At 33.3% G+C, this 134,165-nt stretch overlaps 2 protein-coding genes and 1 pseudogene across 2 annotated transcripts; all 3 read right to left on the reverse strand.

Annotated features, from left to right (window-relative positions):
- Window positions 1-22,103: 22,103 nt before the first annotated feature.
- Window positions 22,104-24,258, reverse strand: LOC131068861 (probable pectate lyase 18; annotated as a pseudogene).
- A 17,236-nt stretch (window positions 24,259-41,494) lies between these two features.
- LOC131068860 (putative pectate lyase 11) lies at window positions 41,495-42,761 on the reverse strand. Its single transcript, XM_058004139.2, has 5 exons — window positions 42,656-42,761; window positions 42,380-42,492; window positions 42,077-42,180; window positions 41,826-41,964; window positions 41,495-41,743 (listed from the first exon to the last, which is right to left on the reverse strand). The coding sequence occupies exons 1-5, from the start codon at window positions 42,759-42,761 to the stop codon at window positions 41,495-41,497; spliced, it is 711 nt and encodes a 236-aa protein (XP_057860122.2).
- A 12,638-nt stretch (window positions 42,762-55,399) lies between these two features.
- LOC131068859 (probable pectate lyase 18) lies at window positions 55,400-121,248 on the reverse strand. The gene is made up of 9 exons (XM_059217702.1): window positions 120,963-121,248; window positions 119,170-119,366; window positions 75,402-75,690; window positions 69,369-69,512; window positions 57,554-57,608; window positions 56,242-56,872; window positions 55,938-56,041; window positions 55,689-55,827; window positions 55,400-55,606 (listed from the first exon to the last, which is right to left on the reverse strand). The coding sequence occupies exons 1-9, from the start codon at window positions 121,246-121,248 to the stop codon at window positions 55,400-55,402; spliced, it is 2,052 nt and encodes a 683-aa protein (XP_059073685.1).
- Window positions 121,249-134,165: the final 12,917 nt, after the last annotated feature.

Genomic DNA, 134,165 nt, shown 5'->3' on the forward strand with positions numbered 1-134,165 from the left:
CTATACGTGAATGGGTTTCTATTCATTGGTCTATTGTTGTTCATGTGGTAATGGGTCTTTCACATGGTTGTCTATAATTTCTATAAATTATTTGGAGGATAGTGAGAGGTTTCTTATAGGAGGTCCTTGGTTCTCGGACAAGGTGTTCCTAAATTTGAAAAGATGGGTTGTTGGGTTTGATCCTTCTATGTTCAGTTCACTTCCTATTTGGATAAAGCTCCCAGAATTCCCTTCGGAGTACTGGGATGACTATATTTTTCATGGAAATACTAAAGCTTTTGGTTAGCTCAGTTTTGTGGATGAGATTACTAAATCTATATCAAGATATTTCTCTCCTAGATTTTGTGTTTGTGTGGAGGACAGTTTTAGGTTGCCTAACTCCATAAAGCTATCTTCTAGATTGAGAGTTTGAGATTAATATTTTCTTTTTTATCACTCTCATTTGTGTCATTTCCACTATATGGGAATTTTCTTTATGAATTTCATCAATTCTCATAAGATCAATCCCTATAATGCAGTTTAGAAGTTAGTGAATGTTCTTCCTCAACTAGCTAGTTTGGTGTAGGTTTGTTCTTATTCCTCCAAGGATCTTAATTATTTTTATTGCCCCCCTATGGTGCAAGGCCCTTTGTTGTCTCCTACTATTGGGTTCTCTTTGATAGGCATCATTAGGAAAAAGATTGACATTTTTTCCTTTGTCTTGGGTTCATCTTGTAAGGGTAAGAGAAATCTTGTTGTGGATCATGGGAGACATTCTTTGCAAAATTCTATTCCTTCTTCTGAACCTACTCCTCTCATGAGGTCATGAATTGAGTTTGGATTCAAACGTCTGGGACTTTCCCATCTCCTTAAGGCTGCTTGTAGCCTTGTTCCAATTATGTCCCTTCTTTGGCTTGCTAGTTTGACTTTTTATAGTTTTTAGCTTTTCTTTTTTGGGCAACATGTGTTGGATTTAGACCTTCTCAATTTTGTTGGTTTTCTCACTCCTTATGAGACCCCTCTATGTTGCTTGGTAGGTTGATATGTAAAGGTTTGGGCCCTCTCCTACTTTATCTAATCAAAACAATCAATGAGGAGTTGAGAATATAGTAAAATCAGAGAGAAAAAGTCTACATAATAATAGAAAAGGTGCAGGAATACAAATTAGATATGTGTAGTGTAAAATCAATCTACAATCACATAATAAACCTAAGATCAATTAAGATTTTGTATACAATTTTTGACATTGATTGTTTCCAAATTATGTATTTTTTTGATATGAAATTGAGTAGAATCTACAGTGCACCAATACTATCTTAATCGTTAAGTATATTAATAAAATATCCATACCCTTATACATTTAATTTCCTAAAATAACATGAATTTACACAATTTATTTTTTTCAACTACTAATTTATTTAATCTAGACTAATATATAATAAATTGATTATATTTATTGAATTAAGTCGATAGGCTTTTAGTATGAGGTTTTGTTTGCCAGGAAAGTGTCAGCCATCTAGAAAAAGTTATCGGAAAAAAAGGCGATTGAAAACTCGTTTCTAGGGACATTTATTAGCACATTCCGTATGCAAAGGATAGTTAATGTTCTTTAATACATTTATTAAAATACGAACTGCAAGTTGTATGCATTCAGATGAAATGCAAGTTGTATGCATCGAGATTTGGGAATCGTATTTTGGAAGTGATTATTTTTGGAGCTATTGTTGCTCGAAGTGATTAGGGTTTTCTTTGCCACAAGAAGATTGTGAATAGAAAGAACTATTTCGTCATCAAGAATAACGACAATGACTCTGACAAGGAGTAGGGTTTTCCTTGCGCCATTCAAGTTTTCAGGTATTTTTAGGTATTCAACATTTTTCATCATGATTTAAGATAACTGAAGGAAGCCGCTATGTTCATTATCCATGTTTTTGCTTTAAATTTTTGTTGTTAATTTCTTAGGGCTTTCTTTGCCAAGAGAAGATTGTGAACAGAAAGAACTGTTTCGTCATCAAGAAGAACGACAATAGTTTTTGGAGCTATTGTTGCTTGAAGTGATTAGGGTTTTCTTTGCTAGGAGAAGATTGTGAACAGAAATAATTGTTTCATCATCAAGAAGAACAATAATGATTCCGCCAAGGAGTAGTGTTTTCTTTGCACCATTCAAGTTTTCAGGTATTTTTAGGTATTCAACAATTTTCATCGCGATTTAAGATAACTGAAGGAATTCGCTACATTCATTATCCATGTTTCTGCTTTATATTTTTGTTGTTAATTTCTTAGGGCTTTAAATTGTTGTCAAAATAATACAAGGAAGTAGACATTGTCAATCTGTATTTATTTTGCCCTAGATTTGTCTATTTTTTCTGAAGGGTTCATATTTAAAGATTCATCAATTGTACTAATCCCAAGCTGCTCAGTCAAAGACCTATTATGAAACCCATCTGGCAAAGTCCCCTCAGAATTATTAAAATCCACAACCATCAGACACTTTGTTGACCCCCCCTTTGAACTCATTGGCATGGGATTGGACCTGTGTATATGCTGAGGAACTCTTATTCCATTGCTGCAAGCTCTCATCCAGTCCAATGGATTTGAATTCAAATCAACACTCAAATTAAGCCCATCTTCATTATACACAAAGAATTGAAAACTACAAGACCCAGATGATTTAGACCTGCCCTCAATACATGCACTGTATTGGGTCTTCATTGCATTAGGCTTAGACACATTCTGCGTTAAACCTCCATTACCCAATGCAGAAACCTTTGCATCAATTTTATCCATGTCACCATCAGGGGCCATCATTACAAATCTGGTCTGTTTCAAAAGGGCTAAACCAATACAGTGTAGCTAATACAAAGGTGAAGGATCAGACATTCGTAGAAGATTCGAAATAAGTCAAGGAAAAGAAATGGGTTTTGGGTTTTCCCACAAATATGTAGAGGACAAAATTCAAATTCAGTTGTCACTATCTCTACTTCCACTATAAGAGGTCATTTCCTTCCCTTTCTCTGTTCCCCTATTGGAGTATTTTACTATAGAGATCCTTCTAAATATAGTGGATTTCTCCAATTGATTAGTAGTACTTCTTCCCCTTTTGTTTCATATGTTTCTGTGTAGAAATTGATGTACTCAGAGGGCAGACATGTCGTAGTGGAAATACAGATCTCTCAATGTGTGTGCATGAAATCTGTACCATTACGAATCATGTTGTAGAATCTATACATGCATATTACATGTGTGTAAGATGTGATTTTAACAACACACCCTGTACCATTTTACTTTACTAGGCCCATATGTTTCATGGCTCTTTAATAGTTTTCACAACAAATTCTAAAAATTGTCAGGATTTTAAATTTGTTAGTTTAAAGTTTTTAGTTTGTGTTTATAGAACTATAGGGCAGAGACAATTTTAACTACCTAGTGATTAAATATTCTAATTTCAGTTAATCAAAATTTATTATTTGTAATATATTATAGTATAAATTTTTTAAGTAAAATATAAGATATCTAACTTTTTAAATTTTGAAAACTATTTTTCATCCATTTCACTAAATTAGAGGATTGTCAAATGAGCAAATTTTTAAGCAGATTTTGTCCTTGGCTACACCAAAATAAGAGAAATAAGGATCGATCTTGTTGTTTAGGTTCCTTGTGAGCTTGAGTAAGATTTTATAAAACAAAGAACTTTAATTGTTAAGCGTACCCTGAGCACATCCATCTGTAGATGATGAGTACCTTTTGAACCCATTAAAATTACGCCTCTATTTTCTTTCATGGATAAACTTTAATTTTTAAAAAATTTGAAAGCATCTTGCTAAGGTGATTTGGGATCCTAAGATGATGTTCCACAGGTCATTCCATAGGAGCATTTTTAACCACATCGATTGTTTAAGGAATGCTTAATTTCTTGAAACCATTAAGAAACACTCATGTACAAAACTTATTAAATTTGGTTTATATCAAACCATTTCTATAGATGTAATGAAACTAACGGCTACCAAGAGAAACACAGATATTGATATAATTTCCAGTTTAGAAAGTGAATTATTTTTTTTCTTCTAATTTTTAATGCCTTAGAATACTTCTCCCTAACCAGCTAGCTGTCTGATAAAATTGTCAATTTCTTTCCAAAATTGGATATCTGAAATACATTAGAAATTATCCAGACTCCTGTAAGCAGAAATTTGGTTCATCATGTCTTATTTATTCTAGTTGTTTTTACCTGTAGGTCTTCTTCCAACCTTGAATAAGTTGCACATTTTGTTCTTTCGGCTCCTATAGTTGAAAAAAAAATGAAGTGCAAACCTTCAATAGGCAGAATTTGGATTGATTTTATAGGCTGATCTTTATAAGGGTTTTCTTATTTAATTTTATGGAAAAAAGTATTGAAAAGCTAAAATTTACCATGGCTGGCTAGATACAATACTGATCGAAATGGCTATATTCTGCACTTTCTCCAAGCAAGAAAATCTTTTGCTCAGGATAAATGTGGATTCTACTATAACATTCCCTTTCATCTCAAAGTAGAAGTAAAATTTTAGTATCAAACCAGTGGTTCATGCGGATTGCATTAAAGTATCAATACTCACCTCATTGATTTTTTCCCTTTCTTGTGAGCAAGTTTGAACTTGCTATATGTTTTCAAGTGGCTAAGTATGAGTTTGGCTTGGCTTTCTGAAAAAACTAGTAGAATCAACTCTTTTCTGAATTATATGAGCAACTACAATGAACACCATAGCAAATTCCATTGAATATGTATATGGTTGTATATGTCAACTATATACATATGCATATACATATACATACAAGTTGACTGAATTGTTGTTGATGGTATATGGTGGTATATGTATATTTTTGACTGGTTGTTGACACAATGCATATGATGGTTGACTGAATTGCAAATACGCTTGCTAAAGTGGCTCCAAATTCAAAACATGTCAGTATCCCATAAATTATTTATGCCACCAACCCTCACCATATATGTACAACCATAGAAAATAGAACTATCATCTCTTCTTTTGCATCAATTTGCATTGTGCAATAGATGTAAGTATCCCATAAATTACATGTCACCAACTCTCACTATATGTACAACCATAGAAAATATGTACAACCAATACATATACAAATTAGCTCTATATGCTGGATCAATCTATACGCTATCGTATGTTTACAACCCTCACTATCAATCTTTACATTGTCCTATGCATCAAGAAATTTAATTTGAGAAACTTTAATATATGCCATATATGTATCAAAAACTAAGACAAACCCTCACATATATGCCATATGTATCAAGAACTTTGAGCAACTTCAATGAATGCCATAGAAAATTCCAATTAATATACATATACATCTAAGTGGACTGAATTGTTGGTGACCATATATGGCTGTATATGTATATTTTTTATTGGCTATTGACACAATGTATATGGTTGTTGACTGAATTGCAAAGGTGCTTGCTAAAGTGGCTCCAAATTCAGAACATATAAGGTGTAGATTCATTTCAAAGAACTTGAGTGCATCTACACTGTCCTATACAATATGTTTGACAAAAAGTCACAACTATAATGAATGGCTTAGAAAATTCCACTGAATATGTATATGTCTGTATATATCAACTATATACATATACAACTCTTTTGAGGCTTTCTAGCAAATAGTTCATGCACCTTGTCTTTGCTTCCCTATTTTGCATTTATCTACTAGGACAGTTGCAATGACATCTGAAAAAGGGTGTCTACGTGTCCATGCACTTCAAGCTGTCTAGAATGAATTTATATTGTATATTGTCTGGTGATTGGTGCAACATAGGTGTGTATATATATGTGTGTGTGTGCGCGTGCGTGCATATACCGCAAGCTATCTAAAATGAACATACATCCTATCTATTCTATTTCAGAACAATTTATAACAGAGACTACTCTAACAGTAGCATACATTGAATATTGGCTGGTGATTGGTGTAATACAGGTGTATATGTATGCATATATATCTGTGCATAGAATTTTAGCCATTAGTAAAGGCCTCTTTTGGTGATTAGGTAAATACTTAGATGTATAATCTGATGCATTTCCAGACTAAGTTTTACAAGAAAAAAACACCACATTGTAAGATGGAGACCAAAATTCTCAACAATAAATAAAAGGCAGCTCACTGTAATTCAAGTTTTCTAAAAAAATAGCTTGATCAACATTTTCCATATATTGTAAGATGGAGACCAAAATTCTCAACAATAAATAGAAGGCAAATCACTGTAATTATTTTCTACAAAAAATTGCTTGATCAAAATTTTCCATACATCAAATATTAGTGCTTCGAGAATAAAATCTTGCTTTCCTTTGTATATATATATATATATATGTACACTTTGATGTGGATTCTTCTTAGGATTTATTAGCCTAAAGTTGTAATTCTTTATCTCCATAACAAACAACCTGAGAATTGGCTACCCAAAGGGAAAAATTTCCTATGTCTTGTGACCTCTTCAGGATTACAATGTTCATTTTTTGCTTTCACTCTTTCTTTCGACATACATGTTCAAGTCAAATAGTTTGAATATTGTATTCCAACTATCAATTATGAAATATCATTGCTGCATTCTTTTGGGTGTTTTAGTTTATCATATTAGCATGATGTTTCTTCCAACATTTTTAATAAATAAATACTATTCATAATTCTGTTGCATTCCTTGTTCTACCTGGTAGGCATATACTTTTGGCAACATACATGTTAAAGTCAAATACTTTAAAGATTATATTCCAACTATTGATTATGAAATATCATTACTGCATTCTTTTTGGTGCCTCAGTTTATCGTATTAGCATGATGTTTCTTTCAACATTTTTAATTGATAAATATTATTCATAATTTTGTTGCATTCCTTATTCTGCCTAGTAGGAATATACTTTTGGAACAAGTTCCACCAATTTAGGATGCTAATACTTAAACATTTTCCTTTTGCATTTCAGGTTTCTTAATTTGATTCTAAATAATTGTAGTTATGATCAGGTCAAATAAATAATAAGCAAGTCAAATAGTTTAAAGATTGTAGTCCAACTATTGATTATGAAAAATCATTGCTGCATTCTTTTTGGTGCCTCAGTTTATCATATCAGCATGATTTTTCTTCCAACATTTTTAATTAATAAATACTATTTATAATTCTACTACATTCCTTATTCTGCCTTGTAGGAATATACTTTTGGAGCAAGTGCCCCCAATTTAGGATACTAATACTTAAACATTTTTCATTTGCACTTCAGGTTTCTTAATTTGATTCTAGATAATTGTAGTTATGATAAGGTCAAATGAATAATAAGCAGTGATGCAATACATATAATCAATCTCATGCTACTGCTTATACACCTGCTACAATTATCCAATATTTTAAGAAAATATCTAATTTCAAGCAAATATTAAATTTTAAGCAAATGCCAGGGACTCCAGCTGCATTTCAGCACTTGTTTCATTTTGTTTTTGCTTTGGATTTGGTGCCTATGTCATTCAATTTGGGAGGATTGTTATTTTGTTAATTTGAATTGGGTATGTTGGTTGGACTAAAGCTTTGGTTTGGGATCTCTATGTTAGACACATATCGAGAGGGTTCAAACTCATACACTTCAGAATTTCATACAATACAAATGAATAATTTAACAAACCATATGTGCGTTCAGTCTTTTGCATCCTCCCCAACTGCTTCATTAAGGGACCATTTTCACGCTAAGGCAATACATATATATTCATGTATATATATATATATATATATATATATATTATGTATGTGTTCATCTATATTGATATGTATGTATTTTCAAAGGTTTCCACATGTGCAGTGTCTATATCCATTTGTTTAGTTGTGGTTGTACATGTATGTCCAAATGTTGTCTTCTACATGTATGCATTCATGTGTGTTACTGATCCAAATTGGTATAGCTGAAACTTGTATTGTCCTTCTTTTTTGGGTGTTGTCTTCTCTTGTCCTCAAGTGTAATATGAATTGTGTTTGTCATTAAAATATGATCACTTATGTTTATTTTTGTGACATAGACTTTCTATTTCACCGTACAAAACCCCATTCCTCATCTCTAGAGAATAGTTTGCATAATGTCATCCGCAATAGCCTCTCCTGATGGCTCAGAATAGCCTTCTACAGAAACTTTGGTGAGCTTATTCATTCATATGTTTTCTCATATTCATCTTAACTACAATCATTATATCTCTATTTGTTCTTTTCTTTTGCGAAGCATTGTCATCCATCAATGTAAGCGCATATATCAACATATGTCACTGTTTCAAGTTTTTTTTAGATTTGTTTATATATTTATAGATATATATAAATAAATTGATAGAGGTGTTCTTTGCATTGTCCTTGTGAATTTGCATGAGTGAATACATCAATCTATAATCTGTCCATGCACACAAAACAACATCTATAAAGAAATGCACACATAGATAGTAATACAAATTGGAAGCTCCAAAAAAAAAAAGGTTGTCATACCCATGCCTATGCATACGAATGTACATAACCTTGTGTATCTATTTGGTTGTCTTCTACTATCCTTGCAGGAAGTGCAACCACAACTACAATTGACCCCACATGCAATCTTGTGCATCAACGCTGGGGATGATGTCCCCTCTCCAGTAGTTTAGCTTTTGTCTTTTGAAAAATTGATAGCCGATGAAGATGACAGTGCCCGATATAGGGTTGTTTTGTTTGATGCCACGCACATGCAATTGGCGATCCTCCCGCCTAAGTATAGTGATTTTCTTCTTTCAGAGACATTAAAGATAGGCTCTATCTTATCATTGATAGCTTATGCTTGTAGAAATATTTGGAACTCGAGGTAGGGCCCTCTATATGTTCTGATGGTTTGTTCTTGGCTTTTGAAATCTCCCTTTGCACACTATCCAGATTATTCAACCTCTTATTTTCTTCGTTTTATAGGACTATAGTAATATTCAGCCTTGCTGTCAAATTTACAAATTCTCCATTGCTTGGAAAACCTAGATATCTATTTAAAGAGCAAGAACAAAAAATGTTGGGTCGGGACACACCTGCCACAACTAAACATTCCCTTAAATTTGGAATACACCTCCCACCTATGCAACACAAATCTTTTGTTAATATTAGCCCGATTAAAGCCTTGAACCCCTATCAAAATAAGTGGACGATTAAGGGGCATGTAAAAAACAAGAGGAAGATGCATCAATATAGTACACCAAATTCCACTGGCCAAGTGTTTAGTTTTGACATGATAGATGATGAAGGTACTGAAATTAGAATAACTTGCTTTGGCGATGTAGCAGAGATGCATTATCATAGGGTTGAAGTAGGCACATATTATACTATATCAAAAGGTTGCATTAAAGAAGATGACACAAAATGGAACAAGCTTAACAGTCATCTTGAGATAACTATGGACAACAATTCAGTATTGAAGCGTTGTGATGCTGTTGTTGATAGTCAAGGAAATAATTCATGATTCACACCGATTAATGAAATTACATACTGCACCAACAACACTTTAGTTGATGTTATTGGTATTGTAGTTGTTGTTGGAGAACCCTCATTAATTTGCAAAAAAGATGGCAGTGAAGTAACAAAGAGAATTGTCAAAATAAATGATGTCTCAACTTTTACTATTGATGTTAACTTATGGGGAGCAACTTGGCAAGGGTAGGTCAAGATTTGAAGAACATGCATGCAACCCAAACAGTTGTTGTCCTTGCAGTCAAAAATGCCCGTGTTGGTTATTTCAATGGAAAGGTTATTAACACAACCATAGCAACAACTCTAGCTATAAACCCTTCTATCCCTGAAACAGAGACACTTATATCAAGAGGAAAGATTCCAGATGACCGTTTACCATTGTCTTGTGTTGCTGGACAACTTAACTCACAATACAGTAGGATGACAATCACAACTATTTTAGAACGTACAAGTGTTCTCTCTAAAATAGTTGAAACTACTATTAGGGCTGTTGTGAAAATCATTAAAACTGATTCTTTTTGCTATCGAGCCTACCCTTTGAAAATTAATGGCAAAGAGTGTAAAAAGAAATGTGTCCAGTAAAATGATAATGTATAGTTTTGTTCAAGATGCCAAACTCATGTGCTAGAATGCAATTACAAATACTTATTGCAGATGAAGCTCCAAGATCATACAGGAACTCTTTGGGCTACTGCCTTTGATGAGGTTGGCACAAATTTGCTGCAAATATCTGCCAAGGACCTTTACATGTTGTAGTACGATTTAACTACAAAGAGAACACCTTAGACTATTATCAAGGGTGTCCTTTTATCTTGCTTTATTTTCACACTTTCTGTTACAACAGATATGTACAATTCAGAGCTCAGGCTCAAATCAACAATTACTTTTCTGCTTGCAAAGATTGCTCGGATGAGTATAGCTGCAGTGTACTAGACCAATTAGATAGTGATGCTTTTCATTGGCCTTTTAATCTTCATAGAATAGATAGCTTGTTACTAGTTTTTGTTGGTAATCAACAAACAGAACTGAATTATTGATGGTTGTGTATATCAACGCTATCTAAACTCATGTTTTTTTTGGCTGTCCAAAACTTTTAGTTTTCGACATTGATTTTGATCTAAAATTCTCCAATAGTTGCTTCTACTTAAACTTGTTTATGTTTGCTAGAATTGTTCATCTTACCTAGTCAAACCAATTGTTGTTTTGTTCTACCATGCTTCCATGCATCTAAAATATATCGAATGCAGTTTTGCTTCTTTGCATCTTTTGTTTTATATCCTTTTGTGCCTTTTTATGTTATGTTGTTATTGAACATCCATGTTTTCCAAATATTCTTAATTTGTATATCTGTATTTATACTATGCTGTTAAAACATAATAATAAAGAAACCATACAGAATGGACATTCGCGCAAATATTAAAACAAGAACCAATAGCTTCAATCTATGTTGTTTTAACAAATTCCTTCACCTCCAAATCATAATTTCTAAATTATGCTACTCCACCGCACTACATCTGTCCAATTGAAATTATAATCTGCAATGTTAATGACTTGTATGATGTTGTTTATGTTTACTATTATTAAATATTCAAAGCATTTAGTTGACCTGCCACTTTTTTTTATTGTACTGTTTTCAATCCTTTTAGATATGTTCTAATGATTGGTCCAAACACAATTCTGCTTCTCATTATTGTTGAACTGTAAATTGAAATTACAATTTTGAGCATCCTTGACAATTGACATACAGTTAAAACTTAGGTTCGCTGCCCTTTTCCTCTTTTGAAAACAACAACTTTCATATACTTTCTTTGTATTCATTAGGTTTATGCAAATGTATGTTGCCTTATATGTTCTCTCCAACATTTACTAGTATGCATAATCATTTACATCTCCATCTATGTATCACGATATACAAAGATACATATAAATTGCTATATACATTTACATATATTTCCATACACATACATGCATACATATGGTCCTCCATAGCTGCAAACTCGCATACATACAACCACATATGTACTTGTATAAATGTACATGCAAAGGAAGACATTCACAATAGATATATATGCACATGCACAACCTTATATATCTTGAAAGTTGTGTATCTGCATATGTAAGTAAATCTGTGTGTAACATATTTTTTATGTGCATGCATGTATCAATGCATAAATGATTATATGCATGGGTTTGTACTCTTGTGTCGAAATACATATACATGTATGTGCATTTCATAGAAATTTCTATATACATTTTTTAAAAAATGCATACACATACATGCATACATATAGTTTTACATAGCTACAAACTTCCATGGATATAATACATATGCATACATATGGTCCTGTCCAGCTGCAAACTCCCATTCATACAACCACATATGCACATACATGCATGTACATACAAAGGACGGCACTCACGATGGATATATATGCACATGCTCAACATTCTATATCTTGAAATTTGTGTGCCTACATATTGTAAGTAAACTTGTGACTATCCATATTCTTTTATGTGCATGCATGTATCAATACATGTATAGTTATATGTATGGGTATGTGCTTAAATTTTGTGCAAAAGTATTTAACATATGCAATTCAAAGATTGCATCAAACACAAGTTTCAAACATTGTTTTTAACAGTTGTTTCTTGCACAGTCAGAATCTAATATACTCTATTCATTTAAATTGTCTAAAATTTAAATGCAGACCACAACCCAAGAATGCAATCTTAGGAAAGCGAAAAAGAGAGAACAAAATTGTCACTATGATGTAGAACATAGAGAAGAAATCTCTAAAAAGCCTCACCTGGAACGAATGAAACACAAAATGCTTTTGTTTGTGCCTACACCATGCAAAACCCCACAGATGATAGATTCAGATTCACTTATTCTAGATCAGGACCTTCCTTTTTCATGTGGCCCAACCAATATTGTTTCGCAAAAAATACAAGAACCTTACTTGAATTGTAGCAAACTACAACAGAAACATGCAGCACAAAACGGGCAACCTCTATACCATCAGGCAATATTGCAGACTACAACAACACATCAATGCACAAAAAACCGTTTCTCTTCTATAGAGTACATTCAAACATTGCAATCCTTCTGCCATTGCATTGATTAATTGTCCATGCTTCAAACATGTAGTATTTGTAAGGAAAGATATATTGGAATGGTGATACGCAGGAACCAACAACATATTATTTGTTCGAGATGCTTTTCTGAAAGTGGTGTTCATCGTTTCTCTTTGGAAAATAACTTGGACCCAGGTGAGCAACCCCTTGTGTTAAAAAAACTTACCCAAGTAGAGGAGATGCTTATAGCTAGGGTTGCTCCTGTTTTGCGAGTCAAACATGCAAGAGGTGGCCAATACAAATACACTGGTCACACTATAAGTTTTCCCCAAGATATTTCAGAAATTGCAAAGCTTTTACCATGAAAACCAAAAGACCTTGAAGTCCTTATTGTCCACCGAAGTAATATACAAGGCAAAAAATATGATTGCTATGTAAATAAATTTCATGTTATGGATGCATTGAGCTATAAAATTCAACATGACTAGTACTATAATGATGTTGTCATAGACTTTGATGCTGTCAACTTGCTTCCTGATACTACTACAGATATATCAAATATGTTGTACTCTTTAGAAGAAGATACTAATGTAACAGCTATTCCACCAACAGAAGAACTTGACAATTGCAATGAACATGATGCAGAAATTTCATCATCTTTTTTTCCAAAACTGCCTGCTCCAACCCGTGAACTAGATACAATTAAGAGAACCTTGTAGTTAGATGTTGATACTGATAATAATGTCCCTTGTCCTGATATAAACTTATCCCCAATAAATGAATATAATATGATAGGCTTGTTAAGCATGGCATTCCCAACCCTTTTCCCATCTGGAGTTGCACTCCCACTGCAACCATGTACCAAACATGTTCATTTACATGAATATGCTCTCCACTTAATGAGATATGTTGATCAAAGATTTGGACAGCATGTCAGATTTTGCTATTACATTTACAATCTAATTATGAGACATCATTCGCAACAATCTGTAGCTATCTTCATTAGAACTAATTTGGGAGAGCCTATCCCACCCACTATGCAAGTGCTTCATGAACGATTGCAAAACACTCCTGATGATCAGTTGCCAAATCAATTGTTGTGATTTGGTGCAGCACTTCGAGGCACTCGTGCATATTGGAGTAAATCTAGAAAAGAGCTTACTGCAATGATCTTCCAATTGGGGACCCTGACACTGTTCTTTATATTGAGCTCAGCTGATACTAAATGGCCTAATTTGCATAGGCTTTTCTCTAAAAATGATAGCCAAAACACACAATTTACAAGAAAACAACTTATAGACCATGTGATCTGCAATCCACATATAACAACATTATACCTTCACAATAGATTTACAATATTTCATGAAGAAGTTATTCAAAAGTTGTTCCAAGCAAAGGATCATTGGTATAGGTATGAATGGCAACATCGTGGCTCAGGACATATTCATGGCTTCTTATGGCTCCCTGGAGCACCAAATATGGAAACCATTGATTGGACAGATGATAATGAGGTCCAAATGGCAAAAGCTTTTTTTGACAAATATGTTTCTACTTGGAATCCTCGCAGCATAGCAGACCGCATGAATGCAATACACTACACTACATTGGATGATCCATGTCTAGCTGATACAAAAAAAATCTTCTCCATAGACCCTGCATTAGATTATGAGGCATTACTAAATACTTTATAGAGGCACACAAAATGCACAAAACATACATGCCTCAAGAAAACAGGTCCCAAACTTGAATGTCATTACAAAGCTCCATGGGTTCTACAAGAGATGTCTATGTTGACAGTTGAGAATGACAACAAGCCATGCTATAAACCTACAAGGAATGATGATCATTTGAATATTCATAATCCTTGGATGCTTTCACTATGGAGAGCTAATATTGATTGTCAACCAGTCACTTCAAAAAAAGCTATCCTCCAATACATTTCAAAGTATGCTTCCAAATCAGAAAACAAATCGCAATCCTATATTAAAATGCTGAAAATGATAGTGAATACAACTAAATTTGAAGATAGCATCTTATTAACATATCCGAAATTTATGATGGGCATAGTAGCAGACCGTGATATCAGTGCACAAGAAACTTGCCATATGTTATAGAAATTGCCTCTTGTAAGTTGTAGTCAACAGTTTGTCTCTCTAAATGTTGGCAGACAAATATTGCACTGTGTCATAAAATCGAATAATGGAACTGACCTTTAAACAACTTATATCCATGCTTATATGCAGTGGCCTTTTGAATTAAATACAACAAGTATGTTACAATCAACACAAGGGTTCTCATATAATTCTCAATGCAAAAAAAACAAAATGGCAAATCAGGGATAAAAAAGCAATTGTGACTATATATCCTCAGTTTATAGAACCTCCAGATGAAGATACCGATGAGTTCAAGATTTTTTGTTGGTCTGAACTGCTGCTATACAAACCATTTCATGACATCCCAACTGAGATAGAAACTTCAAAAGAACAAATTATAACAAATTGGAAAAACTTTAAAAAGACTAATTACAATCATCTCCACAGCCAACAAATTATAGATGATTACAGCCCTCCAAATGAAGATGACAGTGACAATAATGGTTCTCAAAATCAAGATGATACAAATCTATACGAGTGGGAATTACTATCACAAATGGGAGCTACAAATAACTTTGCCCAAAATGATCTACAAATTCTAGGCCATCGTGATTATGATATTAACTACTTGTGGGGTGCAACTGTTGTGGATGATGAATTAGATTGTACTACTCTTCAATTCATAGCTGCAACCAAGCTATAATTCCAACATGCTACCATGCAAATCTCAACTCAGGACACACAAAAAATTCAGCTATCGCCTAAACAAAAAGTTGCACTCGACATTATTCTACAACATCATAATAAACAATCTACAACAAAACCTATACGAATGATTGTTCAAGGCACCGCAGGCACTGGTAAATCATTTTTAATATATTGCATTAGGAAACAATTGAACATATCTACAGCTGTCAAGCAAAACCCATTGCTTGTTTTGGCACCAACAGGTGTTGTTGCATTTAATATACAAGCGACAACAATCCATGTAGGGTTATGCATACCTACAAGAGAAATGCATCCTTTGACAGGGCAGTCATTAATGACTTTGCAACAACAATTGAAACATATTAAATATATCTTGATAGACGAAATGAGCTTTTTAGGCCCAAAATTACTACTTAATATAGATAGTCGTTTGCGCCAAGCATTCCCTGACAGTCAGCATGAAAGCTTTGGCGGGGTGTCCATAATTCTCGTAGGTGATCTTGCTCAGCTCCCCCCCTGTAATGGATAAACCTATATATGCATCTCACTCTACAGCCCTCAGTTTATGGTATTCTTTTACTAGTGTCGTAACGTTGGACACTATTTTTTGGCAACAAGGTGCATCTATATGACAGCGGCAATTCATAACACTCCTTCACAACTTAAGAAATGCTCAAGCACTGCAACATGATTGGCAGTTTCTGATGTGCTAGACAAATGTAACATTAAATATTCAACAAAAGAAGGATTTCAACTCATCAATTCATTTATTTGCAACAAATGAATCTGCATGGTTGCATAACAGGAAAACGCTCAAAGAATTAAATTTGCTTGTCGCTCTAAGTTTAGCTAAAGTTGGTAAGCAAACAAATACTGAATATGACAATGATGAACAACTACCATTAGAAGTATTTATTTCTATAAATCAGCAAGTGATGTTAATAGCTAACTTGTGGATTGAAGTTGGCCTTGTTAATGGAGCTATTGGTCTCATCAAAACAATTGTATATGAAAAAAATACAAAACCACCAGACTTGCCAAAATATGTGGTCGTGTAATTCAAGGATTATAATGGACCTCCATGGGATATAGCACATCCAAAAGACATACCCATTTTGCCAATAACATGAGGCAGGCGTACGCAAGTACCTTTGACAATGTCCTGGGCCATCACTATTCACAAATCTCAAGGACTTACATTAGACAGAGCTACAATAGACATAGGTAATACTGAAAAGAAAGGACTCACATTCACATCTATTTCAAGAGTGAATTCAATTGATGGGATACGAATCGAACCACCATTCTCTTTTGAAAGGTATTCCAAATTGAAAAATAATGCTTATACAACCATTAGAAAGAAAGAAGAAACTCATTTGCAGCTATTGTCTAGCCAAACAAATATCTATTCAACTTAAAATCCTCTAGTCCATAACCACCTTTGTTACATTCCTCTACTTTCAACAAGGTAATTACAATTTTACATGGTCTTATCTCTTCAAAATATGTGCATTCTTAATCATCCCTGGTACTAATTCTTTTCACGTTACTCTTCATTTTAGTTTGCACTCATTCTAAGACATCCTCCATGCTGCATTGAACACTACACACAAGTGTTCCTATCTACACAGTCTGCAATGAAAGTCTAAAGCTATATTAGGTATAACATAGCTACAACAAATTGGCCATCCACATCACTCACTGCTCCAACATGTGCAGCTATCTCAAGTATGATATTTAACTTTTATTGTTTCAAATATACTATGTTCATAAATTTTAATACTCCAACATCCTCCATGCTGCATTGAACACTACACACAAGTGTTCCTATCTACACAGTCTGCAATGAAAGTCTAAAGCTATATCAAGTATAACATAGCTGCAACAAATTGGCCATCCACATCACTCACTGCTCCAACATGTGCACCTATCTTAGGTATGATATTTAACTTTTATTGCTTCAAATATACTCTGTTCATAAATTTTAATGCTCCAACATTACTTTATCTCCCTTTTATCTAACTTGCCTCTTTGTAAGACAACTACAATACATTGCATGTCCAGTTCACTTGTTGTCAATCAACCATTCAATGCAGTTTTCTATTGCACAATGCAGGTATACATACCTATCAAACATACCAAGTTTACATTCTCTTCTTTTTATGTGGCCATGTAATTCTTTCAAGGCATATTCAATGCTCCCTTCAAAACATCTTTTCAGTTTCATTGTATACATTCATACCTAGTACAAAAAAATAGAGAACATTTTTGATACAATCTGATTTGAAACATCATCCTACTTCTGTTGCTGCTCTAACATTATATATCTATGCAAAAATTAAGAGCTTTTCTTCATGCCATTGTTAGCCAAAGTTATGTATTACCTAATATTTTTTCCTTTTTACACTTTTCTACTCATTATGTGGTTATTTTAAAGGCAAATAAGGCACAGGTTAGAGGTGCTTCCTTGGGGTAAGAACTAATATTTACTATAACAGTTAAACTTTCATTCCTTTAGACAATAAGTGCAGATTGTAGATTCCTTTATTTTCCTATTTGTTTTGAATGCAACATACACTTTTATAACAAATCTTCCAATCAAATCAATTAATAATCATAGTTTTGTTTGCCACGCCACTTCAATTCTTGTAGCATTTCATGATGTACTAGAAGATAGCTTGAATGCTCCATGTCATCTACAAAAGGTTACCAATGAGGTATGATAACTAATATGTAATTTATCAATGCATTGGTCTCTTTTGTAGAAATAGAGCATTTTCAAATCATCTTGTCATGTCACTACCCATCTGGGACTGACTAGATGTGGCAAAAATTGTTTTTAACATATATTATAGTTCAAATTTACCTTGTTTAATCATTCTTTTATTGTCTATGTTTAAAATTTTAGTTTCGTTTTTAGACCCTGCAGTTATCTTTCATCTGAGCACTACTCTTTAACGTTTTTATTTTCTTATCAGTTGATGTCAACTTTGGGTATAGATGCAAAACAACTTATAATTTGAAACAGTCATCTTGCTCTCTTCACCAATACTTATGATTTTCCTGTGCATATGTCCTACACATTTTGTCAGGTAATAATTTTCCTATTTATTGCTTTTCATTATATAATCTATGGTGTTTATATTTGATAATAGTCAATTTCCCGTCTATTTAAAATTTTCCACGTTCATACATTTTTTCGTTTGTGAATACTAACATAACTCGCCTTTTTGTTACATAAATAACTATTAATAGAAAACAACAAGCCCATACTCCCATTCCATACCATTGACAAACCAACAATTACTACACCAGCTAAATGTTATGCATTAGAGGAATATCTTAAATGGCAGCAACCAAATACAAATATGAGATGTCTGATATAATTGCTCAGCACAAGATATGCAGTGCTGGAGTGGTCTCTCACAAGGTAATTAAATGAAGCAAAATTGGTTTTCAAATTTCAACTTTCAAAACAATAACATTAGCTAGTAAGTTAGTTTTTACATTTGTTTATAGCATAATTGTAGTGTAAAACTCAGTTTAGTCTAAGGATACAATTAGACTCAACCAAGAACTCCTAAAACAAATAGATTTCAGCAGCCTCGGAAAATCATTAACATTATTATTTAGATTATTTCTTATATATTTAAATATACTTGCCAGAATTTTGGCACTTCCAAAGTCACAAAGCTTAACTTGATGAGTGTGTCGATTCACCTGTCCAACCAAGCAGTAAATCCCACATACATAGTGCAAAAGAAGTATGAACTCAAATATTTTATGGATACACACAAAAAAAACATTTCTAGAAACATGCATATCATTTGTGTTGACTATTCTTTAATGATTTTATATTGTTATGAGTTGATATCAACTTTGGTTATAAATCCAAGATAACTTATAATTTGAAACAGGCATCTTGCTCTCTTCATCAATACATGTGATTTTTTTGTGCATATGTCCTGCACATTTTCTCAGGTAATAATTTTTCTATTTGTTGCTTTTCATTATATAATCTATAGTGTTTATAAATTAAAAAGAATTGCATGGCGATATACAGTTTTTAAAGTCTCCTGGTCTCCAGGTCTCTACACCTGTGTCCTTACAAAATTTGCAGGCACCAAAAAAACCACTTCAGGATGTTTTAAAACTTTGCTGCATTTCATTTTTATCACACTAATTATGTGAGTTATAGCTTTCAATCAAATATTTTACATTGCTCCCATTTTCACTCTTGTTATCTTATCCATTTCACTTGAATAATTAATTGCTTTCCAATTCCTTTCTTCCATTTTACATGATAAAATTAATTAATTTTCGCTTCTCGTTGCAGGAGCAATTGTCCTTGGAAAATTTCCTTAATGCGCTCTCCATGATAGTTCATTCCTACATTCAATTATTCCTACATATTTTCTAAGGTTGCTCTTTGCTGCTTTCTGTGTTGACTACTCTTTAATGTTTTTATATTGTTATGAGTTGATGTCAACTTTGGTTATAAATCCAACACAACTTATAATTTGAAACAGGCATTAAAAACCATTACATGGCGATATACAGTTTTTAAAGTCTCCTATTCTCCAGGCTGCTACACCTGTAAGTATAAAACTATCTCAGGTATAACACAGTTGCAACACATTACCCATCCACTTCACTCACTAACTACTTTATCTTTCTTTAAACTCACTTACCTCTTTATAAGATGGCTACAACCCATTGCCTATCCACTTTAATCGTTGTCAATCAACTGTTCAATGCAGTTTCATGCTGCACAATGCAGGTATACATACCTATCAAACTTTCAAAATTTAAACATATAATTACATTTTAATGTGAATTCTTTAATATCCAACTAACTTTAATTGCATCTTCATCTCTAACATCTATATCCACTTTTTTGGGATATCCTATATGTTGCTATACCAAACATTACTAATCTCACAGACAGGATTGCTAATATGTTTCATTGGTTACCTTGCACTTTCAAGCCTCGACACTCATGAATTGTAAGTTTTCTTTCCACCTTCTTTCCTCTTATTTCATTATTTCTCGTCTCGTTCTGATACTATAGTCCTCTTCTCTTTGTTTATCATTTGCCTACATTCTCATCTTTATACAGTTTGCTTTCCTGTCACTGAAATACAAAGAATAGGTGCTTTGCATTGCTCTTGTATCCAAACTTCACTAGCCACATCTGTCAACATAATAATTTTGCAGTAAGCTCTCTTATTTTCAACTCTATTGCTTGCACCTTTTTAATCATCATTACATTTCAAAACTCTTTGTCTGGCACATGTACTTCACCCATCTATATCACAAACCTATGCCTCTGTTTTCCTTACAAAATTTGCAAGCACCACAAAATCCACTTCAAGATGTTTTAAAACGTCGTTGCATTATAGGTTTATCTGACTAATTATGTGAGTCATAAATTTCAATCAAATATTTTTCATTGCTCTCATTTTCACTCTTCTTAACTTTACCATTTCAATTGAATGAATAATTGCTGCCAACTTCCTTTCTTCCATTTTTACATGCTAACATTATTTTATTTTCACTTCTCGCTGCAGGAACAATTGTCCTTGGGAAATTTTGTTAATGTGCCCTCTATGATATTTCATTCCTACATTCAATTGTTACTACACATTTTCTAAGGTTGCTCTTCACTCTTTTTTTGGTAATTCTTCCACCAACTAATCTCTACATTTATCATTTCTTACAGCTCCATGTTTTTTGCACCTTTTCATTTTACATACTCTTCTCGACAGGATTGCATATCATACACACTGCATTAATTACAAATTGCCTCTATTTTTTCAGGTTGCCAAAGGACCCATGCAGCAATTTACAACTTCCCTTCTCTTGCACAGAACTTCACATTGCTTACATTAATTCCTTCTATATTATTATTACACCACAATATATCTCTTGCATTTATTGTACTTAATTTAAACTCTTCTCACATTTGGACATGTATGTTTCTACAGTTGACATTGCACAATTACAACACTAGATTCATTTAATCTTTGTCAAATTTCTGTACATTTTGAATGTTACTATCAGCTAGATATATCGGATATATGGCATTGTTATGGAGATTGCAAGTTTCATCCATTTCTCATTTCTTCGAATCTCATCAATAATTACTCTACACATACTGTTCCTTTCCTGCCTATCAGCTTTCCATTGCACACAATAAAAACGTACAACTGCTAGTTAACCTAAATTGAAAGGCTATTCTACGTTACAATGTCTCACATTCTTGTGAGTTCGTTATACTCTATTTTATATTAAATAAAAATCTTATAGGAGCAGTCAAACGTAGAAGGTTAATAATTCCCCATGCAAGTGAATATATTTAGTTGCGTCGTATGCAACTACACCGGGTGTGTTCATAGTTTCAAGAAACATTCGCATAAATTAGTTTTTTGAATTACTGGTATGAACATAAATTCAACTATTTCCTATCTCTATATTTGCAGTTCTTGTGAGATTTACCTAAGAAATGCTTTTAAGTGACAATCGAGATAATATAAACAAACATTGGCTTGACGTTCTACCACTACGCTTCAAATTTGAGAAAAATATTATTCGATATTTTCCATATATTCGTCTTTAGTGAAATATGATAGGAGAGTCTCGGCAAACAAAACTAAAATAACAAAGAAGCCTCATTCCGTGTGCTCATGCTTGTAAAGTAACAGAATTGAGGGATTTCAAAGAATTTGTGTATAATGCACACATTTGGTCTAATAGCTGGAACCTTTTCTGCAGGTGAGAACACCTGAAGTTGCAGTGATAGAGCCCACAATAGAGCAAGGTCTTGCCACCATACTCAAAGCTTTGGCATGGCTTGAGGATGCTTTAGCCCCTGATGTTGTGAAGAATGCCCCATTTAACATAAGATCTCCCACTGATCTCCAGTTGCCTTCTGTTGAATCTTGGTGCTTTGTAACCTGCACATTACCCATAATATAACTATACTACAACCATTGAATACCAAAGATATAAGAGACATGAGTTGTACAGGTCTTTTACCTCCTTGCGGAATCGATAATCAGGAGCAAGGAATCTGTTACCTTGGCTGTTAATGGTGGGGTTTGCACTTTCCCCGATTGCATACATTTCCCAGTGGGTGTAATCATTGTTCACCACATGAAAGTATCCATGTCGACATCTACATCATAACGTTAATATCTTAAAGACTTGAGCAAATAAACTTCAGCAAGATGTATATTCGTGGTCTTTGTGCAAGGAATACAGTTTGTTACAAAATTCTATTCACACCTAGGCATATGTTGAACAAGACCTTCTCCAAAGTGGTTGAAAGCAACTGTTACTTGCATTTTGACGTCCTCAGTGTAGGCGTCGCTGTGTCCCAGGAGCATCACCTGCAAAAAGCCAATAAATATTGGACTTGAGAAATAGCGTTCTATCGACAATTTAATAAATACTCACATTTTTTTCGTTCAAATCTAGTAATAGGCTTTTAGTACCCTAAAATCCTCGGATAAAAAATACAATTGTGAAACCTAATTTCAAAGAAAAGTATATTTATGGTAGACCAAACAAGCAGTTTTGAGCACCTTGTCATGGTGAGTGAAAAAGCTGTTTGAAATGGTTATAGGAGTGGAACCCATGATGGCGTCGATCAATCCATCTGCGCAACTTGACAATGAACAGTGGTCAACCCAAATTGCGCTTGATCCAAAGATGGAAATCCCATCTCCATCACTCTTGGTTCTAAACCCATAATGGGTCGGGGAGCTCCTAACATTTGTATTTCCCGCAGGTTTACAGTCGTGGATATGAACTCCATGAATGATAATATTGGTCACATACTGAATTGTAATGCAAGCTCCATTTGCTATATATTGGCACCTCTACCATCAATAGTCTTATAACTGTTCATGATAAGCTCCTCCTTGAGCTGAATAACCATATCTCTCTGGAAAATAATCCAGAGAGGTTCGGTTTGAATAACAGCGTGCCGCAGAGTACCAGGTCGAGGATTGACCGGGTCATCGTCATTTGGATCTGTAACTATATAAAATGGCGAGAGGTTCGGTTTGAATAACAGCGTGCCGCAGAGTGCCAGGTCGAGGATTGACCGGGTCATCGTCATTTGGATCTGTAACTATATAAAATCTGCCATTCTTACCTCCAATGGCGTTTTTGCCAAATCCGACGGCACAATCAGCCAGTCTCTTTCGGTTGTTAACCCAGTTAGGATCACAACGCCAACAGTCATTGATGGGGTTCACCGTTTCGCACGAGCTCAGCTTTGTTTTCGAATTATTTAAACTCCTGCAGAATAGTTCTGGAAGTAAATAATCTCACTGTCTGTAGTATATGCTAGCTATAAAAAAATGCTAGAACTTTGAAATTCTCTTAAATGAACTGACTTAAATATCTGTTCTGTAGTGAATTTTCTTTCATTGAATCTGTCTTAACGACGACAATTGTTAATTATTCAATGGCATGATGATATGGGTGATAGAAATTTGTTCTATAACTGCTGCATACCAACTACAGTTACAAGAATAATATTATAGAAATTACAGTGAAGAAAACGTCGAGGAACAGCATAAGAATAAATAGAACATTTATAATAAACCTTGTCATTTAGGATTTCATACTAATGTACCAAATTCAATAAGATATTGGATTTCATTTGTATACTACCATAAATAAATTCTCTAAAATGTCTAAATCATCTGAAAGGCGAGATGGTTACCTTTCTACCATTTGAACTACAAGCTCCGGCTTTTCAACATGATATTTAGCACTATTCTCAGCCTTAGTCATATTGAAGGGGGTTCTTATTGATTCCACCGTTACTAACTTGAAGAAAAAGAAAGCAAGAAGAAGAAACAATGGCTGTAAGGCTTGTCTGCTCGCCATTTTGGATAGGAGAAAACCTGCAATGGTTGTATTACATGCTATGGCTTGTCTGCTCTCTTATATACAAAATCATCATGTGCAAAATCTGTAGCGAAGGGGGAATCTTGACCCCGCCGTTTGAAATATGGTTGTATGCACGTTATCTCAGTGCGATTATTACGGTGGTAATGCACATGACTACCATCTATAGCGCTTGACCTTACCTATACTTATAAACAATAGTGAGTAATGATGTGATAGAGCATTCCTCCAACGTTTCTTAGAATGTTTACTCCGACGTTTTTCTGAATTGAGAGTTTTCTCCAAATCTATTTGAAAAACATAGATATAGAAACTTTCATGGATGTGGTGGACGCGGCATTTTATTCGTGTCTGCTTTCCATGGTGACTCCATTGAGTTATTCAGAAGCAGGCCTGGAATTTGACGGCCACCCCTACCTGTCATATAATTTTTTATGACAGTTTAGTAATTTTAATGCCTTTCATTTTACGTTTTTAAAAAAATGTTAAGTGTCAATTTTTTTTAATTTGTGAACAGTTTAATATAAATTCTTTAAGCTTCATAGAATTGAAGTTCCAATAAAATTCAATTGAGGTGAAAAGAAATAATTCCATAAAAAAAAGTAAAACTTTGAAAAACAATAATAAATTAGTAATGCACTTAAAAAATTTTAAATTTACTTGTAAGTTTCTAAATTCAACCCAAAAATCTTGTTTATTATAAAAAGAGAAACCATTTAGATTTTTTTATTACAATATTTAAAAAAATTAGAAATGATTATATCTTATCATTTCAATTGTTAGAAGTTTCTATATTGATATTTAAGACAATCTTTAAAAAATATTAAAAACTAAATTAACAAAGTTTCTAAATTTATATAAGAAAAACATACTAAAAATTCATATAAAAATAATATAAAATTAGAAATAATTATATCTTAATCATACCATTTTAAAATATTCTAAATAAATTCATATATTTATAATAAACATTGTAAAATAATATATATCAATATATATTACCTATTATAATATTTTACGGCTTATTAATAATTTTAAGTGTCATATATATGGTTTGTGGAAAAAATAGAATGTCGATACTTATGGTCCACTAATTTTATTAGTTGTAATATACGGTCTAAAAGTGCAAAACCGGCCATATAGCCTGTCAAATTCCAGGCCTGTTCAAAAGTAACACTTCTTTGGGTTTCACATTAAAACACGAGAAACATTGGCAAAGGTGATATGGCCCACAAGTATATTTGTCTTTGGTTATAAATGACTTTCCTCTTCCGTAATTTGCACGGGGATGGGCGACCAAGTTTGGTATAAAATTCTCGCATGTTGTTCCCGCGCTCTTCATTTTTTTTATCGTGGAAAAAATTAGAATTCCAAAGAATCTAACATATCGAAACTTAATAGATTGTAAATGTATATTTGTAGGATAAACTTCTTTATGTTAATGCAATAAAACATATATCATCATGCAACTAATGGTGGGATGATGTTATATATATATTATGGTTACAGGAGTTCCTAATTTATGAATACTGTGTATTAGATGATCTAAATAGGAAGTTAAGTTACGCGGTGTCTAAGGAAATAGTAAGGGTTATGGTATATAAAATAGATACGAGTAAAAAATTATTAAATTGAAAATTTATATGTAATGAAGAGTCATAAAAAATGAATGGATGATTACATTCGAGAAAGATAGGTCGAAGTAAAAATAATTGGAACTTTATTTGCTATGTGTGACTTCATGAGGATAATTAGGTATAATAGAGATATTTATATATTAATTTAAGGTTATTAAGTTTACAAAGATTGATTATTTCTAATTCTACATCATATCAATTTAATAATATGAACTTTTAAATAATATGTTGAATCATTCTATGTTTTTAGTTTGGATGGCTAGCTCAACCTGAAATATATATTTTATTAAACCAAATATTCAACTTTTTAAAATAATAAAGACATATGATACTATTGGAACATTTTTGTGCATTAAATCAACTTTTAATTCTATTGAATTGTATGACACACATAACTTAATAGTGAGAAGGCTTTTTAAGAATTATGAATGGTGGACTAATTGTTATTTATTTTCATCTAATAAGATCATTCATTTCTAAAGCTTCTAATTGTGTAGATCTTACTTATAAAAAGGAGCTGTGAATAATAGAAGGTTTTCTAATACTTATGTTTTTTTACTATTAGATGGAGTAATTAATAATATGAGATTTTTTTTTTATCAAATTAAAATCATTTAAATAGCATCAGCAAAAGTCCAAATAGTTCTATGTAATTGGATTTGTAAACCATTTTTACAAGTAGACATCTCACTTTCCATGCCACATAACATAATATTAAAGTTGAACATGAGTCCTTATATCATAAATTATATCAAAATTTTCTACCACCTCTTATTATTAGAGTATTTTTACACTAGATGACTTGTTATTAAATTATAAATACAAAAATAATAAATTATAAACATGCCTCTTATATGTACTCACATTCAAAATATATTAAATATTTGGTAAATTTGTTTATCTTACATGAAACAAACCCAACTACAAGTGAAATTGCTTTGAATATATCAATGTGCATTCACATGAGTTAGTAATGTGTCAATTTTGATATTTTTTAATGTTTTGAGACAATAATAATTTCAAACTATAAGGACCTCCATATTATTAAAATAGTCATATAGCATAAAATACACATTATTCTAAAACATTTAAAATAACATGTTCAAATGTATTAGAATGGAAACATGATGTCTAAGTACAAAAGCCATTGACAAGCCATATCATAAGGAAACAATTTCCTTTAGATAACATCAAAAGGTCAATTACAAAGTGTACAAAAATAAAGTTATCCCTAATAGGAACTCTCGACACACTATCTCCAACAAGCACACATTGGGTGAGAGAATCATCAAAGAACTTATCTACCCAACCACAAATCTTTACACTCCCCTCAAACTCTTCTTGGCATGAAGAATACCTGGCCCAACACAAAGATGTCGAGAAATCTTAAACAAGTAGGAGTGATGGAATCTATGTAGCATGCATCATCGAAGAACTTATCTACCCAACCACAAATCTTTAAACTCCCCTCAAACTCTTCTTGGCATGAAGAATACCTGGCCCAACACAAAGATGTTGAGAAATCTTAAACAAGTAGGAGTGGTGGAATCTATGTAGAATGATATACTCTCTCTCTCTCTCTCTCTCTCTAAACATGATCTTGAGAATATAAAACTCATACAGACACATGTATAAGAGTACAAAAGAAAAGGTAACTATCAATCTATCTAATTAACCTGATATCATGCAAGACTTATTAAATGCTAATTCATTCTTAAATCTTCTAAATGATATACTTAACAACTAATTCATGAGTTATTATATGATGCATAATTTCTCTAACATTATATCATTAACATGTTATAAATTGATAAGAAATGATTATCATAAATAACTTAGTTCCATTCATTAAATCTAATTGGATCAAATATTTTGATAATAGAATATATTTTCTATCTTAGAATAAACTTTCTACATTAGATTTGATTATAATATTCAGTATCATATTCATCTAATCACTCCTTTGATTAAAAGGTGTTATCATGATCAAACAATCACAATATAAGATGAAGTCTATTTAATATTTATATATATAGTCATAAACTTTAGAGATGGTTAACCATTTAATGGTAAAGAACTATCATCTAGTCAAGAAACTATATGAACATATCAACATGAGATTAATATGAAATTCCACCCTTATCCTTTACATTTAAAAAACCAAACTATGATATTATAATTAGAGTTTTCACTAAGTCAAAGTTCAATATTCAACAATCACAATATTAAAACAAAATTTATTATTTCTATATGGTAAGGGATATGGGCTTACATCTTACCCTTGACCCAAGAGTCCATTTCTCTCATTACTATCCTTATTATCCTGATTTATATATTAGTCTTGTGATTTTAAAAATTCTTTCTGGTTTTTAATCTAAACAAAGTATTGTGGAGGAATTCAAAAAATAACTTATTCATCTTAAGATATACAGAAAGAATATATTCAAGCTTAATATTGTTGACTAATGAATTTATTTCTATACATTTAATGTTATAAATTAATAAAGTTTAAGCTTTAATAACATCTCTACACCTCTTACTTAAATTCTCTTAATAACTACTTGCATTCTTATATTGATACATGCTACTCTATGCATTTATTAATATATAAATAAATATATATTTTATTGATCTACTACTAATCTAATTATAAATAAATGGTAATAATCAATGGATGGATTTAGTCAAGCTAAGGATTATTGGCTATACTCTTGGGTTGACCTAAGCAAATCCATAAGTAATAATATGCTAATGATTATAATTAAAGTGTGAGTTAATGTATTCAATTACAATTCATTAATAGCTAAATTTTAGTACAAAAATATCTTTCTAAATTACTTACAAATAATTATTACAAAGGAAAAGTATTTATGAAATTCAAACCTTATAAATCCAAAATTTTAAACTATCCAAAATAACCAATAAACTTTTACATTGTTAGACAATATAGGATAACTTGTTACTGCTACAAGGACTTGATTTTTGTCTTGAACAAAGATACATTATGAATAAAGGAAGATTGCACAAAGTGACATAAATAGAAGGTCGTATCCAAGGAAATCTAGATAGTTCTTTTGAATGAAAATAAAATAAATAGTGGTTATTGTTCTTAATAGAATACATATATTATGTGTGTTAATCACACATAGACACTAAGAGAATCTTAATCAATAGAAACCAATTCCAAATTAATTACCCTTGATAAATTCTCCAAACATCATAGAAATGGATAAGATAAGATAAGATAATATAAGAGGACATCAACACAAAATAATACTAGATTTATGTAGAAACTTAAGGGGAAAACCATGGTGAGAAAAGCTGCTTGGATCTAATATCCAAATCGAGCCTCATAAACTAAATAATAAACTTACAATATTTTGTATGCATCAACCCATAGGAGACACCAATCCCCGAGTCTAAGAAGTGAACACCAACTATAATGATGAGGTGCCAACCTTAAATACAATAATAGTACATGAAAGATATGCTATGCAGACCTTCAAGGGTGAACCTTTAGCATCACCTTGATCTAATCAACTTTTGACAACACTCTCAAAGTGCATGAGACCTTCAATTGATTTTGCCCACTTAACCTAGAATTTAGTAGACAACTTACATAACTTTTCCCATGGTTATTAGTTCTATTAGCAAGAATTACTCTTGAAATGAATCCAATTACACTTATGCATCCCTACGTTATATATAATCACAACTCATCTTATAACTTATTTATTGCATTCACACGTTTGCCACATGAATACTTTAGACCAAACATGTAATAGGCTTAAACCAAGATCCAACATGCTACTCCAAGAGTTGGTTGATGCTATGCTTTACTAAAAAAAAATAGTTGGTCCTAGTACACTTTCACATGCTTCCTATAGTTGGTTCATAGTGCAATAATTTGAGGCATTCATCAAAAAAGTCATAATATATTGTGAAGTGACCCTAACTTTTCATGTTATTGAAGTCCACCTTTGAAACTTGAATAGATTTGTCTTTGTGTGTAGCCTTATTTAGCTTCCAAACTACAAGCCTCAAAATATAACTATGGTAGAATGTGGTATAAAATATTGTGCTACTGGATATAATTTTTGAGGAATGGACTTCATATACACATCACAAATACTTCCAAATCCTTCAACAATAAAAAAATGAATAAGATGATAATAGTGACATACTATATTGAATGATATATTTAACATAACTTGACTTTTTTATCTAGATCAATAATAATTTGATATGACATAATATTAATTAAAACTATTGTAATTTTTGGAAACTGGATATTGAGGGTAACATAATGATAATTTATATACATCCTTAACTACCTCCTTTGAAATTAATGACAATATAAATTTCAACAATCTCCTCCTTTGTCATTGGTGCCAAACACGAAAAATGCTACGAATAAAATGCTCCTCGTAATGGAAATTAGGGGCTCCCATTGTGTAGAAAATTTGCTTCCATTGTAATTGGACTTTCATTCTGCTCAAGTTTGGCTTTGTGCTCTCCATAATTTTGACTTCCTTTCTTTGGAATCTCTCTCTCTCTCTCTCTCTCTCTCTCTCTCTCTCTCTCTCTCTCTCTCTCTCTCTCTCTCTCTCTCTCTCTCTCTCTCTCTACACACACACACACACAATCCTTTCTTCCCCAAATGGTGTAGAATTTTGGCTTCCTTTCTCCTCCTTTGACATCAATGAAAAATATCCACTTTGATTCTTGAGCTTCAACTCTTGCTCCTTTTGTGAGGAAAAATTAATCTACTAATACCTTTTGCAATTTTTTTTCACAATACCACCAAGACTACTTGTAGTAAGTAGTCAACACTCCTCCTCAACATATACTAACTTCCTCTTCATTTAAGAGGAGGGAGATACCACTTCCAAATTCTAGCCAAGATATTAAATTGTCTCCTTTGGAAAAAGTTTTGTAATTATCTCTCCTTTGTTTCAACATATTCTATCTTCACTTCTTTCCTTGCAACCTTCTCTCTTAGATAGTGATACTTAATTGAGATATGGTTTTTTCCTTGAATGTGTTACCCGATTATTTGAAATGTTTATAGTACTTGTATTGTAACAAAGGATTGGCATGGGTTCTTCAAATTCAATCTCCATTTGCTACAATGTTTTTTTTATCTATAAAACCTAAATGCAACAAGAAACTATTGCAATATATTTTGCTTCTACCATAGACTGAGATACAAAATCCTTCTTTTAGCTCAACCATGATATAAGGCTATCACTAGGAAAGAAAGCTATGCCACTTGTACTATTCTTTCTAAGAAAGACCATTTGGGAGAAGAGAAGACACTACCTCATCAAACACAAAATTTAAAGTAGTGCTTCAAATGTTCATCAATAGATTGTTCCATATGTGTACAAAAGAACATCATAAGACCATGAATTAAAGTGCTCAACAACTCTATCCATATCAACCACCCCCAAAGAATACTACTTACATAGAAGATGCTTGTTCACCAACGATATGGTGTGGTACAACTTTCCTAACTTTTCTAAAAGGGGTCACAAAGGATTCATGTACAACATTTAGGAGCAATAAATTTACCAAACATAGCCAAATAAGACTACAATATTTCCTATCTAACACAACCCAGTCTTCATCCTTCATGCTTGATGTTTTACTTCATCTTTCCATAGATCTCAAACCGACTGACCCTAACAACACAAAGGTTCCATTCCTGTACCCAGTCTAGAAATAACTGAATAGCTTGTTACATTTTCAAGGCCAATTCAACGAGAACCTTTTGCCACCTCTAGCTCTCTAATGTAGCCCAAGAACTACAGGGATATCATGCATCTCAAGTAGAAAAGCAATCCCATTACTACCATTTACCTTATATTCTACCAAGAATCACCAGCTCCTCTACAACCTGCATAAAATATAATGCGTCAACTAAACTAAATCCAACTCTAGTCTATATTCTTTAAATTTGGTAAATACAAAGAAATTCAATACGGACCTCACTATGTGCTTGCCAACAATTCAACTGGTCGTAATAAGGATAGGTATAAGACACTAATCATCTATGTCAAACTTAAATTAAAGCTGACTCTCGATATTATGTGTGCACACTTGAAGATTATCTCCATGCTTTTTCACAAATAACAAATTTCTCGTGTATAGAAAAAAAGGCAGATGGCTTTTCCAACGTTCTGTTCCGCATGGTTGTTTTTCCTATGTTGTTCGATGATAAAAGATCAGAATGAACTCCATATAACACATGTAGCTTTTGACTTCATTGTGGGACGTGGGATCCACATTTCCTTATATTTGGTGGTCTCCTCCATCCCTCATCAACTAGAATTATTTTCGTATCACAAATCTAATTATAGTTTTTAAATAAAAACAAAGAAATTTTTTTGCAGCCACACGAATTTGCATGGGGTCATTACATTATTTGTAAGCTGGAAGGCTAGTACAGCCTCGTTTCCAAAAGCAGATAAAATCCTAATGAAAGTATGCCTAGAAGAATTAAAGGAATAAAAATAATAGTCAAATGCACTTCGTGTGCGACGATAATGTAGACTATGCAATCTCATGAGTAAATTCATGCATGTCCTCCAATCTGCGTATAGTTATTAGTTGGGGATGGAAGGCAAGCATGCACAATGAAATAATCACGATGCTCAAGTAGTCAAATTTTGATTGTTGGTACTCCCTTATTTAGTAAAAGTTCAAAATTAAGGACCTTTAGGAAGGCCATTCAAGTTAATTACACCTTTGTTCAAAGCGACTTGCATAATTTAGCAAATTTTACCTTTGATATAGAACTATAAGGTGAGAGCTTGTCCAATTCTAAGTGGATGGTACAAGTCTAACATGAATATGATAGTAGAAACATACCATACACTAACAGTGATAACATAAATACATGTAAAATTTAATTATTAAATAATTCAATTTGAGCAAAATATGGTTGAGACAATGGTTTTCTAGCATTCTCCCACTTATTTTAAACACCTTGCAAATGCATAAAGGCAATATTAGCATCTAAGTATTAAGGACTATGAGGCTATTATATTTATTACACCATCTAATGTTATTTGTGCTTACATGCTTCATCAAATCATCTAAAACAATCACCAAAGAGTCAACATTTTCAATCATCATCCACTATCCTCCACCATGTGATGAGAAAAATGGTATTGTGCATCTATATGCTTCATTTATACACAAAAAAATGGGTTTTGGCCAAGCTAATGACACCTTGACTCTCACATTGAATTTAAACTACTGCTTGAATAAGGCCAACAATTCAACAAAAACTCTAAAACCAACTCGCCTCCTTATAGGCATTACTAATTGTCATGTACTATACCTCTACAATGGATAAATGACTACAACCCATCACTTGCTCATTCAAGTAATAGAAACACTAAATAGGCTAAAGAAATAGCCACTAGTAGATATTTTATGATCTACATCTCCTATCCAATCTAAGTCAACAATCCCTTGTGAGTAATCACCATAGTAGAAGATATAATAATTTATAGTGTTCTACATTCACCTTAAGTCTCTCTTAATTATTGCTCAATGCTCTATGCCAATATTAGCCATATAATAACCCAAGGCTCCCACTACATCACAAATGTCTAGCTTTATGTAAAACATAACATAAATTAGAATATGAAGTAGACTAGTGTAAGGAACATGCAATATATACTCTATATTTAACGGTGAATATGTATATATTACTTAACTAATAACTTAGTACCCAAAAAAATAGAAACATTTCCTAGTATATAATTCTCCATACTAAAATATTACAACACAAATTCAACATACTTAGTCTATCCCAATCAAACATTTCTTATTTCTCTGTCTTTTCAATGCCTAGGATGCATCTAGGAACCCCTAATTGTTTATGTTGAAATGTAATGAAATTTGATATACCATATCTCTAATCATCCATTCATTGTTACCAAATATCAACATATGATCTATGCATAAATTGATAAAAACAGATTGATAACCATCATAAAGTTTTATTTTAATAATTAAATAGTTGCTAAGGGGCCCAACACCCAATAGAGTAGAAAGTAAAGTCTATAAAAAACATAACACAAAAAATAGGGGAAATAAGAAACAATTATCAGCACCTCAATGACTACCATCTAGTACATAAAACCAACCCCACCAAAACCATAGTCCAATATCCAACCAACTATATAGGCAACCAACACAACTAGGAAATACACTAGATTATAATACAAAGCATATGAATTAAAATTTTGAAACCATAATTGTGGAGATCATTGGACACCATATAAGTATTGCTTCAATTTATATGCTAATGAATCCTTGCGTTTTACCACATAGTAGTTTTTAGTGTAGGTTTTTTATTTCCATATGTTAGGGGTTATTATTTTTCCTACAAATATTATTTAAGATTTATTAGGTTTATTAGGAGTGGTTAATGTGAAGAAACATGGAAAAATACATAATCTACATGTACCACTTTATAACGTATGAGTAATTGAGTCACACACCCTCTTTTGGCTTGTTGTGCCTCCTTCCATAACCACTAGTTTGTTCTTACCTTTAGTACGTTATAGAGTAATTGATTTTCTCAACCTCTTTTGGCTTTTATGCCACTAATTATAACTTCTTTTCTATCTTCACTTAAGGAGGTTATGCTACATATTTTGACATTTATCAAGTACGTAAAACTTCCGGTATTTTATGGGTAGTAGGAGTTAATGCACCTACTGGTAGCTTGGTGAGTGTATCAAGAGTATTCTCAAGTTCTCTTGCATTGTCTATATTGTTCTATCATTTCAGATTTTGGCTCTACTATTTGATATTCGATTATCTATTTATTGTAGTTGCACATGATCTAGGTTAGACATGAGATTCTAGCCCGATTATCACTTCCCAAAGAATCTAACATGGTATTGGAACTTGTTGTCTAGTACAGTTAATTTTAATATCTGGTTTTTATAGATTTGAGACTAACTGATAGCTATAATATTAAAAAACCAAGTATTCTCTTCTCCTACATCCTTGCATAGCCCTAATAATAAGTACAACTTAACAAAAGAATAAGCATCCCTATAATCTACTTTGCATAGTTATATTCTTGGGAGGTTTTCATGATTATAGCATTTAGGTAATTTTGGTAGAATTTTCAACATTTCCAAAGCATCCAAAAGGTTGGATATGTTAGGGTTTCAAGCAGATCCGAAGCAAATATGAACTAAAAATTATATGCAGATTTAAATACAAAAGGTAAAGAGATTTAATGTGGTTCACCCAGAATGGGTTACGTCCACCATACACAGTTGTCCAATCTTTCTTATTATCCAGCAAAAATAGTACATAAACCTTACAATACCTTAAGCATCCCAGCCACTTATAACATGCATTTTTAGGGCAACAAACAAAGTCGACGTTTTTAGGGTTTTATTACAATGTCTATTTTCATCAACGAAAAATGGAAAAAAAAAAATTTCTCAGGGGCTGCCTCCCCCAAACCCCTGCCCAGGGCCTGGCCTAGCCCTGGACCCTGGTGAGGATATGTGTTGAGTGTACATTACTTTGCTGATCAGTCACCACATTTCAATAATCTCCCACTTGGAGACTAATTAGACTCCACACCGAACAATCTCCCACTTGGAGACTAATCAGACTCCACACCGAACAATCTCCCACTTGGAGACTGATACTACACGACACCACTATACATGCAACATCTGCTGGATAAAACACTAGGGCTCGACTGGTATAAATTCCACAATTATCAATGAAGAATAATAGCAGAAACTGATGAAGAAATCAGCTTCTCCTATGGAACTACCTTTGTGAACATATCGGCAAGATTCTCACTTGTGTGAATCTTCTCAAGCCATAACTGACCCTCCTCCAAAACAGTCTAGATGAAGTGGTACCTGAGCTGAATGTGCTTTGTCCTTGAATGAAATGAAGAGTTCTTCGCAAGATGAATGGCACTCTAGCTATCAGTATACAATGGGATATCCTCTTGTGTTTGACCCAATTCCTCTAGAAAACATTGCAACCAAATCATCTCCTTGCTGGCTTTTGTAGCAGCAACATACTCAGCTTCAATGTTTGAAAGTGCAACAACCTTTTGTAGCCTAGAAATCCAACTGACTGTAGTTCCCCCTATAGTAAAAACATACCCTGTAGTACTCCTTCGTGAATCAATATCACTTGCCATATCAGAGTCAACAAATCCACTTAGAGCAGCATTAGATCCTTTGAAACATAATGCCTTCGTAATAGTTCCTTTCAAATACCGAAGAATCCATTTCACAGCATTCCAATGTTCCATACTCGGATTACTCATAAACCTGCTCACAACTCCCACTGCATGTGCAATATCTGGCCTTATGCATACCATCGCATACATCATACTGCCAATAGCTGATGAATACGGGATGTTAGACATTTTATTAACCTCTTCCCGTTCCTTTGGGCACATCTCCTTAGTCAATTTGAAATGACTAGCCAAAAGTGTACTAACTGCTTTTGCATCCTGCATGTTAAATCTTTTCAACACCTTCTTTATATACTCACTTTGGGACAAATTCAAGCTTCTATTTTTCCTATAAGTTGTAATCCTCATACCAAGAATTTGCTTAGCTGCACCCAAATCCTTCATAGCAAATGACCTGGTTAATTTCTGTTTAAGATCATTTATATGTTGCATGTTAGACCCAGTAACAAGCATGTCATCAGCATAAAGCAATAGGATAATATAACTGCCATTATCAAATCTCTTAAAATATACACAATGATCAGAATGACATCTATGATAACTGTGTTCAGCCATGAAACTGTCAAATTTTAAATACCATTGTCGGGGTGCTTGCTTTAGGCCATACAGATATTTCTTCAACCTGCACACCAAGTTCTCCTTACCTTTGACCTCATATCCCTGTGGTTGCAACATGTAAATTTCCTCCTCCAAATCTCCATGGAGAAAATCTATTTTGACATCTAATTGTTCAAGATGTAAATCATCTGCAGCCACAAGACTAAGTACAGTTCTAATTGAAGTCATTTTTACAACTAGAGAAAATATTTCATCATAATCTATACCCTTTTTCTGTGCAAAACCTTTTACCACAAGTCTGGCCTTATATCTTTTCTGACCTCCTTCAGTCGATAAACCCATTTTTTAGGCAAGGCTCTTTTTTCTGAAGGTAAAGAGACTAAGTCCCAAGTCTTATTTTTCATCAAGGAGTCCATCTCCTCTTTCATGCCTAGCTCCCACTGTTGTTTGCAATCTACCTGCATTGCTTCTTCATATTCTTCTAGTTCACCAGAATCTATTAATAAAATAGAATACAAAGAAGGAAAAAATCTTTCAGGGGGTCTACTTGTCCTCGTAGAACATCTAACACTTGCAAGAGTTTGTGGGACAATCTGTTGTTGCAGAGCATCAGGTACCTATGGCATTTCATTTTCAGGAATCTCATCCAACACCACATATTCTTGTTTGTCCTGTTCATGCTTCGTTTCCTGCATCTGTTCTTTATACATAACCTTCTCATTGAATATAATATCTCTACTTCTAATTGATTTCTTATTTTCAAAATCCCATAACCGATAGCCATATTCATCTATCCCATATTCAATGAAGGTACATTTCTGAGATTTAGCATCAAGCTTGGTTCTGTTTTCTTTATCAACATGGACAAAAGCTTCGCAACCAAAAGTTTTTAGAAAAGAATAATTTACCTTTTTACCAGTCCATGCCTCCTCTGGAATACCACCATCCAAAGGGGTTGAAGGTCCTCTATTTATCAAATAGACAACAGTATATACAGCATCTGCCCAAAAATGTAAGCTCAATCCAGCATGCAATCTCATGCTCCTCGCACGCTCCATGATAGTCTTATTCATTCTCTTTGACACACCATTTTCCTATGGAGTTCCTGGAACTATCTTCTGCTTTTGAATCTCATTTAAGGAGCAGTAATATTCAAATGCTTTGCTACAATACTCACCTCCATTATCCAATCTGAGACACTTCAACTTTTTTCCTATCTCATTCTCAACCAAAGTTTTCCATTTCTTAAAAGTTTCAAAAACATCTGATTTTTGTTTTAGGAAATATACCCATGTTTTTCTGGTTGATTCATCAATAAAAATAACATAATAACAAGAGCCACCAAGAGATGATACCTAAGTTGGTCCCCATACATCTAAATGTAGAAGCTCTAACTTCTCACTCTTCTTCTCTTTCCCAACCTTGAGAAATCTAACTTTTTTCTGTTTACCATAAACACAGTTTTCACAGAACTCTAAATCAATCTTCTTTAGTCCTGGAAATAGATTTTTGGAGTGAAGGATTTTCATCCCTTTCTCACTCATGTGCCCAAGCCTATGCTGCCACATTATCGAATCTGTTCTTACAACATTTATTGTTGTTGTCCCTGCAGTAACTTTATCTGTAGCAACTAAGGTAGAGTAAGTTTTACTAGTACACAAATATAATGCACCTACCTTCACACCTTTAGCTACTACTAATGATCCTTTAGTGACCTTCCACATACTATATGAGAAGGTAACTATGCAACCTTCACTACCTAGTTGCCCTGCAGAAATTAAATTTCTTCTTAAATTAGGAACATGTCTTACCTCCTGTAGAAACCAGTCATTACCATTCTGCAACTTGATCTTTATCTTTCCTTTTCTAACAATTTGATAGGGCTCATCATCACCCAAATATACCTGTCCAAAATCACCTTGAACATAATCTAGAAAATATTTTCTATGGGGTGTAGCATGAAATGAAGCTCTAGAATCTATTACCCAGGAATCATTAACATTATCCAAACATAAGATTAAAGCATCTTGTAAAGTATTACTTGCAATATTAGCTTCCTTACTGTCATTTTCATTTTTGTCTCCTTCTTTGTTTTTCCGAGACCAACAATCTTTCTTTAGATGACTAGGCTTTCCACAGTACCAGCAATCTTTCTTTCCTCTAGATTAAGAGCGTCCTTTCTTTGACTTCCCTTGTGACTTCTCATTCCTAGGGCCTTTTCCTCTTTCCTTTGATCTTCCTTTGTTCTCCACATTCAAAACACTACCCGATGATGTTGGAGTCTCACTTGTGCTTTTCCTTCACATTTCCTTGCTTAGGATAACACCAACAATATCATCAAATACCATAGTATTTTTACCAAAGACAGAGTTACTTACAGCCATAACCAAGCTATTCTAGCTTTCTGGCAAAGAACATAAAATCAAGAGAGCCCTAACCTCTTCTGCAAAGGTAATTTTTACCGAAGACAATTGACTGGTAATTATATTAAATTCATTTAAGTGCTCCGCTACAGATCCTACCTCACTCATTTTCAAATTAAACAAACGCTTCATAAGAAATACCTTATTCGAAGCCGAGGGTTTCTCATACAACTTAGCCAATGTTGCCATCAAATCTACAGCCATTTTTGCTTCTGTTATATTGAATGCTACAGACAGTGCAAGGCACAATCGAATGGATCCCAGTGCCTTTCTATCTAAAATGTCCCACTCTTCATCTGACATTGTGGTCGCTTTCTTTGCCTTTCCTTCCAATGGCCGCCACAAATCCTTTTGATACAGGTAATCCTCCATCTGCATTTTCCATAACTAATAATTCTGGCCGTTAAACTTTTCGACCTTGAATTTGGAATCCTCTATTGCTCCCACTCAAATCTGAAAGTCCTGCCAATTTATAGAGAACCTCGCTCTGATACCAATTGTTAGGGTTTCAAGAAGATCCGAAGCAAATATGAACTAACAATTATATGCAGATTTAAATACAAAAGATAAAGAAATAAAACAGGACACAGATAACAAAGAGATTTAACGTGGTTCACCCAGAATGGGTTACGTCCACCATACACAGTCATCCAATCTTTCTTATTATCTAGCAAAAATAGTACATCAACCTTACAATGCCTTAAGCATCCCAACCGCTTATAACATGCATTTTTAGGGCAACAAACAAACTCGGCCTTTTTAGGGTTTTATTACAATGTCGGTTTTCATCAACGAAAAACAGCAAAAGAAATATATCCCGGACCCCGATGAGGATACGTGCTAAGTGTACAGTACTTTGCTAATCAGTCGCCACATTTCAACAGGATAAAGTCACAATTGACCTTTTTTTCAAAAACATCAAAGCTTGGAGGACAAAATTACAAATCAAATGTTAAAATTTAAAAACTTTTATAGGAGCCATTTTAAATTTTGCATTAGAAACTCATTTTTCAGTCACTAGAAAGAAAAAATATTTTTGGCATGCAAAAACCATTTTTAATAAGTTTGGCACCTTCCCTAATTTCAATCTATGTTCACCTACTCCTATTTCCATACATCAATATATATCCATTCTTATCTATATCCTATCTATATTTATATTCATGCATTCCCATTATTTTTTGTCCTATATTTGCATACATTTACCCATGATCATTGTATTATATATCTTTTTACAATGGACCATTTTTGTAGCATTTAGGATTGATCTTTCTTGGCTTGAATCTTAAGGAAAAATAAATTTGTTTCAAATTTTAAAATTCTCCTCTTTCCTCATAGCCATTGGGAGTTGAGTTTGCAAAACATGGAATTATCTAGTATGGCTTCAAATTTAAAGACATTAATTGACTATTAAGCAATCATTGACTATTCATTCGTATCTAGAATGAACTTATGAACATTTTCATTTGGAACTTTCAATGGAATAAAATTATCTTATCAAAATCAACATCTAAGTATGTTGATCACAATCAAAAAACTATTCTAATTAAGGGAGTAGGAGAACATGACCATTGATTATTTCACTATCTTTATGATGTAGTTATAAATATACCAAGTCCTTAGCAATCAATGAGGAGTATAGAATCTAGCAAATCAAAGAGAAAAAGTATATATTGTGATAGATAAGGTCTAGAGTTACAAATTAGACATGTATAATATAAAATTAATCTACAATCACATAATTAACTTAATCTCAATTAAAAATTTGTATACAATCTTTGACAATGAAAATTTTCAAATCATCTATTTTTGATATAGAAGTGAGTGGACTATACACTACATCAATATTATCTTCAACATTAGTGTAATAAATAAATATTGATACCCTTAGGTTTCTTTAAAAAAAACAATTTACACCATTTATTTTTGCCAACTTTCAATCTGTTTAATCTAAATTAATATATTAAAGATTAATTATATTTACTTTTTAATTAACCTATATGGAAAGGTGACTCTACTCTAAAATATCTCACTTTCTATGAGTTAATCATACTCTATTTTATATTAAATAAAATAGTAATAGAGCAATGAAACTAGAAAGGTCAATACAAGTCCCATTAGAGAGAATTTATTTAGCTGTGTTGTGTGCAATTATACAAGGTGTGTTTATAGTTAAAAAATAAGCTCACACAAATTAGTTTTCTGAAATACTGGTATGGACAAATTCAACTATTCATGTCTATATACTGCAATCCTTGTGAAGCATAGCTTAAAAATTCTTTTTAGTGGCAATCAAAATAATAAAAACCATATTGACTTAACGTCCACCACTACGCTTCAAATTTGAGAATAAGATTACTAATATATTCCCCTTTAGTAATTAGTGACTGAGTGCAGGTGAGAACACCTGAATTTGTAGTTATAGAGCCCACTATAGAGGAAGGTCTTTTTGCCATTCTCGATGCTTTGGCATAGTTTGAGGATGCTCCAGCCCCTAATGCTATGAAGAATGCCCCATTTAACATCAGATCTCCCATTGATCTCCAATTACTTTCTATTAAATCTTTGGGCTTTGTCACCTGCACATTAGCCAGACCATAACTATTCTACATCCCTTGAATACCAAATAGATAAGAGACATGAGTTGTAAGGATATTTTACCTCCTTCTGGAATCGATTATCAGGAGCAAGGAATCTATTGCCTTGGCTATGAATGGTGGGGTTTGCACTTCCCCCAATTGAATACATTTCCCCGTGGGTGTAATCATTGTTCACCACATGAAAGTATCCATGTCGGCATCTGTATCTACATCATAACATTCATTTCTTAAACTTAAACAAATAAACTTCAGCAAGTTGTATCATCGTCTTCGTAAAAGGAATACACAGTAGTTATAAAATTTTATTCGAACCTGGGCATTCGTTGAACAAGCCCTTCTCCAAAGAGGTTGAAAGCAACTGTTACTTGCATTTTGATGTCTTGGGTATAGACATCGCAGTGTCCAAGAAGCATCACCTACAAAAAGAATATATATAGCTGACTTGAGAAATAACGCTCTATCGACAAGTTTATTAATACTAACATTTGTTTATGTTTCTGTCTAATAATTGCCTTTTAATACCCTACTCTAAGATCCATGTGATAAAAGTATAATAGTAAAACCTTTTATAAATAAAGTAAATTTATGGTAGACCAAACAAGTAGTTTAAAGCACCTTGTCATGGTGAGTGAAAAAGTTGTTTGAAATGGTTATAGCAGTGGATCCCATTATGGTGTCGATCAGTCCATCTGCGTAGCTTGACAACGATATCTTGTCTTGTCTTGTAACTGTTCATGATAAGCTCCTCCTTGAGCTAAATAACCATATCTCTTTGGAAAATAATCTAGCGAGGCTCGGTTTGAATAACAGTGTGTCACAAAGTGCCAGGTTGAGGATTGACCGGGTCATTGTCATTTAGATTCGTAACTATATAAAATCTCCCATTCTTACCTCTGATGGCATTTTTGTCGAATCCGATACCACAGTCAGCTAGTATGTTTCTGTTATTAACCCAGTAGGGATCACAATGCCAACAACCTTCAATGGGGTTCCCCATTCTGCACGAGCTCAGCTGCCTTCTCGAAGTATCCAGACTGTTATACAGTAGTTCTTGAAATTTGTAAATAATCTCAAGTGTTTGGAACACATGCTAGCACTTTGAAGTTTTATTAATTAAACTAACTTAAATATCTTTTCTGTGGTGAATTTATCTTATATTGAATCTATTTCAACAATGTCAATTATTAACTATCTGATGACATGATGATATGGCGAAAAGAAATTTGGTCTATAACAGCTACGTGCCAAGTACAGATAAATGAATAATAGTATAGAACATACAGTAAATAAAATGACAAGCAACAACAAAAGAATTAATAGAACATATTATAATAAACTTTGCAATTTAGCATTTCATATTAATGTATTGAATGGAGTAAGACATTACATTTCATTTCCATACCACCTTTAATAAATTATCTAAAGCATCTGAAACGCAACATGCTTACCATTCTACAATCTTAGCTACAAGCTCCGGTTTCTTTTAGTAGTCTTGTATCTTTCTTGAGGAATGAAGGGATCAATGTATCCTTTATTTGGTCATATCTTTTGAGCTCCTTACAGGCTTATCATGAAACTTTTTTTTTGTTGCATCCATTTGTCTATCTTCTTCATGCTACTGATAGTTACATTTGTAATCTTTTCATGCACCTCTTTATTGTTTCTTCCCTTTGTTTTGAGCATTACATCTAAAATAGTAAAAGGTCCCATTTTTTATTTCAAGTTTTTTGTTAAGGACCTTAATTTCATTTCTTACCTCTTCTACTCATCAGAAGCCTTCCTAGTCCCAACATATATTAGCCAAAAATTCTCAACATGTGCCAACATTTTTTTAAATCTCAATTTCACTAATTCTATGACCATGTTAGATTTAGATGTCTTTAACTCCATGCTTAGTTGTTTTTCTCTTTCTCTAAGCTTCTCAGTCTCTTTTTTCCAATGAATTTTTTTTATAGAGACTTATAAGACTGTTCTCTTGAATAATTGGATGCATCAACCGATGCCAATGGGAGAGTCCTTGAAGAAGATCCCAACTTATCCCTTAGCTACATATTTTCTTCTCTCAAGTATTAATTATTTTCCTTTCACCATGTGTTTTACTTTATTAATTTTTCCACATGAGCTTTAGTAAAATTTTTTGCATTAATTATCAAGTTATCTGCATCCACTAGATTTGTGTCCTTAATTATTTGGACAAGAAGTTGTCCATAAATCTTACTTGGATCATATATTGTTAGTGGCCTTTTGCCTACTTGGTATAATGCCCAAACAAATAGAGATTTATCATCAATATTAGATCTTGATCTAGTCTAAATTTAATCAGCAACATATGCATTTAGTTTCACCTGGATATTCCAATTGGATCTCAAATTATCAAATACTATGGCTGCATTAGTTATCCATCCAAGTAAAATTGAAACCCCTTCCTCTTGCAGTAATCTTCTTCCCTTTTCAAGGGTGATGTCTTTCATCTCTTCATCCATCTTTTCCCTTAACTCTTTAAATATTGGTGGATGTTGCTTTGGCCTAATTTGCTTAACATGCACCCTTGTTTGTCGTCCTTTATCTCTTGCTCTCTTCTTGATTAGTAATGGTTAGAATTGGAAAACTTTATTCCTAGAAGAAACCCCAACACAACTTAACCAATTTCCTAGCAATGAAACTAATAGTAGCAAGAAATCTAAAGGAGATAGGTAGATTTTTTTTCTCAAAGGGTTTAGACTACAATTGTAGTCTAATAACCCCAAACTTAGTTCTATAGAAGTAATTTTGAAATTTATTTTGGATCTATTTTAGGTACTTAAATAGAAAGAAAGCATAATACACAATATTGGGCTTGATAACCATGTATCCTATATTTATATGTCAATGCATTAATTGCAGTCCATTATAACTCCTTATACTTTGTATCTTCTTTTTATCCTTCCCATAACTCCTCTCCTTATAGCATGCATTAGGTTATGAATATTTATCTTGTAGCTACTTTAGCTCTTCAAAATTATATAATCATTATTATAATCATATATAGCTATTTAGATTGTCCTAAGGGTTATAAGTACATATCAAAGTTAGCTCGGATGTCATCAAGACATAAGTAAGGTGCATATAGGAGGTCTAGGTTAGTTATTATCATCATGTACAGTAATATGTTCTTCTAAAAGCCTGTTGGAGCTATCCAAATCAAAGTGTGTTAGGTGGTTGTCCCCTTATAAAGGAATATTGTTATCAAATATTTTCACCATAATTAATATTTTATTTTTTTATATTTTAATTTCTTTAATCTCTTTATACTAGCATCCTCATAAATTGCATCCAAACCTTTTGTTTCATCTTCAAGCGTAATTATCTTGGCCTTTGGTTATCATTGCATTGTAGAATTAACACTCCCATCTAGTTGCTCAACTATAGAAGAACACCCAATCTCTCTCAAGATCATATTCTAGCTATATAATAAATTTCACATTATGTCAATCATAACTTCTATTATTTTATCTTTACCATAACTAAAATATATACACTTTACTACTTTACATTACAATTTTGACCTTTCTTTATGAGCACACAAGTACATATGCATCGCAACATACCAAACCACAATGTTGGTTTCATCGATAATTGCTAATGAATGGGACCAACTGATTAAGTAACATGTAGTACTAATCACCTCTACCTATTCCAAACTAGCCCCCACTAAACATACTTATCATCCTTTCCCTTAGCAAATTACTCATGTCCTCTACAGCTCTATTTTTTTATAAATTATTTGCCATTATTTATTTTAAAAGGTTTGATCATTTTACTTGCCTAATTTTCTAAAAGATCCTTACACTCTTCAAATTTAATGAAGACCTTGGATTGATTCTTTATAAAATAGACCCACATCTTGATTGAGATATCATCAATTAAAGTAAAATAATACATGGTCTTTTCCACTCAAGCATGTCTACAAGACTTGACACATCACTGTGAATAACATCAAAAATCACACTAGACTTATGTAACTTGAATAAAGTTGAACATTATTTTTTTTCAATAAATTTGATATTCACAATAGTTTGAATCGAGAAAATAATTAGTTAACTCTTATACAAGATTTGTGTTTTAATTCCTAAGACCCTTTACACCAATTTGGCCCATGTGGCCATGCCACAACATATTCCTCTTAGCTAGTATTTTGGTTTCTAAAGTGAGAACATGTGAACCCATGCAACATTTAACCTTACCACAGGTCTTTGACATTTATTCCTTTACTACAATTCCTAAATTCCCTTTTCTACAATTATTGATCTTGTAAGCATATATTAAGAGGTATCACTAAACTAATATGGTTGCTAACATAAAGGTGGAAAAGAGTTCTAAACCAAAGTCCCTTTGCCAAAAAAATCACTCAATGAACACTACTTATACACTCACATCATTTATATTACTACTAGCTAATAGGTCTTGTGCCAAACTTGGAATGTGCAAAGCTCCCAAAATAAATTGTATCCTCCCATCAAAAGATCTAATATTGACTTAGCTATTCACAAAAATACTTAGAAATGATTTGACACCAAGAAAGATCTTTCTACCATCAAATTTATCATAGTTAGAAAATCACTCATTGCGAGAAGTCATGTAGAAACAAGCACAAAAAAAAAATATTCCATTCATTCTCACATGCATGTGTAAGAAAATCTATAACATATTTTTAATTGATCCTAAAAGGATTTAAAATATAATTCCCCGTTTAATTGATTCTTTCATTTCTAGTTCTACTTGCATTCCTTCTTGATGCCACCTTTCTTACAACATCTCAAACATATTTCCTTTCATTTTCTAGGAGACTCGGATCTCCCTTGAGACTTAGAACTAGTATTGTTTTCCTATTCTTCTTTTATTTTCCTTAGACCATCCGATCTAGAATCTTTCCAACTTACATCATTTGGGACAAGAGAGTCCACTACCTTATCATTAAATCAAAAGAAAAAAATTGAATCAGTGCATCAAACGGCCATCGCTAGATTGTCTCATAAGTCTACCAATAAAAAGCATAGCAGTACCATGCATATATCTTCTTCCTCCATCTTTACATGAAAAATTATAGTTAGTATACAATAGTATTAAATGCATTATTCAATAACTGAATCCCTATCACCTACTCCAAAAATACTACTTCCATAGAAGATGCTTGTTCACCAACGATTTGGTCTGGTACAACTTTCGAATCGTTTCTCAAAAGGCTGGCATAAGATTCATCTACAACATTCAGGAGCACTGTATTTCCCAAGAAAAACCAAACAAGACTACTAAATTTCCTATCTAACACAACCCAATATTCATCCTACATATGTAATGTTTTACTTTTAAGGAATGCTTTCCATAAATCCGTAACCAACTATGCGAAACTGTACGGAGGTTCCATTCCCATAACTAGTCCGGAAATAACTAAAAAGCTAGTTACATTTGCAAAGCCAATTGAAAGAGAATCTCCCTCTCCTAGGTACCCCAAGAACTGCATGGATATCATGCCTCTCAAATAGATAAGGAGTCCCATTACTACCACTAGGCTCGAGATTCTGCCAAGCATCACTAGTCCAACTACAACATGCGTGAACTATAAAGTGTGAACTAAATTAAATCCAAGTCTAATCTATATTCTACAATATCAAATTCCCTACGTGGTGGCCAACAATCCAAGTCACTGTAATTAGGATGGGTATGAGACACCATTCATCTATGTCAATCTTAAACTAAAGCTGATTCTCAACTATGTGTGATTGCTTGAAGATTATATGCACGATTTTCACAAATACGCAAAAAATTTATCTCTCGTGTATAAAAAATGCAAATTGGATTTTCCAACGATCTCTCCTTATGGTTGTTTTTCCTATATTGTTCGACGATACAAGATCAGAACAAAATCCATATAACACATGGGGTAGCCAGCAGATTTTGACAAGTACCCACCCGCGAGCTTCAATGTCTATGTAGTGTAGCTTTTGACTTCTTTCAAAAGTCATGGCTCATTATGGGACGTTGGATCCACTTTTCCTTATAGCTGGTGGCCTCCTGATCCATTCCTAATAAACTAAAAGTATTTTTTGTATCTCAAATCTAAATATAGGTTTTAAATAAAAATCAGCAAAAGGTTTTGTAGCCAAACGAATATACATAGGGCCATTACATCATTTGTAAGATGAAAGGATACTACGACATCGTTTTCAAAACAAGATAAAATCCTGAGCAAAGTATGCGAGAAGAAAGGAGAAAAAATAATAATCAAATGCACATCGAGTATCAAAAAATGTAGCTTGTGATATCTCATGAGTAAATTCATGCAGCCCTCCAATCTGCGTATAGTTGTCAGTTCTTTTGTGGGGATGGAAGGTGAGCGTGCACAATGAAATAATCAAGATGCCCAAGTTTGTCAAATTTTTATTGTTGGTACTCCCTTATTTGGCAAAAGTTTGAAATTAGGGACCAGTCTAAAGGCCATTGAAGTTAATATACCCTCTGTGCAAAGTGACTGGCATAATCTGCGTTCATGATTTGACAACTAGAATAGAAATTCAATAATGCAAATGGATATAAATTCCTCGCGAACATGTGCAAAAGCAACTCTTAGTTTTGAAGATGTACGTCTGGTTTTAGATATGATACGCCCATCGATAGTCAAAGAGAAAAAAGTAATGCTCCTCTGGTGCTTGCTATATTACCGTTGGGTTGGTCCATATACAATAGCTAGCAATATTTTCAAGTGTTTAAAAGTTTAGCATACAGAGTTAGTTTAGAGAAGTAGTATGTATTTAGTAATCATTTTTTATATTTATTTATTTACTACGATTAATTATGTCAAATTATTTCATTTATTTATTAAGATTAAGAGGGAATGAATTAAAAAGGTAGCTAAAGAGAACACATACCAAAGGGTTGTAGCTGAATTAAATGAGAAAAAATTGGTGAGAATGATAGCACATTCTTAAAGTGAAAACTTAACTAATGGTACTACTTCATTAAGATTATTTACCAATGAATCAAGGTTACCTAGTTGTCTGCAATTTAGAATTTTCATTGGGATGATTTAATTTAGCTGATTTTCGCATAGACATAGATCTTTAAGGTGAGATCATGTCCAATTCTAGGTTGATAGCACCTGTCTAAAAGGAAAAAGATACTAGAAACATGCCCTACACTAACCAGTGATGAGAGAAATAGATGTGAAGATTAACCATTGAATAATTACACATGAACATTACAAAAAAATTTTAAGAGAATAGTTTTCCAATGTTCTCGCACTTATTTCAAACACCTTCCAAAATGATCAATCTAACTATTAAGGACTATGAGTCCATTATATTTACTACACCATCTAAAGTTATTTATGCTCACATGCTTCATCAAATCATCTAAAAAAATCACCAAATAGTTAGTGTTTTCAATCATCATCCACTATCCTCCACCATGTTATGAGAATAATGATATTGTGCATTTATATGCACCACCTACATATGAAAAGTTGTGTTTTTCTAAGATAATGACACTTTGACTCTCACATCCAATCTAAACTACTCCTTGAGTTAGCCTAATAATTGAAAAAAAAATCTAAACTAAATTGTATCCTTCTAATTTTTAATAATTGTCACATGCTTTGCTTCTATAATGGATAAATGACTACAACCTATCACTTGCTCATTCAACTAATAACAACACTATATAGTTTAAATAAATAACCACTAGCAGATATTTGTCGATTGAGATCTCCTATCCAATCTAAGTTGACAAAACCTTGGATCTCAAATGTTTATGAGTAATACCAAAAGTAGAAAATATAATAGTTTGTAGTGTTTCACATTCACATGAAGTCTTTATTCAATGTTGCACATTTATTTATGCCAATATTAGCCATATAATAAATTTGGGCTCCTACTATATTGGCAATGTCTAGCTTAATGTAAAACATAGCATACATTAGATAGTGAACTAAACTTGTGTAAGCAACATGAATTCTATACTTCATCATTAAAGCTAAAGACAAATACATTGTTTAACTAATAACATAGTCCCCACCAAAAGACGCATATTTACTAGTATATATTTTTTCATACTTAAATATTCTAACATAAATTCGCATTCTTAGCCTATTTGATCCAAAGCCTTCTATTTGCTCTCCTTTTTCAATACCTAAGATGCACTTAGCAACCCCACAGTTTTTATGTGGAATTTTAGTGAACAATGATATATTATATTTCTAGTCATCCATTTATTGTCACCAAATATCAACATATAATTTATACATAAAATGGTGACAAGAAATTGATTATCATACAGTTAAAATATATAAAATGATATGGTTTGTATCAAGTATATATTCAGACTTCAACAGGAATCAAACTTTTGACACCACATTTTTTGAGATTGTTTGAGACCGTATAGATATTTCTTCAATTTATAAACCAATGAATCCTTACCTTTTACCACATAGCGCTTGTTATTGTGAGTTTTTCATTTCCTTATATTAGGGGGTATTTATTTTTCTTACAGATATTATTTAAGTTTGTTTAGGTTTATTACGAGTGGTTAATATGAAGGCATATGGCAAAATATATAAGCTAGATGTGTCACTCTCTCCCACAAATGGGTAATTGAGTCACACACCCTCTTTTACCTTATTGTTCCGCCTCTTATAACCACTAATTTGTTCTTACTTGAGTAGGTTATGGGGTACTTGGCTTTCTCACTATCTTTTATCTTAATGTGCCACCTCTCATAACTTCTTCTCTATCTACACTTCGGAATCTATGCAATATGTTTAAATGGCATTTATCAAGTAGGTAAAACTTTCCATCTTTTATGGTTCTTAGAAGTTAATGCAACTATTGGATATATATGTTGTTATTTTCTATGTATACAACACTCTTTTCTCACCTTCACTAATTGGTGATAGCTCAATGAGAGTATCAAGAGTATTCTCAAATTATATTGCATTATCTCTATTGTTCTTTCATTTTATATTTTATATTTTATCTCTACTCTAAAATTTTGATCTTTGATCATCTATTGAATGGAGTTGCATGTGATATATAATTGACATAAAATCCTAACCTAATTTGCACTTTTGGAAGAATTTAACATGGTATCAAAGCTGCAGGGGAGGAGGACAAAGATGACCCAAATGGTGGGTAGGATGTCATGGGTTCCTTCACGATCCTACTGCCGTCCCGTTTCCCCTTTCCCTGCTCTATGCCTTGGCAAAGTGGTTGGTGGTTTTAGACCGCAGAGGGTGTTGTGAGGGTTTAGGGGCAATGGTGTTTGCCCACCATGCTTTGCTTGTCGTCGGCCATAAATTATTTTGTCATTTGGTGGACATTGGTGATGATGGCTCCCTGCGGTGTTTTTGAGGTTTTGGCTTCTAATGTTTTGGGCCTTAGGATTTTTTTTCATGGTGCTGCTCTTTTTTCTTACAAGGAGGAGATGTTCGTTTTAAAACTTTGGCTCAAGGCCCTGAGGGCGGGAGTGTTTTCTGCTCCCTCAATCTTTGTTGAAGATTTGTTGAGGGGTTGTTCTCTTTAGCCCAGTCATACTTTCATTTGCAAATTCTACTGGTACGCCCTCTCTATGTAGCCTAGGTTTCTCTCCATCTTACCTTATTGAGGTGGCCCTTCCTTATTCAGAGGTGAATAAGGACAGTGCTGGAGATAACTTCTCTCCTATAGAGGTAGAGTTGAGTGCTGCCATGGAGATTGGGTGGTTCTAGCGGATGGCTGGTGTTGTCCTCTTTCTAGACTGCTGAGGTTCTAAATGAGATCTTTCTCCTGGATCTTTCGATTATGGGGGCCTGCCAAAACCCTTTGTCCCAGCTAAGAAAAATGGGTTTTTTCTTAAGTTTTTGGACTTTGTTCTGCAATTGGAAGTTGTTCTTCTTGTTGGGTTCGCCCTAGTGGTTATGAGTGCTACTACTAAACCCATCTTTTCAGGTTGTGGGAACCTGGTCTTTCTTGAGGCAAGTGATTTTATGGTTGATGGATCCATGCTTTCAAGCTCTCTTTTGTCTTCTCCTATAGAGGTGGAGTTTTCAGTGTTGCTTGTTTGATTGGATGTTGTTATTTTAAGGCCTCTGTTTCAATCCAAGGTGGTTGAGGGAGCCTCTTCAAAACCCTTTCTTGCATTTTTGGGAACCATTTCAAAACCAAGGTCTAATGTTAAGGAAGCCTTTGAAAATCCCCTTGTTTCTTTTCAGCATGGTTTGTCTTTTATGTTTAATCTTGTCTGGCTGGAAGCTGATAGTTTTCAAGGGCCTAGTTTAGGTAGTGGTTGTTTATGGTTATGGCCTAGGCTAGTTTTTTTTTGTGTCTGGAGTCTTTATCTCAGGTTAAGGGAGTTGTGAATATCCTTGTTGTTTACCTAAGGGTGCTTGTTAACCCTCATCACTATTTCTTAAGGTTAAGGTTGTAGCCTTTTCGGTGTGGCAATTTTTTTTTGTCTTGATCATATCTTAAGTGTCTGGTTGGCTCTTCTGCCTATGGCAGTACTGGTGTTCGGTTGGCTTTTGTCAACTCAGCTGTGTTAGGGCTGCTAGTTTTCATGGTTTGATTTCTAGGGGAGTGTTGTTCTGTGGGTTCCAGATCCTGGTAAAATTTGAGGGTTTCGGGTCACTTCAAACCTTCTTGTAAGGGGTTTCAGGTCCTCTAAAATCCTGTTTTTCCGTAATCAAAAACATGGTATCAAAGCTTGGTGTCTAGTATAGTTCATTTTATTATATGCTTTTTTGAGAGATTCTAGACTAATAGGTAGCTATATTTTTTACAAAATCTATTATTCTATTCTCCTACATCCATGGACGACTTAGAGAATCTGCACAATTTAAAGGAAAACTAAGCATCTATATACTATAGTTTGCATATTTATGTTCCTATGAGATTTGGTTGATTGTAGCATTTTGGTAATATTGGAAGTTTTTTCAGCATTTCCAAAGCATCCAAAAGGTCTGAGAAAGTCATAATTGACTTTTATTTCACCAAAATCAAAGATTAGGGGACAAAGTTACAAATCAAAGTTTAAAATTTGAAATCTTTTATGGAACTATTTTTTAATTTTGTATTAGAAACTCATCTTCCTCTCAATGGAAAGAAAAATAAAATATCTAGGTTTTATTCCCACACTAAAAAAAATCTATCTAGTATATTTGCATATATGTCACAAATTTTGTATAAATTACATAAAAAGTAGATATATTTGTTAGATGAGTTGTTCTCGTATGACAAATTTACCATTTTAAGAAAAATGCATAATTTTTTTCTTGAGCGTTAGAATTTGGCAAAATAATACATGAAAGAAAGTTGTAAACAATAACTTTCCATCCATATGACTATTGGCTCCTTGGTGTTGGCTGTTTCCCTGAGCCTATGCTAGGGTCCTACTATGATGCTCCCTCCTCTAATCTTTGACTACGTAGGGACTTTATTTCTAGTCCTATTGTGGCTAATGTCACTATGTGTGTGAGTGTCCTTGATGTCCTTCCTTCCAACTCTCCTCTAGATGTTGTGCATGTCTTTAATGTCCCTCCAACCACCTCTCCTCTAGATGGTGTTATTCCCCCTACTTCCTCTCTCTCTTTCTTGGTGGAGGAATTTAGGTGCCCTTCAACTATCCCCTTTTGATGCTATCATTGCTAAAGATTAAGTTGGTCTCCACGCTTTTGTCAGGTAGATCTTTAGAGGATGGCTCTCTACACTAACTATACTCGGTGTTTGAAGCCTCTTCCTCTGGTCCTACAATGCCTTGTTCCTTCTATCCCTATTCAATGGGTGGATAAGGCTTCTTATAGGTTGCAGGTTACTCTCATTGGTAAGTTATTGAGGCCAAGACCTAACATAGAGACTATACGTTAATGGGTTTCTATTCATTGGTCTATTGTTGTTCATGTGGTAATGGGTCTTTCACATGGTTGTCTATAATTTTTATAAATTATTTGGAGGATAGTAAGAGGGTTCTTCTAGGAGGTCCTTGGTTCTCTGACAAGGTGTTCCTAAATTTGAAAAGATGGGTTGTTGGGTTTGATCCTTCTATGTTCAATTCACTTCCTATATGGATCAAGCTCCTAGAATTCCCTTTGGAGTACTGGGATGACTATATTTTTCATGGCAATACTAAAGCTTTTGGTTAGCTCAGTTTGGTGGATGAGATCACTAAATCTATATCAAGATATTGCTCTGCTAGATTTTGTGTTTGTGTTGAGGAGGGTTTTAGGTTGCCTAACTCCATAAAGCTATCTTCTAGATTGAGAGTTTGAGATTAATATTTTCTTTTTGATCACTCGCATTTGTGTCATTTCCACTATATAGGAATTTTCTCTATGAATTTCATCAATTCTCATAAGATCAATCCCTATAATGCAGTTTAGAAGTTAGAGAATGTTGTTCCTAAACTAGCTAGTTTGGTGTAGGTTTCTTCTTCTTCCTCCAAGGATCTTAAATATTTTTATTGCCCCTCTATGGTGCAAGGCCCTTTGTTGTCTCCTACTATTGGGTTCTCTTTGATAGGCATCATTAGGAAAAACATTGACATTTTTGCCTTTGTCTTGGGTTCATCTTGTAAGGGTAAGAGAAATCTTGTTGTGGATAATGGGAGACATTCTTTGCAAAATTCTATTCCTTCTTCTGAACCTACTCCTCTCATGAGGTCATGAATTGAGTTTGGATTCAAATGTCTGGGACTTTCCCATCTCCTTAAGGCTGCTTGTAGCCTTGTTCCCCTTATGTCCCTTCTTTGCCTTCCTAGTTTGCATTTTTATAGTCTTTAGCTTTTCTTTTTTGGGCAACATGTGTTGGATTTATACCTTCTCAATTTTGTTGGTTTTCTCACTCCTTATGAGATCCCTCTGTGTTGCTTGGTAGGTTTATATGTAAAGGTTTGGGCCCTCTCCTACTTTGTCTAATCAAAACAATCAATGAGTAGTAGAGAATATAGTAAAATCAAAGAGAAAAAGTCTACATAATAATAGACAAGGTGCAAGATTACAAGTTAGATATGTGTAGTGTAAAATCAATCTACAATCACATAATAAACCTAAGATCAATTAAGATTTTGTATACAATTTTTGACATTGACTGTTTCCAAATTATATATTTTTTGATATGAAAGTGAGCAGAATCTATAGTGCACCAATATTATCTTAATCATTAAGTATATTAATAAAATATCCATACCCTTATACATTTAATTTCCTAAAATAACATCAATTTACACAATTTATTTTTGACATTGACTGTTGCGTCATACGCAATTACACCGGGTGTGCTCATAGTTTCAAGAAACATTCGCATAAATTAGTTTTTTGAATTACTGGTATGAACATAAATTCAACTATTTCCTATCTATATATTGCAGTTCTTGTGAGATTTACCTAAGAAATGCTTTTAAGTGACAATCAAGATAATATAAACAAACATTGGCTTGACGTTCTACCACTACGCTTCAAATTTCAGAAAAATATTATTCAATATTTTCCATATATTCATCTTTAGTGAAAGATGACAGAAGAGTCTCGGCAAACAAAACTAAAATAACTAAGAAGCCTCATTCTGTGTGCTCATGCTTGCAAAGTAACAGAATTGAGGGATTCCTCAGAATTTGTCTATAATGCACGCATTTGGTCTAACAGCTGGAACCTTTTCTGTAGGTGAGAACACCCGAACTTGCAATGATAGAGCCCACAATAGAGGAAGGTCTTGCTGCCATACTAGAAGCTTTGGCATAGCTTGAGGATGCTTTAGCCCCTGATGCTGTGAAGAATGCCCCATTTAACATAAGATCTCCCACTGATCTCCAGTTGCCTTCTGTTGAATCTTGGTGCTTTCTAACCTGCACATTACCCATACTATAACTATACTACAACCATTGAATACCAAAGATATAAGAGACATGAGTTGTACAGGTCTTTTACCTCCTTGCGGAATCGATAATCAGGAGCAAGGAATCTGTTACCTTGGCTGTTAATGGTGGGGTTTGCACTTTCCCCGATTGCATACATTTCCCAGTGGGTGTAATCATTGTTCACCACATGAAAGTATCCATGTCGACATCTACATCATAACGTTAATATCTTAAAGACTTGAGCAAATAAACTTCAGCAAGATGTATATTCGTGGTCTTTGTGCAAGGAATACAGTTTGTTACAAAATTCTATTCACACCTGGGCATACGTTGAAAAAGCCCTTCTCCAAAATGGTTGAAAACAACTGTTACTTGCATTTTGACGTCCTTGGTGTAGGCGTCGCTGTGTCCCAAGAGCATCACCTGTAAAAAACCAATAAATATTGGACTTGAGAAATAGCATTCTATCGACAATTTAATAAATACTCACATTTTTTTCGTTCAAGTCTAGTAATAGGCTTTTACTACCCTACCCTAAAATCCCCACATAAAAATTACAATTGTGAAACCTAATTTCAAAGAAAAGTATATTTATGCTAGACCAAACAAGCAGTTTTGAGCACCTTGTCATGGTGAGTGAAAAAGCTGTTTGAAATGGTTATGGCAGTGGAACCCATGATGGCGTCGATCAAACCATCTGCACAACTTGACAATGAGCAGTGGTCAACCCAAATTGCGCTTGATCCAAAGATGGAAATCCCATCTCCATCACTCTTGGTTCTAAACCCATAATGGGTCGGGGAGCTCCTAACATTTGTATTTCCCGCAGGTTTACAGTCGTGGATATGGACTCCATGAATGATAATATTGGTCACATACTGAATTGTAATGCAAGCTCCATTTGCTATATGAACATTGGCACCTCTACCATCAATAGTCTTATAACTGTTCATGATAAGCTCCTCCTTGAGCTGAATAACCATATCTCTTTGGAAAATAATCCAGAGAGGTTCGGTTTGAATAACAGCGTGCCGCAGAGTGCCAGGTCGAGGATTGACCGGGTCATCGTCATTTGGATCTGTAACTATATAAAATCTGCCATTCTTACCTCCAATGGCGTTTTTGCCAAATCCGATGGCACAATCAGCCAGTCTCTTTCGGTTGTTAATCCAGTTCGGATCACAACGCCAACAGTCATCGATGGGGTTCCCCGTTTCGCACGAGCTCAGCTTTCTTTTCGAATTATTTAAACTCCTGCACAATAGTTCTTGAAGTAAATAATCTCAACTGTCTGTAATATATGCTAGCTATAAAAAAATGCTAGAACTTTCAAATTCTCTATATTGAACTGACTTAAATATCTTTTCTGTAGTGAATTTTCCTTCATTGAATCTGTCTCAACGACGACAATTGTTAACTATCCAATGGCATGATGATATGGGTGATAGAAATTTGTTCTATAACTGCTGCATACCAACTACAGTTACAAGAATAGTATTATAGAAATTACAGTGAAGAAAACGTCGAGGAACAGCATAAGAATAAATAGAACATTTATAAGAAACCTTGTCATTTAGGATTTCATACTAAGAAACCTTGTCATTTAGGATTTCATACTAATGTACTAAATTCAATAAGATATTGGATTTCATTTCTATACTACCATAAATAAATTCTCTAAAATGTCTAAATCATCTGCGAGGCGAGATGGTTACCTTTCTACCATTTGAACTACAAGCTCCGGCTTCTCAACATGCTATGGCCTTAGTCATATTGAAGGGGGTTCTTATTGATTCCACCATTACTAACTTGAAGAAAAAGAAAGCAAGAAGAAGAAACCTGCAATGGTTGTATTACATGCTATGGCTTTGGGCTCTCTTATATACAAAATCATCATGTGCAAAATCTGTAGCGAAGGGGGAATGTTGTATGCACGTTATCTCAGTGCGATTATTCCGACGTTTTTCTGAATTGAGAGTTTTCTCCAAATCTATTTGAAAAACATAGATATAGAAACTTTCATGGATGTGGTCGACGCGGCAAAGGTGATATGGCCCACAAGTATATAAAATTCATTAAATGTGTGACGCCGCAAAGGTTATTTGTCTTACGAATAGTTAGGAGTACTTTTGCACTCACATGGTTCCCGTGCTCTTCATTTTTTTTATCGTGGAAAAAATTAGAATTTCAAAGAATCTAACATATCGAAATTTAATAGATTGAAAATGTATATTTGTAGGATAAACTTCTTTATGTTAAGGCAATAAAACATATATCATCATGAGACTAATGGTGGGATGATGTCATACAGACATGATATGACACACGCAGCTTAATAGTGAGAAGGTTTTGTAAGAAGTATGAATGCTGTACTAATTGTTATTTATTTTGATCTAATAAGATAATTCATTTTTAGAACTTCTAATTGTGTAGATCTTACTTATAAAAAAGCGCTGTGAATAATAGAAGGCTTTCTAATACTTATGTTTTTTTACTATTAGATGGAGTAATTAATTATATGAGATTTATTTTTTTATCAAATAAAATTCATTTAAATAGCATCAACAAAAGTCCAAATAGTTCTATGTAATTGGATTTGTAAACCATTTTTAGAAGTAGACATCTCACTTTCCATGCCACATAAAATAAAAAAAAGTTGAACATGAGTCCTTATATCATAAATTCTATCAAAATTTTCTACCACCTCTTATTATTAGAGTATTTTTACACTACATGACTTGTTATTAAATTATAAATACAAAAATAATAACTTATAAAAATGCCTCTTATATGTACTCACATTGAAAATATATTAAATATTTGGTAAATTTGTTTATCTTACATGAAACAAACCCAACTACAAGTGAAATTGCTTTGAATATATCAATCTGCATTCACATGAGTTAGTAATGTGTCAATTTTGATATTTTTTAATGTTTTGAGACAATAATAATTTCAAACTATAAGGACCTCCATATTATTAAAATAATCATATAGCATAAAATACACATTATTCTAAAACATTTAAAATAACATGTTCAAATATATTAGAATGGAAACAAGATGTCTAAGTACAAAAGCCATTGACAAGCCATATCATAAGGAAATAATTTCCTTTACATAACATCAAATGATCAATTACAAAGAGTACAAAAATAAAGGTAACCCTAACAAGAACTCTCGACACACTATCTCCAACAAGCACACATTGGGTGAGAGCATGATCAAAGAGCTTATCTATCCAACCACAAATCTTTACACTCCCCTCAAACTCTTCTTGGCATGAAGAATACTTGGCCCAACACAAAGATGTCAAGAAATCTTAAACAAGTTGGAGTGATGGAATCTATGTAGCAAGATATACTCTCTCTCTCTCTCTCTCTCTCTCTCTCTCTCTCTCTCTCTCTCTCTCTCTCTCTCTCTCTCTCTCTCTCTCTCTCTCTCTCTCTCTCTCTCTCTCTCTCTCTCTCTCTCTCTCTCTATGTTTGTGTGTGTGTGTGTGCATGCACGCGCACGTGCACGCTAATATAACAATATTATGATATGGCAAAGAGTATGAGTTTTGAATGATCAAAAGTAGTAGCATGGTATAATATTTAAATTTCATAAAATATGTTTTTGCCAATGCATCTTTTTAAGTCATTTGATAGATATATAGATTGTGATACTCAATCCTTCTATGGTTCTCCATGTTTACCACCATCCATTTACACAAACAAGAATTGAATGCACAAGTATACAAAGTAGTCATAGGAAAATAGAAGCATCTAACAAGTATTATCTTCTTGATAATAAAATTCAACATAAAAACTGATTTCAAACACATTAGTACATAACAATACCAATAACAATATTTCTCTAAACATGATCGTGAGAGTATAAAACTCATACAGACACATGTATAAGAGTACAAAAGAAAAGGTAACTATCAATCTATCTAATTAACCTGATATCATGCAAGACATATTAAATGCAAATTAATTCTTAAATCTTCTAAATGATATACTTAACAACTAATTCATGAGTTATTATATGATCTATAAATTCACTAACATTATATCATTAACATGTTATAAATTTAAAAGAAATGATTATCATAAATAACTTAGTTCCATTCATTAAATCTAATTGGTTCAAATATTTTGATAATAGAAGATATTTTCTATCTTAGAATAAAATTTCTACCTTAGATTTGATTAGAATATTCAATATCATATTCATCCAATCACTCCTTTGATTAAAAGGTGTTATCATGATCAAACAATCACAATATGAGATCAAATCCATTTAATATTTATATATATATAGTCATAAACTTTAGAGATGGTTAACCATTTAATGGTAAGTAACTACCATCTAGTCAAGAAACTATATGAACATGTCAACATGAGATTAATATGAAATTCCACCATTATCCTTAACATTTAAAAAAACAAACTATGATATTATCATTAGAGATTTCACTAAGTCAGAGTTCAATATTCAACAATTACAAAATAAAAACAAAATTTATTATTTCTATATGGTAGGGTATAAGGGCTTACATCTTACCCTTGACCCAAGAGTCCACTTCTCTCATTACTATCCTTATCATCCTATTTTATATATTAGTCTTATGATTTTAAAAAGTCTTTCTATTTTTTAATCTAAACAAAGTATTGTAGAGGTATTCAAATAATAACTTATTCAGCTTAAGATATAGAGAAAGAATATATTCAAGTTTAATATTGTTGACTAATGAATTTATTTCTATATGTTTAATGTTATAACTTAATAAAGTTTAAGCTTTAATAACATCTCTACACCTCTTACTTAAATTCTCTTAATAACTACTTGCATTTTTATATTGATATATGCTACTCTATGTATTTATTAATATATAAATAAATATCTATTTTATTGATCTACTACTAATCTAATTAGAGTGTGAGTTAATGTATTCAATTACAATTTATTAATAGCTAAATTGTAATACAAAAATATCATTCTAAATTACTTGCAAAGAATTATTACAAAGGAAAAGTATTTATGAAATTCAAACCTTATAAATCCAAATTTTTAAACTATCCAAAATAAGCAATAAACTTTTACATTGTTAGACAATATAGGATAACTTGTTACTGCTACAAGGACTTGATTTTTGTCTTGAGCAAAGATACATTATTAATAAAGGAAGATTTCACAAAGTGACATAAATAGAAGGTCGTATCCAAGGAAATCTAGATAGTTCTTTTGAATGAAAATAAAAGAAATAGTGGTTATTATTCTTAATAGAATGCATATATTATGCACGTTAATCAAACATAGACACTAAGGGAATGGTAATCAATAGACACAAATTCCAAATTAATTACCCTTTATAACTTCTCCAAACATCATAGAAACTGATAAGATAAGATAAGATAACAGGACATCAACACAAAATAATACTAGATTTATGTAGAAACTTAAAGGGAAAACCATGGTGAGAAAAGCTACTTGGATCTAATATACAAATCTAGCCTCATAAACTAAATAATAAACATACAATATTTTGTATGCATCAACCCATAGGATACACCAATCCCCGAGTCTAAGAAGTGAACACCAACTATGATGATGAGGCACCAACCTTAAATAAAATAATAGTACATGAATGATATGCTATGCAGACCTTCAAGGATGAACCTTTAGCGTCACCTTGATCTAATAAACTTTGGACAACCCTCTAAAAGTGCATGAGACCTTCAATTTATTTCTCCCACATAACCTAAAATTTAGTACACAACTTACATAACTTTTATGGTTATTAGTTCTACTAGCTAGAATTACTCTTGAAATGAATCCAATTACACTTATGCATCCCTACGTTATATATAATCACAACTCATCTTATAACTTATTTACAACATTCACACATTTGCCACATGCATACTTTAGACCAAACATGTAATAGGCTTAAACAAAGATCCAACATGTTACTCCAAGAGCTAGATGATCCTATGATTTACTAAAAAAAATTAGTTGGTCCTAGTACACTTTCACATGCTTCCTATAGTTGGTTCATAGTGCAATAATTTGACCCATTCATCAAAAAATTCATAATATATTGTGAAGTGATCTCTATGAGCATAATGTTGACCCTAACTTTTCATGTTATTGAAGTCCACCTTTGAAACTTGAATAGATTTGTCTTTGTGTGTAGCCTTATTTATCTTCCAAAGTAAAAGCCTCAAAATATAGCTACGGTAGAATGTGGTATAAAATATTGTGCTAGTGGATATAGTTTTTGATGAATGGAATTCATATACACATCACAAATACTTCCAAATCCTTCAACAATAAAAAATTGATTAAGATGATACTAGTGACATACTATATTGAATGATGTATTTAACATAACTTGACTCTATTTATCTAGACCAATAATTATTTGATATGACATAATATTAATTAAAATTATTGTAACTTTTGGAAACTGGATATTGAGAGTAACACAATGATAATTTATATACATCCTTAACTACCTCCTTTGACATTAATGACAATATAAATTTCAACAATCTCCCCCTTTGTCATTGGTGCCAAACATGAAAATGCTACTAATAAAATACTCCTCGTAATGGAAATTAGGGGCTCCTCTTGTGTAGAAAATTTGCTTCCATTGTAATTGGACTTTCATTCTGCTCAAGTTTGGCTTTGTGCTCTTGATAATTTTGACTTCCTTTCTTTGGAATCTCTCTCTCTCTCTCTCTCTCTCTCTCTCTCTCTCTCTCTCTCTCTCTCTCTCTCTCTCTCTCTCTCTCTCTCTCTCTCTCTCTCTCTCTCTCTCTCTCTCTCTCTCTCTCTTGTGCTCTTGATTATTAAAATGAAAAGTTACGTGTAATGAAGAGTCATAAAAAATGAATGGATGATCACGTTAGAGAAAGATAGGTCAAAGTGAAAATAATTAGAGTTTTATTCATTATGTATGATGTGTCATGAAGAAAATTAGGTATAATAAAGATATTATATATATTAATTTAAATTTATTAAGTTGATTAATGTTGATTTTTTCTAATTTTACATCATATCAATTTAATTATATGAATGGTTAAATAATATGTGCCTTCATTCTATGTTTTTGATTTGGATGATTAGTTCAATCTGAAATATGCATTTAATCAAACTAAGTATTGAACTTTTTAAGAATAATAAAGGCACATGATACTATTGGAACCCTTTTGAATATTAATTCAATTTTTAATTCTATTGAATTGTGTGACACACACACACAACTTAATAGTGACAAGCTATGTAAGAAGTATGAAGAGAGAACTAGTTGTTATTTCTTTTGATCTAATAAGATCACTCATTTCTAGAACTTATGAATTGTGTACATAATTTATTTATAAAAAGGAGTTGTGAATAATAGAAGGCTTTCTAATACTTATGTTTTTTCACTATTAGATGGACTAATTTATGATATCATCATGCGACTAATGGTGGGATGATGTCATACAGACGTGATATATATATAGATATTTTTCTATGGTGAAAGGAGTTCCTAATTTATGAATAGTGTGTATTAGATGATCTAAATATGAAGTTAAGTTACGTGGTGTTTAAGGAAATAGTAAGGGCTATGGTATATAAAATAGATACTAGTAAAAAATTATTAAAATGAAAATTTATACGTAATGAAGAGTCATAAAAAATGAATGGATGATTACGTTAGAGAAAGATAGGTCGAAGTGAAAATAATTGGAGCTTTATTTGCTATGTGTGACGTCACGAGGATAATTAGGTATAATACTGACATTTATATATTAATTTAAGGTTATTAAGTTTACAAAGATTGATTATTTCTAATTCTACATCATTATCAATTTAATAATATGAACTTTTAAATAATATGTTCAATCACTATGTTTTTAGTTTGGATGGCTAGCTCAACCTGAAATATATATTTAATCAAACCAAATATTCAACTTTTTAAATTAATAAAGACATATGGTACTATTAGAACGTTTTTGTGCATTAATTCAAATTTTAATTCTATTGAATTGTATGACACACAACTTAATAGTGAGAAGGCATTGTAAGAAGTATGAAAGGTGAACTAATTCTTATTTATTTTGATCTAATAAGATCATTCATTTCTAGAACTTCTAATTTTGTAGATCTTACTTATAAAAAGCAGCTACGAATAATAGAAGGCTTTCTAATACTTATGTTTTTTTACTATTAGATGGAGTAATTAATTATATGAGATTTATTTTTTTATCAAACAAAAATAATCTAAATAGCATCAACAAAAGCTGAAATAGTTCTATGTGATTGGATTTTTAAACCATTTCTAGAAGTAGACATCTCACTTTCCATGCCACATAAAATAATATTAAAGTTGATCATGAGTCCTTATATCATAAATTCTATCAAAATTTTCTACCACCTCTTATTATTAGAGTATTTTTACACTAGATTACTTGTTCTTAAATTATAAATACAAAAATGTCCAAGGGGTTGAGCTTAACTGGTTAAAACATTGGGTTCTCACTGTGGAGACCCAAGTTCAACTCCCAATAGGGACATCTGAAGTGGAATTCTAAGTTTTGACTCTTGGCCTTCCATAGGATGGGGAAGGTCTTGGGGTCAATCTAATCAAACATAATAATAATAATAATAATTCAAAGATATGTAATGGGGATGGGGGACCCTACTGTGTCCCCACTAGTTCACAGCTCTAGTCAAAAGCTATTCAGGCTTCAGCCAATTACCGATCAAAAAAAAAAAAATTATAAATACAAAAATAATAAATTATAAAAATGCCTCTTATATGTACTCACATTGAAAATATATTAAATATTTGGTAAATTTGTTTATCTTACATGAAACAAACCCAACTACAAGTGAAATTGCTTTGAATATATCAATGTGCATTCACATGAGTTAGTAATGTGTCAATTTTGATATTTTTTAATGTTTTGAGACAATAATAATTTCAAACTATAAGGACCTCCATATTATTAAAATAATCATATAGCATAAAATACACATTATTCTAAAACATTTAAAATAACATGTTCAAATATATAAGAATAGAAACATGATGGCTAAGTACAAAAGCCATTGACAAGCCATATCATAAGGAAACAATTTCCTTTACATAACATCAAAAGGTCAATTACAAAGAGTACAAAAATAAAGGTTAAGTACTAAAACCATTAACAAGCCATATCATAAGGAAACAATTTCCTTTACATAACATCAAAAGGTCAATTACAAAGAGTACAAAAATAAAGGTAACCCTAACAAGAACTCTCGACACACTATCTCCAACAAGCACATATTGGGTGAGAGTATCATCGACAAACTTATCTGCATAACCACAAATATTTACACTCCCCTCAAACTCTTCTTGGCATGAAGAATACCTGGCCCAACACAAAGATGTCGAGAAATCTTAAACAAGTAGGAGTGATGGAATCTATGTAGCAAGATATACTCTCTCTCTCTCTCTCTCTCTCTCTCTCTCTCTCTGTGTGTGTGTGTGTGTGTGCATACGCACATGCACGCTAATATAACAATATTATGATATGGAAAAGAGAATGAGTTCTGGATGATCAAAATTAGTAGCATGGTCTAATATTAAAATTTGATAAAACATGTTTTTCCCAATGAATCTTTTTAAGTCATTTGTTGATAGATATATAGAGGGTGATACTCAATCCTTGTATGGTTCTCCATGTTAAGCACCATCCATTTACACAAACAAGAATTGAAAGCACAAGTATACAACGTAGTCATAGGAAAATAGAAGCATCTAACAAGTATTATCTTCTTGATAATAAAATTCGGCATAAAAATTGATTTCAAATTGATCTTGAGAGTATAAAACTCATACAGACACATTTATAAGAGTACAAAAGAAAAGGTAACTATCAATCTATATAATTAACCTGATATCATGCAAGACATATTAAATGCTAATTCATTCTTAAATCTTCTAAATGATATACTTAACAACTAATTCATGAGTTATTATATGATGCATAAATTCACTAACATTATATCATTAACATGTTATAAATTGATAAGTAATGATTATCATAAATAACTTAGTTCCATTGATTAAATATAATTGGTTCAAATATTTTGATAATAGAAGATATTTTCTATATTAGAATAAACTTTCTACCTTAGATTTGATTATAATATTCAACATCGTATTCATCCAATCACTCATTTGATTAAAAGGTGTTATTATGATCAAACAATCACAATATGAGATCAAATCGATTTAATATTTATATATATATAATCATAAACTTTAGAGATGGTTAACCATTTAATGGTAAGTAACTATCATCTAGTCAAGAAACTATATGAGCATGTCAACATGAGATTCATATGAAATTCCACCTTTATCCTTAACATTTAAAAAAACAAACTATGATATTATCATTAGAGTTTTCACTAAGTCAGAGTTCAATATTCAACAATCACAAAATAAAAACAAAATTTATTATTTCTATATGGTAAGTGATAAGTGCTTACATCTTACCCTTGAACCTAGAGTCCATTTCTCTCATTAATATCCTTATTATCCTATTTTATATATTAGTCGTGTGATTTTAAAAAGTCTTTTTATTTTTTAATCTAAACAAAGTATTGTAGATGCATTCAAATAATAACTTATTCATCTTAAGATATACAGAAAGAATATATTCAAGTTTAATATTGTTGACTAATGAATTTATTTCTATACGTTTAATGTTATAACTTAATAAATTTTAAGCTTAAATAACATCTCGACACCTCTTATTTAAATTCTCTTAATAACTACTTGCATTCTTATATTGATATATGCTACTCTATGCATTTATTAATACATAAATAAATATCTATTTTATTGATCTACTACTAATCTAATTATAAATAAATGGTAATAATCAATGGATGTATTTAGTCAAGCTAAGCATTACTAGCTATACTCTTGGGTTGACCTAAGTTGATCCATGAGTAATAATATGCTAATGATTATAATTAAAGTGTTAGTTAATGTATTCAATTACAATTCATTAATAGCTAAATTTAAATAGAAAAATATCATTCCAAATTACTTACAAAGAATTATTACAAAGGAAAAGTATTTATGAAATTCAAACCTTATAAATCCAAATTGTTAAACTATCCAAAATAATGATTGGACTTTTACATTGTTAGACAATATAGGATAACTTGTTACTGCTACAAGGACTTGCTTTTTGTCTTGAACAAAGATACATTATGAATAAAGGAAGATTGCACAAAGTGACATAAATAGAAGGTCGTATCCAAGGAAATCTAGATAGTTCTTTTGAATGAAAAGAAAAGAAATAGTGGTTATTGTTCTTAATAGAATTCATATATTATGTGCGTTAATTGTAATGCCCCACCAGGAACCCTAAAAGAAAACAACACAACTAGGCAATTAAGGGTGAAATAATTTTTTTTTGTTAAAGACTAAGTGCACTAACTAAAACCATTGCACGTTTAATAACACAGTGGAAGTCTACCATATGTTTTCCTAAGGGTAACCAACGAAGATTAATTGTGTAGATTATATTAACACCACAATTAATCCATTTAATTAGATAAATTGGAAACTTAAGTTTAAAACTACACATACATCCAAATTTCATAATAGAGAAATAAAAGTATTCCAATGTATCCAATTTCCATTAACCATTTAAACATAAGATCAAAGCAATAACATTCATTTCATTGACATAATATTACAATCTTCACAAATACATGGCTTCCAAAAATGCCACCGACTATAAGGTTACAATATCAAGGTTACATAAAAGTCTTATACAGTGACTGTAATGCCCCGTCAGGAACCCTAAAGGAAAACATCATAATCTATGCAACTAAGGGTGAAATAATATATATATATATATATATATATATATATATATTTATATATATATATATATATATATATATATATATTTATATATATATATATATATATATATTTATTTATTTATTAAGTGAATGAATTAAACCTTAGAACATCTAATAACATAGTGGAAGTCTAACACCTGAATTTCCTAAGGGTTACCAACGAATATTACTTTGTAAATTAAATATTTAAGATAAAATTTCCACAATGAAAGAATTCAAAATACTTCAAGCAATCATATATTATATACAAAAGAATTAAGAAATTGAAATACCATACATTACAATGTTTCGTTGCTTTCAATATTCAAAAATACATGTTTTAAAAAAAGAAATTACATCATGAGCCAAAATGTTACAAAATGAAAGTTACATAAAGTTTCTTTTCAAAACCTCTAGTTTTCAACTGAAAAATGGATAAGAACAAGAGTCGGTACATGAATCACGATCCAAGAACATCAGCGAAGTCCTTCCTCGCCTGAAGATACGTACCAGAACATCCGATGGGAAGTGACACTACCACCTGACCATGTGATTCCGAAAGGGAACCACCCCACCGTGCTAGAGATAGTAGATAACCCTCAAGCAAGCAAAATGAAACAAGAACGAAAGGACTAAAAGACTCCACTTACAATCATGTGTCTCAACTCACAAAACACTAGTGACTCTAAGGAGAAAGTGTCATCGCATATCTTACGGTGGATACCATGGTACAGCCTCCATAGGTCCAGGCACCCATCCTGGGTTATCCTGGTAACCTCTCCCGAACCTCCGATTCCAACTAAGACTCATGCAGACCTTACCAATCCTCTCACGAAGACAAGGTGGTAAGTTTGCCATTCCAGACCTTCTCGCTACATTATGAGTCCTATACTAGCACTCACCTATGTGCGAGGCACATTGTTTTATTTAACTTTTATTCTACCCTTCCTTAGTCATTTATTAGGTTTTCACTTTCTTAACCAACTTCCAACGGGTTATCCTGTCACCACTTTGGGCACGGCCCTCGCTTGAAAGCCACTCTCTCTCTTAGGACACTATGAGTTACTTCTATCTACAGAACTCTATGGTGACATAGACAGCCATTCCCAATCTTGACCTAAATCGAATCAAAGATACATAATTACTAACCTAAGGTTGACCATTACGAATAACTCACAGTGGCTCATTTCCTTAAGGTTATACATCTAAATAACTGGCCAAGACATAGAACACAAGACATACTGACAACATGACTTAATGTACTTAGTTGCGACCACCATATAAAACAAGGTAATCTTATGTACCAACACCTATCACAAAATTAACTGGCGATACGAATATACGTTGTCAAGACACGAAGAACAATATGGTCGGTATAACACAGAATTTTACACTTATTGACAAGTTTAAGAGTTCAATTACTCTTGTTAACTACTATAGGTACGCCACCTTAATAATTTCCATTCATACCATAGACGAAGATTAAAATAGATATATTTATTTCATCAAGGAAGTCTTACAATAAGACATAATACATTTCTTCATAGAATAATGTCTTTATTTTTTATTTATTTATTTTTATTTTTTTACACTAGAGTGTTACATCATTCTTCTGGAAAATACCGAGAAGTGCACTTGTCAGAATCTACATGATCTAAAGGAGTATATCCTTCAGTGCTTTCACTCAAGGGAAAGTACCCCATAGACTCATTATCACTTAAGGGGGTATACCCCTCCGACGAGTCAGAACTTATAACTATCGGCTTTTCTGGCGAGCACTCTAGCTTGGGTTCTTTCCCTTTTCCAACAGTAACTTCTTTAGTTGGACTCTAAGTAGGACCTTTTTCTATCTCTTTGCTCTCTTCAGGAGCTGGGTTCTCTTCAGGAGCTAGGTTGTCCTCCACAACAGGCTTGACAGGTGTCAAAGAATCTTTCTTGACTTTTAAGTAGTGAGCATAACCTGCTACGGATTTGCGAGCTGTCTGTTTGACTCGTGCCATCTCTGTAACATATCAATACTAAACTATTACTTCCCAGACTCTCCTAGAGCTACGTCTAATAAATCTTAATAACTAGGTTTTGAACGCAACCATACATTTCTTCCATATATTGACAAGTGTGCAATTTGAACTTAAACACTATTCCACTTCTATCGTCATAACGTAATCACAACTTCTATTATATGATTTTATTTAACAATCCCTAACGATAAATAAAACATAACCATAACTATTTAATAAGTAAGACAATAAACATGACATACAACAGAGATTGTAAATATTAATGATCGTAAACTAAGAAATTCCTGACCTATTTGAAGTGTTGATCAATATGCAAGACCTTAATGCCCTCTCGCCGATAAATGTGCCTTGCTTGCGATCATTTTCACCAATACTTTCCAACTCTATCAAAAACAAACAAACAATTCCCTTGATACTATCAAAACACTATCCTCTCTAAACAACTCTCTTGATACTATAAAAACACTATCCTCTCTAACTCTATTCTTCTTTCTACAATCCACCGTCCTTCCTTGGATGCCAAAAATGACTTCTCTCCCTTTCCTCTCTACTCCCACCCCTATTTATAATAAAAATCATCCATCGCTTCTCCTAAATCTGGGGCTTAGTAATAGTCATTAACTAAAACTCTTTTACCTCCCACTCTTCTTGTTCCTCCACGTAAGGAGTCCATCTCCAGTTAACTATAGTCTTTTGCGCTCCTTGATTGTGGTTATAACAATTATCAGCTGGTTGGAGAGATCGATTCATTACTTCAAACACTTATGTGTTTGCAAACAGCGAATTGTGTGTTTAATCTGCCAGGTCTTGAGTCAACTAAGTTTTATGTTTCAGTCTTCACCTTACATGCCAGTCTATTCCCCTCCTCAATCGGCCAATCTGCAGTTAGATGCCATGAACTGCAGCTCGTGGAAGAGTTTGGACATGGAGAAGTGGTTGTTACATGGAATAGCCCTCGTTTTCTACTTGCTATGTGGAGCATGCTTTATCGAAAGGCAGGAGGGTCGACTAAATAAACCAGTCTCCCTGCCATTACACCGTGGTTGATTATCACTTTGAACAGCGAGAGGGGCGAGAGGTGTCATTGCTGACTATAGTGTTTTAATGGAGGATACCTCTTATTGCTCACTGACTGCAGTGATAATGGAGGATACCTCTTATTGCTCACTGACTGCAGTGATAATGGAGGAAGAGGGAGTGCGTGGTTTATGAAGGAGGAGGGTAGTCGGTGGTAATACCGACTCCTCCCTATATTAAGGGGGGTGGTCGATATTACCATCGACCACCGTTTACCTACTACAAACTATAACCCCCGCCACCTCCAATAAAATCAAATCTATTTATTTTATTTGTTTTAATATAATTTCATTATTATATTTTAATAATTAATTAATAACTTTCATTTTAATATTTAAACATTAATCTTCCTAGCAATTTTACGTTTAAATATATAAATATATACTTGTTTACAAATGCTTATAACTAATGACCCCTTTTTTTTTCATATAGATTTATATTCGAACAATCGAATTATATATATATATATATATAACTCGTTTGAAAAGCTTATTAAATATAACATATCTATAATTCTAACTTATACATGCATAATCCAAATACACAATAACCCGATGGGCAATATCAACTACGGATAATACGATCACCTTATCTTAACTCCAATAACTACTTATAAGTGACTATTGCCTTCCGAGTATATTATGTCCTTACATATATTCGAACAATCGAATTGCAACTATTGAGCTAACAAGCTGATAAAATTCATATCAACTCATACCAAGATATTAACTCGTCCTTTATAAACAATATTAAGTCACTAGATCACTTGATTCTTTTTCCTCCAATTACCAAAACTACTCTTTACTCTTATAGATGTAATAAACGTAACAATTACCAATGACATACAAAAATTGGGAACACTGGACACGCAAACTGAGCAAGCATCATGCGACTTTTATAAAGATCAAACAATAAAATATGAAGACCAAACCAATTGACAGAACGACTAACTGAAGGCACTCACCCGAGTGTAACTGACTAAAAATAGGGTCAACTACTATCTCCTTCACTTCCATCGAAAAATATAAGGCACGCTCAGACCTGTGTAGCCAGGTGGAGACGATACCCCGTACCTACCCGGTACTTATACCTGCAACATCCTGCATCACCGACCACACATGCATATATACATATATAGAAATTTCAACATACACACTGATGAAGGAGATTCACGATGTTCCCTGTCTCACCAAGATGAGTGAAGGAAAATCGTCCCCATGCATCCCATACACTCGCAGATACACAACACACAGTGCATAGATGAAGTAAAGTGTCAGTACATAGCAATGAACCATATAATGCCATAAAACGTAAGTACATAAATACTACAAATAAATCATATGTCTCATAATCAGATAAAACATGGAACAATGTTATATAATTCTAAATAACAAATGATAATGTATCCACTGAGAATAACAAGAACAAAATATCAGTTCAAATGAGTAAGGGTACTACATTCTCCCCCCCAAGGCTAGGCTTACTCCTGGAAGCCTAAAACAAATATGAATATAACTCTCTCATCTTCACTGCATCCTCCCAAGTTGCCGAGGTCTCATCATTTGGGTCCCATAGGACCCTTACCTGGTCGATGGTGCGACCCCTGAGGATCAAATCTTGACGCTAAAGAATGCGCACGGGTTCCATGGAAAGCTGCCCATCCTCGACCTGTAAAGAGTTCCAATCAAGAACATGTGTCACATCAGGGTGATAAGGGCGAAGAACTGAAACATGAAAGACATCGTGGATGCGGGATAGACTCGGTGGCAAGGCAAGGCAATAAGCAACAGGACCTATCCTCTCAAGAATCTCAAAAGGGCCTACAAACCGAGGCACCAACTTAGAACCCTTCCCATAATAGATCAAACTCTTCCGTTGACACACTCTCAGAAACACACAGTCGCCAACAGAAAATTGACAATCTATCCTATGAGCATCTACATACTTCTTCTGCCTATCCTGTGCAGCTACCAAATGCTATCGAATTCGCCCAACCTGTTGCTCCATCTCTCGAAGAATATCCGGACCTATAAGCACCCTATCCTCTAACCAATCCCAACTCAAAGGAGTATGGCAAGGACGAACATATAATGCCTTAAAGGGGGACATACCTATGGAACTATGATATCCATTGTTATATGCAAACTCTACAAGGTAGATATAATCCTCCCAACGTGATTGCTGGTCCATAACATACATGCGAAGCATGTCCTCCAAAACCTGATTCACTCTCTCTGTCTGACCATCCATCTTTGGGTGATAGGTTGAACTAAAGTTCAACTGAGTTCCCAAAGCATGCTGAAGTGAGGTCCACAAAGCTGAAGTAAAGACAGGATCTCTATCAGAGATGATCCGCCTCAGAACCCCATGCAGTTTCACTACTTCTTCCAAGAAGACTCGTACCACCATTGCTACTGTATAGGAAGCTCGAATAGGAACAAAATGAGCAATCTTAGTCAACCTATCAACTATGACCATGATGGCATCATGCCGATGCAAAGAGATAGGCAACCCAACAATGAAATCCATGGAAATGATATCCCATTTCCAATCCGGTATCAAATTAGGTTGAAGAAGCCCTGCTGGGTGCTGATGCTCTGCCTTCACCCACTGACATTCTAAACACTTTGACATGAAATAAGCAATATCATGTTTCATGCCTTCCCAATGATAAATTTGTCTAAGATCTGCATGCATCTTCTTGACACCTGGATGTGCCGAATAAGGTGCACGATGGGCCTCAGTCATGATCAAGATGCGAAGACCCTCTAAAGAAGGTACATAGATCTGCCCATGGTGATGAAGAAGTCCATATGCCTCAAGATTATATCCAGAATATCTTCCCTCTAACGGCCTTCCGGAATCTATCATGGTTCTAACATCTTGATACCAAGTATCCTGAGGGAGAACTCTGAGAATCCTCTCTCTCAAGTCAACTCCAAGGGACAATACCGAAACTTCATGCCGCCTATGACTCAATGCATCTGCCACCATGTTCTCTTTCCCCTGAATGTACCAAACATCAAAATCATACTTGCAGAGAAATTCCATCCATCTCCGTTGTCGAGCATTCAAATTTGGTTGTGTGAAAATATACTGTAGACTACGGTGATCACTATGAGGTTCAAAACGATGCCCTAACAGAAAATGACGCCATCTAACCAAAGCATGATCTGCAGCTACCAACTCCAAATCGTGAACTGGATAGTTCAACTCATGGTTCTTGAGTTTGCGAGACTCATAAGCAACCACTCGTCCATCTTGCATAAGCACTGCACCTATACCTTCCAAAGAGGCATCTGTGCATACTATAAAATCTCTAGATGGATCTAGAACTGCCAAAATCGGAGCACTGACAAGGAGTTCCTTCAAGGTATGAAAAGCTGACTCACATTGTTCTGACCAAACAAACTTCTTCCCTTTCTACTATAGAGAAGTGATCGGGTGACCTATCCGGGAAAAGCCTTGAACAAATCGACGGTAGTATCCGGCCAAACCCATAAAACTCCAAACTTCAGAAATGCTGGTTGGCACTGGCCAATCAACAATGGCTTGGATCTTTGAAGGATCCATGGATACACCTTCCCCTGAAACTATATGACCAAGATAGTTTACCTCTGATTGAAAAAAATCACACTTTGCCAAATTAGTATAAAGTTGGTTTTCCCTCAAGCACTGCATTACCTGTCGTAAGTGACCTTCATGTTCTTCCATAGTTCTAAAATAAATTAATATGTCATCTAAGAACACAAGGACAAAATGATCAAGGTAGGTATGAAAAACCCCATTCATGAGGCTCATGAAAACTGAAGGCGCATTCGTCAACCCAAATGGTACTACTGTGAACTCATAGTGACCATAACGAGTGCGAAATGCTGTCTTATGAATATCTGCATCCTGGATACGCAACTGGTGATATCCAGATTTCAGGTCAATCTTAGAGAATATCTTGGCTCCCTTTACCTGATCAAAAAGATCATCAATACAAGGCAAAGGATATCGATTCCGAATGGTTACCTTATTCAGCTGTCGGTAATCAATGCATAACCGAAGAGAACCATCCTTCTTCTTAACAAAGATAACAGGCGCACCCCAAGGAGAAACACTAGGATGAATAAATCCCTTGGCTAACAATTCTTCTAGTTGTAACTTCAATTCACTCAACTCCTAAGTGGTCATCCGATATGGAGCTCTCGAAATAGGTTCTGCACCAGGAACCAAATCAATGTGAAAGTCTATGTCTCTCTTTGGAGGCATACCAGGAATATCCAATGGGAATACATCAGCATACTCTTGAAGAATAGGGTGACTATCAAGAGCGATTTCTCGACTCTTTAACTCATCCATGTCCTCAAGAGTAACTGCAAAAAGTTGACACCCTCTATGCATGCACCGCTTAAGTTGCATAGCAGAGATTGTACGTAAGGATATTGGTCTCTGAACTCCAACAATTTTCACTTCCTTGCCAAGGTCATCTAAACACTCCACTGTCTTCTTGCGACAATCTACATGAGCATTATGAGAAGATAGCCAATCCATTCCCAACACAACTCCATAAGAACCCAAAGGAATGACTTGAAGGTCAACTGCAGTAACTATGGTTCCTAGATTCAACTCACAAATGGGAATAAAGGCATCTACAGAAACACGGACATGTGTAGCCAACTCTACTTGCCACCTATTCATCTCCTTAGAAGATGTGAGTCCACACCGCTCCACAATAGACGAAGAAATGAAAGAATCTGAAGCACCGAAATCAAAAAGTACAGAGATAGGGATTCCACGCAACATACCTGCTGATTCTATAACTGTACCTTGATGATCAGCTTGGCGGTTATCCACCGTTGCGAACACTCTGTGAGATCTACCTGCATCTCCCACTGAAGGCTCTGACGCTGCCAGCCATTGACTACCTGTGTTGTGGAAACGTTGAGGACACTGCGTAGCTCTGTTACCATACTTCCCACAAGAGAAGCAAGCTCCTCTATTACTTGTCGGACCATTGGATTGCTGATAATTTCCCTGGCTAGGAGCATGAGATGCGCTTCGCGAGGATTCCCCTGTAGGGCCCTGTCTGCCCCTCTGCCAATTTCTGTTTTTATTAAATTGAGCATTGCCACCCTTCTGGCTCTGGAACTGTTATGGTTTTGATGGTTGTTGCTGCTGTGGTCCACCCTTAGCAGGTGCCTGAGGAGTCCTAAATGGTGCAGCTGACTGAAACTGATTACCATGAGCTCTATTCCCACTGGAAGGAGCACTCCCTATCTGCTCACCTGTTTGCCCACCAAGAGCACGGCTAAGGTTTAGCTCTACCAATCGGGCCTTTGCCACAGCTATCTCCACTGAAGTTGGTTCAAACACCCTAACACCTCCACTAATGCGATCATTCAAGCCCCTCAAGAAATGTTGTACAAGCATAGCCTCATTATTACCAATTCTAGCATACTGCTTGAGCTCATAGAATCTATGCTCATACTGGTCTACCGTCATACCATACTGTCGCAGTGCATGGAACTCATCTGCCTGAGTCTATTTCCACTAGGGCGAGAGAAACCATGCCTTGAATCTCTCCAGAAATAGCTCCCATGTCACAGTGTTAATGCACACACCGATCATTTCCTCCTCCAGTCTCCACCAGATTGATGTGAATTTTTTGAGACGCATAATAGCACATCTTGCCTTGGTGTTGCTACTATATGGGAACATAGCAAAACACCTATCCAGACCGATAAGCCAAGTCTCTGCCTCTAGACCGGTACCCATACCATTAAAGAAAGGAGGATTGGACCTCATCTAGTCCTTTATGTGACCCAGAGAAACTGGATCTTCATTGCTTGCAATCCCTCTCCTTCTGGGTGATCTTTCCCTCTCTCTCTCTTCCAGCATTGGTTGAACAACCTCAGGCCTAGGGCCTAACCTAGCAAGAACCTCCTGAAACATTTGTCTCAGCTCTTCCCTTTCGGGAACCTGTTCTTCTGCATGAGGTAAGTCCTAATGAACAGACTGTTCTGGCTCAGCACTAACATGAGTAGGTGGTGGTGAAGGACTATGATGATCAGAACCATGGCCTTGTCCTCCACCTCTTCCTCTACCTCTGCCTCTATTGCGACCACCCATATGGCCACCTCCCCTAGCTCTCCTAGCCATGACCGAGTACTACATAAGAGAAAAGATTCAGATTTATGACAAGGATAAACAAGGAAAACACAAATGTTAAGACCTAAAAAAATCAAGTTGAATAGGCACACTACAAACCCAGAGTACCTACTGTTGAAACTTGGGCTCTGATACCAAATGTAATGCCCCGTAAGGAACCCTAAAGGAAAACATCATAATCTATGCAACTAAGGGTGAAATAATATATATATATATATTTTATTAAGTGCATGAATTAAACCTTAGAACATCTAATAACATAGCGGAAGTCTAACACCCAAATTTCCTAAGGGTTACCAACGAATATTACTTCGTAAATTAAATATTTAAGATAAAATTTCCACAATGAAAGAATTAAAAATACTTCAAGCAATCATATATTATATACAAAAGAATTAAGAAATTGAAATACCATACATTACAATGTTTCTTTGCTTTCAATATTCAAAAATACATGTTTTAAAAAAAGAAATTACATCATGAGCCAAAATGTTACAAAATGAAAGTTACATAAAGTTTCTTTTCAAAACCTCTAGTTTTCAACTGAAAAATGGATAGGAACAAGAGTCGGTACATGAATCATGATCCAAGAACATCAGCGAAGTCCTTCCTCGCCTGAAGATATGTACCAGAACATCCAATGGGAAGTGACACTACCACCCGACCATGTGATTCCGAAAGGGAACCAGCCCACCGTGCTAGAGATAGTAGATAACCCTCAAGCAAGCAAAATGAAACAAGAACGAAAGGACTAAAAGACTCCACTTACAATCATGTGTCTCAACTCACAAAAAACTAGTAACTCTAAGGAGAAAGTGTCATCGCATGTCTTACGGTGGATACCATGGTACAGCCTCCATAGGTCCCGACCCCCATCATGGGTTATCTTGGTAACCTCTCCCGAACCTCCGATTCCAACTAAGACTCATGCGGACCTTACCAATCCTCTCATGAAGACAAGGTGGTAAGTTTGCCATTCCAGGCCTTCTCGCTACATTATGAGTCCTATACTAGCACTTACCTATGTGCGAGGCACATTGTTTTATTTAACTTTTATTCTACCCTTCCTTAGTCATTTATTAGGTTTTCACTTTCTTAACCAACTTGCAACAGGTTATCCTGTCACCACTTCGGGCACGACCCCCGCTCAAAAGCCACTCTCTCTCTTAGGACACTACGGGTTAGTTCTATCTACAAAACTCTATGGCGACATAGACAGCCATTCCCAATCTTGACCTACCTCGAATGAAAGATACATAATTACTAACCTAAGGTTGACCATTACGAATAACTCACAGTGGCTCATTTCCTTAAGGTTATACATCTAAATAACTGGCCAAGACACAGTACACAAGACATACTGACAACATGACTTAATGTACTTAGTTGTGACCACCATATAAAACAAGGTAATCTTACGTACCAACACCTATCACCAAATTAACTGGCGATACGAATATACGTTGTCAAGACATGAAGAACAATATGGTCAGTATAACACAGAATTTTACACTTATTGACAAGTTTAAGAGTTCAATTACTCTTGTTAACTACTATAGGTACGCCACCTTAATAATTTCCATTTATACCATAGACGAAGATTAAAATAGATATATTTATTTCATCAAGGAAGTCTTACAATAAGACATAATACATTTCTTCATAGAATAATGTCTTTATTTTGATTTTATTTTATTTTTATTTTTTTACACTAGAGTGTTACATCATTCTTCCGGAAAATATGGAGAAGTGCACTTGTCAGACTCTGCATGATCTAAAGGAGTATATCCTTCAGATTTGCTTTCACTCAAGGGAAAGTACCCCACAGACTCATTATCACTTAAGGGGGTATACCCCTCCGACGAGTCAGAACTTATAACTATCGGCTTTTCTGGCGAGCACTCTAGCTTGGGTTCTTTCCCTTTTCCAACAGTAACTTCTTTTGTTGGACTCTAAGTAGGACCCTTTTCTATCTATTTACTCTCTTCAGGAGATGGGTTGTCCTCCACAACAGGCTTGACAGGTGTCAAAGAATCTTTCTTGACTTTTAAGTAGTGAGCATAACCTGCTACAGATTTGCGAGCTGTCTATTTGACTCGTACCATCTCTGTAATGTATCAATAGTAAACTATTACTTCCCAGACTCTCCTAGAGCTACGTCTAATAAATCTTAATAACTAGGTTTTGAATGCAACCATACATTTCTTCCATATATTAACAAGTGTGCAATTTGAACTTAAACACTATTCCACTTCTATTGTCATAACGTAATCACAACTTCTATTATATGATTTTATTTAACAATCCCTAACAATAAATAAAACATAACCATAACTATTTAATAAGCAAGACAATAAACATGACATACAACAGAGATTGTAAATATTAATGATCGTAAACTAACAAATTCCTGACCTATTTGAAGTGTTGATCAATATGCAAGACCTTAACGCCCTCTCGCCGATAAATGCACCTTGCTTTCGATCCTTTTCACCAATACTTTCCAACTCTATCAAAAACAAACAAACCCTTGATACTATCAAAACACTATCCTCTCTAAACAACTCTCTTGATACTATAAAAACACTATCCTCTCTAACTCTATTCTTCTTTCTACAATCCACCGTCCTTCCTTGGATGCCAAAAATGACTTCTCTCCCTTTCCTCTCTACTCCCACCCCTATTTATACTAAAAATCATCCATCGCTTCTCCTAAATCTGGGGCTTAGTAATAGTTATTAACTAAAACTCTTTTACCTCCCACTCTTCTTGTTCCTCCACGTAGGGAGTCCATCTCCAGTTAACTATAGTCTTTTGCGCTCCTTGATTGTGGTTATAACCATTATTGGCTGGGTGGAGAGATCGGTTCATTACTTCAAACACTTATGTGTTTGCAAACAACGAATTGTGTGTTTAATCTGCCAGGTCTTGAGTCAACTAAGGTTTATGTTTCAGTCTTCACCTTACATGCCAGTCTATTCCCCTCCTCAATCGGCCAATCTGCAGTTAGATGCCATGAACTGCAGCTCGTGGAAGAGTTTGCACGTGGAGAAGTGGTTGTTAGGTGGAATAGCCATCATTTTCTACTTGCTATGTGGAGCATGCTTTATCGAAAGGTAGGAGGGTCGACTAAATAAACCGGTCTCCCTGCCATTACACCGTGGTTGATTATCGCTTTGAACAAAGAGAGGGGTGAGAGGTGTCATTGCTGACTACAGTGTTCTAATGGAGGATACTTCTTATTGCTCGCTGGCTGCAGTGATAATGGAGGATACCTCTTATTGCTCACTGACTGCAGTGATAATGGAGGAAGAGGGAGTGCGTGGTTTATGAAGGAGGAGGGTAGTCGGTGGTAATACCGACTCCTCCCTATATTAAGGGGGGTGGTCGATATTACCATCGACCACCGTTTACCTACTACAAACTATAACCCCCGCCACCTCCAATAAAATCAAATCTGTTTATTTTATTCGTTTTAATATAATTTCATTATTATATTTTAATAATTAATTAATAACTTTCATTTTAATATTTAAACATTAATCTTCCTAGAAATTTTACATTTAAATATATAAATACATACTTGTTTTCAAATGTTTATAACTAATGACCCCTTTTTTTTTTCATATAGATTTATATTCGAACAATCGAATTATATATATATATATAACTCGTTTGAAAAGCTTATTAAATATAACATATCTATAATTCTAACTTATACATGCATAATCCAAAAACACAATAACCCGATGGGCGATATCAACTACGGATAATACGATCACCTTATCTTAACTCCAATAACTACTTATAAGTGACTGTTGCCTTTCGAGTATATTATGTCCTTACATATATTCGAACGATCAAATTGCAACTATCGAGCTAACAAGTTGATAAAATTCATATCAACTCATACCAAGATATTAACTCGTCCTTTATAAAAAATATTAAGTCACTAGATCACTTGATTCTTTTTCCTCCAATTACCAAAACTACTCTTTACTCTTATAGACGTAATAAACGTAACAATTACCAATGACATACAAAAATTGGGAACACTGGACATGCAAACTGAGAAAGCATCATGCGACTTCTATAAAGATCAAACAATAAAATATGAAGACCAAACCAATTGACAGAATGACTAACTGAAGGCACTCACCCAAGTGTAACTGATTAAAAATAGGGTCAACTACTATCTCCTTCACTTCCATCGGAAAATATAAGGCACGCTCAGACCTGTGTAGCTAGGTGGAGACGATACCCCGTACCTACCCTATACTTGTACCTGCAACATCCTGCATCACCGACCACACATGCATATATACATATATAGAAATTTCAACATACACATCGATGAAGGAGATTCGCGACGTTCCCTGTCTCACCGAGATGAGTGAAGGAAAATTGTCCCCATGCATCCCATACACTCGCAGATACACAACACACAGTGCATAGATGAAGTAAAGTGTCAGTACATAGCAATGAACCACATAATGCCATAAAATGTAAGTACATAAATACTGCAAATAAATCATATGTCTCATAATCAGATAAAACATGGAACAATGTTATATAATTCTAAATAACAAATGATAATGTATCCACTGAGAATAACAAGAACAAAATATCAGTTCAAATGATAATGTATACACAGGCAATCTTTTCTTAAAACACCCAAAAGCACAAATAGCTTGCAATTAAAGATTTTCTAAACAATAAGAAAATACAACTATATTAATACAAAGAAATCAATTTTGTCATTTGTCCAATAAGGTTAAATCAATCACTTAAAAATTAACCCCCTAATTATATGTTCATGATTACTTTACAAATAAACCCGATTAGATTGTATCAATAATCTAAATTAAATTCCAAATTCCAGATTATATATAATAATATAATATAATTACATAAATATAAATACTCTACGAATATAATATTATATAATTACATCACATTAAATTATATAATAAAAAGATGATTTAATTTGAAATATCTTTCATTCCCAAAATAACATAATTAAAACCACATAAAATTAATTAATTGTTTTTTAAATTTTTTTTTTTTTAATTAATTAATTTCTTTCTTTTAATTAATTTTTTTTTTTAATAATGTTTTTTTTTTAATTAGTTTTTTTTTTTTTTAAATCACAACAACTTTTAAAACTGTAAATTTAAATTTTTTTTTAAACAGAATTAATTTCCAAACCAATTTATTTCCAGGGAAATTATTTATTACATAATTTCTCCAAAATAATATAATAAAATAATTTCCCTTAACTTACAATAAATTTAATTAATGATTAAATTTATTTCTATAATAACTAATTATATCACAGAGATACACAAATATTAAAAAGGACTACCATAGCCAAATATCAAAACAAAAATCAAATAAGAGGGAATATTTTCTTTGGTAATCCCATTCCTCCCAAATCTTGCAATTTTTATGCACAATAAAAATCTTGACAAAATTTACAATAATAATTTTCCCAATTTTCTCAAAATTAAATCTACAACACCCAGAAAATAACTTCTTTCCATAAACTAGAAATTAACTTCAGGCATGAATTTAAAATCAAGAACATGGATTAACCAGAAGAGGGTTTTGGATCTGACAAATAATATACACACACATCATTTAGAAAGATAAAAGAAATAAAAATATTTTCTTTCAAACAAACAATCAAAAGAATCCACCCAACCTGGTATAGCTTTCCTAGAAGAAAATTTGTAGAAGAGAACCAATCCTCCAACAAGCTTCCAAATAAAATTGTTTTCCTAAATTCCCTGACCTATTTCCTATGTATCTAAAATAAAGACCTATTCCCCTATTTAAACTAAAATTCTAGGTTCAATAGCTTTTTCTCAAAAACCTAAATTTAGAATAAAAGTAATTTTATTTTCTTTTATAATTTTATAACAAAAGATAAGCTAACATGCAATAATTTAAAATCATTATTGTTTCTTTCCTTTTCCCATGCAAATTAATTAATTTTCTAAATAAAGAATTAAAGCAATACTTTAATTCTAATTAATTCTTTTATTCATTTATTTATTTATTCTTTTATTCTTTTATTTATTTATTTATTTATTCTTTTATTTATTTATTTATTTATTCTTTTATTTATTTAGAATTATAGGAAACAATAAATATAATTAATCTAATTTATTTTTCCACTAAAATTTAAATATAATATATTTCTAATATCATGCAACTTGCAACTTAATTTAATAATTTTTTTTAATTAACTAAATTTATAATCTCAATGCATATACAATTCAACTATGAGATAATTCCATAAACTTAATTAATTAATTAATTAAATCCACTAAAACACTCAAACTAAACAAATCTCAAGCAAATACTTATAAAAAGATCAAACGATAAAATAAGAAGGCCGAACAAACTGACAAGATGACCAACTGACAACACTCACACGAGTGTAACTACGTAAAATAGGGTCAACTACTATCTCCTCCACTTCCATCAGAAAATATAAGGCACGCTCAGACCTGTGAAGCCAGGTGGAGACGATACCCCATACCTACCCGGTACTTGTACCTGCAATATCCTGCATCACTGAACCACACATGCATATATATACAATATAGAAAACACGGCATATAGACCGATGAAGGAGAATCGTGACATTCCCTATCTCACCAAAATAAGTGAAGGAAATTCGTCTCCTTGCATCCAATACACTCGCAAACACACAACATATAATTCCACATTGCATAAATAAAGTAAAATGTCAGTACATAGCAATAATCCATAAAATGACATAAATCACAAGTAGTGAAATATAGCAAATAAATTATGCATCTCATATCCAAATAAAGCATGAAATAATGTCATAAAAATTTGAATAACGCATCATGGTAATGTATCCACTGAAAATAAACAATAATAAAGTATGAGTCTAAAGAGTTCAAACGATTAGGGGTACTACATTCTCCCCCCCAAAACTAGGCTTACTTTTGGAAGCCTAAAGAAAATAAGAATGCAACTCTCTCATCTTCATTGCATCCTCCCCTAGCTTTCCTAGCCATGACCTAGCACTGTGTAGAGAAAACGGTTCAGACCTATGACAAGGATAAAACAAGGGAAACACAAACATTAAGACCTAAGAAAAAAGGTCAACTGAAAGGCACACTACAAACCCAAAGTACCCAGTGTTGAAACTTGGGCTCTGATACCAAATGTAATGCCCCGCCAGGAACCCTAAAAGAAAACAACACAACTAGGCAACTAAAGGGTGAAATAATTTTTTTTTGTTAAAGAGTAAGTGCACTAACTAAAACCATTGCATGTTTAACAACACATCGAAAGTCTACCATATGTTCTCCTAAGGGTAACCAACGAAGATTAATTTCGTAGATTATATTAACACCAAAGTTAATCCATTTAATTAGATAAATTGGAAACTTAAGTTTAAAACTACACATACATCCAAATTTCATAATAGAGAAATAAAAGTATTCCAGTGTATCCAATTTCCATAAACCATTTAAACATAAGACCAAAGGAATAACATTCATTTCACTGACATAATATTACAATCTTCACAAATACATGGCTTCCAAAAATGCCACCGATTATAAGGTTACAATATCAAGGTTACATAAAAGTCTGATACAATGACCACTAGGTCTCAACTGAACAATGATCTTGAACAAGAGCTGGCACATAAACCACGAACCAAGAAACACCAACGAAGCCTTTCCTCGCTTGAAGATACAATCCAGAACATCTGATGGGAAGTGGCACTACCACCCGACCATGTGATCCCAAAATGGAACCACCCCACCGTGCTAGGAGATAGTAGAAAACCCTCAAGCAAGCAAAGTAAGACAAGTACGAAAGGACTATAAGACTCTGCAAACATCCATGTGACTCAACTCACAAAACACTAGTGACTCTAAGAAGAGAGTGTCATCGCATGTCTTATGGTGGATACCATGGTACAGCCTCCATAGGTCCCGGCCCCCATTCTGGGTTTCTCCTAGTAACCTCTCCTGAGCCTCCAGTTCCAACTAAGTCTCATGCGGACCCTACCAATCCTTTCGTGAAGACAAGGTGGTAAGTTTGCCATTCCAAGCCTTCTCGTAGCATTATGAGCCCTGTACAAGCATTACACCTATGCACGAGGTACAGTATCTTAATTAATATTTATCTCACTCCCCCCTAATATATTATTAGGTTATCACTTTTTAACTGACTTTCGACAGGTTATCTTGTCATCCACTTCGGGCACGGCCCCCGCTCGAAAGCCACTCTCTCTCATAGGACACTAACAAGAAATGTCTCTCTATGAGAACTCTATGGTGAAATAGATAACCATAACCAATCCTGACAAAGCACAAATGAAGGATACTCAATTACTAACCAAAGATTGACCATTTGGACAAAACACACAATGGCTCACATCAATAAGGTTATACAACAACACCTGACCAAGGAGATATAATAACATAGGATACAATGACAACTCAACCAGAATTGCAATGAAATTAAGCTTGACTGCAAACACCATTTACACAAGATCCTAACACAGGCAATCTTTTCTTAAAACACCCAAAAACACAAATAGCTTGCAATTAAAAATTTTCCAGACAATAAGAAAATACAACTATATTAATACAAAGAAATCATATTTCTCATTTGTCCAATAAGGTTAAATCGATCACTTAAAAATTAACCCCCTAATTATATGTTCATGATTACTTTACAAATAAACCCGATTAGATTGTATCAATAATCTAAATTAAATTCCAAATTCCAAATTATATATAATAATATAATATAATTACATAAATATAAATATTCTACGAATATAATATTATATAATTACATCACATTAAATTATATAATAAAAAGATGATTTAATTTGAAATATCTTTCATTTCCAAAATAACATAATTAAAACCACATAAAATACTATATATATATATATTTTTTTTTTTTTTTTTAAATTATTTTTTTAAATTTTTTTTTTTTTTTTAATTAAACTTTTTCTTTTTTTAATAATTATTATTTTTTTAATTAGTTTTTTTTTTAAATTCACAACAACTTTAACAACAGTAAATTTTATTTTTATTTTTAAACAGAATTAATTTCCAAACCAATTTATTTCCAGGGAAATTATTTATTACATAATTTCTCCAAAATAATATAATAAAATAATTTCCCTTAACTTACAATAAATTTAATTAATGATTAAATTTATTAATATATTAACTAATTATATCACAGAGATACACAAATATTAAAAAGGACTGCCATAGCCAAATATCAAAACAAAAATCAAATAAGAGGGAATATTTTCTCTAGTAATCCCATTCCTCCAAAATCTTCCAATTTTCATGCACAGTAAAAATCTTGACAAAATTTACCATAATAATTTTCCCAATTTTCTCAAAATTAAATCTACAACACCCAGAAAATAACTTCTTTCCATAAACTAGAAATTAACTTCAAGCATGAATTTTAAATCAAGAACATGGATTAACCAGAAGAGGGTTTTGGATCTGACAAATAATATACACACACATCATTCAAAAAGATAAAAGAAATAAAAATATTTCTTTCAAACAAACAATCAAAAGAAGCCATTCAACCTGGGATAGCTTTCCTGGAAGAAAATTTGTAGAAGAGAACCAATCCTCCGACAAGCTTCCAAATAAAATTATTTTCCTAAATTCCCTGACCTGTTTCCTGTTATCTAAAATAAAGACCTATTCTCCTATTTAAACTAAAATTCTAGGTTCAATAGCTTTTTCTCAAAAACCTAAATTTAAAATAAAAGTAATTTTATTTTCTTTTCTAATTTTATAACAAAAGATAAGCTAACATGCAATAATTAAAAATCATTATTCTTTCTTTTATTTTCTCATGCAAATTAATTAATTTTCTAAATAAAGAATTAAAGCAATACTTTAATTCTAATTAATTTATTTATTCATTTATTTATTTATTTATTTATTCTTTTATTTATTTATTCTTTTATTTATTTATTTATTTAGAATTCTAGGAAACAATAAATATAATTAATCTAATTTATTTTTCCACTAAAATTTAAATATAATATATTTCTAATATCATGCAGCTTGCAACTTAATTTAATAATTTCTTTTAATTAACTAAATTTATAATCTCAATACATATACAATTCAACTATGAGATAATTCCATAAACTTAATTAATTAATTAATTAAATCCACTAAAACATTCAAACTAAACAAATCTCAAGCAAATACTTATAAAAAGATCAAATGACAAAATAGGAAGGCTGAACAAACTGACAAGATGACTAATTGACGACACTCACACGAGTGTAATTGAGTAAAATAGGGTCAACTACTATCTCCTCCACTTCCATTGGAAAATATAAGGCACGCTTAGACCTGTGAAGCCAGGTGGAGATGATACCCCGTACCTACTCGGTACTTGTACCTGCAATAGCATGCATCACCGAACCACACATGCATATATATACAATATAGAAAACACGGCATACACACCGATGAAGGAGAATCACGATGTTCCCTGTCTCACCGAAATGTGTGAAGGAAAATCATCCCCTTGCATCCAATACACTCACAAAAACAAAAAATATAATTCCACATTGCATAAATAAAATAAAATGTCAGTACATAGCAATAATCCATAAAATGCCATAAATCACAAGTACTGAAATACAACAAATAAATTATGCATCTCATATCCAGATAAAGAATGAAATAATGTCATAAAAATCTGAATAACACATCATGGCAATGTATCCACTGAAAACAAACAATAATAAAGTATGACTCTAAAGAGTTCAAACGAGTAGGCGTACTACATTAACCATACATAGACACTAAGAGAATGGTAATTAGTAGACACCAATTCCAAACTAATTACCCTTGATAACTTCTCCAAACATCATAGAAACTTATAAGATAAGATAAGAGGACATCGACACAGAATAATACAGTATTTATGTAGAAACTTAGGGGAAAACCATGGTGAGAAAAGTTGCTTGGATCTAATATCCAAATCTAGCCTCATAAACTAAATAATAAACTTAAAATATTTTGTATACATCAAACCATAGGAGACACCAACCCCCGAGTCTAAGAAGTGAACACCAACTATGACGATGAGGCGCCAACCTTAAATACAATAATTGTACATGAAAGATATGTTTTACTTCTAGTGAAATCTTTCCATAGATCTCAAACTGACTGACCCTGATAGTACAGAGGTTCCATTCCTGTACCCAGTCCAGAAATAACTGAATAGCTTGTTACATTTTCAAGGCCAATTCAACAAGAACCTCCTGCCACCTCCAACTCTCTAATGTAGCCCAAGAACTACAGGGATATTATGCGTCTCAAGTAGAAAAGAAATCCCATTGCTACCACTGACCTGATATTCTACCAAGCATCACCAGCTCCTCTACAACCTACTTCAAATATAACGCTTCAACTAAACTAAATCCAACTCTAGTCTATATTCTTTAAATTTGGTAAATACAAAGAAATTCAATACAGACCTCACTACGTGCTTGCCAACAATACAATTGGTCATAACGAGGATAGGTATGAGACACTAATCATCTATGTCAAACTTAAATTAAAGCTGAATCTCGACATTATGTGTGCACACTTGAAGATTATCTTGATGCTTTTTCACAAATAACAAATTTCTCGTGTGTAGAAAAAAAGGCACATGGCTTTTCCAACGTTTTGTTCCACATGGTTGTTTTTCCTATGTTGTTCAACAATAAATGTTTAGAACAAACTCCATATAACACATGTAGATTTTGACTTCATCGTGGGACGTGGGATCCACATTTCCTTATAGTTGGTGGTCTCCTCCATCCCTCATCAACTAAAATTATTTTCGTATCACAAATCTAAATGTAGTTTCTAAATAAAAAGAAAGAAAATTTTTTGCAGCCACATGAATTTGCATCGGGCCATTACATTATTTGTAAGTTGGAAGGCTAGTATGGCCTCATTTCCAAAATCAGATAAAATCCTAACGAAAGTATGCTTAGAAGAATTAAAGGAATAAAAATAATAGTCAAATGCACTCTGTGCGCGACGATAATGTAGACCATGAAATCTCATGAGTAAATTCATGCACATCCTCCAATCTACATATAGTTATTAGTTGTGGATGGAAGGCAAGCATGCACAATGAAATAATCACGATGCTCAAGTAGTCAAATTTTGATTGTTGGTACTCCCTTAATTGGTAAAAGTTCAAAATTAAGGACCTTTAGGAAGGCCATTCAAGTTAATATACCCCTCTATTCAAAGCAACTTGCATAATTTAGCTGATTTTACCTTTGATATAGAAGTATAAGGTGAGAGCTTGTCCAATTCTAAGTGGATGATACAAGTCTAAAACAAATATGATAGTAGAAACATATCATACACTAACAGTGATAACATAAATACATGTAAAATTTAATTATTAAATAATTAGATATGAACAAAATATGGTTGAGACAATGGTTTTCTAGCATTCTCCCACTTAGTTCAAACACCTTGCAAAAGCATAAAGGGAATATTAGAATCTAAGTATTAAGGACTATGTGGCAATTATATGTATTACACCATCTAATGTTATTTGTGCTTACATGCTTCATCAAATCATCTAAAACAATCACCAAAGAGTCAACATTTTCAATCATCATCCAATATCCTCCACCATGTGATGAGAAAAACGATGTTGTGCATCTATATGCTTCATTTATACACAAAAATTTGGGTTTTGGCCAAGCTAATGATAACTTGACTCTCACATTCAATTTAAACTATTGCTTGAATAAGGCCAACAATTGAACAAAAACTCTAAAACCAACTTGCCTCCTTATAGGCATTACTAATTGTCATGTACTATACCTTTACAATGGATAAATGACTACAACCCATATCTTTTCTGTGGTGAATTTATCTTACATTGAATCTATCACAACAACATCAATTATTAACTATCTACTGACATGATGATATGGCGAAGAGAAATTTGGTCTATAACAGCTACATGCCAAGTACAGATAAATGAATAATAGTATAGAACATACAGTAAATAAAATGTGGAGAAACAACATAAGAATGAATAGAACGTATTATTATAAACTTTGTGATTTACCATTTTATATTAATGTACTGAATGGAGTAAGACATTACATTTCATTTCCATACCACCTTTAATAAATTATCTAAAGCATCTGAAACACAACATGCTTACCACTCTACAATCTCAACTACAAGCTCCGGTTTCTTTTAGTAGTCTTGTATCTTTCTTGAGGAATGAAGGGATCAATGTATCCTTTATCTGGTCATATCTTTTGAGCTCCTTACAGGCTTATCAGGAAACTTTTTTGTTGTTGCATCCATTCGTCTATCTTATTCATGCTACCAATAGTTACATTTGTAATCTTTTCATGCACCTCTTTATTGTTTTGAGCATTATATCTTAAATAATCAAAGGTCCCATTTTTTATTTCAAGTTTTTCGTTAAGCACCTTAATTTCATTTCTTACCTCTTCTACTCATCAAAAGCGTCCTAGTCCCAACATATATTAGCCAAAATTTCTCAACATGTGCCAACATTTTTTAAAATCTCAATTTCACTAATTCTATGACCATGTTAGATTTAGATGTCTTTAACTCCATGCTTAGTTGTTTTTCTCTTTCTCTAAGTTTCTCAATCTCTTTTTTCCAATGAATTTTTTCTATAGAGGCTTCTAAGAGTGTTCTCTTAAATAATTGGATGAATCAACTGATGGCAATGGGAGAGGCCTTGAAGAAGATCCCAACTTATCTCTTAGCTACATATTTTCTTCTCTCAAGTATTAATTATTTTCCTTGCACCATGTGTTTTACTTTATTAATTTTTCCACATGAGCTTTAGTAAAATTTGTTGCATTAATCATCAAGTTAGCTGCATCCACTATATTTGTGTCCTTAATTATTTGGACAAGAAGTTGTCCATAGATCTTACTTGGATCATATATTGTTAGTGGCCTTTTGCCTAGTTGGTATAATGCCCAAACAAATAGAGATTTATCATCAATATTAAATCTTGATCTAGTCTAAATTTAATCAGCAACATATACATTTAGTTTGACCAAAATATTCCAATTGGATCTTAAATTATCAAATAATATGGCTGCATTAGTTATCCATCCAGGTAAAATTGAAACCCCTTCCTCTTGCAGCAATCTTCTTCCCTTTTCAAGGGTGATGTCTTTCATCTCTTCATCCATCTTTTCCCTTAACTCTTTAAATATTCGTGGATGTTTCTTTGGCCTAATTTCATTAACACGCACCCTTGTTTGTCTTCCTTTATCTCTTGCTCTCTTCTTGATTGGTAATGGTTAGAATTTGAAAACTTTTTTCCTAGAATAAACCCCAACACAACCTAACCAATTTCCTAGCAATGAAACTAATAGTAGCAAGAAATCTAAAGGAGATAGGCTAGAGTTATTTTCTCAAAGGGTTTATACTACAATTGTAGTCTAATAACCCCAAACTTAGTTATATAGAAGTAATTTTGAAATTTATTTTGGATCTATTTTAGGTACTTAAATAGAAAGAAAACATAATACACAATATTGGGCTTGATAACCAAGTATCCTATATTTATATCTCAATGCATTAATTACAGTCCATTATAACTCCTTATACTTTGTATCTTCTATTTATCCTTCCCATAACTCTTGTCTCCTTATAGCATGTATTAGGTTATGAATATTTATCTTGTAGCTACTTTAGCTCTTCAAAATTATATAATCATTATTATAATCATATTTAGCTATTTAGATTGTCCTATGGGTTATAAGTACATATCAAAGTTAGCTTAGATGTCATCCAAGACATAAGTAAGGTGCATATAGGAGGTCTAGGTTAGTTATTATCATCATGTGAAGTAGTATGTTCATGTTAAAGCCTGTTGGAGCTATCCAACTCAAAGTGTGTTAGGTGGTTGTCCCCTTATAAAGAAATATTGTTATAAAATATTTTCACCATATTTAATATTTTATTTTTTTATATTTTTATTTATTTAATCTCTATATAATAGAATCCTCATAAATTACATCCAAACCTTTTATTTCACCTTCAAGCGTAATTATCTTGGCCTTTGGTTATCATTGTATTGTAGAATTTACACTCCCATCTAGTTGCTCAACTATAGAAGAATACCCAATCTCTCTCAAGATCATATTCTAGCTATATTATAAATTTCACATTATGTTAATCATAACTTATATTATTTTATCTTTACCATAACTAAAAAATATACACTTTAGTACTTTATATTACAATTTTGACCTCTTCTTTATGAGCACACAAGTACCTATGCATCGCAACCAAATACTAAAGGATATTTAATTGTGCTCTTTCTTCTTATCCAAACCTAAATGTTGGTTTCATCGATAATTTCTAATTAATGGGACCCACTGATTAAGTAATATGTAGTACTAATCACCTTTCGCTATTCCAAACTAGCCCCCACTAAACATACTTATCATCCTTTCCCTTAGCAAATTACTCATGTCCTCTACAACTCTATTTTTTTAGAAGTCTCTTGACTTGTAATATTACATTTAATATCATTCCTATTTATTGAATCTATCAAATTTTACTTATAAATAAATTATTTACCATTATTTATTTTCAACAGTTTGATCATTTTACTTGCCTAATTTTCTAAAAGATCCTTACACTCTTCAAATTTAATGAAGACCTTGGATTGATTCTTTATAAAATAGACCCACATCTTGATTGAGATATCATCAATTAAAGTAAAATAATACATGGTCTTTTCCAATCAACCATGTCTACAAGACTTGACACATCACTATGAATAGCATCAAAAGCCACACTAGACTTATGTAACTTCAATAAAGTTGAACATTATTTTTTTTCAATAAATTTGATATTCACAATAGTTTGAATCAAGAAAATAATTAGTTAACTCTTATACAAGATTTGTGTTTTAATTCCTAAGACCCTTTACACCAATGTGGCCCATGTGGCCATGCCACAACATATTCCTCTTAGCTAGTAGCTTGGTTTCTAAGGTGAGAACATGTGAACCCATGCAACATTCAACCTTACCACAAGTCTTTGACATGTGTGCCTTTATTACAATTTCTAAATTCTCTTTTCTAAAATTATTGATCTTGTAAGCATATATTAAGAGTTATCACTAAACTAATATGGGTGCTAACATAAAGGTGGAAAAGAGTTCTAAACCAAAGTCACTTTGCCAATAACATCAATCAATGAACACTAATTACACACTCACATCATTTATATTACTACTAGCTAATAGGTCTTTTGCCAAAATTGGAATGTACAAATCTCCCAAAATAAATTGTATCCTCCCATCAAAATATCTAATATTGACTCAACTATGCACAACAATACTTAGAAATGATTTGACACTGAGAAAGATCTTTCTACCATCAAATTTCTCATAGTTAGAAAATCACACATTGGGAGAAGTCATGTAGAAAGAAGCACACAAAAGAATATCTTCCATTCATCCTCACATGCATGTGTAAGAAAATCTATAACACATTTTTAATTCAGCCTAAAAGGATTTAAAACATAATTCCCAATTTAATTCATTCTTTCATTTCTAGTTCTACTTGCATTCCTTCTTGATGCCACCTTTCTTACAACATCTCCAACATATTTCCTTTGACTTTCTAGGAGACTCGGATCTCCCTTGAGACTTAGATCTAGTCTTGTTTTATTATCCTTCTTTTCTTTTCCTTAGACCATCCGATTTACAATCTTTCCAACTTACATCATTTGGGACAAGAGAGTCCACTACCTTATCACGCAACAAAAATAAAAAAAATTGAATTAGTGCATCAAATGGCCATTGCTAGATTGTGTCATAAATCTACCAATACAAACCATAACAGCACCATGCATATATCTTCTTCCTCCACCTTTACATGACAAATTATAGCTAGTATTAAATGCATTGTTCAATAACCAAATCCATATCACCTACCCTCCAAAAATACTACTTCCATAGAAGATGCTTGTTCACCAACGATTTGGTCTAGTACAACTATCCAATCTTTTCTCAAAAGGCTGGCAAAAGATTCATCTACAACATTCAGGAGCACTAAATTTCCCAAGCAAAACCAAACAAGACTACTAAATTTCCTATCTAACACAACCCAATATTCGTCCTGCATACGTAATTTTTTACTTTTAAGGAATGCTTTCCATAAATATCTAACCAACTGTGCCAAACTGCACAGAGGTTCCATTCCCATAACCAGTCCGGAAATAACTGAAAATCTAGTTATGTTCGCAAAGCCAATTGAAAGAGAATCTCCCTCTCCTAGGTACCCCAATAACTACATGGATATCGTGCCTCTCAAATAGATAAGCAGTCCCATTACTACCATTGGGATTGAGATTCTGCCAAGTATCACTAGCTCAACTACAACCTGCGTGAACTATAACGTGTCAACTAAATTAAATCCAAGTCTAATATATATTCTATTGAATTGGATAAACTACAAGGAAATTCAATACCGAACTCCCTACATGGTGGCAAAAAATACAAGTCATCATAATTAGGATGTGTATGAGACACCATTCATCTATGTCAATCTTAAACTGAAGCTGATTCTCGATTATGTGTGAGCACCTAAAGATTATATGCCCTATTTTTGCAAATACACAACGAATTTCTGTCTCGTGTAGAAAAAATGCACATGGCTTTTCCAGTGATCTCTCCTCATGGTCGTTTTTCCTATATTGCCTGACGATACAAGATCAGAACGAAATCCATATAGCACATGGGGTAGCCAACAAATTTTGACAAGAACCCACCCGCGAGCTTCAATGTCTATGTAGTGTACCTTCTGACTTCTTTCAAAAGTCATGGCTTGTTGTGGGACGTTGGATCCACTTTTCCTTATAGCTGGTGGCCTCCTAATCCATTCCTAATAAACTAAAATTATTTTTTGTATCTCAAATCTAAATATAGGTTTTAAATAAAAACCAGCTAAAGTTTTTGTAGCCAAACGAATATACACAGGGCCATTACATCATTTGTAAGCTGAAATCCTACTACGGAATTGTTTTTAAAACAAGATAAAATCTTGACCAAAGTATGTGAGAAGAAAGGAGTAAAAATAATAGTCAAATGCATGTCAAGTATCGAAAAATGTATCTCATGATATCTTATGAGTAAAGTCATGCACGCCCTCCAATCTGCGTATATTTGTTAGTTCTTTTATGGCGATGGAAGGTGAGCGTGCACAATGAAATAATCAAGATGCCCAAATTTGTCAAATTTCGATTGTTGGTACTCCCTTATTTGGTAAAAGTTTGAAATTAGGGACCAGTATGAAGGCCATTGAAGTTAATATACCCTCTGTGCAAAGCGACTGGCATAATTTGCGTTCATGATTTGATAACTAGAATAGAAATTCAATAATGCAAATGGATATAAATTCCTCGCGAACATGTGCAAAAGCAACTCTTAGTTTTGAAGATATACATTTGGTTTTAGATATGATACACTCATCAATACTCAAAGACAAAAAAGAAATGATCCTCTGGTGCTTGCTATAGAATTGTTGGGCTCCTCTCTATACATTCTTTCCGTTCGTCTAGTTAGGCTTACCTTCGGAAGGAATGGAATTTAGATGCAAATGTTACAATAGCTAACAATATTTTCAAGTGTTTAAAAGTTTAGCATATAGATTTAGTTTAAAGAAGTAGTCTTTATTTAGTAATTATTTTTTATATTTATTTATTTATTAAGATTAATTATGTCAAATTATTTCATTTATTTATTAAGATTAAGAGGCAATGGATATGAGAGGTAGCTAAAGAGAACACATACCAAAGGGTTGTAGTTGAATTAAATGAGAAAAAATTGGTGAGCATGATGGCACATTATTCAAGTGAAAACTTAACTAAAGGTACTACTTCATTAAGATTATTTACTAATGAATCAAGGTTACATAGTTGTCTACAATTTAGAATTTTCATTGGGATAATTTAATTTAGCTGATTTTGTCATAGATATAGAACTTTAAGGTGAGATCATGTCCAATTCTAGGCGGATAGCACCTGTCTAAAAGGAAGATGATAGTAGAAACATACCCTACACTAACCAGTGATGAGAGAAATAGATGTGAAGATTAACCATTGAATAATTAGACATGAACATTACAAAAAAAATTTTAAGACAATAGTTTTCTAGTGTTCTCGCACTTATTTCAAACACCTTCCAAAATGATAAAGGTACAATCTAACTATTAAGGACTATGAGGCCATTATATTTACTACACCATCTAAAGTTATTTATGCTCACATGCTTCATCAAATCATCTAGAAAACTCACCAAATAGTTAGTGTTTTCAATCATCATCCACTATCCTCCACCATGTCATGAGAATAATGATATTGTGCATCTATATGCACCACCTACATATGAAAAGTTATGTTTTTCGAAGATAATGACACTTTGAATCTCACATCCAATCTAAACTACTCCTTGAGTAAGCCTAATAACTGAAAAAAAAATTCTAAAATAAATTGTCTCCTTCTAATTTTTAATAATTGTCACGTGCTTTGCCTCTATAATGGATAAACGACTACAACCTATCACTTGCTCATTCAACTAACAAACAACATTAAATAGTTTAAAGAAATAGCCACTAGTAGATATTTTTCGATTGAGATCTCCTATCCAATCTAAGTTGACAAAATCTTGGATCTCAAAGGTTTGTGACTAATCCCAAAAGTAGAAAATATAATAGTTTGTAGTCTTTCACATTCACATAAAGTCTCTATTTAGTGTTGCACATTTCTTTATGCCAATATTGGCCATATAATAAATTTGGGTTCCTACTATATTGGCAACATGAATTCTATACTCCATCATTATAGCTAAAGACAAATACATTGTTTAACTAATAACATAGTCCTCACCAAAATAGGAATATTTACCAGTATATATTTTTTCATACTTAAATATTCTAACATAAATTCAACATTCTTAGCCTATCCGAACCAAAGCTTTCTATTTTATCTCTTTTTTCAATACCTAAGATGCACTTAGCAACCCCAAATTTTTTATGTGGAATTTTATTGAACATTGATATATTATATTTCTAGTCATCCATTTATTGTCACCAAATATCAACATATAATTTATACATAAATTGGTAACAAAGAAATTGATTATCATACAATTAAAATATATAAAATGATATGGGTTGTAGCAAGTATAGATTTGGACTTCAAAAGGAATCAAACTTTTCACACCACATTTTTTGAGATTGTTTGAGACCATATAGATATTTCTTTAATTTATACACCAATGAATCCTTACCTTTTACCACATAGCGCTTGTTATTTTGAGTTTTTCATTTCCTTATATTAGGGGGTATTTATTTTTCTTACACATATTATTTAAGTTTGTTTAGGTTTATTAGGAGTGGTTAATATGAAGGAATATGGCAAAATATATCAGCTAGATGTGTCACTCTCTCCCACAAATGGTTAACTAAGTCACACACCCTCTTTTTCCTTGTTGCGCCACCTCTTATAATCACTACTTTGTCCTTACCTGAGTAGGTTATGGGGTAGTTGGGTTTGTCACCCTCTTTTAGCTTAATTGGTGATAGCTCAATGAGAATATCAAGAGTATTCTCAATTTATATTGCATTATCTCTATTGTTCTTTCATTTTATATTATGTATTTTATCTCCACTCTGAAATTTTGATCTTTGATCATCTATTGAATAGAGTTGCATGTGATATATAATTGACATAAAACCCTAACCTAATTCACATGTTTGGAAGAAGTTAAAATGGTATCAAAGCTATAGGGGAGGAGGACAAAGGCGACCTAGATGGTGGGCAGGATGTCATGGGCTCCTTCGTGATCCTACTCCCGTCCCTTTTCACCTTTCCCTACTCTGTGCCTTGCTAGAGTGGTTGGTGGTTTCAGACCGGAGAGGGTGTTGGGAGGGTTTGGGGGAAATGGTGTTTTCCCGCCATGCTTTGCCTATCGTCGGCCATAAATCATTTTGTCATTTGGTTGACTGTGGTGATGATGGCTCCCCGTGGTGTTTCTGGGGTTCCCTGCAATGATGTGTCCTGAGACTATCTTGAGGTTAGGGAAGCCCCTTTCTTACTTGTTCTCTCCTCCTTGTTGACGTTTTGGCTTCTAATGTTTTGGGTGTTAGGCTTTTTTTTCCTGGTGCTGCTCTTTTTTCTACCAAGGAGGAGATGTTCTTTTTGGAACTTTGGCTCAATGCCGTGAAGGCGGGAGTGTTTTCTGCTCCCTCAATCTTTGTTGAAGAATTTTTGATGGGTTGTTCTCTTCAGCCCAGTCATGCTGCTGTTTGCAAATTCTATTGGTACGCCCTCTCTATGCAGGCTGGGTTTTTCTCCAGCTTGCCTTATTGAGTTGGCCCTTCCTTATTCAAAGGCGAAGAAGGATGATGTTGGAGACAACTTCTCTCCTATAGAGGTGGAGTTGAGTGTTGCCATGGAGGTTGGGTGGTGCTAGCAGATGGTTGGTGTTGTCCTCTTTCTAGACTATTGGGGTTCTAAAGGAGATCTTTCTCCTGGATCTTTCGGTAATGGGGGCCTACCAAAACCCTTTGTTCCAGCTAAGCGAAATGGGTTTTTTCTTAAGTTTTTGGACTTTGTTCTACAATTAGAAGTTGTTCTTCTTGCTAGGTTCACCCTGGTGGTTATGAGTGCTACTGCTAAACCCATCTCTTCAAGTTTTGGGAGCTTGGTTTTTCTTGAGGCAGGTGATTTTCTAGTTGATGGATCCATGCTTTCAACCTCTCTTTTGTCTTCTCCTATAGAGGTGGATTTTTTCAGTGTTTCTTGTTTGATTGGATGTTTTTATTTTAAGGCCTCTATTAAAATCCAAGGTGGTTGAGGGAGCCAGTTCAAAACCCTTTTTTGTGTTTTTGGGAACCATTTCAAAACCCAGGTCTAAGGTTAAGGAAGCCTTTGAAAATCCCCTTGTTTCTTTTCAGCATGTTTTGTCTTTTATGTTTAATCTTCTCTGGCTAGAAGCTAATAGTTTTCAAGGGCCTAGTTTAGGCAGTGGTTATTTTTGGTTATGGCCTAGGCTAGTTTTTTGGTGTCTGGAGTCTTTATCTTAGGTTAAGGGAGTCATGCATATCCCTGTTGTTTAGCTGACATATATATTATTCCCCCATCTTTACATGATAAACTATAGTTAGTATACAATAGTATTAAATGTATTATTCAATAATTGAATCCCTATCACCTACTCTCAAAAAATACTACTTCCATAGAAGATGCTTGTTCACCAATGATTTGGTCTGGTACAACTTTCCAATCATTTCTCAAAAGGCTGGCAGAAGATTCATCTACAACATTCGGGAGCACTAAATTTCCCAAGCAAAACCAAACAAGACTACTAAATTTCCTATCTAACACAACCCAATATTTTTCCTGCATATGTAATGTTTTACTTTTAAGGAATGCTTTCCATAAATCTCTAACCAACTGTGCCAAACTGCACAGAGGTTCCATTCCCATAACCAGTGCAGAAATAACTGAAAATTCAGTTACGTTTGCAAAGACAATTTAAAGACAATCTCCCTCTCCTAGGTACCCAAGAACTACATGGATATCATGCCTCTCAAATAGATAAGCAACCCCATTATTACCACTAGGCTCGAGATTCTGTCAAGCATCACTAGCTCAACCACAACCTGCATGAACTATAACGCATCAACTAAATTAAATCCAAGTCTAATCTATATTCTATTGAATTGGATAAAATACACGGAAATTCAATACCGAACTCCCTATGTGGTGGCCAACAATCCAAGTCAGCATAATTAGGATGGGTATGAGACACCATTCATCTGTGTCAATCTTAAACTAAAGCTGATTCTCAACTATGTTTGAGCACCTAAAGATTATATGCATGATTTTCACAAATACGCAATAAATTTCTCTCTTGTGTAGAAATAATGCAAATTGGCTTTTCCAACGATCTCTCCTCATGGTCATTTTTCCTATATTGTCCGACGATACAAGATCAGAACAAAATCCATATAGCACATGGGGTAGCCAGCAAATTTTGACAAGAACCCACACATGAGCTTCGATGTCTATGTACTGTAGCTTTTGATTTCTTTCAAAAGTCATGGCTCATTGTGGAATGTTGGATCCACTTTTCCTTATAGCTGGTGGCCTCCTGATCCATTCCTAATAAACTAAAATTATTTTTTGTATGTCAAATATAAATATAGGTTATAAATAAAAACCAACAAAGGGTTTTGCAGCCAAATGAATATACACAGGGCCATTATATCATTTGTAATATGAAAGGTTACTACGGCATCATTTTCAAAACAACATAAAATACTGACCAAAGTATGCGAGAAGAAAGGAGTAAAAATAATAGTCAAATGCACGCCGAGTATCAAAAAATGTAGCCTGTGATATCTCACGAGTAAATTCATGCACACCCTCCAATCTGCATACAATTGTTAGTTCTTTTGTGGGGATGGAAGGTGAGCGTGCACAATGAAATAATCAAGATGCCCACGTTTGTCAAATTTTTATTGTTTGTACTCCCTTATTTGGTAAAAGTTCAAAATTAGGGACTAGTCTGAAGAGCATTGAAGTTAATATACCCTCTGTGCAAAGCGACTGGCATAATTTGCGTTCATGATTTGATAACTAGAATAGAAATTCAATAATGCAAATGGATATAAATTCCTCACGAACATGTGCAAAAGCAACTCTTAGTTTTGAATATATACGTCTGGTTTTAGATATGATACGCCCATCGATAGTCAAAGAGAAAAAAGTAATGCTCCTTTGGTGCTTTCTATAGAATCATTGGGCTCCTCCGTATACATTCTTTTCGTTCGTCTAGTTAGGCTTACCTTCGGAAGGAACGAAATTTAGATGCAAATGTTACAATAGCTAACAATATTTTCAAGTGTTTAAAAGTTTAGCATACAAATTTAGTTTAGAGAAGTAGTCTGTATTTAGTAATTATTTTTTATATTTATTTATTTATTAAGATTAATTATGTCAAATTATTTCATTTATTTATTAAGATTAAGAGGGAATGGAAAAAGGTAGCTAAAGAGAACACATACCAAAGGGTTGTAGTTGAATAAAATGAGAAAAAATTGGTGAGCATGATGGCACATTCTTCAAGTGAAACCTTAACTAATGGTACTACTTCATTAAGATTATTTACCAATGAATCAAGGTTACCTATTTGTCTATAATTTAGAATTTTCATTGGGATGATTTTATTTAGCTGATTTTATCATAGATATAGAACTCTAAGGTGAGATCATGTCCAATTCTAGGTAGACAACACCTATCTAAAAGGAAGAAGATAGTAGAAGCATGCCCTACAGTAACCAGTGATGAGAGAAATAGATGTGAAGATTAACCATTGAATAATTAGACATGAACATTACAAAAAAAAGTTTAAGAGAATAGTTTTCCAATGTTCTCGCACTTATTTCAAACACCTTCCAAAATGATCAATCTAACTATTCAGGACTATGAGGCCATTATATTTACTACACCACCTAAAGTTATTAATGCTCACATGCTTCATCAAATCATCTAAAATACTCACCAAAGAGTTAGTGTTTTCAATCATCGTCCACTATCCTCCACCGTGTCATGAGAATAATGATATTGTGCATCTATATGCACCACCTACATATGAAAAGTTGTGTTTCTCGAAGATAATAACACTTTGATTCTCACATCCAATCTAAACTACTCCTTGAGTTATCCTAATAATTGAAAAAAAAAAATCTAAACTAAATTGTCTCCTTCTAGTTTTTAATAATTGTCATGTACTTTGCCTCTATAATTGGCAAATGACTACAACCTAGCACTTCCTCATTCAACTAATAACAACATTAAATAATTTAAAGAAATAGCCACTAGTAGATATTTTTCGATTGAGATCTCCTATCCAATCTAAGTTGACAAAACCTTGGATCTCAAAGGTTTGTGAGTAATCCCAAAAGTAGAAAATATAATAGTTTGTAGTGTTTCACATTCACATAAAGTCTCTATTCAGTGTTGTGCATTTCTTTATGCCAATATTAGCCATATAATAAATTTGGGCTCCTACTATATTGGCAATGTCTAGCTTTATGTAAAACATAGCATACATTAGACTGTGAACTAAACTAGTGTAAGCAACATCAATTCTATGCTCCATCATTATAGCTGAAGTCAAATACATTGTTTAACTAATAACATAGTCCCCACCAAAATAGGAATATTTACTAGTATATATTTTTTCATACTTAAATATTCTAACATAAATTCACATTCTTAGCCTATCTGAACCAAAGCTTTCTATTTGCTCTCCTTTTTCAATACCTAAGATGCACTTAGCAACCCGAAATTTTTTATGTGGAATTTTAGTGAGCATTGATATATTATATTTCTAGTCATCCATTTATGTCACCAAATATCAACATATAATTTATACATAAATTGGTAACAAGAAATTGATTATCATACAGTTAAAATATATAAAATGATATGGTTTGTAGCAAGTATAGATTTTGACTTCAAAAGGAATCAAACTTTTCACACCACATTTTTGAGATTGTTTGAGACCGTATAGATATTTCTTCAATTTATACACCAATGAATCCTTACCTTTTACCACATAGCACTTGTTATTGTGAGTTTTTCATTTCCTTATATTAGAGGGTATTTATTTTTCTTACATTAAGTTTGTTTAGGGTTATTAGGAGTGGTTAATATGAAGGCATATGGCAAAATATATAAGCTAGATGTGTCACTCTCTCCCACGAATTGGTAACTAAGTCACACACCCTCTTTTCCTTGTTGTGCCACCTGTTATAACCACTACTTTGTCCTTACCTGAGTAGGTTATGGGGTACTTGGGTTTCTCACCCTCTTTTAGCTTAATGTGCCACCTCTCATAACTTCTTCTCTATCTACACTTAAGGAATGTATGCCACATTTTTCAATGGCATTTATCAAGTAGGTAAAACTTTCCATCTTTTATGGTTCTTAGAAGTTAATGCAACTATTAGATATATATGCCGTTATTTTTCTATGTATACAACACTCTTTTCTCACCTTCACTAATTGGTGATAGCTCAGTGAGAGTATCAAGAGTATTCTCAAATTATATTATATTATCTCTATTGTTCTTTCATTTTATATTTTATATTTTATCTCTACTCTGAAATTTTGATCTTTGATCATCTGTGGAATGGAGTTGCATGTGATATATAATTGACATAAAATCCTAACCTAATTCACACTTTTGGAAGAATTTAACATGGTATCAAAGCTGTCAACTGTCCGTAACAATAGTGAGTAATGATGTGATAGAGCATTCCTCCAACATTTCTTAGAATGTTTACTCTGACATTTTTCTGAATTGAGAGTTTTCTCCAAATCTATTTTAAAAACATAGATATAGAAAATTTCATGGATGTGGTGGACACAGGATTTTATTCGTGTCTGCTTTCCATGGTGACTCCATTGAGTTATTCAGAAGTAACACTTCTTTGGGTTTCACATTAAAACATGAGAAACATTGGCAAAGGTGATATGGCCCACAAGTATATTTGTCTTTGGTTATAAATGACTTTCCTTTTCCGTAATTTGCATGGGGATGGGCGACAAAGTTTGGTATAAAAAATTTCTTACGAATAGTTAGAAGTACTTTTGCATTCACATGGTTCCCGAACTCTTCATTTTTTTTATCGTGGAAAAAATTAGAATTCCAAAGGAATCTAACATATCAAAACTTAATAGATTGTAAATGTATATTTGTAGGATAAACTTCTTTATGTTAACGCAATAAAACATATATCATCATGTGACTAATGGTGGGATGATGTCATATAGACATGATATATATATATATATATATATATATATATATATATATAATGGTGAAAGGAGTTCCTAATTTATGAATACGGTGTATTAGATTATCTAAATAGGAAGTTAAGTTACGCGGTGTCTAAGAAAATAGTAAGGGCTATGGTATATAAAATAGATACAAGTAAAAAATTATTAAAATGAAAATTTATATGTAATGAAGAGTCATAAAAAATGAAATTTAGTTTGGATGGATAGCTCAACCTGAAATATATATTTAATCAAACCAAATATTCAACTTTTTAAAATAATAAAGACATATGATACTGTTGGAACATTTTTGTGCATTGATTCAACTTTTAATTCTATTAAATTGTATAACACACACAGCTTAATAGTGAGAAGGCTTTGTAAGAAGTATGAATGGTGAACTAATTGCTATTTATTTTGATCTAATAAGATCATTCATTTCTAGAACTTCTAATTGTGTAGATCTTACTTAAAATAGCTTCATCAAAAGTCCAAATAGTTCTATGTAATTGGATTTGTAAACCATTTTTAGAAGTAGACATCTCACTTTCCATGCCACATAAAATAATATTAAAGTGAACATGAGTCCTTATATCATAAATTCTATCAAAATTTTCTACTACCTCTTATTATTAGAGTATTTTTACACTAGATGACTTGTTATTAAATTATAAATACAAAAATAATAAACTATAAAAATGCCTCTTATATGTACTCACATTGAAAATATATTAAATATCTGGTAAATTTGTTTATCTTACATGAATCAAACCCAACTACAAGTGAAATTGCTTTAAATATATCAATGTGCATTCACATGAGTTAGTAATGTGTCAGTTTTGATATTTTTTAATGTTTTGAGACAATAATAATTTCAAACTATAAGGACCTCCATATTATTAAAATAATCATATAGCATAAAATACACATTATTCTAAAACATTTAAAATAACATATTCAACTATATGAGAATGTAAACATGATGTCTAAGTACAAAAGCCATTGACAAGCCATATCATAAGGAAACAATTTCCTTTACATAACATCAAAAGGTCAATTACAAAGAGTACAAAAATAAAGGTAACCCTAACAGTAACTCTCAACACACTATCTCCAACAAGCACACATTAGGTGATAGCATCTTCGAAGAACTTATCTACCCAACAACAAATCTTTACACTCCCCTCAAACTCTTCTTGGCATGAAGAGTACCTGGCCCAACACAAAGATGTCGAGAAATCTTAAACAAGTAGGAGTGATGGAATCTATGTAGCATGATACTCTCTCTCTCTCTCTCTCTCTCTCTCTCTCTCTCTCTCTCTCTCTCTCTCTCTCTCTCTCTCTCTCTCTCTCTCTCTCTCTCTCTCTCTCTCTCTCTCTCTCTCTCTCTCTCTCTCTCTCTCTCTCTCTATGTGTGTGTGTGTGTGTGTGTGTGTGCGCGCGCACGTGCACGCACGCATGCTAATATAACAATATTATGATATGGAAAAGAGTATGAGTTCTGAATGATCAAAATTAGTAGCATGGTCTAATATTAAAATTTGATTAAAATTTTTTTTCTTAATGCATCTTTTTAAGTCATTTGTTGATAGATATATAGAGGGTGATACTCAATCCTTGTATGTTTCTCCATGTTAAGCACCATCCATTTTACACAAACAAGAATTGAAAGCACAAGTATACAAAGTAGTCATAGGAAAATAGAAGCATCTAACAAGTATTATCTTCTTGATAATAAAATTCAGCATAAAAATTGATTTCAAACACATTAGTACATAAGAATACCAATAACAAGATTTATCTAAACACGATCTTGAGAGTATAAAACTCACATAGACACATGTATAAGAGTACAAAATAAAAGGTAACTATAAATCTATCTAATTAACCTGATATCATGAAAGACATATTAAATGCTAATTCACTCTTAAATCTTCTAAATGATATACTTAACAACTAATTCATGAGTTATTATATGGTGCATAAATTCACTAACATTATATCATTAATATTTTATAAATTTATAAGAAATGATTATCATAAATAACTTACTTCCATTCATTAAATCTAATTGGTTCAAAAATTTTGATCATAGAAGATATTTTCTATCTTAGAATAAACTTTCTACCTTAGATTTGATTCTAATATTCAATATCATATTCCTCTAATCACTCCTTTGATTAAAAGGTGTTATCATGATCAAACAATCACAATATAAGATCAAATCCATTTAATATTTATATATATAGTCATAAACTTTAGAGATGGTTAACCATTTAATGGTAAGGAACTATCATCTAGTCAAGAAACTATATGAACATGTCAAAATGAGATTAATATGAAATTCCACCCTTATCTTTTACATTTAAAAAAACAAACTATGATATTATCATTAGAGTTTTCACTAAGTCGAAGTTCAATATTCAACAATAACAAAATAAAAACAAAATTTATTATTTCTATATGGTAAGGGATAAGGGCTTACATCTTACCCTTGAACCTAGAGTCTGTTTCTCTCATTACTATCCTTATTATCCTATTTTATATATTAGTCATGTGATTTAATAAAGTCTTTCTATTTTTTAATCTAAACAATGTATTGTAGAGGCATTTAACTAATAACTTATTCATCTTAAGATATACAGAAAGAATATTTTCAAGTTTAATATTGTTGACTAATAAATTTATTTCTATATTTTTAATGTTATAACTTAATAAAGTTTAAGCTTTAATAACATCTCTACATCTCTTACTTAAATTCTCTTAATAACTACTTGCATTCTTATATTGATATATGCTACTCTATGCATTTATTAATATATAAATAAATATCTATTTTATTGATATACTACTAATCTAATTATAAATAAATTGTAATAATCAATGGATGGATTTAGTCAAGCTAAGCATTACTGGCTATACTCTTGGGTTGACCTAAGTAAATCCATGAGTAATAATATGCTAATGATTATAATTAAAGTGTGAGTTAATGTATTCAATTACAATTCATTAATAGCTAAATTTTAATACAAAAAATATCATTCTAAATTACTTACAAATAATTATTACAAAGGAAAAGTATTTATGAAATTCAAACCTTATAAATCCAAAATTTTAAACTATCCAAAATAACCAATAAACCTTTATATTGTTAGACAATATAAGACAACTTGTTACTGCTACAAGGACTTGATTTTTGTCTTAAACAAAGATACATTATTAATAAAGGAAGATTGCACAAATTGACATAAATAGAAGGTCGTATCCAAGGAAATCTAGATAGTTCTTTTGAATGAAAATAAAAGAAATAGCAGTTATTGTTCTTAATAGAATGCATATATTATGTGCGTTAATCAAACATAGACACTAAGAGAAAGGTAATCAATAGACACCAATTCCAAATTAATTACCCTTGATAACTTCTCCAAATATCATAGAAACTAATAAGATAAGATAAGATAAGAGGACATCAACACAAAATAATACTATATTTATGTAGAAACTTAAAGGGAAAACCATGGTGAGAAAAGCTACTTGGATCTAATATACAAATCTAGCCTCATAAACTAAATAATAAACATATAATATTTTGTATGCATCAACCCATAGGATACACCAATCCCCGAGTCTAAGAAGTGAACACCAACTATGATGATAAGGCACCAACCTTAAATAAAATAATAGTACATGAATGATATGCTATGCAGACCTTCAAGGATGAACCTTTAGTGTCACCTTGATCTAATAAACTTTTGACAACCCTCTAAAAGTGCATGAGACCTTCAATTGATTTTGCCCACATAACCTAAAATTTAGTAGACAACTTACATAACTTTTATGGTTATTAGTTCTACTAGCTACAATTACTCTTGAAATGAATCCAATTACACTTATGTATCCCTACGTTAAATATAATCACAACTCATCTTATAAATTATTTACAACATTCACACATTTGCCACATGCATACTTTAGACAAAACATGTAATAGGCTTAAACCAAGATCCAACATGTTACTCCAAGAGTTGGATGATCCTATGCTTTACTAAAAAAAATTAGTTGGTCCTAGTACACTTTCACATGCTTCCTATAGTTGGTTCATAGTACAATAATTTGACCCATTCATCAAAAAAGTCATATTATATTGTGAAGTGATCTAGATATGAGCATAATGTTGACCTTAACTTTTCATCTTATTGAAATCCACCTTTGAAACTTCAATAGATTTGTCATTGTGTGTAGCCTTATTTATCTTCCAAAGTACAAGCCTCAAAATATAACTATGGTAGAATTTGGTATAGAATATTGTGCTAGTGGATATAGTTTTTGAGGAATGGACTTCATATACACATCACAAATACTTTGAAATCCTTCAACAATAAAAAATTGATTAAGATGATACTAGTGATATACTAGATTGAATGATGTATTTAACATAACTTGACTCTATTTATCTAGATCAATAATTATTTGATATGACATAATATTAATTAAAATTAATGTAATTTTTGGAAACTGGATATTGAGGGTAACATAATGCTAATTTATATACATCCTTAACTACCTCCTTTGACATTAATGACAATATAAATTTCAAAAATCTCCCCCTTTGTCATTGGTGCCAAACACGAAAAGGCTGCTAATAAAATGCTCTCTGTAATGGAAATTAGGGGCTCCCCTTGTGTAGAAAATTTGCTTCCATTGTAATTGGACTTTCATTCTGCTCAAGTTTGGCTTTTTGCTCTTGATAATTTTGACTTCCGTTCTCTCTCTCTCTCTCTCTCTCTCTCTCTCTCTCTCTCTCTCTCTCTCTCTCTCTCTCTCTCTCTCTCATTTCTTTCTTCCCCAAATGGTGTAGAATTTTGGCTTCCTTTCTCCCCCTTTGACATCAATGACAAATATCCACTTTGATTCTTGGGCTTCAACTCTTGGTCCTTTTGTGAGAAAAAATTAATCTACTAATACCTTTTGTAATTTTTTTTCACAAGACCACCAAGACTACTTGCAGTGAGGAGTCAACACTCCTCCTCAACATATACTTACTTCCTCTTCATTTAAGAGGAGGGAGATACCATTCCCAAATTCTAGACAAGATATTAAATTGTCTCCTTTGGAAAAGGTTTTGTAATGATGTCTCCTTTGTTTCAACATATTCTATCTTCACTTCTTTCCTTGCAACCTTCTCTCTTAGATAGTGATACTTAATTGAGATATGGTTTTTTCCTTGAATGTGTTACCCGATTATTTGAAATGTTTATAGTACTTGTATTGTAACAAAGGATTGGCATGGGTTCTTCATATTCAGTCTCCATCTCCTACAATGTCTTTTTTATCTATAAAACCTAAATGCAACAAGAAACTATTGCAATATATTTTGCTTCTACCATAGACTAAGATACAAAATCCTTCTTTTAGCTCAACCATGATATAAGGCTATCACCAAGAAAGAAATCTATGCCACTTGTACTATTCTTTCTAAGAAAGACCATTTGGGAGAAGAGAAGACACTACCTCATCAAGGAAAACATTTAAAGTAGTGCTTCAAATGTTCATCAATAGAATGTTTTATATGTGTAGAAAAGAACATCATAAGACCATGCCTATAACTTCTTCATCCATCTTTCGTTTACAGTAGTGTTAAATGAATTAAAGTGCTCAACAATTGAATCCATATCAACCACCCTCAAAGAATACTATCTTTCATTTACAATAGTGTTAAATGAATTAAAGGGGTCACAGAGGATTCATGTACAACATTCAGGAGCAATAAATTTCCCAGACAGCCAAATAAGACTACTATATTTCCTATCTAACACAACCTAGTCTTCATCCTTCATGCCTGATGTTTTACTTCTAGTGAAATATTTCAATAGATCTCAAACTAACTGACCCTAATAGCACAGAGGTTCCATTCATGTACCCAGTCCAGAAATAACTCAATAGCCTATTACAGTTTCAAGGCTAATTCAATGAGAACCTCCTGCCACCTCCAGCTCTCTAAGGTAGCCCAAGAACTATAGGGATATCATGTGTCTTAAGTAGAAAAGCAGTCCCATTACTACCACTGACCTGATATTCTACCAAGCATCACCAGCTCCTCTACAAGCTGCATAAAATATAACGTGTCAACTAAACTAAATCCAACTCTAGTCTATATTGTTTAAATTTGGTAAATACAAAGAAATTCAATATGGACCTCACTACGTGCTTGCCAATAATTCAACTGGTCATAATGAGGATAGGTATGAGACAGTAATAATCTATGTCAAACTTAAATTAAAGCCGACTGTCGACGTTATGTGTGCACACTTGAAGATTATCTCCATGCTTTTTCACAAATAACAAATTTCTTGTGTGTAGAAAAAAAGACGCATGGCTTTTCCAACGTTCTATTCCGCATGGTTGTTTTTCCTATATTGTTCGACGATAAAAGATCAGAATGAACTCCATATAGCACATGTAGCTTTTGACTTCATCGTGGGACATGGGATCCACATTTCCCTATAGTTGGTGGTCTCCTCCATCCCTCATCAACTGAAATTATTTTCGTATCACAAATCTAATTGTAGTTTTTAAATAAAAAGAAAGAAAAAATTTTGTAGTCACATGAATTTGCATGGGGCCATTACATTATTTGTAAGTTGGAAGGCTAGTACAACCTCGTTTCCAAAAGCAGATAAAATCCTGATGAAAGTATGCTTAGAAGAATTAAAGGAATAAAAATAATAGTCAAATGTACTCTATGCATGATGATAATGTAGACCATTAAATCTCATGAGTAAATTCATGCACGTCCTCCAATCTACGTATAGTTATTAGTTGGGGATGGAAGGGAAGCATGCACATTGAAATAATCACGATGCTCAAGTAGTCAAATTTTGATTGTTGATACTCCCTTATTTGGTAAAAGTTCAAAATTAAGGACATTTAGGAAGGCCATTCAAGTTAATAAACCCATCTGTTCAAAGCGACGTGCATAATTTAGCTGATTTTACCTTTGATATAGAACTATAAGGTGAGAGCTTGTCCAATTCTAAGTGGATGGTACAAGTCTAAAACGAATATGATAGTAGAAACATACAATACACTAACAGTGATAACAGAAATACATGTAAAATTTAATTATTAAATAATAAGGTATGAACAAAATATGGTTGAGACAATGGTTTTCTAGCATTCTCCCACTTATTTGAAACACCTTGCAAAAGCATAAAGGGAATACTAGCATCTAAGTATTAAGGACTATGAGGCCATTATATTTATTACACCATCTAATGTTATTTGTGCTTACATGCTTCATTAAATCATCTTAAACAATCACCAAAGTGTCAAAATTTTCAATCATCATCCACTATCCTCCACCATGTGATGAGAAAAATGGTATTGTGCATCTATATGCTTCATTTATACACAAAAAATTGGGTTTTGGCCAAGGTAATGACACCTTGACTCTCACATTGAATTTAAACTACTGCTTCAATAAGATCAACAATTCAACAAAAACTCTAAAACCAACTCGCCTCCTTATAGGCATTACTAATTGTCATGTACTATACCTCTACAATGGATAAATGACTACAACCCATCACTTTCTCATTCAATTAATTGAAACACTAAATAGGCTAAAGAAATAGCCACTAGTAGATATTTTATTATCTACATCTCCTATCCAATCTAAGTCAACAATCCCTTGTGAGTAATCACCATAGTATAAGATATAATAATTTATAGTGTTCTACATTCACCTTAAGTCCCTCTTAATTTTTGCTCAATGCTCTATGCCAATATTAGCCATATAATAACCCAAGGCTCCCACTACATCACCAATGTTAGCTTTATGTAAAACATAACATAAATTAGAATGTGAAGTAGACTAGTGTAAGGAACATGCAAGATATACTCTATATTTAACGGTGAAGACGTATATATTACTTAACTAATAACTTAGTACCCAAAAAAAAGAAACATTTCCTAGTGTATAATTCTCAATACTAAAATATTACAACACAAAATCAACATACTTAGTCTATCCCAATCAAAAATTTCTTATTTCACTCTCTTTTCAATGCCTAGGATGCATATAGGAACCCCTAATTGTTTATGTTGAAATGTAATGAAATTTGATATACCATATCTCTAATCATCCATTCATTGTTACCAAATATCAACATATGATCTATGCATAAATTGATAAAAAGAGATTAATTACCATCATAAAGTTTTATTTTTAATAATTAAATAGTTGCTAAGGGCCCAACACCCAATACAGTAGAAAGTAAAGTCTATAAACAATATAACACAAAAAATAGGGGAAAGAAGAAATAATTATCGATACCCCGATGACTACCATCTAGTACATAAAACCAACCCCACCAAAACCAAAGTCCTATATCCGACCAACTATATAGGCAACCAACACAACTAAGAAATACACTAGATTATAATACAAAGCATATGAATTAAACTTTTGAAACCATAATTTTGGAGATCATTGGACACCATATAAGTATTGCTTCAATTTATATGCTAATGAATCCTTGCCTTTTACCACATAGTAGTTTTTAGTGTAGGTTTTTTATTTGCATATGTTAGGGGTTATTCTTTTTCGTACATATATTATTTAAGCTTTCTTAGGTTTATTAGGAGTGGTTAATGTGAAGAAACATGGAAAAGTACATAATCTACATGTACCACTTTCTAACACATGAGTAATTGAGTCACTCACCCTCTTTTGGCTTGTTGTGCCTCCTTCCATAACTACTAGTTTGTTCTTACCTTTAGTAGGTTATAAGGTAATTGATTTTCTCACCCTCTTTTGGATTTTATGCCACTAATTATAACTTCTTTTCTATCTTCACTTAAGGAGGTTATGCTACATATTTTGACATTTATCAAGTAGGTAAAACTTCCCATATTTTATGGGTAGTAGGACTTAATGCACCTATTGGTAGCTTGGTGAGCGTATCAAGAGTATTCTCAAGTTCTCTTGCATTGTCTATATTGATCTTTCATTCCAGATTTTGGCTCTACTATTTGATATTTGATTAGCTATTAATTGTAGTTAAACATGATCTAGGTCAGACATGAGATTCTAGCCCAATTATCACTTCCCAAAGAATCTAACATGGTATTGGAACTTGTTGTCTAGTACAGTTAATTTAAATATCTGGTTTTTATAGATTTGAGACTAACTGATAGCTATAATATTAAAAAACCAAGTATTCTCTTCTCCTACATCCTTGCATAGCCCTAATAATAAGTACAATTTAACAAAAGAATAAGCATCCCTATAATCTACTTTGCATAGTTATATTCTTGGGAAGTTTGTGTGATTGTAGTATTTAGGTAATTTTGGCAGAATTTTCAATATTTCCAAAGCCTCCAAAAGGTTGGATAAAGTCACAATTGACTTTTTTTTCAAAAACATCAAATCCTAGAGAACAAAATTACAAGTCAAATGTTAAAATTTAAAAAATTTTACAGAAGCCATTTTAAATTTTTCATTAAAAGCTCATTTTTCACTCGCTAGAAAGAAAAAATATTTTTGGCATGCAAAAACCATTTTTAATAAGTTTGGCACCTTCCCTAATTTCAATCTATGTTCTCTTGCTCCTATTTCCATACATCAATATATATCCATTCTTATCTATATCCTATCTATATTTATATTCATACATTCTCATTATTTTTTGTCTTGTATTTGCATACATTTACCCATGATCATTGTATTATATATCTTTTTACAATGGACCATTTTTGTAGCATTGAGGATTGATCTTTCTTGGCTTGAATCTTAAGGAAAAATAAATTTATTTCAAATTTTAAAATTCTCCTCTTTCCTCATAGCCATTGGGAGTTGAGTTTGTAAAACATGGAATTATCTAGTATGGCTTCAAATTTAAAGACATTAATTGACCATTAAGCAATCATTGACTATTCATTCATATCTAGAATGAACATATGAACATTTTCATTTGGAACTTTAAATGGGATAAAAATATTGTATCAAAATCAACATCTGAGTATCTTTATCACAATCAAAAAACTATTCTAATTAAGGGAGTAGGAGAACATGACCATTGTTTATTTCACAGCCTCACATACCCCCATCCTCAAGGTTCCTTATGACCACTTCCTCGTACACACTCTACCAAATCCATGTCATACATCTTTGGAGAGGAATTTCACATTTCAACACAAGAACAGCATCCGAAAACAATAAGGATAAACCAGTCTAGCCACCAAAGTACAGATGAATAAAGATAATAAATCATCAATTCCAACAGTAAGGCAAGAAAATAATCCGGAATTGCAACACCAAATCAAAAGTGCAAAAGATCACAAGATCATGGCTAAACCTTCAAAGTCAAAGTAAAATAAATTGCTGGTCCCCAAAGAAATAATAAGAATATCACAACTGCACATAACATCACTATGTGACTAACATCTAGCCACCAACGAGGAAGGAAGGAACAACTGACTAGCTATTGCAGTAGCTCATCATGTGGTGCAACATAGTCACACTACCCACATGGCATGGCGGTGTGCACCTTGACATCACCCCACATCACGTCGTCACGCGGCATGGCAATACCCCAAGCGAAGAAAACACAAAATGGGTGTATCCCACATGGTAGTGTACCTCATGGAAAAAGCACGCACAGGTCACATCCCGCATAGCGACGTATCTAGAAGGATACTCGTCGTAAGTCAGAGGTATACATGACTAGGGTCCACCCACATGCCCACCACCACGTACTAACTGGCAGCACATGTGAATAAACCTACCTTTCATGAAGACAAGGCAAAGGATCCTCCAAATCACACCATCACTATACAGAAGAATCACCATCGAAATGCTCAAATAAAGGAGAGGAATAGGCTGCCACATATAAACCTATAAATAGATTCATCAAAAGGGAAAGTATTGAGTACACCTTTGATACAGTTTAATAGTACAACTATATCATTCCTCAAAGTAGAGAAGCTAAAGTCGCTTCGCGCCGACATTACTCGTACACCAATCCATACTATTCAAGGAACGGTTACTTCGAATACTACCCCTTAACATACTGAGTTACCACAACCCGAGGTTTGGTACTCAGCAGGGAAACAAATAAGCAACATCACATAAACAGTATGGTTTCCCATACTCATAAGCAACATATCCTCCATGGTTGATTACTTCACCAATCCATGGGTACATATAATAAGCACTGGTTTCTTACAATACACACAATTACACCAGTACTGGTTTAGTCACATTTATGGGGAGTACTTTTCAGTACGCTAACATCTATACAAGGAAGATTTTAATTATGCTTTCAATATAAATAACTGAATCAAGTTTACTCTAGATACAAGTACTGAAATTATTAACAATTCACAATTACTTAAGGAAATAACATCATTCCTATATCTTTCTCAAATTTCACTAAGCATTCGTAACGACATTACTTAGCTATGCAAATTCTTTTCCCAAAGAGAACTTTCATCTATCACTATGAAGCCAAAATGCAATAGTACAATTTCACATGTTTTATAAACATTCTATTTAAATCAATGCATTCTTTAATACCATTTCTAAAAATCTTATGATTAGGCAAAGAGAAGGGAAAGAGAGTTTGATAGCCAAACTATTTCCTACAACAATGCAAGATCAATAGATCACACTACATTATAAAATTTCTCACTATAAGCCTATCATTTTAATTACATGGTTTTCATTTCGCTACCGCTAGAAGGATGACAATCAGCCTAACAAAACACTTCCAATAATTATGGTTTCAACAGAAGGTTCTAGTTTTCCAAACAAAATAGAGATCAAGACAGGCAATCTTTTTGATAATACCAGACCTCTTGAGAACACTCTCTTATTCTTAATACAATATAGACACATGTCATAATTTGCAACCCACTATAGAAATCACATTACGATCAAAAGTAAGCGAGGAGCTATCAAATAAATAATACATCTTAATGCATGCACATCAAACAAGCTTTTCATTCGCACTTTCTAAACACATTAAGGTAATTACATATACCCAAAAACGAGTTCAATGGAGCATTTGCTAAAATAAATCTTCAATCAAATGGGTTTAATGCAACACATAAAATAATCTTTCGAGGAACACATTAATACTCTCTCAAAGCTACAATAACATGCTCCCCTTTAATACTTCTTCTACAAACCAAGCAGTTTCACATAATTCAACTATTCACATAGTAATGCACCTTACTAAGATAGAATTTAATTATGCTACTCCTACAAAATACACATGGAGAATTCTTTAAACGTACACATACAGTTTTCTCCCAATAACCAATATGAACTTTAAAACCCATAGCCCCTTTAATAATCTAAAAACATAAGTGTCATAAGGCTCACACAAGGGTTCAAGAAGTCACACCCTTTTCTCTCTCGCAAACAAGAAAACTCGAATCAAAGATAATTACACATATCCTAATCATTTTAATTTCTAGAGAGAGAGAGAGAGAGAGAGAGGAATGGTGATAATCATTTAATTTTCTACAAAATAAATATTCAATATTTGCCATACTAGTCCTTCAAGTGGACAACACTAAGCTAGATCATAATCTTCAACAAGCACGATACGCACTTTCAGATTCTAGACAAGCACTGACCAACCCAAATGGATTAGTCTAAAGAGTACAATACTCAATAAGGAAAGGTACATACGACTCTCTTTCAAAATATGAGTAATCGTAGACTCAGACATCAATAAGCACACAATGCACATATAACCACTCAAACACCAACATCAAGAAGGTGAAAACAAGGTGTGAACACGCACACGTTACACACCAGTTAAGGTCTGCTCACTCACTCACATGCAAAAGGAGGACAAGCATACACATAAGGTCGATACACATCACACCAATAGAGGGCACACACGACACCAGAGATCCCAATGTTTGCAACATGGGCTCTGATACCAAATGTAATGCCCCGCCAGGAAACCCCGAAGGGATAGGCCAAAATACAAGATTAGAGTGCAATAATTTTTTTTTTTTTAAAGTTACACCACATTAAGATACAACAAGATACCAAAGATTCAGATTACATAGCGGAAGACATCAACTAACACCTAAAGAGTTTCCCAACGAGATTACTTAAATTTCACAATTCGCTCAACTCACACAATTAATCCAATAAGCTAATTATCTTAATAACGAGATAATTCTTAATCAGGATAATTTCTTTCAGAAGATGGAAATATAAAGCACAAGCAAAGATTTATCCATTGAGATCTATTCATAATCTTCATTCAAGCTTTTGATTAAAATACAAGCCATACATCTAATATTCTAACACACTAGAATTTCATCATAAACATATGAGATCTTTTCAAGCATACTAAAATTCCTAACAACACCTGAATATATTCTATTACTCTAAGTTACATTCTTTCATTTTCCAATTTATTGCATTTAAAAGATGATTGCATACACGCATCTACGATAAATCTCATCTAAACCACTTATGCATTCGATCAAAATGGCATTCAAGAAAGACTGCATATAAGCATTTAAAGTTAATTCCATTTATCCACTTATCCATTCTAACATAAGCTATTCATCCATGATAAAGTTGAATAAGGGAAACATAAGAGACTAACATCACATAACACCATAATGATCTCGGAGTTCACCCCTAAAGGGCTACATCTCTGGGTCTGCTCAACTGCAAGACCCCTCTGATAATTAATAAAGTTAAGAATACATTAGGTTACACCATTACAATCCTGCCATCAAGGCAAAATATAAACAATATACAAATGACCACATCGGTCAATTAATACATAAACGATCCCTGAAAAGAAAAGGATCCAGCTGAACATAATCAAGCTAAGACAAAGGTCCATTGGAGCATCCACAAAACTGAGTCATCACCACCCAAGGTCTAACATGAAACCGATACTCACAAGGGCAAGAACAATAGGGCGACCCACAAAAGTGCTCCTAACAGGACAAAACGACAACACACTAGCGAATGTAGGGACAAGTGTCATCACACAACCTGGTATGGTTACCATGGCAGGTCTTCATAGGTCCCGGCCCCATACACTGGGTTACCCTAGCAACCTAATCCAAGCCTCCAGCCCATCCAAGCCTCATGTGGACCCACACATCCTCTCGTGAAGACAAGGATGATGGTTTGCCATTTCGGCCTTCTCACAGCATGTCGAGTCTGTGTTAGCACTCGTCCCATGTGTGAGGCACAAGTATCTTACTTAGAGATTACATCCTAATCTATTGATAGGTTATCACTTATTAGACTCACTTTCGACGGGTTACCCAGCAGCCACTTTCGGCATGACCCCCAATCGAAAGCCACTTTCCCATACGACACTAGACTATACTCAGACGAACTCAAAAGCCAAGGAAATAGACATGGTCAGACGAACGAAGTTCAAAAAGGAGGAAACAACCATCTAGTCAAACATGACTCGAAAGAGGTACACTTACTGACAACACTCTAACTAGAGACCCGACCAACAATGGTCAACCACAATTCAACATTCGACACCCACACAAAGGATATGACCAAATATGACACTACCACAAAACAATAGTCAACTTGGAACCGAGGACTGAAACAGGTACCCCAAATCAATCCATTCAATAGGGTCCTATCAAACAAGCATGACTTGGCATTACTTTAAACAAAAGCGAATACAGAAATTAAACTCGCATAGGCAATAACTGGAAAAGACAATATTTTCCCATAGCTTAAACCAATAAAGGTCGATCAAGTTTTCTACATGATCTATGTTTCCAAAATACACTAGCAGGAAATCATCATTGCAAGGTGAATACAAAATCACAATTTGCAATCGTACCATTGTCTATTTCTCAAACAGAGGAAAAATATAAGTTAACCATTCATTTTACTAAATGAGAATATCAGTAACTAAACAATTTTCCCAAATGGTACTTAATTAAATTTCCAAAAGCACATCGTTTAAATTCATCATGTCCTAGGTTAAATATTCATTTCTAACATTTCTAGATTAACAGATGGTTTCCTTGAGCATAAAAGAAAATTACTCAAACAATTATTAATCAAGGTATATATTTATTAATCCAAGATTAATCAAAATATAACCAATTAATATTTAATTGCAAAATAGCAATTCTAGAATTTAATTAAAAAAAAATTGCATTAATCATAAAATGAAATCGAATATTAATTTAACGTATAAATTCCCTTATACAATTAATTAATATCAAATTAATCATTACTTAAGATTTATGCCACATTAATCATAATTAAAAACTCAATTAAAAATTAACCTTGAACAATATTAAAATACTATATATATTTTTTTTTGAATTAAAAAAAATACATTAAAAAAAAACATTTTTTAAAAACTAATTAAAAAAACAATATATAATATAGGGCGGCGAAGGTCGGGCCCACCTCCCAACGCAGAGGGTTGGGCGACCCAAACCCTAGCCGCAGGGAACCCACGCGGGCGGCGCCATTGTGGTGCACGTAGGTTCCGCGGCGCCCTGCGGCCACCGCGGCCCCTACGGCCACCACAGTGAGCCCGCAGCAACTGTGAGCGATGAACGTGAGCGGGGGAGGGGAGGAGGAGGCAGGTGGAGCTCCGCTCCCTGCCCTCCGAACCCCAACATAAATTTGTTTACTATATTTATTTTTTTTAAAAACACAGTTCATTTTTTATAAAAACGGAATAACAAATGAAATGCTTCGAAATTTTATATTTCGATTTAACATACAAAAAATCCATTTTTCTATAATTAGAGATATGGGTTTTAAAAACTTCCTTTCAAAACAGCAAAACCCCATAATAATAAAAAAAAAAAAAAAACACAGTCTCATAAAGAGACTTACAATATAATCTCCGGAATGATAAGGTTTCCCAACCCCAACCCAATTTTTCAACAAAGACTCATATTGGGCCAAAAGAACCATTTTAACACAATGATTCAACTATGTTGGCAAGATCACCATTCATATGCATAGCTCTAAACCCACAAATCCAAAAATTAAATCTAAAATCAATTTTAAAAGATTGGATTTTTAACAACAACCATTTTTCATTCAACCAACAGAGCATTTCCATGGCAATAAGGAAGACAAATAAGGTAATTCCTACCTCCATACACATTCCTGGAAGAGCTTGAAGAAGAGCCCAACCTGCAAGATCCAGAAGAACTTCTTCCTCCCAAAACTCCAAAACTCCTCCCAAAAAATATTTTTCCAACAACATCTTTTTTTTTCCAAAAAAAAATTCCATCCTCAAAATTTTCCAAGAATTTAGGTTATAAGGAAGAGTTGACAAAAATTCCATTTTTGGAATTAAAATTTTTATTTAAAATAATCTTCCCAAAAATAATTCTTTTCTAACTATAACAACAAATTAAACTTGCCTTTCAATTCAAAATTGATTTTCTCACTCAACTAAAATTTAACCTTTCTATATCAAAAATGCCAAAAGATTAAATTAATTCTACTGCAATTAAATTTAAATCTTTCTTTTTCAACAACATATACAAAATGCATTTAATATTCAAAATCAACCATTTAATTGAACTTACTCCCAATTTAAGACGAGCAATCCAATATCAACGATAATCGCATAACAAAATCCCGATTAATTTAGTCCATTAATCTTTAATGCACAACCAGATATTTAATCAAATTAAATACTAAGGACTAATAATCAATTTAACCATACACACCAAGCACACAAACCAAGAAAGTCGATCAGCCAGACGACTCACGAACCCAACCAAAAGGAAAAACTGACGATGACAGACGATGCTCACTTGAGCACGACTATGGTCAACTAGGGTCCTACAACCAACTAATCCAACTCTAAGGATTAAAGAGGTACACTCAAACCTGCAAATCCAAGTGGAGACAAACCTCGCACTCATGCTGCGTTGTACCTGAAATCTCTTGCAACCAAGAGTCATACATGCATACATATATAAACTTAATGAAAGCGTTAGCCCAATATTAATACCACGAAATAGGGACACTGAACAACTTGCATACAACTAGTGTGAAAACCACATCAATAGCTATGCATTAAATCAACACATCTGACTATAATCATTATATTATGAAAAACTAACTAAGATAAAACCGAGATTAGAAATTGATTAGGGAAGGGGTACTACAAATCACATATTGTATTGTAATGCAAGGTCCATTTGCTATATGAACATTGGCGCCTCTACCATCGATTGTCTTGTAACTATTCATGATAAGCTCCTCCTTGAGTTGATTAAGCATATCTCTTTGGAAAATAATCCAGCGAGGCTCGGTTTGAATAACAGTGTGCCGCAGAGTGTCAGGTTGAGGATTGATCAGGTCATCATCATTTGGATCTATAACTATATAAAATCTCCCATTCTTACCTCTGATGGTGTTTTTGCCTAATCTGATAGCACAGTCAACTAGTCTCTTTCTGTTAATAACCCAGTTGGGATAACAACGCCAACAATCATCAATGGGGTTCCCCATTCTACACGAGCTCAGCTACCTTCTCAAAGTATCTAGACTCCTGTACAGTAGTTCTTGAAATTTGTAAATAATCTCAAGTGTCTGGAATATATGCTAGCTATAAAACAATGCTAGAACTTTGAAGTTTTATTAATTGAACTGACTTAAATATCTTTTATGTGGTGAATTTATCTTACATTGAATATATCACAACAACGTCAATTATTAACTATCCGATGACATGATGATATGACGAAGAGAAATTTGGTCTATAATAGCTACGTGCCAAGTACAGATAAATGAATAATAGTATAGAACATACCGTAAATAAAATGTCGAGCAAAAAACATAGGAATGAATAGAACGCATTATAATAAACTTTGTGATTTAGCATTTCATATTAATGTACTGAATGGAGTAAGACATTACATTTCATTTCCATACCACCTTTAATAAATTATCTAAAGCATCTGAAATGCAACATGCTTACCATTCTACAATCTCAGCTACAAGCTCCAGTTTCTTTTAGTAGTCTTGTATCTTTCTTGAGGAATGAAGGGATCAATGTATCCTTTATCTGGTCATATCTTTTGAGCTCCTTAGAGGCTTATCAGGAAACGTTTTTGTTGTTGCATCCATTTGTCTATCTTATTAATGCTACCGATAGTTACATTTGTAATCTTTCCATGCACCTCTTTATTGTTTTGAGCATTACATCTAAAACAATCAAAGGTCCCATTTTTTATTTCATGTTTTTTGTTATGCACCTTAATTTTATTTCTTACCTTTTCTACTCAGCAAAAGCCTTTCTAGTCCCAACATATATTAGCCAAAATTTCTCAACATGTGTCAATACTTTTTTAAATCTAAATTTCACTAATTCTATGACCATGTTAGATTTAGATGTCTTTAACTCCATGCTTAGTTGTTTTTCTCTTTCTCTAAGCTTCTCAGTCTCTTTTTTCCAATGAATTTTTTCTATAGAGACTTCTAAGAGTGCTCTGTTGAATAATTCGATGCATCAATTAATGGCAATGGGAGATGCCTTGAAGAAGATTCCAACTTATCCCTTAGCTACATATTTTCTTCTCTCAAGTATTAATTAGTTTCCTTGCACCATGTGTTTTACTTTATTAGTTTTTCCACATGAGCTTTAGTAAAATTTGTTGCATTAATCATCAAGTTAGCTGGATCCACTATATTTGTGTCCCTAATTATTTGGACAAGAAGTTGTCCATAAATCTTACTTGGTTCATATATTGTTAGTGGCCTTTTGCCTAGTTGGTATAATGCCCAAACAAATAGAGATTTATCATCAATATTAAATCTTGATCTAGTCTAAATTTAATCAGCAACATATGCATTTAGTTTGACCTAGATATTCCAATTGGATCTCAAATTATCAAATACTATGGCTGCATTATTTATCCATCCAGGTAAAATTGAAACCTTTTCCTCTTGCAGCAATCTTCTTCCCTTTTCAAGGGTGATGTCTTTCATCTCTTCATCCATCTTTTCTCTTAACTCTTTAAATATTTGTGGATGTTGCTTTGGCCTAATTTCATTAACACGCACCCTTGTTTGTCGTCCTTTATCTCTTGCTCTCTTCTTGATTGGTAATGGTTAGAATTTATAAACTTTATTCCTAGAAGAAACCCCAACACAACCTAACCAATTTCCTAGAAATGAAACTAATAGTAGCAAGAAATCTAAACGAGATAGGCTAGAGTTTTTTTCTCAAAGGGTTTAGACTACAATTGTAGTCTAATAACCCCAAACTTAGTTCTGTAGAAGTAATTTTGAAATTTATTTTGGATCTATTTTAGGTACTTAAATAGAAAGAAAACATAATACACAATATTGGGCTTGATAACCAAGTATCCTATATTTATATATCAGTGCATTAATTGCAGTCCATTATAACTCCTTATACTTTGTATCTTCTATTTATCCTTCCCATAACTCTTCTCTCCTTATAGCATGTCTGAAGTTATGAATATTTATCTTGTAGCTACTTTAGCTCTTCAAAATTATATAATCATTATTATAATCATACATAGCTATTTAGATTGTCCTATGGGTTATAAGTACATATCAAAGTTAGCCTGGATGTCATCCAAGACATAAGTAAGGTGCATATAGGAGGTCTAGATTAGTTATTATCATCATGTGAAGAAGTATGTTCTTGTTAAAGCTTGTTGGAGCTATCCAACTCAAAGTGTGCTAGGTGGTTGTCCTCTTATAAAGGACTATTATTATAAAATATTTTTGCCATATTTAATATTTTATTTTTTATATTTTAATTTCTTTAATTTCTTTATACTAGCATCCTCATAAATTACATCCAAACCTTTTGTTTCACCTTCAAGCATAATTATCTTGGCCTTTGGTTAGCATTGTAGAATTAACACTCCCATCTAGTTGCTCAACTATAGAAGAATACCCAATCTCTCTCAAGATCATATACTAGCTATATAATAAATTTCACATTATGTCAATAATAACTTGTATTATTTTATCTTTACCATAACTAAAAAATATACACTTTACATACAACCTAAGTTGGCCTAGTGGTGGAGAACTTGTCGTCTTGAAAGAGAGGTCACAATTTCAAATCCCATAGGGGTTAGGTTATGTACATCTTATCAGCTTCGATTTATTACCGATCAAAAAAATAAAAAAATATACACGTTACTACTTTATATTAAAATTTTGACCTCTTCTTTATGAGCACAGAAGTACCTATGCATCACAGCCAAATACTAAAGGATATTTAATTGTGCTCTTTCTTCTTATCCAAACCATAATGTTGGTTTCATCAATAATTGCTAATGAATGGGACCCACTGATTAAGTAACATGTAGTACTAATTGATAACTCAATGATGGATGGATAGTACCAAACAGGTATTGAGAGGGGGGGTGAATCAGTACAGACAAAAATTACAATCCTAAACCAGTTTGTCAGCAGACACTATTCTTTTATAGACAAACAGTAACCCCGGTCTTAAACAGAGTACAACTGGCAAAACACAGAATAACTGAGACAAGCTTAAACCGGTTGACACTTATCTTCTCACACAATCTAATACTTCATTTCCATTTCATCCTAGTGCATGAAAAGGTAATCTATCATCAAAGATATATATATATATATAAACAGCTAGATCAACATGATTCACCGCTTGACAGAAAACAACCTATCATCAAATGAAAAGGACATCACATATGACAACATATTTTTCACATGGAAACCCAATTGGGAAAAACCATGGTGGGATGAATACCCACAAGCTTGTTTTTGAACTCTTTAGAAGTCCGCTCTGTTAGGAGCCTTGTCCAGTTAAAGACTGATACAATAGGTTCTGTTAGGAACTATCGTGTTAGGGATCACCCGGTTAAGGGATGGCTAGAATACCCGATTAAGGGTTAAACCCTGTTAGAGGATTTCAAGAACTCAATGGTTTTGAGTCACACTGTTAAAGGATTTACAACAAGCCAGTTAAAGCTACCCTATTAAGGGATTTCCTAATTGTTGAAGTGGTTAGAGATCAACAGGTATTACAATGATCTGGTAACAACACTCAATGCCAATGCAGATCCGCTTTAGCTCCTCTTCACCTTCTGCACTTACACTCTACAAGTATCACTTCACTCTTCTGGTCTGGCAAGAATCATGTATCTCTTCTCTTGGATACACACACACAACTTTTGCCAACAACCTCAGAAAGAAACACAACATCAACCTTATAGGAAAACAAATAGGTCGGTAGCATAAACCCTAAACCCTAAACCTGTTGGGTTAAGGAATTCAAATGGTTCAATCTTGATCATTGAGCACACTGCATTAAATGCAACAGTCTTGATCCAATCTCAAGACATTCTCCATCATTCGTTTTCCACCGATTTCATGGTGGCTAACAACCCATCACATGTTATCACCATTTACAGACTTCGCACATTCCTGAGGTAGATAGGAACAATCTCCTTCATGCAAGATCCTTCACGTGCACAAGGCTGACATGGCACCATGATCTGTTCTTCATTACAATGCTAACTCATCACACAAAGTCACCGATTGAGTCACATAGGCTTGAGACACTTCAACCGGAAACCCTAAAGTTGTGACTACCAACCGATAGTCATACAAAGCTTCCATGTGCCGGTTCACCTTAAGCAAACACACCACTTTACTTTGGCACAAATGTCGGTTCACAATGTTATACTAATTCTCATATATACCTGTTCTCTCCTCTTCAGCATATTGACATCAATGACAACATACAATGTCATTATGTCCTCATACCAGTTCACATAATGCCAACACTTATCACCTCTCCCTATTCTAAACTAGCCCCCACTAAACATACTTATCATCCTTTTCCTTAGCAAATTACTCATGTCCTCTACAACTCTATTCTTTTAGAAGTCTATGGAGTTTAATATCATTCATTTTTATTGAATCTATCAAATTTTACTTATAAATAAATTAGTTACCATTATTTATTTTCAATAGTTTGATCATTTTACTTGCCTAATTTTCTAAAAGATCCTTACACTCTTCAAATTTAATGAAGACCTTGGATTGATTCTTTATAAAATAGACCCACATCTTGATTGAGATATCATCAATTAAAGTAAAATAATACATGGTCTTTTCTAATCAAGCATGTCTACAATACTTGACACATCACTATGAATAACATCAAAAATCACACTAGACTTATGTAACTTGAATAAAGTTGAACATTTATTTTTTTCAATATATTTGATATTCACAATAGTTTGAATCAAGAAAATAATTAGTTAACTCTTATACAAGATTTTTGTTTTAATTCCTAAGACCCTTTACACCAATGTGGCCCATGTGGCCATGCCACAACATATTCCTCTTAGCTAGTAGCTTGGTTTCTAAGCCGAGAACATGTGAACCCATGCAAAATTCAACCTTACCACATGTCTTTGATTTGTGTGCCTTTACTACAATTCCTAAATTCTCTTTTCTACAATTATTGATCCTGTAAGCATATATTAAGAGGTATCACTAAACTAATATGGGTGCTAATATAAAGGTGGAAAAGAGTTCTAAACCAAAGTCCCTTTGCCAACAACATCACTCAATGAACACTAATTACACACTCACATCATTTATATTACTACTAGCTAATATGTCGTGTGCCAAACTTGGAATGTGCAAAGCTCCCAAAATAAATTGTATTCTCCCATCAAAAGATCTAATATTGACTCAACTATGCACAACAATACTTAGAAATGATTTGACACTGAGAAAGATATTTCTGCCATCAAATTTCTCATAGTTAGAAAATCACTCGTTGGGAGAAGTCATGTAGAAAGAAGCACACAAAAAAATTCTTCCATTCATCCTCACATGCATGTGTAAGAAAACCTATAACATGTTTTTAATTCAGCCTAAAAGGATTTAAAATATAATTCCCCATTTAATTAATTCTTTCATTTCTAGTTCTACTTGCATTCCTTCTTGATGCCACCTTTCTTACAACATCTCCAACATATTTCCTTTGATTTTCTAGGAGACTCGGATCTCCCTTGAGACATAGATCTAGTCTTGTTTTCTTATCCTTCTTTTATTTTCCTTAGACTATCCGATTTAGAATCTTTCCAACTAACATCATTTGGGACAAGAGAGTCCACTACCTTATCATGAAACCAAAAGAAAAAAAATTGAATTAGTGCATCAAATGGCCATTGCTAGATTGTCTCATAAGTCTACCAATAAAAACCATAACAAGACCATGCATATATCTTCTTCCTCCATCTTTACATGACAAATTATAGTTAGTATACAATAGTATTAAATGCATTGTTCAATAACTGAATCTCTATCACCTACTCTCAAAAAATACTACTTCCATAGAAGATGCTTGTTCACCAACAATTTGGTCTGGTACAAATTTCCAATTGTTTCTCAAAAGGCTGGCAAAAGATTCATCTACAACATTTAGGAGCACTAAATTTCCCAAGCAAAACCAAACAAGACTACTAAATTTCCTATCTAACACAACCCAATATTTGTCCTCCATACGTAATGTTTTACTTTTAAGGAATGCTTTCCATAAATCTCTAACCAACTATGCCAAACTACGCAGAGGTTCCATTCCCATAACCAGTCCGGAAATAACTAAAAAGCCAATTACGTTTGCAAAGACAATTTAAAGAGAATCTCCCTCTCCTAGGTACCCAAGAACTGCATGGATATCATGCCTCTCAAATAGATAAGCAACCCCATTATTACCACTGGGCTCAAGATTCTACCAAGCATCACTATCTCAACTACAACCTGCATGAACTATAACGCATCAACTAAATTAAATCCAAGTCTAATCTATATTCTATTGAATTGGATAAACTACAACAAAATTCAATACCGAACTCCCTATGTGCTGGCCAACAATCCAAGTCGTCATAATTAGGATGGGTATGAGACACCATTCATCTATGTCAATCTTAAACTAAAGCTGATTCTTGACTATGTGTGAGCATCTGACGATTATATGCATGATTTTCACAAATACGCAACAAATTTCTCTCTCATATAGAAAAAATGCAAATTGGCTTTTCCAACGATCTCTCCTCATGGTCATTTTTCTTATATTGTTCGACGATACAAGATCAGAATGAAATCCATATAGCACATGGGGTAGCCAGCAAATTTTGACAAGAACCCACCCACAAGGTTCGATGTCTATGTACCGTAGCTTTTGACTTCTTTCAGAAGTCATGGCTCGTTGTGGGACATTGGATCCACTTTTCCTTATAGCTGGTGGCCTCCTGATCCATTCCTAATAAACTAAAATTAGTTTTTGTATGTCAAATCTAAATATAGGTTTTAAATAAAAACCAACAAAAGGTTTTGCAGCCAAACGAATATACATAGGGCCATTACATCATTTGTAAGATGAAAGGTTACTACAACATCGTTTTCAAAACAAGATAAAATCCTGACCAAAGTATGCGTGAAGAAAGGAGTAAAAATAATAGTCAAATGCACGTCAAGTATCGAAAAATGTAGCCCATGATATCTCATGAGTAAATTCATGCACGCCCTCCAATCTGCGTACAGTTGTTAGTTCTTTTGTGGGGATGGAATTTGAGTGTGCACAATGAAATAATCAAGATGACCAAGTTTGTCAAATTTTGATTGTTGGTACTCCCTTATTTGTTAGAAGTTTGAAATTAGGGACTAGTGTGAAGGCCATTGAGGTTAATATACCCTCTGTGCAAAGCGACTGGCATAATTTGCATTCATGATTTGACAACTAGAATAGAAATTCAATAATGCAAATGGATATAAATTCCTCGCGAACATGTGCAAAAGCAACTCTTAGTTTTGAAGATATACGTCTGGTTTTAGCTATGATACGCCCATCGATAGTCAAAGAGAAAAAAGTAATGCTCCTATGGCGCTTGCTATAGAATCGTTGGACTCCTCTGTATACATTCTTTTCATTCATCCAGTTAGGCTTACCTTCGAAAGGAATGAAATTTAGATGCAAATTTTACAATAGCTAACAATATTTTCAAGTGTTTAAAAGTTTCGCATACAAAGTTAGTTTAGAGAAGTAGTCTGTATTTAGTAATTATTTTTTATATTTATTTATTTATTTAGATTAATTATGTCAAATTATTTCATTTATTTATTAAGATTAAGAGGGAATGGAAACAGGTAGCTAAAGAGAACACATACCAAAGGGTTGTAGTTGAATTAAATGAGAAAAAATTGGTGTGCATGATGGCACATTCTTCAAGTGAAAACTTCACTAATGGTACTACTTCATTAAGATTATTTACCAATGAATCAAGGTTACCTATTTGTCTATAATTTAGAATTTTCATTGGGATGATTTTATTTAGCTGATTTTCTCATAGATATAGAACTTTAAGGTGAGATCATGTCCAGTTCTAGGTGGACAGCACCTGTCTAAAAGGAAGAAGATAGTAGAAACATTCCCTACACTAACCAGTGATGAGAGAAATAGATGTGAATATTAACCATTGAATAATTAGACATGAACATTACAAAAAAAAATTTAAGAGAATAGTTTTCCAATGTTCTTGCACTTATTTCAAACACCTTCCAAAATGATCAATCTAACTATTAAGGACTGTGAGCCCATTATATTTACTATACCATCTAAAGTTATTTATGCTCACATGCTTCATCAAATCATCTAAAATACTCACCAAAGAGTTAGTGTTTTCAATCATCATCCACTATCCTCCACCATGTCATGAGAATAATGATATTGTGCATCTATATGCACCACCTACATATGAAATGTTGTGTTTTTCGAAGATAATGACACTTTGACTCTCACATCCAATCTAAACTACTCCTTGAGTTATCCTAATAATTGAAAGAAAAAAATCTACACTAAATTGTCTCCTTCTAATTTTTAATAATTGTCACATACTTTGCCTCTATAATTGGTAAATGACTACAACCTATCACTTACTCATTCAACTAATAACAACATTAAATAATTTAAGAAATAGCCACTAGTAGATATTATTCGATTGAGATCTCCTATCCAATCTAAGTTTACAAAACCTTGGATCTCGAAGGTTTGTGAGTAATCCCAAAAGTAGAAAATATAATAGTTTGTAGTGTTTCACATTCACATAAAGTCTCTATTCAGTGTTGTGCATTTCTTTATGCCAATATTAGCCATATAATAAATTTGGGCTCCTTCTATATTGGAAATGTCTAGCTTTATGTAAAACATAGCATACATTAGATTGTGAACTAAACTAGTGTATGCAACGGTGAATTCTATACTCCATCATTATAGCTGAAGACAAATACATTGTTTAACTAAATAACATAGTCCCCACAAAAATAGGAATATTTACTAGTATATATTTTTTCATACTTAAATATTCTAACATAAATTCACATTCTTAGCCTATCTGAACTAAAGCTTTCTATTTGCTCTCCTTTTTCAATACCTAAGATGCACTTAGCAACCCCAAATTTTTTATGTGGAATTTTAGTGAACATTGATATATTATATTTCTAGTCATCCATTTATTGTCACCAAATATCAGCATATAATTTACACATAAATTGGTAACAAGAAATTGATTATCATACAGTTAAAATATATAAAATGATATGGTTTATAGCAAGTATAGATTTTGACTTCAAAAGGAATCAAACTTTTGACACCACATTTTTTGAGATTGTTTGAGACCGTATAGATATTTCTTCAATTTATACACCAATGAATCCTTACCTTTTACCACATAGCGCTTGTTATTGTGAGTTTTTCATTTCCTTATATTAGGGGGTATTTATTTTTCTTACACATATTATTTAAGTTTGTTTAGGTTTATTAGGAGTGGTTAATATGAAGGCATGTGGCAAAATATATAAGCTAGATGTGTCACTCTCTCCCACAAATTGGTAACTAAGTCACAGACCCTCTTTTTCCTTTTTGTGCCACCTCTTATAACCACTACTTTGTCCTTACCTGAGTAGGTTATCGGGTACTTGGGTTTCTCACCCTCTTTTAGCTTAATGTGCCACCTCTGATAACTTCTTCTCTATCTACACTTAAAGAATCTATGCCACATGTTTAAATGGCATTTATCAAGTAGGTAAAACTTTCCATCTTTTACGGTTCTTAGAAGTTAATGCAACTATTAGATATATATGCCGTTATTTTTCTATGTATACAACACTCTTTTCTCACCTTCACTAATTGGTGATAGCTCAATGAGACTATCAGGAGTATTCTCAAATTATATTGGATTATCTCTATTGTTCTTTCATTTTATATTTTATATTTTATCTCTACTCTAAAATTTTGATCTTTGATCATCTGTTGAATGGAGTTGCATGTGATATATAATTGACATAAAATCCTAACCTAATTCATACTTTTGGAAGAATTTAACATGGTATCAAAGTTGCAGGGGAGGAGGATGAAGGCGACCCGGATGGTGTGCAGGGTGTCGTGGGTTCCTTCACGATCCTACTGCCATCCCTTTTCCCCTTTCCCTGCTCTATGCCTTGGCAGAGTGGTTGGTGGTTTCGGACCAGAGAGGGTGCTGCGAGGGTTTGGGGGCAATGGTGTTTGCCCGCCATGCTTTGTCTGTTGTTGATCATAAATCATTTTCTCATTTGGTGGACTGTGGTGATGATGGCTCCCCGCAGTGTTTCTGGGGTTCCCTACAATGTGAAGTCGCAAGACGATCTCGAGGCTAGGGAAGCCCCTTTATGTGCTTGTTCTCTCCTCCTTGTTTAGGTTTTGGCTTCTAATGTTTTGGGCCTTAGGATTTTTTTTCCTGGTGCTGCTCTTTTTTCTGCCAAGGAGGAGATGTTCTTTTTGGAACTTTGGCTTAGGGCCCTAAGGGCGAGAGTGTTTTATGCTCCCTCAATCTTTGTTGAAAATTTGTTGAGGAGTTATTCTCTTCAGCCAAGTCATGTTTTTGTTTGCAAATTCTATTGGTACACCCTCTCTATGCGGCCTGGGTTTTTCTCCAGCTAGCCTTATTGAGGTGGCCCTTCCTTATTCAAAGGCGAAGAAGGACAGTGCTGGAGACAACTTCTCCCCTATAGAGGTGGAGTTGAGTGTTGCCATGGAGGTTGGGTGGTGCTAGTGGATGGCTGGTGATGTCCTCTTTCTACACTGCTGATCTTCTAAAGGAGATCTCTCTCCTGGATCTTTCAGTTATGGGGGCCTTCCGAAACCCTTTGTTCCAGCTAAGCGAAATGGGTTTTTTCTTAAGTTTTTGGAGTTTGTTTTGCAATTGTAAGTTGTTCTTCTTGTTGGGTTCACCCTGGTGGTTATGAGTGCTACTGCTAAACCCATCTCTTGAGGTTGTGGGAGCCTGGTTTTTCTTGAGGCAGGTGATTTTCTAGTTGATGGATCCACGCTTTCAAGCTCTCTTTTGTCTTCTCCTATAGAGGTGGAGTTTTCGGTGTTGCTTGTTTGATTGGATGTTTTTATTTTAAGGCCTCTGTTACAATCCAAGGTGGTTGAGGGAGCCACTTCAAAACCCTTTTTTGTGTTTCTGGGAACCATTTCAAAACCTAGGTCTAAGGTTAAGGAAGCCTTTGAAAATCCTCTTGTTTCTTTTCAGCATGTTTTGTCTTTTATGTTTAATCTTGTCTGGCTGGACGCTAATAGTTTTCAAGGGCCCAGTTTAGGCAGTCTGGAGTTTTTATCTCAGGTTAAGGGAGCCGTGAATATCCCTGTTGTTTAGTTGAGGGTGCTTGTTAACCCTCATAACTATTTCTTAAGGTTAAGGTTGTAGCCTTTTCAGTGTGGCAAACATTTTTCGTCTTGATCATATCTTAAGTGTCTGGCTAGCTCTTTCTGCCTATGGCAGTGTTGGTGTTCGGTTGGCTTTTGTCAGCTCAGCTGTGTTAGGGCTGCTGGTTTTCATGGTTTGATTTGTGGGATAGCGTTGTTTTGTGGGTTCCAGATCCTGGTAAAATCTGAGGGTTTCGGATCCCTTCAAACCTTGTTGTAAGGGGTTTCGGGTCCCCTAAAAACCTTTTTTCCCATTATCAAAAACATAGTATCAACACTTGGTGTCTAGTATAGCTCATCTTATTATATGCTTTTTTGAGAGATTTTAGACTAATAGGTAGCTATATTTTTTACAGAATCTAGTATTCTCTTCTCCTACATCCATGGATGACTTAGAGAATCGGGAGAATTTAAAGGAAAACTAAGCATCTATATACTCTAGTTTACATATTTATGTTCCTATGAGATTTGGTTGATTATAGCATTTTTGTAATATTGGAAGTTTTTTCATCATTTCCAAAGCATCCAAAAGGTCTGAGAAAGTCATAATTGACTTTTATTTCACCAAAATCAAAGATTAGGGGACAGAATTACAAATCAAAGTTTAAAATTTGAAATCTTTTATGGAACTATTTTTTAATTTTGTATTAGAAACTCATCTTCCTCTCAATGGAAAGAAAAAAAAATATCTAGGTTTTATTCCCACACTTAAAAAAACCTATCTAGTATATTTGCATATATTTCACAAATTTTGTACAAATTACATCAAAAGTAGATATATTTGTCCGAAGAGTTGTTCTCGTATGACAAATTTAACATTTTAAGAAAAATGCATAATTTTTTCCTCGAGTGTTAGAATTTGGCAAAATAATACTTGAAAGAAAGTTGTAAACAATAACTTTCCATCCATATCATTATTGGCTCCTTGTTGTTGGCTCTTTCCCTGATCCTATGCTAGGATCCTACTGTGATGCTCCCTCCTATAATCTTTGACTACGTAGGGACTTTCTTTCTAGTCCTGTTGTGGCTGATGTCACTATGCGTGTGAGTGTCTTTGATATCCTTCCTTCCAACTCTCCTCTAGATGTTGCGCATGACTTTAATGTCCCTCCAACCACCTCTCCTCTAGATGGTGTTATCCCCCCTACTTCCTCTCTCTCTTTGTTGGTAAAGGACTTTAGGTGCCCTTCAACTATCCCCTTCCGATGCTATCATTGCTAAAAAATAATTTTTTCTCCACGACTTTTGTCAGGTAGATCTTTAGAGGATGGCTCTCTCCACTAACTATACTTGATGTTTGAAGCCTCTTCCTATGGTCCCGCAATGCCTTGTTCCTTCTATCCCTAGTCAGTGGGTGGATAAGGCTTCTTATAGGTTGAGGTTACTCTCATTGGTAAGTTCTTGAGGCCAAGACTTAACATACAGACTATACATGAATGAGTTTCTATTCATTGGTCTATTGTTGTTCATGTGGTAATGGGTCTTTCACATGGTTTTCTATTATTTCAATAAATTATTTGGAGGATAGTAAGAGGGTTCTTCTAGGAGGTCCTTGGTTCTCTGACAAGGTGTTCCTAAATTTGAAAAGATGGGTTGTTGGGTTTGATCCTTCTATGTTCAATTCACTTCCTATTTGGAT

The sequence above is a fragment of the Cryptomeria japonica genome, chromosome 3, assembly GCF_030272615.1.
Source record: "Cryptomeria japonica chromosome 3, Sugi_1.0, whole genome shotgun sequence".
Taxonomy (NCBI): Eukaryota; Viridiplantae; Streptophyta; class Pinopsida; order Cupressales; family Cupressaceae; genus Cryptomeria; species Cryptomeria japonica.

Coding starts and splice junctions, on each gene's coding strand:
- LOC131068860 (XM_058004139.2), bottom strand. CDS start 42,761: ATGGGGAACCCCATTGAAGGTTGTTGGCATTGTGATCCCTACTGGGTT. Junction 42,493..42,655: donor CGACAAAAATGCCATCAGAG/GTAAGAATGGGA, acceptor TATCATGAACAG/TTACAAGACAAGACAAGATA. Junction 42,181..42,379: donor TTTTCACTCACCATGACAAG/GTGCTTTAAACT, acceptor TTCTTTTTGTAG/GTGATGCTTCTTGGACACTG.
- LOC131068859 (XM_059217702.1), bottom strand. CDS start 121,248: ATGGGGAACCCCATTGATGATTGTTGGCGTTGTTATCCCAACTGGGTT. Junction 69,513..75,401: donor TACAGTTATAGAATCAGCAG/GTATGTTGCGTG, acceptor GATATGTTACAG/AGATGGCACGAGTCAAACAG. Junction 56,042..56,241: donor TTTTCACTCACCATGACAAG/GTGCTCAAAACT, acceptor GGTTTTTTACAG/GTGATGCTCTTGGGACACAG.